We start from the raw sequence: 107,904 nt of genomic DNA on the forward strand, positions 1-107,904 counted from the left end.
CTAATTTAACAACTGCAGTGATTCAGTTAACAAATGTTAACTTTTAACATTTAAAAGTCGTAAAATGGGGCAAAAGTGACTTAACAAATTTCTCATTTAACATAGGCTTTGGGCTCAATGGTGGTCGTAAGTTGAGGACTACCTGTTTTTCACTTTCCACGCTTTTCCTCCCGCGCTATTTCATGCCCGTCCACGTCGTCTTTTACCGTCCTCCAAGGACAACCCGCAGCGTTAAACTTGCTGCTCCGTCGGGCGGCTCAAGCTGTACCGTCGCCGCCCGTCCCTCTTTTCACTCTTAACCCATCCAGGAGAGAGGAGCTAGCTCGACACCTCGCCTTCCCACCCCCCTACCCCAGATTTAGAGACGCGCTCGACTGCGCTTGCGCCAGCTGCCCTCCCGGCTGGCGGCCTGGGAAAGTTCGCGCATGACTTTTAGCCGCCCTTTCGGGCAGTTGGAGGGCTGGCTGTGCCGCGGAGTTTTTCCCCCCCTCCCCACCCGTCGCTTCGCTTCTGAGGGGCGAAGTCGCTCGGGTATTTCCGACAGCGGCCCTCGCTGCCCCTCCCCCTCCTCCGGAATCTCCACAGGGGAGAAGGGACTGAGGCAGGAGCTGCCGCCGCCGCCGCCGCCGCGGAAGCTGGAAGATGGCGGTGGCGGGGGAGAGGAGGAGGAGGCGGCGGCAGCAGCGGAGCTTGTCGCGCAGGCGAGGCTGAAGCGAGGCGGCCTCCTCGGCGTCTCTGAGAAACTCTTTTCTCCCGCGGCGGCTGCTGCTGTTGCTGCTGCTGCTCCTCGAGCTTCGCGCGGTTCCCCCTTCCCCACCCGTGACTTTCCCTCCCGGGCCGGGATGAGCCTCGTCGGCGCCGCGCTCGTCGCGCTGCCCGGGCGGCTGCGGGAGAGTCTTTGCGAGCGGCTGCCTCGGCTCTGAAGGGTCCCGCGGCGAAAGGAAGGAGGCTCCCAAGACCTGCGTTTGCTTCTGCGGGGAGGATTCACCCTCGCTTGCCGGGAAAGATGTCGGATACCAAGGTGAAAGTGGCCGTCAGAGTCCGGCCCATGAACAGGCGAGGTAATAAATCCGATGGAAGAATAAAGATCGTGCTCATTTCTTCCTGAAATGATTCCTTCTCCTCCTCCTCCTCCTCCTCCTCCTCCTCTTCTCTGGCCAGGCTTTTTGCAGAATGCACTTGTTTGCAAAAGGATTGCAAAAGGGGGGGAGAAGCAAAAAGGAGAGTTCAGAGTTGCAGCTTTTCGGGAAAGGGGGTGTTTGTGGTTCCCACCCTTTCAGCAAACTCTTTGCAACGGCGGAAGGTCGTGGGAAACGGGGTGCGAACCTGTGGAAAAAAACGGGGACTCTCGGATTGTGTGGTGGTGGGCGAGCCCGGAGCGTTTTATAGCAGAAATTCTCGAGTGTCTTGTTGGGCTTCACCCCGCCGCGCTCCTTTCAGTATTTTGGAGAACAACGCCCATCTCGTTTCCTATGCTTGTCTAGTCGTAAATGGGAATGGCTTTTTTTTTTTTTTTTGGTAGGCATGGGAAAGAATCGGGGAAAGTCTCCCGCTGGTTAGCGGTGAAGTGTGTATCAATCAATCAATCAGAAGAGAGCTGGAAGGGAAGTATGCCTTGGGGGAGACAAAAGTTCTGAAGTGCCCTGTGTTACATTCTAGAGTTGGAGTTGAATACCAAGTGTATTGTGGAAATGGAAGGGAATCAGACTGTCTTGCATCCTCCGCCTTCAAACAACAAGCAAGGAGAAAGCAGGTAAAGAACAAATCCAAACTTGTGTTCTGGAGCCCAGCATCTTTTGTTATCTGCACATCAGCTGCTTCCATAATTTGCCTCTGTTAAAAAAAAAAAAAATCAGTTTTGGCCATGATCCTCTTCTGGCTCAGGCAGGTGCCAAATAGAAGTAAGGTTACTTAACCTGAGGAGTATTGAGCTGCGTGAACAAAAAGTTAACTGCTGTCTTCTAAATGATTTGCATTTAGTATATTTATATATATATATATAAATATATAGTATATTTAGTATATTTGCATGTAGTTTGATGTTTGGGGTTGATCTGAAAGATAGTTAGAATTTCAGGCAAAAATGGATGCTCTTGGCGCTTAAATGCAAGGTTTCATAAATATGTGCAGATGCCTCCTGCACATATTAATTATTTATTAATTGTGGTTTATTTCAGTTGTGAGAATATATCTGGCATTTATTTATAAATCCCTGAAAAGAGCAATTGGAAATCATCCAAAATACCAAAATAACTAAAAATAGATCGGATTTTCCCCCCATTCATTTGATATTCATAAGGAGGATTTACGCAGCAAAAGTGCAGAAGGAAAATTTACATTTTCTTCTTTTTGAGAGTGATCTCCTGACTATAATATGAATCTGTGCCTCTGTGTGTTTTTATTCTGTGGACCTGAGTTACAGCTTTCTTATAAAAAAAGGGAACTTATATTATTTGAGCCTACCTTTCAATGAAAGTTATGTGTCTTAATTGTGGAGATGAGAGATAAGTGACTATTCGATGTGTAAGGGAACTTCTGTATAATTTTAGAACTTCTTGTGTTACTCATATATTCCAGTATTTTATACTATATCAAGACACAGTTCCAGGGAATTAAAGGAGATATTAGGGCTGTGAGAAATTTGGATTCAGAGATTTGATTTGAAGGCTATTAATTTGACTCTCCTAGTTGAATTAGCTTTCCAAATCAAATCAGAAGACCAAATGGATGGTTTTACATTCATTTAAATTATTTCAAAGCCTCAGCATATGCCCAGAAATATTTTTTTAATTCAAATGGAAATTCAAAGCAAATTGACCCAGTTAAGCTCAAATAACTGAATTGGACTGATTTTCTGAATCTCTTTGGTTCATCAAGTCAAATGTGTTTTCTAAATCAGATTCATTTGAATTGAATCAAGTTGATTATCTTTTTGAGCAATTGAGACTCTGTCCTGTATATCAATGCAATACCAATTGTATAGTTAGTATGGCTTGCTATGACTGATTTACAACATTATATTAGGAGTGTAAGTCACTATAATGTAGAGTGTGACATTGACATCTGAATGTATTAAACAATAGGGCTCCATATGGATAGTTTGCTTCAATGAAAGATAAAAGAAAGCTCACTCTGGAATCTGTTTCATGAAGAAATGGGGCTTCTTCACTTTTCAGAATAAACTGAAGTGGCCATATTGCTTTGCTCTCTTTTGAAGCATCCTGCAATTCTTCTGGCACTCATAATTGGAAGAAGTCTTCCAAGTCAGCTAATAAAAGAATTAGAAGAAGTTTCTGCACAAGTACAGTATCTTACGGAAACTGTACTAACTTTTGCAAGCAATGGAGGAAATTGCAAAGGGATGTGTAATGCTTGTTTGTACAAATGTTAGTTGCTACATGTCACTAATTACAGTATGTCTGCAAATAACTCACCAGGTAGCTTATACTGTGCTGAAAACATATACAGGTAGTCCTTGGCTTATGATTGTTAATTTAACAAAGGTTCAAAGTTATGACAGCCTTGGAAAAAGTGACTTATTGTCAGGTGCAAGAAACCAGAATCACTAGTGAATATACCCAGGTAGATATTTTTGTTGATCACTTATAGGAATCTTGTCAGATTGACTGCATTCCTTTGGGAATGGTCAGAGAAGGCTTCAGGGATTCTGAGATAGGTCAAGTCTGTGGAGATTTCCGCAGTGCAAGGATTCTAAGCTTGGCCCCCTCTTAACACATCCCTCCAGTGTAGCTGGAGTTTCCCCCACACTAATGTTTTGATCTCAGACATTTTCTCTCCCAAACTGATTCCATGCTGGAATGTGTCTCTATTCCCCCTAAAGGGACTCTCTCTTCTTTAGTCAGTGATTCCACCATACTTATAATCTGTACTCCACTTACATCCATTGTATCATCTCTACAGTCATGTGGTCATAATTCAGGCAGTTGCAGTGTCCTATGGTCATATAATCATTGTTTGCAGCTTTTTTTGCCCACTTCTGGTAAAAAAATGCCTTTTGGGGAAGCTGGATTGACTGTGTGATTTGCTTAACAACCACAAAACCTGTGGTAAAATTGGGCCTGACTCAACCTATGACCACAACAACTTAAAATGAAAATTCTGGTCCCAATTCTGGTCTCAAGGTGAGGACTATCTATACAGTATAGTGCAGTCTAATAATTGAAATAAAGATCCACAATGAAACTATTGTGAAACAATGCAACAGGCGAATTAAATACTTGCTTTACAGCTTTTTCAGAAGATAGAGCAAGATAGGACTCTTGCAGGAGGTAATTGCAGAGTCTGCTGTCCACTGATGAGAAATACCTACCCCCTCCTGCCCATTGATAGAACTTCAAATCGAAGTAAGCTATGAACCAGACTTTTCCAATATATCACAACAATATTAGGTCTGGCTGCATTTTGTATCAGCCACAGGTTCCAAATATTTCTGAAAGCAGACCTGTATTTGGCAATAATATACCTGCTTTAGTAACAGCTCCAAGTGTAGTATTACCAAAAGCTGAGTGGCAATTTTTTGAGCCATAGTGGCTATCCACCCAGGAGCAATGATGGTTCCAGAAGTGCTCTCAAGATTCTCATCTATCCACTGACTTAGTTGTAGTTCTTAATTTGTTATCAATAGCCTAATGAAGCTATAGCCCAGTCCCATCTAAAATTAGATATATCCAAAGATAGTAAAAGTAAGAAGCTTCAATATGTCCAATTCTACCAAGATACTAGTACTTATTCTTCATTTTGCTTAGTTGCATGGTCCATTTCTTTTGTATTTCACATGTTCTTCCAATAAAGTTTATAATGTACAATGTGAAAAGATGGGTTGTTTATCAGCTAGCTGACATTGATTTGGCTTCTATGTCTAAGAGAAGACTAAACTTGGGTCTTTCCACTCTGAGTTCACTATTAATCATTACACCATGCTGGCACTTACATAGAATCAAGTTGATAACAACCAAGAAAGTCCTATTGTAACACAATTTATGTCTTTAAGAATTAATAATAATGTATGTGTGCTTAAGTCCTAATTGTTTTCTATAGTCTCCCATGCAGATTGAAATGATTACTATATTTCATGTAGGATGCAAAATATTTTGAGTTGAAACACCCAGTATCAAGTTCAAAGTGGGTTATTCAGACCAATCTAAAAGTGTTTCAAGCTCAGAAAAGTTATTTCCAAGTTCAAAATAATTGCTTTAAGCTTGAAACAGGGCTTCTAAACATTTCTATGGTAATTGATGCAACGTATTTTGGACATGAAATATTTTTTTTTATTTTAACATGATGTGCATATCTCTAATTATAATGAGTTAAATAATTTGTATTTTTTCATAGATTATATGTTATGCAGATATTTTTGAATTTAGATAACATTTTTATTTATAATTTTCTAACCACTTTTTCATTAGAAGCAATATATGCCATTTATAGTGGCTGATGTGGTTATTTATCATAGCTTCAAGCTTTAGACCAAGTTAATAGGTAAAAGTTATAGCTGTGGTGAGTTAGTAGGTCATTGAAAACCCTCAGTTTCATCTTATCTAAGTGGAGTGTCTGGTGAAATGAGACAGATACCAACTGTTTCCTTATCCAACATATTATCAGCCAGATAGAAGCTGCTATGCAGGCCCTCTTAATATCACCTGCCAGCAGCAGTGGATGGAATAACAGCTGATTGCATCCTTTGCCTTTATTTATAGAAAACTAAAAAAAAGTTATTCTGATTTCTCTTAAATTGCTGATCCTGTTCATTTCTTCAGTTTATAAAATATTAAAATATTGTTAAATATAAAAATTTCTCTGTTAACCACGTTGCATTTGTCTAAGATGTTGGGTGAGTTACTAATTACCAGGGTGTTATTCTAAAATTATGAATATTAAAACCCAGGTCCTATGATGGCATATCTGTGGCAATACTATTAAGATATTAAAATAGGATCTTTTTTAGAAAAGCTTCCTTTTCTGGTCGTAACCCTTATTTAGAAATATCACAGTAGATTTTTTTTCAGCATCTGTGGCGGTAAATCTCAGTTTAAATAAATTACACCTTCTGATATTATCTTTTGGGTTAATAGATCATTTTCTCCAGAAATTACATTTTTGGCTATATTATGGAAATTTGATTCATTGAAAAAAAAAGTATGTTTTACAAATGTTGGAAATATGGTTTAGTTATAAAAGAGCAAGCATCTCACTTTTAATAGTGTTTTTCAATATTTATTTGCAGTTAAAGATGTGTTTAGTTAAGATACAGTGCGATATAAAAGCAAAAATGATACATCAGTCAGGACAAAAATATCTTACATAGTATAAGGATGATTCTTTTAAGGATATCCAACCTACAGTGATGCAGGGTATTTGGCAATAGCAAAACACAAAACAAAACCTTACAGTAGTCCTTGACCTACAACCACAATTGAGCTCAAAATTTCTGTTGCTAAGTGAAACAGTTGTTAAGTCAGTTTTGTTCCATTTTATGACCTTTCTTGCTACAGTTATTAAGTGAATCTCTGCAGTTGTTAAGTTAGTAACACAGTTGTTAAGTGAATCTGGCTTCCCCAATGACTTTGCTTGTCAAAAGGTTGCAAAAGGTGATCACACGTCCCTGGGATACTGCAATCGTCATAAACATGAACCAGTTTTGAACATGTGACCATGGGGATGGTGCAACGGTCATAAGTGTAAAAAATGGTCATAAGTCACTTTTTTCAGTGCTGTTGTAACTTTGAACGGTCACTAAATGAATGGTTGTAAATCGAGGACTACCTGTAATTTGTAAACATTCAAAACAAAAAAAAATGAAGTGTTGCTCTTCCATTATCTCTTGACTCTGCCTTGAATTGAAGGGAAACAAGTCCTAAATTTTTCTATTGAAAATACAAACACATATGAATACTGCATCTGTTACTTCAGACTTAAAGGTTCTAAATATAACGCTAGTCTCAGATAGAGATTTTGGAGATCTCCAAAAGAGGTTTCAGAAAAGTATTCAATCAATCCAAACTAAAAACTTTTGTTGGATTCTTGGACATCTTGCTGTATATAGACATCTTGCTGTAGTATAACCCTCTTTTTGACCAGAAATTTTAAATTAAGATTTCATATATGTCTTTTCTTTTTTTCTTTAAAACTACTCTGGCACTCTCTATCTCTAAAGAAATTAAAAATTGGATTGAAAAACCATCGATAGAAATCCACCATAGAGAATGAAGCATACATTTTTGAAACACAGACATTAATTTACCAGCACATTTTCCTTGTGCCATGTTTTATGACAAAATTAGTTATGTAAGGACTGGCATGTGACTGCGTCTTTCGACTCCCTGCTGGCTTCCCCATTGACTTTGCTTGATAAAAGCCAGCTGTGAAGTTGCAAATGGAGATCATGTGTCTACACGAAACTGTAGCTGCCACCTGCTGGCTGCCTACTACCTGAATTGTGGTCACATGACTTAAGGGATTTTGCAATAGCCATGTCTTCGAGTACTGGTCACAGATTTCCATTTTCAGTGCTATATTAACGGTTGCTGAATGAGTGTCCAGTGTTTCAGTATCCTCTTGTTTCAAGTGTACAGCAACTAAACGTAGCCCATAAACTTTGGACCTGCTGAACCTTGAACTTCCAAAAAAAAACATTATGTTCTCAATGAACATAAGATTGTGGCCCAGATGGACACGTGCAGTAAACAATCATTCCTGTACTGACATGATCAGTTAAAACCATGGGGTAGTAATGTTCATTACACAGTAAGCAAAAGATAATGTTAGTGGAATTAGAACTGAACAACAAAATTAGGGTTGAAGGAAAATTGATGCTTCCAATGTTATTACCCATAGATGGCAGTATTGATATGCTAGAAGCTCTGATGTGTTCTTTCACTTTAGTTGGCAAGAAGTTAGTGAGGGAAAGTTGCTATTATTTGTGAAATCAAAAACTGTAGTGAGTACTTGTCAGTTTCTTCAGGGATATGCTTGAATTTTTTACTGCCAGAAGAGGCTCTCTTAATGATATCCATTGTTGAATGCAGGTTATTTATGGTGATGAGTACTCTGTTGACTTGAGTACTGTGCACTACTGGGCCAAAAAATAAAGATGTGAACTTAGAAAGAACTGATTATTGTGATTAAGAATCAAGTGGAAGACCTATGATGACAGCTTCATATAAAAAAAGGTTGATATGATTGCAGTCAGCAAAACAGTCAAAAGAAAATTTGTGTCAATCTTGGTATTTCACAGAAAAGTAATGGTTCATTGTTTATGTTCTTCAATATTGGAAAGTCTGTGCAACATAGGCTCTTCACATGCCCATGGTAGAGATGAAAGTTTCACAAGTTGAAATTTGCTCACAATTGTTGTCATATTATCAGAATAAAAATGAGGAATTTCTTAGTATCATGACAGCTCCCCCCCCCAAACAGGCTAATTGTTATGACCCAGAAATGAAACAGAAATGAAATGAATTATTGATAGAGAAAGAGCGAGAAATAGACCTCAGGTCTAATTACATATGGGGAGGTACATTGGATATTATTCACATTGATTTCCTTCAATCTGGCACCATTGTCAACTCAATGCTACATTGTAACACTCAAAACTTTGAAACAATAGTTTAGTAACATTCAGAAGCACAAAAAGGAAATTTTGCTGCAGCATGAAAACACTGTGCCTCACAAGTCACCCAAGAGGCAGTTGTGATGTTAATTTTCACTGCTAGCCTATGCAGTCTGGGTGCCTTACAAATTCTGCCTTTTTGCAAAATAGAGAAAATACCATTGTGAGTATCTGTTTGACTCAAATGAAAGACTGGAAGGTTTGTCAAGATCTGGTTGAAAGGGCAAAGTGTGGAGTTCTTTCATGATGGCTGTAAGAAGTCTGTCCCTTGTTGGCAGAAGTTTAGAGCAAGTGGTTGTGATCATGTGGAAAAGTAAAATACAGGTACCAAAAGAGCTTATTTCAAGAATTATTTTCCTGTGTCATTTATTAACATACCCCAGATTAAAAGTAAAGATATGGAGGTGGAGCAGTACCTTTCATTCAACCCATCATATAGTATTTTCTTCTTCCTTTAAATCATGCCTGATTCTTGTTCAGATTGCCTGGACAAGTCCCTGCAGTTTTCTTGACAGCATTTTTCAGAAGTGGTTTGCCATTGTCTCCTTCCTAGGTCTGAAAGAAGGTTGACTGGCCCATGATTACCCAGCTGCTTTGTGCCCAAAGCAGCACTAGAACTCATGGTCTCCTGGTTTCTAGCCTGATGCCTTAACCCTTATACCAAATTGGCTCTCAGTAGTACTATAGTTACAAGCAAAAGTTTAAGCACCTCTGGATTTCAAAAGGGCACAATCATGGAAAGCAACAATGTACATTCAGATTTACTGAATCACAGCTTGCTGCTTTAGTAGGTTTCACAATTGCAGCTAATAATTGAAGGTACATAATGTGGATCCACATAGTTTTCCCCAAGCAATGTGGTTCTCTAAATTAGCCATAGTTGCCGAAAGTTCTTGCTGCTCTTTTCATTTCAGAAAGCTATCCCAAAGTATAGAAGACAGCAAGAAAAAAAGCTGGCAAAATAGAATGCTTGATATACACACATGTACACAGCTTACTCTTTTCCACTTTATAATATTGGACTGTAAATATTGGACTGTAAATATTGGACTGTAACCAACTGGTTTTTATCAGTCTTGGAATAATGTTACAATTTAAAATGCAATTTTAGGAGGGGTCTGGCTCTTTTTAAGCAGTTGTGTATCATGAAAGTTCATGTCCTAATACTTGGCACTTTAATCCATTAGTCATACCTTGACCAATTTCTGGTTTGTGAATATCATTGTTTCTGTCCACCCTAAAGGTTAAAAGATTATTTTCTGGACAAGGCTGCAAAGAGGTTTCATTCCTCTGAAACATAAATTCTCTCTGGTTCAGCTAGCAATGTCCAAAGTACCCTTCCAGCTAGAAGAAATTGATGCAACTTCTACATAGCTCTGCAAATCTGAATGTATACTTACTATTTATGTGTAAGTTGTTTACAGATCTTAAATAAGAAAATAATGAATATGAAATTGCAAATGTTTCAATGCACTTTCAGACAGTATAACACCTCTCTTGGCAGAAATAAATCTTTCTACTCAGCTGAGTCTTTCAGGTCTTTTTGTTGGACACCCCCCCCCCCTTTTAGTTGCAGAAATATTCTTGTCTTCTTGGGTGTACCACATGTTGAGATCACAGTTTTTCAATAATAATAAACAAATTCCAAAATCTTTACTTTTCTTTCATATAAATACTTCATGTAGATGTGTAAGCATCTTTCACCTAATTGACTTCTGAAATATCCAATATCTTTTCAGTTTCAGTTTGTTCTCTGAGTGTGGGACATCAGCTTCTAGAATAGGTTGATATACATTTTTAAGACTCTTTTATTTATCTGTGAAAGAATTTGGCCAAGAATTTTCTGCCAGTTTTCAGTTGAATTTACTATGTTTCTTCAGACTAATTATTTAACCGTAACTACCTATTATCATAGCGTTTTTCATAATACACTGTTTCCTTCCATGGAAAAGCTATCACATTAAATGCCACATGACAAATCCTTCTTATGTTCCATGTGACTCATCTCTCCATACAAAGTACATACAATATGTACAACTCATCACTAATCTTTCTTCAGAAGGAACAATGAGGAAAAAATGATTGATCAAACATTTTCTCCATCTGTTAAGCAATCATTAAAATATAAACTACAGCAGAAGTCATTTTATTGTTCAAAACCTGAGGCTGAGCTCTCCTCCCCCCTCTGCCTTCCCCCTTCCCCCCCTCATGTTCTATTAGTGACCATTTTATTTCTTATTTAAGAAAGGAATTGTAGTCACCAAATGAGGAGAGGATGTAATGTTAGGGTTCTAAGCAGTTATTTTTTATCTAAATCTTTTTGTGTTACTTTTTTCCACTATCAAAACCACATTTTCCCCCTATCAATAAATATTAAATTCAACTATGTTTCACACTAGAAAAAAGTATATTAAGGTGATTTAATAGTTACAAACACTAATCAGATTTCAATTCTTTTTAATGCTTACTCATCTTCCACTTGAATTTCCACACTACAGAAAATTACCAAAGGTAAGCAATTTATTTCTATTCCCTTTGATTTTGTAATTCCAAATCAAGATCATTTGCTTACAGTGATGCATAATACAGGTCTTAGTTTTAAGCACTAATAATGCCACTTTGCTCTCAGATTAATACTTTTGTAATCTAATGTGGTTTAGTACAACTTCCTGTATTTTGTTAATTTGTTAAATAGGTACAGAGAAAGGGCTTCAAGATATATACAAGAGTCTGTGCTTGCCAATGAACAAAATTTCAAATAATAGTAGATATTATGATAAATTTGAGGTGAATGTTCAACCATGTCTCCTTTTGTCCAATGTATGTACTAGATTATATATTACTGAAGGTCAGTTCAGATGGAATAGCCTCTAGATGTATGTCTATATTTGCTGCAGTGTTCTATGGTATATTTAAATGATTGTATGAATAATCTTGATATGATTTCTTTTCACTTTTGTTTAAGAGATGAAAAAATGGGAAAATACTGTAAACATTTATACATGTGAATTGTGTTCTCTGATAAGCAGAAACATATATATCCTCTACTTGGATTTAGTTTTCATCTATAAAATAGAAGTGAGAGGCACTTAAATTGGAAGAGCAGACTAGGGAACAGGAACATTAATTTTCAGTTCAAATAAGGCCAAACCCCTGAAACCAATACTGAAAAATATTTTAAATACATATACGGTGGTATGAAAGAGTTTAGGCACCTCTAGTCAAATTCCATGTTTTAGCTCATTTTAAAATGAACAAAATCTGAGATAATGTCATATACAAATTTTAATATTTTATATGTCTGTAAACCTTAATAATAGTTTTGGAATGCATCTCAGAGGTCACAGACATGAATATTTTGGAGATTTATAGGGAGATCCCAGGCACACAGTATATACCAGGAGTACTAAGAATCTTTTAAGCTAGAAGATTTTTGCAAGTAAGAGTGGGAAAAATTGTAAAATCAGGCATAGAAAGATTTTTAGGAAAAGTTTGGAAGCTGTTATTTCTACAAAAAGAGATGTGGTGTAAGATACAAATTTAAAGGAGCCTAAACTTTGCTTGTCATATCCAATTTTCTTCCCTTGAATCTGCACACAATTGCACATGAAAAGTAAATATATATTCCAAATTGCAGAAAGGTGTTCTGTTTAACTTTATGTCATGAAGATCTTACATTCTGTTCACTTATGAATTCATTGAAATACATAGTTTTGATTAGGAGTTGGGTGCCTAACTTTCATGTATAACTGTATTCATATTAACCTCTAAGTATGAAGAACCTTATCACTACTACCCTATACTGTAGCTATTTAGTGACGAGTATAGGACTAATATGGAATCTTCACTAGTAATAAAGGATAAGCATATTAGATTGGATTTTTAGTGTCTTATTTTTTATAAGAAATTAGTTGAAATAAACAAAGGGAAATTAAGAACTAAGTATGTAAGCTTAATTAACTTTTTAAAACATGATTTGAGGTTCATATAAGTGTAAGTAGTGACCTGAAGTATATTTACCCACAGGTATTTGCCTTTGATTACTGTTTCTGGTCTATGGATGAATCAAACACTGCCAAATATGCAGGTATGATTTTTCATTACTACTATCTTTAGCTGATTCAAAAATTTCTTCTCCATTCCTGTTTAACATAAAAAATTAGTTTCTTGCTTTCTCAATTGTTATGGTATTTGTGCTAATATATTTGGGCTGTACAAGTAATCCTCATTTAATGACCACTTGTTCAGCAGCTGTTCAAAATTGTAGTGGCACTGAATGAGTGATAAACTCTTTCTTGAAGTTTCATTCATTACAATGCTGCCACAATCATATAAGTGTGATTTGGGAGCTTGGCAACCAGCTTACACTTACAATGGTTGCAGCATCCTGTGATTGCCATTTGTGACCTTTCCTGCTGGCAAAGCAAAGTCATTAGGGAAGGTTGCAAGATGATCTGTTAAGTCCTATCAGCCTTCCAATCATTGGCCACACACCCTCAGCCAAGGGTCAATCCTAACAAACTACCATTTAAAGCCTCAATTGCAACAAGTCATGTGCTAGCTTTCCATTAACTAAATTTTGGATTCCATTAAATGAACTGGTATCAATTTACAATTCACGCTAAATTGTATACCGCATTATTTGTACTCGTCCTAATCATGACCTATTTGTATTTGTTTCTTACATACACTGCTCAAATAAATAAAGGGAACACAAGCAGAAGACATCCGAGATCTGAATGAATGAAATAGCCTTATTAAATACTTTGTTCGTTACATACAGTAGTTTTGTGTTCCCTTTAGTTGTTTGAGCAGTGTATAAACTACTGTATGTAAAGAACAAAGTATTTAATAAGGCTATTTCATTCATTCAGATCTCGGATGTCTTCTGCTTGTGTTCCCTTTATTTTTTTGAGCAGTATATATTGCTAGGCTAGCCCAAGCTTTCTACCAAATTTCCCTCTGCCAACTTTAGCTTTCTTTATTAAGCAGGGACAGTGTGGGTTCTATCCTTTTCTTTCCACCAGGCAATGGGAACATATCAACTTCAACCAATAGAACAGCAAGAGACTATGGTTGATTTTCTGACTTGTACACATCAGTAAAAACTAAAAGTAAACTAAATTATGGCTCAGAAAATCTAAGTCACTTAGGTGAAATAGACAGCATAGAAATACAGAGAATTCTTGACTGTTTTTGACAGGTTAGTCCTCGACGTACGACCACAAGTGAGCCCAATATTGCTAAATGAGACAGATTTGTCCCATTTTAGCAACTGCTTGCTACAGTTGTTTAGTGAATCACTGCAGTTGGTAACACGGTTGTTAAGTGAATCTGGCTTCCCCATTGACTTTGCTTGTCATAAGGTTGCAAAATGTGATCACATTACCTGGAACACTGCAACTGTCGTAAATATGAACCAATGTGTTCCAAAAGTTAGAATTGCTGTTGGTGAAAAGCAACAGTGGTAGTTCCATGAACGATCTGATTGATACTTAGGGGGCAAAGTGCATCACAGTATAGATTATTCCATTTCAATTATTTCCTTTTTTTTTCTTTTTTCTTTTTTCTTTTGTAGATCAACAAGTTGTGTTTAAGTGCCTTGGAGAAGGAATTCTTGAGAAAGCCTTTCAGGGATATAATGCTTGCATTTTTGCATATGGACAAACAGGTAAGAGTTGTATTTATAAGTTCTAAATGGAAATGATATATTTTGCGGAGATTGTCACCATCTTCTGGGAAAGAGGAACCACTCACCAGTGTCTTCTTCACTGTGTGAACCTCTTCTTAAGGTCAAGGACTTGATTTAGGTCCAATAATTTCATTCTCCCTCCCTCCCCACCATTCTGCCTCATTTGGGCTTTTTTATATATACACAGAAAGGGCCTGTTCTCTCTTGAATTCTTCTTGGTCCAGTTTTTTTTTCTGGATTTCTCAACCTTCTTTTCTAATGTTATCTTGCTTTAACCCTGGTGGTTCTCTAGAACCACCCCAACCCTTGGCCTGTGGACCAGCACCGGGACGCAACATGCCAGAAACCAGGCTGCACAAACAAGTGTCCATGGGATGTAGGCAGCATGGGAAATTACTCTTCCTCTGGTCTGCTGAAAAACCTCTCCACAGAACTGATCCCCAGTGCCCAAAAGGTTGGGTGGGGACTGCTGTTCTAGAACTCTTGGAGGCTTTCAATACAATCAGGCATAGTATTTTTCTCAGTGAGTGGTCAGGGCTGAGTCTTGGGAGCATAGTTTTGCATTGTTCCTGATCTTCCCTGTTGGGTGGTAAGGAAAAACTATTTGACAGGGTTATGTGGAGATCTGGAACTGAAAGGTAAAATGTGATTGTGAGTATATGTGGACATGTGTAGCATCTTTTGTGAACACCTTAAAAGCAGCCATTTTTTTCCTGAGCTTATGGAATCTTTCCTCTGTAGCTAACATGCATTCTTGGGAAATGATACTTTGTTGTATGCTACCTCCTTAACTCAAATACACGTTTTTCCTGAGATGGTGCAATTTGTACTGTTTATTATTTGTTATCGTTTTTGAAAGAGACAGCAATTGATAACTTTTCCATTTTTAAATATAAAATTTTTATATCTCTCTTTTAGGCTCAGGAAAATCCTTCTCAATGATGGGAAATGCGGAGCAGTTGGGTCTGATCCCACGCCTCTGCTGTGCTTTATTTCAGAGAATCACTTTAGAACAAAATGATTCTCACACTTTTAAAGTAGAGGTGTCCTATATGGAAATCTATAATGAAAAGGTCAGAGATCTACTTGACCCTAAAGGGTGAGTGAACCCCCAACCCTTTTTAATTCTAGATGTAAGTATAATTGAGGGAACTTTGGTACATATTTAGTTTTGCTTTATAGTTTGTATTTTTCATTGTTTTCCTAATAGCATATAAGAATAACAATTATAATATTTGTTTACCCTGCTAGTTGCTGTGGTGGGTTCAAAAAAGAATTTCTTTTTTAATTTGAGAGTCAATTACACATCATGGTTGTGTTAGTCCATCCTTAAACTTATCTATTCTTAATGGGGAAAATATATATGGACAAGAATGGAAACTATTTTCTTAACTGATAGCATTTCCATTTGTTGCCCTCTACCAGCACTTTATCTAAATTGGAGAAACCAGTTTGAAGTCACATCTCTGCTCCTGGGATGTGTAATGTAAGCCTGACACTGTTTATTACAGAGAGTTATAGTTATTCAAGCAGAATTGTCAAGAGTCTCTAGTGAGTAGTGTTTATTAAGGCTGCTAGTTGTAAGATTTTGTCTTAAAAAGAATATACAAATGCTAATTTTAATGGAACAGTGGGATCTTTTTTTAAAAAAACATTTACGGAGATGTTAGAAAGGTTACTTAGTACCTTTACAAAATTTGTAAAGGAACCAGATTTTTTTCAAGGAGGGTGTTAATTTCATTATTTCATTTTCTGTTTCATGTTTTTTTACCATGTAGATATGAAAATATTTTTAATAAAAATAAATCTTTATATTTCTGATAAATGAGTTTTACTTTTGAGAACAAGTTTATATGTTCATTGGCCTATAATAAGTTAATTTTCCTAACAAAATTTAAATTATAGCAATATTTTTGTCTCAAAGGAGTCGGCAATCCCTCAAAGTTCGGGAGCATAAAGTTTTGGGTCCATATGTAGATGGTTTGTCTCAACTAGCTGTTACTTGCTTTGAAGTAAGTAAAGTGTAAGAATTTGGTCAATATAAAGGTATTCCTGGGTTGAAGAATGAATTTGCATTTCTATGCTTTTACTACAGGGTGAGAAAGGAAGCATGGGGACTAATTTATATAAGGACAGTATGTGTAAGAAAGTTATTTGTGGTAAGACAGATTCACTTGCATAAAAATTATGCATGTGTTAAACATATTGTTAAAAAACAGACAAGGAAAATGTGCATTAGAGGAGAAAATATAAGTTATTTTATTTATTTGTTTGTTTGTTTGTTTGTTTGTTTGTTTGTTTGTTTCCATTTCTATACCGCCCTTCTCCAAATAGGACTCAGGGTGGTGAACAGCCAGAGTAAAAAACAGAACATACAAAATTTAAAAACAGTTTAAAATAATTAAATATTTTGGCCGTAAATTAAAACAACCCAATTTAAAATCAATTTAAAATTTAACTCAAGCCAGCCCAGCTAGTTGAAATAAATAGGTTTTCAGGGCCCGACGAAAAATCCAGAGGTCTGTTATTGTACGTATCTCTGGGGGGAGGTTGTTCCAGAGGGTGGGCGCCGTCACAGAGAAGGCTCTCCCCCTGGGGGTTGCCAGCCGACATTGTCTGGCGGACGGCAGCCTGAGGAGGCCCACTCTGTGCGAGCGTACTGGCCGGTGGGAGGCTATTGGTGGCAGAAGGCGGTCTCATAAGTACCCCGGCCCTAAGCCATGGAGCGCTTTAAAGGTGGTCACCAACACCTTGAAGCGTACCCGGAAGACCACCGGGAGCCAGTGCAGCTCGCGCAGGAGAGGTGTCACACGGGAGCACCTCATCGCCCCCATAATCCCCCGCGCGGCCGCGTTCTGGACCAGCTGGAGCCTCCGGGTGCACCCCAGGGGGAGCCCCATGTAGAGAGCGTTGCAGTAGTCCAGGCGGGAAGTGACGAGTGACTGTGCGTAGGGAGTCCCGATCTAGAAAGGGGCGCAACTGGCGTATCAGGCAAACCTGATAAAAAGCCCCCCTGGCCACGGCCATCAAATGATCTTCTAAAGACAGCCTTACAGTAATGAGTATTTAAAACACATTAGCCACTAATACTAATAATAATAGATGTACTGATAACGAAACAAGTTTTGTTTAAAAAATTAATTTATATTGATTTATTCATTTTCAGTTGACTAAGCTATTTTGGAGGTACGTTTTGAATTAGGTATATCAAACATTAAACAATTTTGCAAATCATATATGTATAACTGAGTTTTTATTTTATTTTATTTTATTTTATTTTATTTTATTTTATTTTATTTTATTTTATTTTATTTTATACTTGTGGAAATGTATAATGTAAAATGTATAATGTAAAATGTCTACAGCTGCAATAACTTTGAGCCAATTAAATTAAGTTAATATTAATATAAGTAGGATGACACATTGTTTTCATCTGAAATGATGAAATGGGTTTGTGTTGGCCTCTGATCTATTTTGGAATATGCACTTGGAGATGATTTATCGGTTCAATTATAGGCAAAAGTGAGTTTAAATTTATTTATATATCACACTGTAAGGGCCTAGGGCAAATAACACAACTCTCTCTTTCCAGTCAGCAAAACAGCATAAAATTATATTTACAAACAGGGAAATATCTCCATCTTTCTAGGGTTATTTTGAACATTAACCTCGGAAAATAGATCTTAACCATGCTTTTGAAAGTACTGTAGATGGAACTTTAGTAAGTGTAGAGTAGGAAAGGTGTTCCATAAGACTGAAAAAATATACATATGCATATAATGTTTTAAGTTGTATTTGTTTATTTACATCTAAAATGATAAATTGCAAATGCTGCAATTGGAAAAAGGAAATTGTTGTGTTCAATGTTTTATGTTATTCATCAGGATATAGAGTCACTAATGTCAGAGGGAAATAAGTCCCGGACGGTTGCAGCAACCAACATGAATGAAGAAAGCAGCCGCTCTCATGCTGTATTTAATATTATCATCACTCAAACACTTTATGATCTGCAGTCTGGAGTAAGTGAATTGAATATAAAGACATGTTATTATTTGAGTAATATGTTGAAAAATTTAAATCTTATCCAGTTGATTTCAGTGGTATTTGCCTAAAATTGTATAAATGACAATGTAAAATATGAACGTGTGTCCACTGAAATTTCTACTGTTGTAGTTGTAAGGATTATTTTTTAAATCTGAAATAAAGAGCTAGAGTGACACTAGGAGATAAAACAGTTTTAAAATTAAAATGCTTTGAGGGTTAAATTCAGCCAAAGAAGGCATTGAGTCTCTAATATGATAAGATTTCCAATGCATACTACAGTTTATTTTGCATTAAATACCAAAATAAATATTGAATGATAAATATCCAATATGACCCTTAACCACATTTATTTGATACAGCTTTTTAATGTGTGCCTGTTGAAAGAAACAAAAATGGGTGCAATTCAGCAATCTGGAACTTTACATAAGTAATTTATGAAAGAGTGTTGGTCAGTAATCATATCTTAGATCTGTGATGGCAAACCTTTTGGCCTCCGCATGTCAGAAATTCAGAAAATGCTTACCTTGACTGCTGGCATGTCACGTCACCACCTGCATCTTGGCCAAAAGAGGCCTCTCCGGACTTCCTCTCCGGACTCTCCTCTCCATTCTCCAAATTCTCAAAGGTCACATGAGGGAGCCCTGCAAGGGTTCTGCAACCTCAGAAAATCGTGTGAGAATCCTTGCATGATTTTCAGATACCTCAGAGGCTGTGGAAGAGAAAGGCCCTCTCAGATGAGCTTCAGAGGATCATGGCATGTCACCAGACATGGTGTGGCATGTCACCTGTGACACACATTTCATAAATTTGCTACCACTGCCTTAGGTATTTGGTGGTAAGAGAGTGACAGACTGAGATCAGTAAAGGAAAACTCAGCTTTGTTGCATACTGTCTAGATTGAGGGACAACTTAATCTTATCTCTTGTAATTAAAGTATGATGAAAATTTTATGAACAAATAAAAGAAATTTGTTCATCTGCTTAGAATCCTGATGCTAAAACAATGGTTGTAAGTGTCAAAGTGTAAGTGTGATAAGTCACTTTTTTCAGTATCATTGTAACTTTGAATGATCAATAAACAAATGGTTGTAAGTTGAAGACTATATGTAGTGGTATATCTCCATTAAGCTTGTCTTCAAATGTCATATGGGCATAATTAATTTGTAGCTTGTAACTTATAGTATAGTAATGCTCTGTGCTAAAATGTAATTTGAATGTGAAAAAAAATAAAAATATGTAAACTTTTGTTGTGCTATAATGATAAATTCAGTAACAACATTTATACTATGTAAGAAGTGAGTATTTTCCCAACTGTTGGCCTTTCAAGATGATAGTGAATTTTGGGAGTTATGAAAATTGATGCCAGCAAAAGGAGCAGACCAAATCTTTTCATCTAGTTTTTTTTTTAAAGGCACAGAGGAAATAAGCTGAAATGACACAGGCCAAATGTCTGAATAGTATCCCGTTTTGTTAGAAAAGTTAAGAATAATAATAGTGGTTTATCTCTAAAGATTTCCTTATTTTCAAAAAAAACTATTCAGCCATTTGGCCATCACATTTCAGCAGTGAAATCTCTCGATGCTGGATGTGATCAGTGAGGTACTGTGGACGTACATGGTACTGTGTGCATATGTGTTGTGAGTTTTTACTTCTTCTGTAAATCATAATGTCCATTAATAAAGCTTCAGCTTTTTTCCCCCTCTGCTTAGAACTCTGGAGAGAAAGTGAGCAAAGTTAGCCTGGTTGATCTGGCTGGTAGTGAGAGAGTATCTAAAACAGGAGCTGCAGGAGAACGTTTGAAGGAAGGCAGCAACATAAACAAGTAAGGCACTGATGAAACTATTATCCAAGTACCGATAAATTGATTCTAGCTGCATTTATAGGAAGGCCTTCAAATCAAGTTTCTGGTCATTTTACTACATGCTAATTGTATTTTTTATGTCTTGGATGTCTTAATTTTTTTTCTGCATTTATTTTCTATTGATGAGCTAGAAATATAATTTAGACAGGATCTTCTGCCTTGAAGAAAATTCACTGAAATCAACCCAAGCAGTTTTTGATATGGTAACAATGAGAAACAATGAGAAATTGAAAAATACATATTTTTTCAAACTATTTTGAAATCTGTGGGGTTTTAAAATACAATTTTAAAATATAAGAATAATTAACAGAGTACAGGAACATAATTTCCTTGATCCAGTTGTGTCATCGTCCAGATATGGGCTGCTTCAGTCGGATCTGTTGCTGGCTGAGCCATAGTTTTTTTGACCACGCCCCTTGCTCCTCCCTTTGGGGCCCAGTTTAGGCTCAGTCGGCCTGAGAGTAACACCTCCTACAGATCTGGCTCTCAGCCCAGGTCTGTTCGATTGCATTTAAATTGTAAGTTTTTTTGACCTTTTATTTTCTTATTTCTTTCATTTATTTTCCTATTTAATTTTTTCTTGTAATTTTCAGAGGTTCCGGTCTACTAGGCTAGTTAAGAAATATTTTTAGTTTTATTTTGCATATAATAGCCTACCGGTATACCTCTTATTGGAGCAGCCTGTTCTATCAGGCTCTTCAATAGATCCAGGCGGCGGCCATTTTGGAAGCCTCTTCCCGGGTCTTTTTAAATTTTTTTTTTTTCTTCCCTTTGGTGGGGTTTTTTTAAATCTATACCACCAACAACACCGCAGGGGGCTTAAACCATTGTACCACCACCGTTTGTAGTGATATTCTGGGACAAACCCCAGAATCGCTAAAATAGGCCGCCGCCCCCCGCCCTCAGCTCCCGGGACAGCAGAACAGCTGTAGGGCGGTCCTTTGAAGCGCCGCGGCACTTTGGAGAGGTGATAATTGCCGCTTTGCCACCAACGAGTCAATAGGAGGCTTTTTAACCCTTTTTTAGCCAGTGATCCTCCTATATCACCAACGGAGCTTATACAGGAGAGCTGTAAGGTTTCCTTACACTCTCCACGTGGCAATATTACAGCCAGGGTTTTTTTGTGGCTGTAAAGGCGCTTTATAGGGGCTGTTTCTAGGTTTCCTGGACAGTCACCTCTAGAGCAAGTTTCTTCTGCTCACGTGTTACTTGGCAGCCAGTGAGCTAACGCCAGATCCTCTGCTCTTGTTTACCTTACCACGTGGCGAAAGTGAAACTAAATCTTTGCAGTCGACATCTTGGTCGCAGTGAGTATACTATTGCAAGGGCAGAGCGTTCTTCCCACGGGGAGGGAAATACCATGCCTCAGGGGAAAAAAGCAGATTGCAAGCGCAAGCACTCTTCTAAATCAGAGGAAAAAGACTTGCAAAGGAGGCATAAGGCTTTAGAGAAGCAAATTTCAAAAGCTATTCCCAGTAAGGAAACCTCTCCTCCCCCCGCTACTCCCCCCCTTCCTGTTGTTGAAGTTCACCAAGCTTGGTCTTCAGAAGGTGAGGGAGGGGTTCTTATTCAAGAAGAACAGAGCACTCTGCAAAATCCATTTGCAAGTCAAATAATTTCCCCGGCTTCTCCTGCTCCTAGCAGAAATGTGACACCAGCTCAGGCTGCAAGGGAGTTTCCCTTGCAAGATCAGATTCCAGAGGACCCTTTTAAAAATCTGCCAGAAAACTTACAAGTTTTAATTGAAAGGGCCATTGCTTCTCGAGTGGAGGATGCCTATAAAAGACATCATTCTGGATCAATAATTTCTGAGCATTCCACTCATGCTAGAGTATCTCCTGCAGTTAGTCTTACTGGCTCTCATTCCCCTACTGCTTCAAGGGCTTGTGAATCCTTTGCTTTGGAGATGGATCACCATTCTGATTTATCAGATGATGAGGGCGTAATTCAAGATCAACCTGCCTTTACAGGGTTATTTCCTCCACACAAATTTAAGTCTCTGTTACATAAGGCACGCATTACTGCAGCTCTAGACAATGATGATTACATTAAAGAATTGCAAGAAGATAGCCAGGGTCATAAAAAGGGACTTTTTGCTGAACCTACTCCTGAACAATCCTTTGTTCCAATCCCTCAATTATTTACAGACGTGGTTAAGAAACAATGGTCTAGCCCTGCAACCTTGGCCTCTGCCCTTGCTTCAGATAGGAAGTATTATACGGTTGCACCCAAATTTGCTCAACTGTTGCAAGTCCCCCCTGTGGACAGTCCTGTAGCAGCTCTTTCGTCTCCCTCCTCCTATGTGACAGGGGATACTTCCGAGGGTCTACGACCAGAGGATAAAAAATTAGACTTCCTGTGCAAGAAGAACCACCAGGCTGCTGCATGGGCAATTCAATCGGCTGCCTCAGCCTCCTTTTTCAACCGATCAACCATCCTTTGGCTTCAGCAATTGCAAGCAAGAGTGCCCCCTAGTGAGGTTCGCCTCCATCAGGATATTAATAAAATCATAGCTGCTACTCAATTCTCAGCAGATGCCACTCTAAATTCGGTTAAATTCGCCTCTAGGGCCCTAGCCTCTACTGTATCAGCCCGCAGGATGATCTGGCTCCGTCAGTGGCCAGCAGATCTTCGGGCCAAATGGCGTTTGGCTGCAGCTCCATATTCTGCAGCGAAATTATTTGGTGAGTCACTTGAGCCCCTCCTCATTGAAACACGGGACAAGCGTAAGGTTCTTCCTTCAACATCTACACGTGTTGACAGACGATCTTATCCTTATTACAAGAGGGCATCCTTTCGTCCCTATTACCATGGAAACACCTCCCAACAGGGCTTCCCTCAGGGATCAAGCCGGTCTTCGGACCGTCAGTCCTTTCGGGATAGGGGCAGACAATTCACACAGTCCAAGCGGCCCTTTCGTGGCTCCGGCTACCGCCAGTCCCGTGGCCGTAAGTAATTCATCACCAAACCCTCCCATTGGAGGCCGCCTGGCTCTCTTCGCAGACAGGTGGAAAGCCTCTACCCCAGACCTCTGGGTCCTATCCATAGTAACATTTGGCCTCCCCCTAGAATTTCTATCCACACCTCCGACACGTTTCATTCAATGCCCACCTTACAGCAGCAAGTCCAGACGCCTCCTGATGGACCAAGCGGTTCAACATCTCCTGCATATTCGCGCCATAGAGGAGGTCCCTCAAAGCGAATGGAAACAGGGATTTTATTCTATCCTGTTTGTGGTTCCAAAACGGTCGGGGGGGTGGAGGGCAATACTGGATTTAAAATCTCTCAATTCTTACATAGTGTATCGCAGATTCAAAATGTGTTCACTAACCTCTATTCTTCAGGGGATTCGTCCCAACGACTTTCTAGTTTCCATAGATCTCACAGAGGCCTACCTTCACATCCCAATACTTCCAAGGCATCGGCAATATCTCCGATTCAGCTACGCAGGAAAACATCTACAGTACCGGGCCCTTCCCTTCGGCCTGGCGTCCGCACCAAGGGTCTTCACAAAGGTACTGGCAGTAGTAGCAGCTCACCTGAGGCAACAACCGGTAAGACTCCAGGCTTACCTGGACGATATTTTGATTCTAGCTCCATCTCACGACCAAGCCTTACACGATCTACACATCACAATTCAAACCTTGACCGAACACGGTTTCCTAGTCAACTACAAGAAGAGTCACTTAGTACCAACCCACAGACTCGTCCACCTCGGGGCCATCATAGATACACATCAAGGCGCAGTCTACCTGTCCTTGGAACGCCGAGCCGACATCAAAGACATGATAGCTCACATTCACAAAAACCCTTCTGTTCCATTGGCCACCTTGTCAAAACTTCTAGGCAAAATGATCTCTTGCATTCAGATCGTCCCCTGGGCACGCCTTCACGCCCGACACCTGCAGTGGTTTCTACTGCCTTTCCAACGAAAGCAACAAGCTCACACCATGGCCACTGTCAGAGTCCCACTATCAGTCAGGCGATCACTACACTGGTGGACATCGCCTTCTCTAGACGGGGGATGTCTTTTCATGGACCAAAACAGGATCACCCTCACGACGGACGCCAGTCTTCATGGCTGGGGGGCGCATCTCGAATCGCATGTGGCTCAAGGTCGTTGGTCTCCATCAGACCTGTCCAACCCCATAAATTGGCTAGAACTGAAGGCCATCCGCCTAGCTCTCATACAGTTTCAACAGCTTGTTCAAAACCATCACGTTCTGGTGCTGACAGACAACATAGCTGCAAAAGCACATGTCAATCATCAAGGGGGGACTCGATCGAGACGTCTCATGGAGGAAGCCTTTCGTCTAGGCAAGTGGGCCGAGCAACATCTCCTCTCCATCCGAGCAGATCACATAGCGGGGACAGAAAACATCCAAGCAGATTTCCTCAGCAGGACTCAGATAGACAATGCCGAGTGGCAGCTCCATCCGGACATTTTCCAAGCAATATGCAACAGGTTCGGGTTTCCACGCATAGACCTCTTCGCAACGAATCTGAACACTCAACTTCCTCGCTTCTTTTCAAGGTTCCCGACTCCGGGAGCGGAAGGGATCAATGCTCTCCGCCTCACATGGCCTCCCGGTCTTCACTATGCCTTCCCACCTCTGCCTCTGATCCCAGCTCTGCTCCAGAAGGTGGTCGCCGACAGGGCGGAAATAATCCTGATAGCTCCGCACTGGCCACGGCGCCCGTGGTTTGCGGATCTGGTCAATCTCTCCATATCACACCATTGGAGGATTCCATCGGACCAGATCATCCTGAGGCAGGGAGTCCTGACCCATCCGGAGCCTCAGTGGCTCCAACTGACTGCTTGGCACTTGAAAGGGCCCTCCTAAAGCGGGACATGTATTCAGATAGGGTGATTCCTACTGTACAGGCTTGTAGACGCAGGTCCACGGTTAGGATTTACAATATCACCTGGGTAGCTTTTGTACGATGGTGTAGGTCCCACCAGATCAATCCTCTGCTAGCCTCCCCTCCTCAGATCCTAGACTTCCTGCAGGATGGCTTGGACCGCGGTCTGGCCCACAGCACCCTTAGAAGACATGTGGCGGCACTGTCTACGGCCCTATCCAAGCCCTCTGAACAGCCGCTCACTCACCACCCCGTTATTAGAAAATTTCTGAGAGGTGTCAGGCTCTTACGGCCTTCCTCGATTCATAGGTATCCCACTTGGGACTTACCCAGAGTCCTTGACGCCTTGACGGCATCTCCCTTTGAGCCCCTCCGCACGGTCCATCTTCGTTTCCTCACCCTTAAGGTAGCTTTCTTAGTGGCCATAACTTCGGCTCGCCGTATCTCAGAGCTGGCAGCCCTCTCTGTTAGGGAAGATCTATGCATATTCAGACCCGACACAGTCGTCTTACGACTGGACCCCTCCTTTATTCCTAAAGTTAATTCACTATTTCATAGGACTCAGGACATTATTCTTCCCAATTTTTGTCCTAGACCTTCCCATAACTTGGAACGGAGGTGGCACACCTTAGATGTGTGGAGGGCTCTGAAAATATACATTACACGAACTGCCCCTTTCAGAAAATCCGAGGCCTTGTTTGTCTCTTTCTTGCCAAGTTCCTTAGGGAATAAAGCTTCATCTGCAACGGTTGGTCGCTGGATCAGAGCATGTATTGCCTCGGCATATCAAGCCCAGGCGGTTCCTATTCCCAGTCAAATTACTGCTCACTCCACCCGGAGTGCGGCTACATCGGCGGCCTGGGCAACTCAGGCTTCCCTTGAGGAGGTCTGCAGGGCGGCCACCTGGTCCACCCCCTCGCCATTTATTAGACATTACAAGTTAGATGTCTTTGCTTCTGCGGAAGCGACATTTGGCAGGAGGGTTTTGCAACAGGTGCACCGGTCAGGGGTCTCCCCAGGCCCTTCGTCATCCCGCCCTTAGGACTGCCAAACTTTGGTATGTCCCATATCTGGACGATGACACAACTGGATCAAGGAAATTAGGCATTGGTCTTACCTTGAAGGCCAAATTTCTTGATAGTTGTGTCATCGTCCAGCCCCTCCCTCTGTCTCAGGGCCTGTACAGTTTGTTTTTTGTTAATGTTAAAGAAGTTTATTTCCAGTTGTCCCGTTGGACCAGTTTCTATTTCTGAGGATGATGGTTCCTGTTGGAGCTTGTTCCTGTGGCCTTCTTCGCCAAACTGGGCCCCAAAGGGAGGAGCAAGAGGCGTGGTCAAAAAAACTATGGCTCAGCCAGCAACAGATCCGACTGAAGCAGCCCATATCTGGACGATGACACAACTATCAAGAAATTTGGCCTTCAAGGTAAGACCAATGCCTATTTTCAAAATGTATAGCTATTAAATAAATGGGAAGAATCATAACTGAAGGGCTCCTTCACACAACTAATGTACTTTTCAGAAATAAGTAAATGAAAGAAACAAGTTTTAACTAAATAACTTTTTTTTTTCAAAAGAAAAGATTCTGACCCAGAAACTGGATTTCTTAAACAGAAATTTAAGGCAACTTATTTGCCTTAAAACTGTCTTATTTGCTTCCACTAAAACTATTTGTACCATGGTCTTTTTTAATGAAATGGATGGCTGATGAAATAATTATTTCTTATATGCTTTTTAGCAGACCTATTTTATTATATATTTGAACGTATGTGCCTATTTCCTCTTAATTCATTTTTTTTTCTGAGCAGTATTACCATACATTTAGAATTGTTGCAGAATTTGAAAATAGCCACAGATCATGTTTTCTGTTTCTTGAGCCCTGTCTTGTATGAAAGCCCCTCTCCTCCTCCTTGTCTGGGTTCGTTGTGATGGCGCATTTTATCTGGATCGGCACTGTCCAATATTTTGATCAGTATTAGGTTTTTAATCAGGCTTGCAGCTTCTGCCATTATTAGAGGCATTTTCCAGTAATTTGATCAAGCATATGTATTCACAGTATAATTCTGTGTATAATTACTTAAAAATAAGTCCCAGTGAGCCCATGCAGGTTTTTTTTTCAGGTAAGCAATTTTATACTACATAGGATTGGAGTGTTGCATTGTGAAGTGTAGCATTTGCCAAAAGACCAGAACTGCTTGAACTCTTTGAGTTTCTAAATTGCTTATGTATATCTTGATCTGAAATTTGATTTTATGATAATTCTTTTTTTTTTTTTTTTTTGCAAGATGAGACAGTAAGTCATTTAAAGGCCTTTTCCCATAATTATCCTTTAACCTGAAAGTACTTTAAGTCAGCCACAGTAATTAAACTTGAATTATCGAATGTTTATAGCAGGTCTTAGTATTCATTTAGTTCTAAGGATATAATAATAACCGTTCATTGGTTAGCCTAAGGCTATTTTTAGCTACCATAGTACTTTGCTTCTTTGGGAGGCTCATAAGCAATAGGTGAATGTATGCTCTTCTCTTGCTCTCACTGTAGCTGATATTTGAGGGCTACAACTACCCCTCAGTGTTGAGGTTTCAGAAACGATAGCCCTCAGTATACTTGCATATTTTTCCAATTCCCTTTTTAAAAATGATACTATGATTGTATTACCAGGTCTTCTTTAATACCACAGGCTGATTATATGTTGTATGACAGGCAAAAAGTTTTTTCCTGTTTTAAATTGTTTCCAAATCAGTTAGGGTTTTCTTAATCTGGTACAGATCATTGGCACAAAGACTAAGCTTGGGGGTCCAGCCCCCCCCAAAAAGCTGCTTTATAGAAAATTAAAGTATTATATCTTCTACTCTTAATGCTAATTCTATGGTTGTTTCTATTTTCCTACCTATCTTAATCTAGCAACTTCCTGTCACTATTACAACTATTTTTTTTTACCTCTGCATACTGTTTCTATGTTCATAGCAATACATTTTTCTGCCTTAACTATTTCCTACCTGTTGAAATATTTCCCTTTTCCCCAGCTCTTGTCACAGAGTCATTTGAAGATCCTTTCTGCTCCATTATAGACTTACAAATAGTTTTTTCTCCAGGATCCAATCTGGGTCAGTCACCAGGACCAGAGGTTTTGTCTTCCAAGCCTCTAGACTGGTTCTGGAGACCATCTTCAGGGAATAGCAGAAGATGCTATTCTGCTGTGTGCTGTTTTTTCTCCACATCCCCACACCCCCAATTCCCCAGCCCTCAGAGTCCTTACTTTCTGGAGCTGATTTGTGGAGCTCCTTGCCAGGTCGCTGCACCTAATGGGCTTCCTTTGAGCTATTTCTTTTGCAGAATCTGGTTGTTTTTCCTTCTCCTTTCTTTCCCCTCTGTCTCTTGGCAGGTCTTGGGGCATCAGAACTTACAGTTTTGTTTCTCTATCTGGGGGCTGCCGCAGAGTTGCTTGCCTCAGTGCTTTTTCCCCATTTCTCTGCTGTCTTCCTGGCTTGACTCCTTTTTTCCCACACCCACACACATGCCTGATTCATCTGATCCATTTTATATACAAAGTCTCCCAATTAAGGAGGGGTTGGGGCTGTTTTAACCTTCCTTCCTAGGCAGCCCCAAAGCACTGGATCCCAGGAGGAAAGGAGTAATGCCTGCTCACTCTGGGTGGTGAGTTCATTCTCCCTCCTCAGACAATTTTATTAGTTGATTTCTGAACCTAATACTTTGAGAAAGAGAGAAATTTTCCATATGGTTTTATATGATCATTGATTTGTGATATGGCCTCCCGTCTCAAATATAATACAAATGAAGATGAGTATATGTGTCCCAGAATAATGTTGTAGGATCCAATCTGGGTCGGTCACCATGGCCAGAGTTTTTGTCTTCCGAGCTTTCGGACCCATGCTGGAGCCCATCTTCAGGAAACTTCTCTCTAGCAGAGTGTGCTAGAGAGACTCTGCTACAGAGAAGTTCCCTGAAGATGGGCTCCAACAGAAGTCCAAAAGTTTGAAAGACAAAATCTCTGATCCTGGTGACTGACCCAGATTGGATCAAATATAATAATTTAACAGCAATAGCAGCAAAGATAAATAACTTTAATTGATGCATTTCAATGGCATTGAGATCTGAATCAGCCCCTCTTCCTCAGATGTACATCATAAAACCAGGTTTAATTAACATCCTGGCCCAAGGCATGGGGAGACAACTAGGTCTTAAGACTTTGCAAAAGACCCACAGAGAGAGGGCCATCCAGATCACAGGGGAAATGGTGTCTATAGGGCAGGCAATGTGATGGAGGAGGCACACTTCCAGGATCCCACACTTTCATGGTCACTTTCTTTGGGTCATTCTAAACAGAGCCTCTAGGTAGCTCTGTATGGACACAGTAAGAGGGGGAAATATTTATTTTTTTGCCACCCATATGGTCACAAAGTAACCCTTAAGAAAGGTTGTTATCAATGCTTGGTCAGATTCACTCTTCATCTGTTCTTCATCTTCTAAAACCATGTTTCTCAACCTTAGCAACTTTAAGATGTTTGGACTTGAACATCCAGTAATACTGTTCTAAGCATTTTGATATAATCTAGGGACTTGGGCAGATCACTGCTTACCCGATTTCTTAATTCTCTCCATTAAGGACTCTCAGGTGGATGACATTTCAGACCCAAGGATTTGTTAACTGTGTAGTGTCTCTCATGCTATCCTAAGATACCTTGTTATTTTAATTCTCTGTCATTGTTCCAATTCCCTCCCTGAAAAAGTCAGAACTAGTTCAAGAATCACAAATACTAATGCTTTCCATATGTATTTGAAAGGATATGCATTCCAGTGTATGATGTGTCCTTTCCTCTGTTCTATGACACGCTTATGTGTACAGGAATGTTGTTTAGCTTTACAGTACATATAAAGTTTTACTTGGGCAAAAAAGAAGAACAAAATGTGAAGTCTTAAAAAGGCATTTTTTTTAATGTGACTGGTGTTATTATACTACAAAGGATTTTTTTTCTTATTGTTTTAAATTACAAATAAACAGTATTGGACATCACACTATACCAAAACTAATTATGTTTGTCAATAATTCATAACATTACTACACTTAAAGTCTTTAAATAATTGATCCTAAAATAGATTCATTTGGATAATTTTTTTGTTATAAAGAAGTCTTAAACTTGCATGTATGTATAAGGTCAGCTTATGCTTCTACAGATTCCTGTTCCTCTTCAAAAAGTTTATTACATATTGTACAGCCTGCTTTTTTAGAATAAGGCATTGTTAATTGTATACATTTTTCTGAATCGTAGGTCACATGCTCAAACTGATCACATTTGCTATTTTCTTAGGTCCCTTTCAACACTAGGTTTGGTTATTTCATCACTTGCAGACCAAGCAGCAGGAAAGGGGAAAAATAAATTTGTGCCTTACCGAGATTCTGTACTCACTTGGCTTCTCAAGGTAAAATACAGGCATAGAATAGCCACATTCTATTCCTATTTAAAAACGGAGACATCATTTATTGCCCTCAAATAACCTTGCACATAGGTATACTTAGTAAAAATGGCCGGTATTTAGTAAAATGAGCATATGTAGTAAAAATGAGCAATCCTGCAATAAGATCTCTTCTGGGGTTTGCGACAAAACTTGTCATTCTAATTTTTACGTAGTCATTTCTAATGCTGAATGTTAAAAATGTCTAAGGGTGAGCAGATCAATTACAATTGAAATAGATTTTAAAATGGTATCTGTCAAGAAGAAATAATATATTCCAGGCATAAGAATAATTTTGTTTTACACATTTTATCTATTCCCTAATAAACCTTTTAGGACAATTTGGGAGGAAATAGCCAAACAGCTATGATAGCTACAATCAGTCCAGCAGCTGATAATTATGAAGAAACATTGTCTACATTGAGATACGCAGATAGAGCTAAAAGGATAGTAAATCATGCTATAGTGAATGAGGATCCCAATGCTAGGGTTATCCGAGAACTCCGGGAAGAAGTAGAGAAGCTGAAAGAGCAACTTTCTCAGGCAGAGGTAAAGCAGATAAAATTTAGTTTTGTTCAGTAATATTTATAAAATGAGTAAAATGGAAATAAGAGAAAGGAGCAAATGCATTTGCATTCTGAAATTCTTTTAGATAAGATTAATTATTTGGAGTTTTCTGTAAACTTTGTATCAGAAAAGGGTTTTGTTGAAGGTTGCTGTTTTGAGGTTCTAATGGAAAGAAAAGAGAGAAAAATAACTCGGTATTCATTCTATGATTCTATGAAGGAGAATGAAGAGTAATGTCTGCACTTAACAAATATACCCCAAGAGAGTGATTTGATTTGTGATCTCTGTTTTCCAATTTATTTAATTATAATTTTGAAATGAAAATATTTTGTATATAAAATATTTTGAAATGAAAATATTTTGTAAACCACTCTGGAATTTTGAGAAAGTTGTAATAGGTGTATTTTCAATATTAAAGTCTATGAAAGCACCAGAATTAAAGGAAAAATTGGAGGAATCTGAAAAATTAATAAAAGAACTCACCATTACCTGGGAAGAGAAATTAAGAAAAACTGAAGAAATTGCACAGGTATTTATGCATTTAGTACTTCATTGAGATGGACTAAATTTATATTCCTAAATATGCTCAGGTGCAACATATTTTTAATTTTTGTAATAATGTTATAGAGCCAATACACACTGCTGGGGTTGAAGAGGTTTTGAGTCTTATATATGCTGTAGGTAGTCACAGCATTTTGAAGGCAAGTATTTCTCATTATAACAGAAAAATGCAACTGTTCATTCTACATTGTATTAAAATTAGTATCTGTGGGTCTGAGTTCTTCAAGGAAAGCTGAGCATTTTCAGTTTCTACACATTTGCTTTTCTTCTCTATCTGTTATTGACTTTGAAGAACAGTGATTTTGCTCATAGCGAAATTGTGTGTGTGTGTGTGTGTGATAATTGAACACTATACCAAAAATTGTTCTGCTCAAATGGCAAATTAATACAGCATCTTACTCAATACCCAACACTATTACATAAACTGTGACATAAGTATTTATAGAGAAGTATTAGCAAGCATATTTCTTCCACTTGCGATTTTTTGGACACAGTTTATAATACTTAAGTTTATTGTTGTGAAGATAATTAACAGCTATTACTTCAAACCTTCTATGAATTTTACAGGAAAGACAAAAGCAATTAGAGAGCATGGGCATTTCTCTTGAATCTTCGGGCATCAAGATGGGAGAAGACAAATGTTATCTGGTGAATTTAAATGCAGATCCTGCACTCAATGAATTGTTGCTTTATTATTTAAAGGTAAAAAGCAATAATAATCCACACAAGTTCTTTAAAGCTTCCTTTTATTGAAGTTTGTCGAACAGGGTTTGGGGGGGAAAAAAGGAAGATTACTATGTCTACTGCACCCAGTAAATCTTTTACAGGTATTCCTCAACTTAAGACCACAATTGAGTTCAAAAATTATGTTGCTAAGCAAGACATTTTTAAAGTGAGTTTTACTCTATTTTATGATCCTTCTTGCCACAGTTGTTAAGTGAATCACTGCAATTTTTAAGTTAGTAAACGGTTGTTAAGTGAACCTGACTTCCCAATTGACTTTGCTTGTCAGAAGGTTACAAAAAGTGATCGTATGACCCTGGGTGGGGTACTGCAACCAGCATAAATATGAACCGGTTGCCAAGCGTCCAAATTTTGCTCACATGACCATGGGGATACTGCAGAGGTTTTAAATGTGAAAAACAGTCATAAATCACTTTTTCAGTGCCATTGTAACTTGGAATAGTCACTAAACAAATTGTTATAAATAGAGGACTACCTGTATTTTGAAGTTATGAGTCATCTATCCATATACTAGTTAGTGTTTAATGAATCCCTTATGATATGAAGCTTTCGCATGTGATTGTCAAAGATTTCAAAATAGCTGTTTCTGACATACTTCCTCTCGATATACATGAGGCACGGAGGAACTAAATAGAGAAGATTAAAGGAGTTTAAAGCAGTGCTCTGTAGAAAGATGCAATATCATTCATTTCACATTTTACAGTAAATATAAACATTTTGAGTTTGGATTGCGCATACATTGTAATTTATAAATCATTACTTAGGATGATAGAAACAGCAGATTTTATTTTCACTCTATTTGTCTTAATCAGGACCACACTAGGGTTGGTGCGGATACCTCACAGGACATACAGCTATTTGGGATAGGAATTCAACCAGAACATTGTGAGATAGACATTGCACTAGATGGAGAAGTTTCTCTCTCACCAAAAGAAAATGCAAGGTAAGGGCATCTGTAAAATTGGGAGCCTTTGTAATTTAAACAAAAGGACCTTGCATTAACAAAGAGAGGAAGACTGTAAACTTGCCTAAACTTTGAAAGCTACAGTTTATTCTAGCTAGTACTAATTTCTGTTCCTGACTTCTTCCCTCAGAAAAACTTGACAGCGTGCATACATTTCACAAAGTTTGTGCCTAATGGTTCCAAGTAGTTTTGAGGTTAAGAGCCCTCCTTATTTCACATTATGCAGATATTAGTATCAGTAATTTTGGGATTAAATGCTGATTTGTGTTCCCCTACACATTTATCATTAGTTACACTTTTGACACTTTTTAAAGCCAAAAACAAAGCAGGAAAATGTTTTTCAGTAAGATTTTAGTATAATTGCTTTAGAGAGATTTTATACAAATATTCTTACTCTTTAATTGGGAAAGGCCAGATGTTTGGAAACATGTAAATATATAGAAAAATAGTTTCACTGTGGTTTTGTGTAAGATCTGAGTGTGTTACCATAAAAGTTCAAGGCTTAACAACAAAAATATTCCAAACAGATGGAATAAAGAGGCATGTCATTGGAAAAAATGTATAAATAAATAAACTTTTTAAATTTGTGTTTCATCCAAGATTTCTAAATAAGCACAAACTACATTACAGAATTACAATGACAATCAATTAAGTCAGTTCATTGTTGATTCTTGTGGAAAAACAATTAAGTTCTTTATGATTGGAAAATGAATTTAAAATGAGGATTTTTTTTTTACAGTTGAAGTACTGAGGATTATTTATATTGTCAGCCATAAAACAAAGACATTGGGCCTAAATATCATCTGCTTGAGAATATTGAGATGGAAAATTAATTATTTTCCTGGTTTATGTGCCTCTGTTTATGAGCAGAGTGGAATGTTATACAAAAGCTACTTTTTTAAAATTATATTCCAAACTGAGAATAAAAGGTATATTTTGCTTCTTTTGGCTTATATAGGGAATAAACTTTACTTCCACAGAATAACTGCATATTAGAAGAATTCATATTACAAAGTGATTTAAGTAAATGTCTCATTAAGGAGATTTAAACTAGGTTTCTGCAGATGGCATGCAGTAAACAGCCTGTGACCCAGTTACTTAAATACATGCACTGCATTGGCTATTTCCCCATTTTTTTTACAGCAGGGATGTACTGCAGCAAATATGTTTTTGTCAGGAAGAATTGAAGTCTTAATTAAATCCTTGATGATTTAACACTGAATACAAAGTTTACAAAATTTATTTCATTCATGTTTGTATTAAGTTAAGAAAATGGGTAACCTACTAATATACTCCCAAAACTGGAATATACAAGGTATAAAAAATTCTGTCTCATTAGTTTGCAAAATGTTGTAAAATACAGAAAGATACGAGTAGTAAAAGTTAGTAAGGGATAAAATGGTAGCCTTTGATGGGGGCTGCTCATTATCAAGTAATTCTAGTTGTAATTATAAGACCACAGTAGAATTTCATACAATCAGCCATCAGCCATCAGATTCAGATGGAGCATCTGCAGTGCAAGTTTCTCATGACTTTATAGATCTCATTTCAATGGGGAGTTGGGTGGTCTAATGGAGAAGTCTAGTATGATTCTACTATGGGGTGTGTAAGGCCATAATTTATATCTTCCATCCGGTCATGTGTATGTGCAAGAGTCAATCATTTTTTTCTTCAGGACTGCCATTGTTTATTTATACATCAGCACACCAATTCTGCCCCACAAGCATATGCACAAATCCCTATCTCCAGTCTATTGCAACCTTCACTTTGGGGTGGCTTATAAAAAGCCATCTATACACTTTCCAGAAGAGCAGAGTTATTGAGGTTCAGAGGTGTCCTGGTTAAGATATTTTCTAGAAAGTTTACACAAGTTCTCCTTGCCCACTCATTTCCACCCCGTTTGTGGCTCACCAGATGAGCTAAGCAGTTTTCTGATTTTCAGCTTTTTATTTTTCTCTTCGCTTCCTGCCATACATGCTACAACAGCTTGCTGGGTTGAGTGTAGCTATTCAAATGCCATTTAAATTATGCTATATTTCTCTAGCCTAGCATCAAATCAAATCACTTGGATGAAGTCTTGGGGCAGGCAGCCTACAAAGGCACTAGAGCAATGAGAGATTTATCACTTCTGTATTCCATTACACTTAATGGCCACATAATTGTATTTAGCCTATCAAGCAGTGAGCTGCATCAATATAGTTTAATATCATAGTGACCCAGCAGCGATTTGAAACGGCTGGTCAATCCAGCACTTACTAAATATAGCCTGTCTAAGGGGACATTTGGAACTCTTCCCAGATTGTTGGGGAATGAGGGCTAATTCACAGCCAAAAAGGCAGTGATTATCCACTCTTTCACTAAAGGACAAAAGAGGGAAGAGACATGACCAGGCTTTCTGTTTCTCTCATAGAAAGAGGTAGCAAATGTCTAGTGCTTACTCATCCTGCTCGATCTTACAGACTAGAATAATTCCCTGGTAGACTGGACTTTGCTGAAGTATTATCCACACTAGCGTGTGGGAACTTGAATATGAAGAGTGATTTTAGTCTTATAAACGTATTTTATTTTTCAGATCATGCGTAAATGGCACACTGGTATGTTCTGTGACTCAGCTGTGGCATGGAGATAGAATCTTATGGGGAAACAACCACTTTTTTAGGTATTTGTTTTTAATGTTCCATAGTAGTTCAGTTGTAATACTAGACAACTGAACTGAATACTAGACAACTGACAACCTAGCCAACCTTTTTCTGATGTCATAAAGTTAAACATGAGGGGAACTGGATTGTACTTTGCACTGATGAGAGACCACTAGGAATACCAAAGGTCAGACTTTGAAGTCAAAAAACATTATTGAAGAAGATAGCAGCAAAGCACATATTTTTCCTGTAAAAAAAAATAACATGGACTTGTCCATGAAACCACCAAGAGTCAATATCAAGATTTTACTTAGTTTACTTTATTTATATATACAAGTGAATTATTTTGCTTGCAAAAGATAATTCCAAATAGCATTAATTAAAAAGTTACTATGTTTGAAAATTCAGAATTAGTTTTTATCAATTTGAGATAGTGATATACAGGCGCCAGCAACTATTTCTAGGATTTTATTCAGTCCACTTGATATTTTTTTAAGCTATTTCATACTATGACAACTATATGGAAGAGAATTTGAAATTAATTTAATCTAAATTCAGTTAGATTGGTTATCACATGCATCAGCTTTTAATATTCAGCAATATCCATCACAAACCATCTTGATAGTAAAAGGCAACAAATACCATTTTTCATAATATAAAATTGTTTTATTCTTTAAAAAAAGAAAAATCACATTTTATCACATTTACCATTGGTACTAGGAAGACTTGACACTTCAACACAGTGCTTTTTAGAATGTTTGACCCAATTACCCCCTTTCAGAGATTAAATAATGACATTATCCCCACAAAAAAACCTAGGCACTGTTGCTTTATACAAGTATCTCCGTGGTAGCAGTTCCAAACTTGACTCACAAGAAACTATAAATTGTTCCGTTATCCCCAGGCTACTCCCAGAGTACATTCTTGGGGAATAATTATCCATGATCTAAGAATCTCTACCATAATACATCCTGGCTTTCTGCTACTAGTGCAAGGCTGTCTTTCATAATGATCCTCCATAGCAACACTTTAGTGATGTTTCAAGGGCTTGATGGACAGCTAGCAGTACACTTTTGTATTCACATTTTGTAGGATGAGCAAGGACTATAATCGCATGTTTTGCTTCCAAAGTTTTGGAGCAAGTATGTCTGTTCCTGCTGTCCCCAGTTCCTTCATACAAGTTCATTTAAAAACCATTTTGGTACCTTTTATTTTTCATATAGAATTAATCTTCCTAAGAGAAAGCGTCGAGATTGTTTTAAAGACTCTGAAAAAGAACATGAAGCAGAACATGATTTAGATGCAGCCAGTGAAGCTTCTTCAGAACCAGACTATAACTATGAATTTGCACAAATGGAAGTTATAATGAAAATGCTAAACAGCAATGGTGAGAAAATGGTGTTCAGGGATGCTGAAACCAGACAGGTTTCTGGGTTGTCTTGATATATAACAAAAAAGAGACACTTTTTCTGTATCAATATAATCTGTGATTGTAGTGATTTTCTGTAAGTAGATGTTCTAACAGAAAACTTGAAGTACTTTTTCCCAAGGTTATTTTTTTTCTGATAGATGGAATCTAAATATATTTCCTGAAAATTTATGGGGTTTAATCGTTGAAATTGAGTCTGTCTTGTGCATTTTCTAGAATATATACTTCTTTTGGGGGTGGGTGGGTGGGTCAGGTCCTTTATTCCACTTTAAAACATTGTAGGTGTGAAAATGTTCCATGTTAAGTAACAGAGCCAAACTATGCAAAATGCATATTGGGGTAGCATTTTAATCAGATCAGTGCGTAAGATTGTGAAGCCTAGGAGGATTTTCAGAAAATGATACTGTTATATTAAGCATTCCCACTGGAAATCATTTCTAAAATGGCATGGACTCCTTTCTGTCTAGATCCATTGCAAAATGTGGTCCAGGTGTTGGAGAAACAGTATTTGGAAGAAAAACGGAGTGCTTTGGAAGAACAGCGGATAATGTATGAGCGGGAGCTGGAACAGCTCAGGCAACAGCTTTCTCCAGAAAGGCATTATCAGCAGTGTGGTGGCAGCCTTTCAGATGCTGCCCAGACTGCTCAGCAGAAAATAAACTTCTGGTCAGAAGAGAGGTAAGAATATTGGTATTTAAGTAACCGAGAGATTGCGCTGGAGGACAAAAAAATCTTGAAATAATTTTGAATCAATAGTGATATAAAAGGGTTATCTACTCAGCGACATGGTCATAAAATGTGATGTCACCTGACCGCATTGATTTACCACAGCAGTTGCACAAGTTCCCTTTGCTGTCATTAGGTAAATCCCATAGGATTTCAACATCCTGCAGTCATGTAGTCACCATTTGCGACCTGCCAGCTTCCCCATTGACTTCGCTTATTGAAAGCTGGCAGTGAAGGTCACGAATGGCAATGATCACAGGATGTTGCAATCATCTTAATTGCGAGCCGGCTGCCAAGTGCCTGAATCACAATCATGTGACTCAAAATGCTGTGATGGCTGCAACTGTGACGAACAAGTCCTCTTGTTGAGAGTCATCATACCTTTGAATGGTAGCTGAACAAGTGGTGCTGAGTTAGGCCCATTGTACATCTATGGAGGTTCTCAGTCATTCAGGTCATGGTTGTCCCAAAAGTGCTTTAAAAAAGGCAACTGAACTTTCTTGATGTTTCTTGAAACTGAAGAAGCTTCTTGGATGAGAAGAAAAAGTCCAGTTGCCTTTTTAAAGCACTTTTGGGATAGGCCTACTGAACCATGTGGCTACTACATACTAACATATAAAATATTTTATCCTGGTTTGTGGGATAATCTGGAGAGACTTTTCTTGTTTGAAATCATTGAATAAAAACAGATTAAATATTTGTTTAAAAATAGAACATGCTCTTGATTTTATCAGAAAGCTTTAGTTTTCTTTGAACCTTTGTTCATGTGTTATTTGTAAAATAATAAAATATAGAATCTGTAGGCAATATTGCATAGTTTGAGTTTGGTCCCATAAATCAAATAAACTAGATTCCAGTTTCCAAGAAAACCTAGTTATAAATAATGTATCTTAAAACATCTGTAAAGATGGATTAATTTATGCAATTTGTTTGAATTTTTAATTATAAATTCTACATATATTAATGTTAGTGCTATTATGCTTTTCAGATGCATGATTATTCTAATTTTCATTAGAACTCTACATCTGGTGACTAAATTCATGCTTTTTCATGGAGAATTTATTGAAAATAATGTAATAGTCTCCTCAATAGTATTTTAAATAGTATTTAGAAATTGGGTTTCTAAATTACATTTTTGATTTATTTATATCTTGTTTCCTTTGTAGAGATGAATTATTTCGACAAAGCTTGGCAAAACTAAGAGAACAAATAGTTAAAGCCAATGCATTAGTAAGGGAAGCGAACTTTTTAGCTGAAGAAATGAGCAAATTAACAGATTATCAAGTCACACTTCAGATCCCTGCTGCTAATTTGAATGCCAATAGAAAGGTAAGAAAATTTACTATTTTATATAAAGTAGTATTATATAAAATGTCAAAAAGTCCACAATAATTTTACATTCAAGATAAAATTTGCTGATTTTTGTGCATGAAGTAGATCAAATGAGAATAGTTATACACCCAGAATAAGCAGCTTCTTTCATTTTTGTTTCTGTAACCTGTACATATCAATATAAATAGAGATTCACACATGTACTAAAGCATCCACAAGTAATCACGGGTGCACAAAATTAAACTAAGAACTTGTTGATGATCATTATTAGTTCACATTTGATAAGACGGAAGTCTTGTATATACAGTGGGTGCACAGATCACTTCCATTAATGAATATGTCTGGAATACTCAGAACATAGATTGTTAACCTAAAATGAGATAAAAGCTTTCATTTAGCATGCCACTTTTCACACACAGGCATATTCTGGTATGGTCACACAAGCTGTTAGAAAACTGCTGTATTTTGCCCGCATGCTCAGCTCCCCTAACAAATAGCTGACTGTGATGTATTCAGTGAAGTGGATGTAACCATGAAAGATTATGCCAAAATAAAGGATTCTTTGTTGATTGCAATACAGTCAGTAAGGGAGATTTGTATTCATGCATAAAATCTTAAAACTACATTTAGCTATAGTAATTCCATGTGATAAAACTTTTAAAACAGATTTTCAATTATATTCCTTCAAATATAACAAGAGAAAGAAATGCATAGTGAGCATCTGAGAAACATATAGATATACATATTTTTAAAATGCATTTTACCACTGAATTTTCATGTTTTAATAAATTAATTTTAAGTATTAATATTATTGTTACATTATTGTTAAATGTTTTGCTATTATAGTAATGTTACATTATTAAATATAAACAATTTGATCAACATTAAGTACAATAATAATGTATTATTTTTTTATTGAAGATGTTTTCAATGTTGGTTCATGGTTTTACATCACTGGAATACCTTGGCAGATTTTTGGCAGTACGCACATTGAATAAATACTGTGAATAAAATGTTTTTGTTTTGTTATGCAGAGAGGAGCAATTGTCAGTGAACCAGCTATTCAGGTAAAAAGAAAAGGAAAAAGTACTCAGGTGTGGACCATTGAAAAGCTAGAAAACAAATTAATTGATATGAGAGAATTATATCAAGAATGGAAAGAGAGATTTCAGGAGGTATTTAACCATTTTTCCAATATCAGATTTATAAAAGTATGCTTGCATAAAGCCCCCTGTAGACTCCATTGCCTCATTCATTTTTATGTTAGCTTATTCTAAACCAATGATGGCGCATCAAAGGTGACATGCACCACAACATTTTGGGTGATGTGGTACCCGACAACAACTAATTTCAAAAGCACACAACATTCTCATGATTTCTGGAAGCTATAGTGGTTATATGAGAGTGAAATGTGGTCTTGTATAACTCTGGAAGTTGCACAAGAATGGGGCATCCTTTCAGATGATTTTCAGAGGTTGCCGAGGCTGCAGAAGAGCATCCTCTGAAATTTTGTCAAGAACAAAGGCCATCTGCAACCTGGGCATCCTCAGATAGGCCCAGGTGTCTGCACCATAAAGAGAACATTTCCTGCAAAGTGCAGCAGATCCTGGGACGACATGCAGCTGATCCTGGGGAGCAATCATACCGTTTCCCAAAACTCATAATTGCATGAGGTGCCTTTTTGAGTGAGAGTAGTGGCACTAGAGGTGAAGTCAAAACCCAGACCTTTGACTTCAGACCCAGCTTCTATGCTGCTGCTCGGTGCCACTGTTCAGAAGGGTCTATGTAGCGCATGAGGAGAGAGAATTGTTTCTCCTTTTGGGGAGGGAGGGGTGACATGCCAGCAGACTCACTTTAGACATTTTCCAAGTTTTTGACACACCATGGCTAAAAGGTTCGCCATTACTGGTCTGGTTCATTATGCTACTCATATTACATGGCTAGTACTCTGAAATATAGTTCCTCTCACTGATTTTTGTCAGGCATTATAAGATATTGCCTGCCTAACAAAAAGAAATAAGCATGTTTTATTATTACATTTACTATGTTTCTATCCTGACAGTTAAAATGATCCTAATTACTACATTGTGTCCTATATTTGGGAGAGAAAAGAGATTATTTGAAGTCTTTATTACTTCTGTTTTAAAGATAAATAAACTGTTGGTCCTTAAAATGTTATTTTTTAACTGATATAACTTTTTGGAGCAAATAATATGTATATTTCTGCTCTGATACATAATATAATTATTACAATAAATAATAATACAAATGAAAATAATAGTGTAATTATTTATGATAAATAATATATATTCCAAAATATAGCTTTTCATTTCCATATTGAATCATTCTGCCTTCATGCCTTTGTAATTCATATCTTCTTAAAAAAAAATAGATAAAGAGACTCACCGGAAAAAGAGGTGACCCTTTCTATGAAGCCCAAGAAAACCACAATTTAATTGGCGTAGCAAATGTCTTTTTGGAGTGCCTTTTCTGTGATGTTAAGCTTCAGTATGCAGTACCAATAATTAGCCAACAAGGAGAGGTGAGGCTTAATCCATAATAAATATTGCACTTTGTTTGCAAAAGGAGTATCTTTGTTATACATGTACATTCTTGCCCTTTCAGTTTTCTGGGGGACCTTGAAGACTTGGCTCTTTCCCCAAGCATTGAGCAAGGATGGGGATTTTGCTGGGAGGCTTGTTTGGTCTGGTGTCTAGGGAAAAGGGTACTTCTGGTTTGTGTCTTTGTTTTATTGATTGTTGGAATCGTTATATGAAATAGGGAGCCATATACATCCTGTGAATGACTGCCTTGATTGAATGAATGAATTGCAAATAATGACTTGTTATGTATAGCACAGTTGGAATTGCCATCTGCTGTCTTCCTGTTTTTCTCTTTGTTTATTTGGTGCTGCTGCTGTTTGCAGTCTCTATTAGCAAAGGGTTGGAAAAGGCAAAGGATGTGGCTTAAAGGAAAAAAATGCCAGACACACTACATTGTTGATCTGTGGAGTGAAAGTCTGAAGAAAAGAAAAACCATCCACTGATATCCACAAATAAACAGGACATCTGTGGGACATATGGAGAACAACTAAATTGCATATGCTGACAAATAGTTTCTCCACACAGAGTTCTAGTGTGTTTAATTTAAAGGTCATATCAATGAAAGAAAAGGATTTTCAAAATTATTTCTTTTAGAATATGTAAATTAATAATAGGTTTAAGTACGCTGAAATTAGGTGCACAGTTATATACTGTGAGGGTATATGGGACTTCATCCCATCTTCCAAGATCATTTCTATACATATACATCTTTGTAGTATAAGTTTATTATAAATGTTGTTTAAGAAGACTAGTATGTCAAACTTGAAAACATTATATATGTATTTTTTCTTTATTTAGTTGCTGAAGATACAGTAGTATGATATATAAATTATATATATGTATGTATGTATCTCATCTGCATTATTGATATTAGATGCTAGGGACCTCTTTAACATCTTAAGATACTGTTTTTGTAATACAGGTGGTAGGCCGCCTGCATGTTGAAGTGATGCGTGTCACTGGTGCTGTCCCAGAACGTATTATGGAAGGAGATGATTCTTCTGAAAACTCTAGTGAAAGTGGAAGCTTAGAAATCATGGATAATAATGGAGAAATTATCCACAGACCAAAAAAATTCACATGCAGGGTAAGGGCTGCATCATCTATGTCCAGATGTTTTTTAGGAGTAGATATTTTTAAAAAATACAATTTGGTAATTACACAGCTTAGAATACTGCAATAGGAAATTGTTTCTGTTGTCAATATTTAGAGCTTCAGTTGACTGACAATATTAAAACATTTGTGATATAGGAAGCCACTGGAAAGGAAGTTCAGAGCTGTATATCATTTAAATGCTGATGTTACCAGGTGTATATCTTCACCTAGGCTTAGCAGCTGATAGTGTCAAAAGTCTTCACGTAGTAGCTAGGTGTGTGGGACTAGGTAGGAAGAAACAAATAGTTGAATTCCAGCAAGATCAAGTGGCCATTGATCCTGGTCTGATACCAAGATAGGCCAATCTTGAAGAAGCAACTTCAATTTAAGATGTTGGTGATTACTTATAATGTACAGTAACACAGAAATGATTGCAACCCTACAGGAAATAGGTGGAGCAGAACCTTGGAAGCTAGCCTTGTGTGCTTTCCTTTCTCTTGGAACGCTTGCTTCCCAAAGACAGGGTGGCTCCTTCCGTAATTATGCTCTAGAAAGTCCTGGTCTTCCACAGTTACATTTTCTAGGGTTAAATCTATATTCTAGCTAAGTTCAGCTAACTGCCACCTATTTGCAAATTGTTAATAAGAGGTTTTCAGATTATATTCTGTGCTGATCAGTTGTATTCTGTGCTGAAGACCAGAGACAAAATGAAGCTTTGGGTGGGGGAGAGGTTCATGTCCAAGATGTATCATTCCTTAGGCCTTGCCCCACCTCCGATCATAGCACTGAAATAGAAGAAACATTTTGACTGCTTTGTAATCAAATGGGTGGAATGGAGACAAAATTCTTTTCTCTCTGTCACCATTTAGAAAGGGTTGAAAAATAAGTCAGTTTCTTTGGCCCTGAACTGAAAAAGGAAATCCATCGCAGAACTGGGCAGGGAAAAATTTCCCTCAGCTGCTTTGTCTGAGTGAATAGAGAAAGTAAGGCTGGAAAGCTGTGTTTGTAAGTGAACATGCATGTGTTAACGGGGAGACTATTCATGGTTGCCTTACCTTCTGCTGGTATGCAGCTCTAGTGACCTCCTCTCGGGTGAAGTTAAGTTCAGCTCCTTGATTGGAAATAATTCCCAATCCTATTCTTACAAGATGTTTGATTTCTTTCTCTTGGAGATGAATTCATATTTCAGCCAACACTTTCACGGTCAGTTTTAGAAAAAGCTGCCATTCTCTGAGTAAAAAAAAAACAAAACAAACCCCAATTTGAGAAATGTAAGGAGTCCATTTGCTTTAGGGATTATTTTTAATTGATATGTAGTCAGTTGGCCCTTTCATATACATCCCCTGCCTTCTCTGTCTTTCTCTATATCTCAGGTTCATGCAACAATTTGAATTCAAAAAATGTTTTCGAGCACAAACAGCAATTTTCTGCAGCTCCTTCAAAGCAGCTGCAGATGGCAGCTTGGAAGGGCAGCTGGATGGTTCCAGGAAAATAAATAAGTGTTTTAATCATTTGCAGAGAAGTGCCATGTCTGAATCCCAATGTGCCATAAGTATCTTTAGAAGTATTAGAAGAACCTTTGGAATCAAAACTGTAGCACTGTGCTAATTAAGATACAAGTTTTCCCATTGGAGACATATTTCTGCATTTTTGTAACTAAATACTTGTTTAGAAACGTAAATATTTTGGTTTACTGAATTTATGTTTCATAATTGTTCAGGTAAAAATCAAAGAAGCAACGGGACTACCACTGAATCTTTCAAACTTTGTCTTTTGTCAATATACCTTCTGGGATCAGTGTGAACCAACCGTTGCAGCGCCAGTTGTAGATCCAGATGTGCCTTCACCTCTGGGCAAAGATGTCCAATTTACAGTGACTTTCTCTCATTGTAGGGTAATTATTTGTTTCTCTTTAGACCATCATGGTTATGTTTTTGACTCTTGTATTGCATATACACTGTAGGGTAAAGGGATTTGAGTTAGTCCATTTTTGTAAATGCAAAAACCTCAATATTTATTCATTTGAAAAACAAGAATGCAAATTATTTAGTATCTATTTGGAAGCCCAGTTCATTTAATTGTCTACATCAGGGGTGGGCAACTGTGGCCCTTTTACAACCTGTGGACTTTAACTCCCAGAATTCCTGAGACAGCCAAGCTGTTGCCCACCCCTGGTCTATATCAGAAATTATATCAGAGAGTAGCTCATTTTTCTGCCTATTTGAAGTTAGTAATACACTTTGGGGCTGCCTGCAGTATAATTGATTCTATGTGTTTCCTTAGGCAGGCATTTAGAAATGTAATCAATTGTTGATTTTATTAAACCACCATAAACTATAAGCTATTACATATATCAAAGAGAGACATTGTGTATCCTGCTTCTGGTAGGAATTCCTATAGATAGTTCTTGACTTTCAACAGCGTTTTTGACTGGAATTTCCATCATTAAGCAATGAGGTTGTAAAGTATGACCATGTTGCTTAGCAACAGCAATCTCTGCAGTCCTGGTTGACATCATTAACTGAATCCCATAGTTATTAGGTGAGGCAAGGGAGGCGCAGGTAAGGGAGGGTGCACAGGGGTGAATGAGTGCAGCACAAGCACAGAGAGGTGGGGAAGGATGCCCAGGTGGGGAAGATTTATCCCAGAGATTTCTGACCTTCCCTGATGGCCTTCCAATTGATTTTCTGAGGAACCAACAGGGAAGATTGCAAGTGATGATTGTGGGGTGCTGTGAGTTGTTGTCAGTGGAAACAGGTTGCCAAGCACCCAGATCGCTATCTCATGACCACAAGGGTGCTAGAATAGCTGTAACTCTAAGTGCCATCATAACTTAGAATGGTTGCTGAACTAACCATTATAGGTCAAGGACTAACTGTAGGATCATTTAAACTTCCGAGAAAACCAATTGAAAAAGGAAATTTTAAGAGAAGTAAGAAGCCATTTTCTTTTGGTATCAGAGGATAAACATGAATCAAATTTATTGATTCGACTTACATCTACTGTTCAAAAAATCTTTTCTCAATTTTCAGTTAGTTTTAAACATATGCAATTATTATAAAATAATTAGTGAAGGGAACTAATTTGGTATAGAGGTTAAAGACAGCCTGCTATAAAACAGGAGGACTTTCTCTTCCTGCCTCAGTATGAAACCAGTTTAGGGTCCTTGGACCGCACACTCCCTCTCAATCCTAGGAAGAAGGCAGTGGCAAACCACTTCCAAATTTTTTGAAAAGATAAATGCAGGGATTAATTAGTACAGTGTGGGCAGAGTCAACACTGAGTCAAAGGCACAAACACACGCACAAACACTTTTAGCTAGAACCAATGAAAAACATATAAACATTAAAAGCAGAAAGAAGTTATACATTATTATGTAATTAATCTTATAATTTAAAAGATAATGTAAATAATCTGGTAATTTATAAATTAAAGTTTATTGGGGAGGGGTAATAGCAATCATTTCAAGTTCAGCTTTGTCATTCTGAGATACAGGTTTGAATACAAAATATATTGTATTCACCACTTATAAAAACTGGTTTTTGATTATTTCTGAAAGCATTCTATTGTTATAAAATAGAAATCTATTAAGTATATCCTGGAATCTGCATGGTACAGCATGTTGGAGCAGATGAATTGATTCATGGAATTATTCATACAACTTTAGCTGTATTTTTCTCTTCATTTGCAATCCAGTTTGAGTCTGGGAATTTGATTTATTTCTTCTTTATCATACAGAGTATACATTATGTTTTCTGTGGTAAATGTTCCCATCTTTTTAGGATTATGTGGTGAATGTAACAGAGGAATTTCTGGAGTTCATTGCAGATGGAGCTCTTGCTATTGAGGTCTGGGGTCACAGATGTGCTGGAAATGGGACCTCCATATGGGAGGTAGATTCTCTTCGTGCAAAATCTAGGACCTTGAGAGACAGGTATTACATTATCCTTGAACCTTCATTGGGAATTAGTTATTTTGAGGCTTCTGAAAAGTATATTTATTGATTTCCTTTACATGTTTTTAGGTGGAATGAAGTAACACGTCGAATAGAAATGTGGGTTTCAATTCAAGAACTAAATGAAATTGGTGATTATGCCGCTGTGGAGCTTCACCAGGCAAAAGATGTAAACACAGGAGGAATTTTCCAACTTAGACAGGTATAGTGGATGGGATTTTCTCCTCTAAAAAATAATGTTAGTGTGTTAGTATATTTTTTTATATTACTTCCCCTCTCCCTTTTTTTAATTGTGCAGGGTCATTCTCGTAGAGTTCAGGTGGCAGTTAAGCCAGTGCAACACTCAGGAACATTGCCACTCATGGTTGAAGCTATTCTGTCTGTGTCCATTGGCTGTGTGACTGCAAGATCAACCAAATTGCAACGGGGATTAGACAGTTACCAGGTAGGCCTTCTAAATATTGAAATATTAAAGCATGGTGCAAATTTAGTCTTTCAGTGGTGGCACGTAACACAGCTATCAACATGTGCATTTGACATGCTTTCCCAAAGTTTATACATCGTAACTCATAAACGGAACATTGCAATAATATTAGAAAGAGTACTGTGTACACCACTTCCTTCTGACTCACTTGTGACCTTCAGATCATTATAAGATCAGCAGTTCTTTATTGGGAGATATGGAATGATAATAGACAAGCCCTGGGCAGTATGGAAGAAATATATGTGCCAGCCAAGCTAAAGTCATGGGCTCTTAATAATTCTTAATAATTAAGAATTCTTAATTCTCTCCCTCCCTTTCTCTTTTTCACATATCTCAAAACTCAGTGATGGTATTTGTGTGATTCCTATCCCCCATTTAAATAACTTAGTGATTTGTAGCTATTTTGAACTAAAACTCTCAGAATTTCTGACCATAGGACAGACTGGCTGGGGCTTTTGAAAGTTTAACTCCAAACACTTGCAAAAGAACCATATTATCCTGATGCAAGCTATAATTTAGAAGTTCTTAAACAAATTACATTAACACTATGAGTACATGTATCTCTGCTTACAGAATAACCATAGGCACATATATTTGCTTCTTTTTCAGATGTGAATGGAAAATTTAAAACATTTTCATTTTTACTTTAGAATGAACGATAGCTGTCTATTATGTGCAAACTGTGAAATATGGTTGGTACTAAACTAGGTAAAACTATCATTTGGCATTGGCCTGTTTCATAAAAAACAACAACCCCAAAATGGAACCATTTTCTCTTCAACTTTTATGTTTAGAAAAAGATAGATAGTGGACAAGCCTGAAGATCAGTATAGGTTGTTTACTTTTTGAACTTTGGGTTAGCCACTGATAATGGCTTACATGAATAAGAAAATACTTAGTGTAATAGTGCCATTCTACATATAGAAATTTGAAATGTATTTCCAGGAAAAGAAAAATGGCTACTGTAACTAGCAGCCATTTATCTTCCATCATTCTTCCCCACAAGATGTAGTGCTTTCAAGTGTAAAGAGGTAATAAGCTTTTAACCCTAATCAATGGGAATAATTGATTCTATGTTTGAGTTAGGAGACTCAGTTTTGGATAGCATGAATAAAAGTTTTAACTAATCCTACAGAGTAGTAATGAAGAGAAAATGGATAAAGTAATATTTGTGCCATTGAAAGCTGCTTAGAAGAAAAACAAACTATAGATGATATCTTTCCAATAAGTAAATTTACAATTTTTTAACCCATGTTTCTTTGATGAATTTCTCAGTGCAGTAATGCTAGTTCCCTCAGATTGCATATGCTAACTCATAATACACCAAATAAAAAGAAGAGTAAATCCTCAGGTAAATAGGCTAAATACAGTATGTAACACATATCTAAATTTTGCTTTTTAAAATGCCCATTTTTGTAAACTAAAATCTATAAACTGAGAACAATTTTTGGGTAATCAAAGAACAGATGTGCTCTTCTCCCTTCAAGCATGACTTCAAAATTGTTGAACTGGGGTTTCCAGTTCATGTTTGATTGCAAGAAACTTTCCTTTGTAGACTTTATTTCCTTTGAGAAAGTGTTAACTGACAAATCGCATCTCAGCAGCATAGAACAGGAGTTCCAGTCTTTTGGGAATTCCTGACTCTTACATACACAATAAAATTATGGGAGCTCAGGCTTCTTTAAAATGTGTGGACTTCAACTCCCAGAATTCCCCAGCCAGCATAGCTGGGAAATTTTGAGAGTTGAAGTCCATACATCTTAAAGTTGCCAAGATTGGGAACCTGTAGCATAGAAACCTGAACTCCCATAACTTTATTGTGTATGTAAGAGAGACACTCGATTGCTTCCTTGAGCAGTGTTACTCGACTACTGAGGCTAATTGGGGGGGAGGGGGTGTTTCAAAATCTGTGTTGCACGTATCTTGCATTTGTTAAGGTGTGTTACCAATAATGCATGTTCTATGTGTTTATAAAGCTTATTTTTTTCCATCAGAAAGGAGATGATGATGATGGTGATATGGATAGTTATCAGGTATTGCTGCTGTTGCTATTAAATCACACAGCATGGGGCACAGCTAATGCTAATTGTCATCAAAGCATTTCTAGAATATTAGCACAAACAGTACTAGCTTTTGAAGTACTCTCTGGCTTTAAAGACCTTTTCAATTATTTAGATTAAATTTGATCATAAACTATATTGTTGCACTTGACATCTATAACTATCAATATACCATACACTGTATTTGTTCATGGAAAATGCATTTAGCTAAACTTTGGGTTAAAAATTCTCTTAATGACTTGCAAAACAATTAGAACAACAATAAAACAGCATATAAAATAAATGCAATAGATTGAAAGATAATAGGTGCTTCTTTTAATAAATAAAAACCATGAGAAGTTTTTGTACATTGATGGAGTTCAGGCAAGCAGCACTGGCTTTCTTAAGAAGGCTGCCTGTATAACCTACCCACAACTCAACAATATTTTCAACAATCTCCCAACACAATTCAGATTTAGTAAATTTCTTAATAGAATAATCCTTGCACAAAGTTGAAAGCTTTTTTAATGTATGAATATCTACATTTTAATCTTATACAAAATCCTATTAGATTTTCAAATACAGTAATCATCTAGAATTTATTTTAAGCTTTATTCTGATTTAATGTTGTGCAAATTTAATTTTTAGTCCCATGTTAATTTTTTAAAATACCTATGAATGCTTCTTTCCTAATAATAGCCTATAAGAGATTTTAGAATTAAATAATACATTTTAATGCAAAACTAATAGAGGTTTTTAAATTTTAAGAAGCAGCAAAATTAACCCAGCTATTAGTTTCAACATATCCCAGAATAGTTTAATAGATTGTACAGTTACTTATTATGGAAATTTAGTTTGAACTACTTATAAATCTTTATGCTGAGGCTCAGATTTAACTATCGTGTACAAAGAGGACCATCTGGAACCAATTTAAGGGGTTTATAAGTAATGAGAACGGAACCCCATTCCCTTTCTCCAGTGCAAATATTGATAATTTTCTGCAGGCCTTTCCCTAGACAATCCTCTGTGATTAGATGCATTCCTGATTCTAAACTGGATTGAAGGGAAGGTGGCTTCAGGGTCAGACTATGGGAAGGTAAATTAAAGCAGGCAAAAGTTTATATACTCCCCTTACTCCTGTTTGATTTGCATAGATCCAAGATTAAATACACAACCAAGCTGCTCTCACAAGTAGTTTGAGCCCAAATTAGCTACTAATGTGCTTTAAGCTGCTTATAGTGCTTCTTGATAATGTATGCTGAGGAACAGACAAAACATACTAGTAATGTCAAAAAGCATGAATGACTGCATGGTTTTTGGTTTTGCATGGGGATGGTTTAGTTGCATTGGTAAAGAGCAAAATATGAAAGAATTGATGCAGTTTTAAGGGTTGTTATACTGATTTAATCAACACTTCCTTATGCTATTATTTGTTGATTGCTGCATTACTTTCCTGCTTAGGTTGAAATCATAGATTTACAAAAGTAAATTTGAAATAGAGAAATATTTCTATGAAAAATCTGGTGCATTTTCCAGCTTTTCTTTCTCTCTGCTGTTTGCAATTTGGGTGAGCTTGCCTTTTGGGGGCAATTTATTGTGACTCTGTTGTAACTGAAGTATTTATTCTTCCCTGTATCAACAAGAAAAATGATTAAATAATTTTTCCAATCAAACATGAAGCTGCAGAGAACTAAATATATATATTTTAATTTCAAATATATACTTTTTTCTACTAGGAGGAAGATTTGAACTGCGTGAGGGAGAAATGGTCAGAAGCGCTAATAAAACGCAAAGAGTACTTAGATGAGCAAATTAAAAAAATCAACAATAAACAAGGTTTGTGAGGCTTGTGACTTAGCTTCCTTTATAACCCTTTATAATTGTTTGCAGATAGTGCATATTGCTGTCATGGCCTCCTACAAATATTTATTTTAATATTTGAAAGTCATATAGTTCAAAAAGAACTTTTAATATTTCAACCATGATGCTGTTTAGTTCATTAGAAAGTGAAACAGGACAGCTACTTCAGTGACAGTATTTATCATCATCTTCTTCATCAGAGTTGGAAGGGACCTTGGAGATCTTCTAGTCCAACCCCCTGCTCAAGCAGGAAACCCAATACCAGTTCAGACAAATGGATGTCCAGTCTTTTCTTAAAAGCCTTCAGTGATAGACCAGCCACAACCCCTGAAGGCAAGCCATTCCACTGGGGGATTGTTCTCACTGTCAGGAAATTTCTCCTTAGTTCTAGGTTGCTTCTCTCCTTGGTTAATTTCCACCCATTGTTTCTTGTTTTGCATTTTGGTGCTTTGGAATATAGCATGACTCCCTCTTCTTTGTGGCAGCTTCTCAAATATTGGAACACTATTATCATATCACCCCAATCCTTCTTTTCACTATATTATTCTAGTGTAACCAACAATTCCTGCAACTGTTCTTCATATGTCTTAGCCTCCAGTCCCCTAATCATCTTTTTTGCTATTCTCTGCACCTTTTCATGAGTTCTGTTAGAGCTGAGTTTTGTCCATGGTTAATTTAAAAATAATCTGCCATGGCTTCCTCCACAATATTGAACATACTGTTATCTTAAAAATTTTGCCTCTAATATGCTGTCTCTTGCCTCCTCGATATGTTTCTTTGCATTATAGAGAAAACAGATGATGACATAGAAAGAGAAGCCAGGCTTGTAGAACAATGGGTGGGACTTACAGAGGAGAGAAATGCTGTGCTAGTCCCAGCACCAAACAGTGGTATTCCAGGTGCTCCTGCAAACTGGTAGGTGGAGAAAGTCACTGCATCACATTGCACATTCAGTATAAAATAAGTTCACATGAGTATCGAAATGCAGGGAAAGGAGGTTGCTGTGTTACAATGCGTGTGGGATTATTTTTAATGTTAAATTTTATATCACATCAAGCTGATGCTCTGAGAAAAGTTAGCAACATAAAGTAATGCAATCACAAGCAGAAACAACCCAATTACAATAGGGTAATATGTCATCATATAATAAAGAATAATTCATTTGATCTTTTTTTCTCCCCTCTGTTTTCTAGTAGTGCACTTAGGTGTGGTGAAGTTTTTTAGTGCTTATCTTTGGAGTAGTTTTTTCAAGTCTGAAAAATAGAAATTTGGGGAAAATAAGATATTTAATTAATTAATTTAATATATTTAATTAATTACTCCTTCACCAGTTTAGTACAGTAGTTATAAATTTAGATTTATTATACTTTGTCATTTTTTTATTATAAGATGTTGGACTAGGATTTGGGAATTTCAGTCCTGAATGTCTTTGGCTAATCACACACTCTCAGTCCAAATGATTTTACAGTCTTGTTATGTGATAAAATAGAAGGAGCCAGCATCTTTTGGGTGAGACCTTAATTTATTTCGAGACAAGCACAGTATAGTATAGTTTATTGAATAGCCCGAAGGCCTTTTCAAACAAAACAGAAAAGAAAAAGGGAAAAAGATAAAACAGTTACAAAAATAGCAATCTAAAAATATATGATGGATGACATTAAAATTTTACAATATCAAATTTCAATAGCTAAGTTGCCAAGACTAGATAACCCAAATAGGATAGCTCCTCTCTAACTGAGCTCATCTTTCTTACAATCGATAAAATGTTTTTTGATATAACTGGCTCGTATTGCCGTCATTCTTTTAAGGTATCGAGTGATCGCTCTTACCAGGGGAGGAGAGTCAGCCCTCAACAGAAATGCTAATTTTTGGCTTACATTCCAGTGGGGAAATTTATTTATAATTGGGGACAGATATTGTTTTCTTACTTCTTGATAGACTACATTCGAATATTATATGTGCCGTGTCCTCCACGACGTTTACCCCACGTATGCATATTCTTTTGTCATACGGGGTTTTCCGATAGCGGCCGAATCTAACGTTGGTATCTAGAAGTTTGAATCTAAACTTAACAAATAACTGTCTCTCCACTGATGGCATTTCTAAATGTAAATACTTTTCCAGAGTAAAAGTTGTTTTAACTGCTGTCAGCAGTTTAAGGGAATGATTAGTTGAAAGGGTTGCCATGTCCATTTGCCCATGTATATCTTTAATCCGTTGTTCGAGACAAGCAATAATAGGCTCATCCAGATGATTTGATTTCTGCCCTGTCTTTCATCCAGTAATTCAAGATGACAGCAGTTTCTGCATATAACGTTGATGAATGCAGAAATGTACTCTTTGTTAATTGTTAAAGGAAGTGTTATTGCATTTTCTAAATACTCCTAAAACATCAACGGGTCACGATTTTCAAAACGATTAGAATTTAAGGTTGTTGCGATGAATTTAGAGGAAGAAGTGGGAGAAAAAAGAATCAAATGGAATGGTCAGTTTGGAGGCATTAATGGCTTAAGTCAATGGTCAATGGTGGGACAGCTGTATAATTTCTAACTGAGAACGTCACTGACATCTGATGAGCTGATCAAATCTCATTTGAAATTTCAGAATTAATGTGAAATCTTACATCTGGCTGCACATTAGCTGGCACTAGTCACTAAAAACATTAACTCAGTGCTGCATGCCCTGAATTGGTAGCCCCAATGTTTCTAAGTGACTTTCAAAGTGTTGGCTTTAACCCACATCTTTTATGTAGCCTGGCATCAAGATAGCGTCAGGATTTAAACTATTCAGTACATTTATTCCAATAGAAAGTTTTAGTGAGTACCTCCCTTCATGAAGTTAGAGATGCTTTACTGTTCTAAGGTCAGGAGGTAGTGTGTCTTTATTATAGGCCCAGTCCGTCCTATCCCCAACCTATGGAGTCAGCTTAGAAGGATACTTTGGTCAACAGTATCAAAAGCAGCCAAGAGATCAAGAAGCACAAGGATGGATGCACCACCACCATTCAGGCTCTGCCACAGATCATCCACAAGCGTGACTAAAACTGTCTCAGTACTACTGTACATCCTGGCCTGTAACCTGTCTGAAACAGGTCTAGATAATCTATTTGCTCTAGGGTTTTCTACAGCTGATGTCAGCCTTACCAGATAGATCAGACAGGAAACACAAGCAAATAAGTGAATGCTGCTTTATCGTAAAGCTACACGAGCAGAACTTTACATATCTGAAATTGTATTTCTCCCACCATCACATTTACAACCCGAGAAACTAGGAGAGTTCCTTCTGTGCCTCTTGTTCCAGATCACTATGCAACAACAGGTTATGATCTCCCTTATCTGCTGCTTCCCTAGGCAGCATCTCTTCGCCCATCTCCCAAGATCATTCCCATATACTATTACATCTGCAGACTGACAATCTTGTCCAAGTAGGGAAGATTGGAGATTGGAGGTTAGTTACCAAAAAACATTGGGTCCAAGAATGCCCCCTGGAGGCGGGTGTGAACCAGTGGTGGGTTGCCCCCGGTTCAGACGGGTTCACAAGAACCGGTTGTATAACCGGCAGGAGGCTCCGCCCACTGACCTAGACGTCATCATAGATGATTTGCGCATGCGCAGAAGTTTCTGCGCATGCACAGAAGAGTGCGGGCGGGCACAATGCGAACTGGTAGTAAAGGTAAGTAAAACCAACCGCTGATGTGAACCATTGCCGCTTTCACAACCCAGGAGACCTTTAATTTACCATTAAAATATCAATGCAAATTATGATTCAATCTATTGATTGATACATTTCTTTGTTATTAGGGTCCCACCTCCTGGAATGGAAACACATGTCCCTGTACTTTTTCTTGATTTAAATGGTAAGTTCCATCTTGGTATTCATGATACTGAGCTGAATTCATGATACAGTTTAGTTCTGCATGGATAATATTAAGTTTTCAACTGGACCTTGGACTTGAAGTGATTTTTGGCAAGTACAGCATTTGTTGAATGTATTGAGAATAGTCTAGTCTTGGGCAATGAAATCCCTTTAAAATATGGGAAGATATACTTAAGGATCTTAATAAAAATATAAGTCATCTGGATGTCTTTCTCTTGAGGCAGTGCAGTGAAATAAACTATGGCAAATCTCCATAAATAAAAAAGTGACTCATGGAACATAATAATTTAAAAAATCCAAAATCTATTCAAAAATTGCATGTAGGTTTTCAGTTTCTTCATAATGGTGAGTGATAAATTAAGCAAGAAACTGATTATTGTTGAAGACATATATTCTGCTATATTTAGTTGCTGCTTGGAGATGATACATGGAAGGATATTGTAGACATTTGAATAAAGTTTTATCAGGTATTGTGATAAATTTAGATTGCACTTAGAATAACTTGAATACCCCCCATCAGCTATTGTCCTCGTTTAAGAATCCAGCTGTTGACATTGATTGCTAATCAAACAGAAGTCTATTTCTCAGCAGTGTAATTTGTATTTAGGATTTATTTTATGTTTTTTGTTTGTTATAATTCTACCCACATGGTCCAGGGTAGAATTTAAAATTAGTTCTACCTTAATTGTAACTTCATTTTCTTTGTTGGTAGCTGATGATCTTAGTGCCAACGAACAGCTAATAGGTCCACATGCATCAGGGGTGAATTCAATACTACCAAAGGAGCATGGAAGTCAATTTTTTTATTTGCCGATCATAAAGCACAATAAGGATGAGGTAAATAGATTTATGGTTATTCTGGTTCTATTACTGACTATTCCTAGTCAGTTATAGGAATAATATTATTTCACTCAAATCTCTTAATACTCATTATTTCTTGCATTTTATTTGTTGAACAATTGTGCCAAAAATTTGTTTTTGTTTAGACTTATTCCTTAAGAATAAAATTTAACATATACAGTAGATGTTTAAAGAGTATCCTAAAAAAATACACTCTAGTTTTTTAACTCTTATTATTGTAGCCCTTTTATTGAAGAAAGGAATGAATGAATGAATAAATAAATAAATATTAAATTATTAGTTATAATGCCTTCATTTTCAGTTCTTGAACATCTGATTGATTGCTATGGAAAATAAGATGTAGACTAAACTTCATTAATTTTCTGTTAGCTAGATATGTTCAGACTAACTCTTCAAATTTACAGATATTATGGCCAATAGTTAGGAATTCTGGGAGTGGTAGTTCTAATAAGAGGACACCGATTTAGGAAAGCTGCATTAGTTAGAGCCTCACTGTAATGCAAATGGGGTTTCTATTACATTATATTAAATAAGAGATGCGATAGCATATTTTCTTAACATAAAAATACGTAAAAGATCTTTTTCCTTATAGTGGAGAAGAATATCCTAAAACTAAGTTGCTCCTCCCGCTTGGCCTAGTCTTTTCAGTGAGGATATTGATAAACGTGAAAGCATTTAGTTCAACAAAAGAAGAAAATATTTGTAGTTTAGGGTTGAACAGTGGAGTCCTTGATGCTCTCTTGAACTTTGTTGTTTTCTTGCAGAGTTTTCATTACTAACATAAGTTTTAGAAGGGAGTGGAATTAGCTCTCATTTTATATACAAGTAGTTTGCCCTGTCAGTTGTTGGAGGGAATGGTCTTAGAATGGCAGTTGTTAGAAGCATTATTATGAACATTAGCACCAGCCCCCTCTTTAAAATATAACAGGGTATTGCTATAATCTTGTTAGATGTACACTTCAATATCTAAGATAAATAATTTTCTTCAAGAAAAGGTATCTTTACACTTCAGATCCACATAGATGTGAGTTGAGTTTTCTATTTAACCTTCAACCAAACTATCCCTTTAGATTTCAGCCACTGCAGCCTGGGACTCTTCTGTACATGATTCAGTTCACCTAAACAGAGTAACACCTCAAAATGAGAGAATATATTTGATTCTCAAGATTACAGTCCAACTCAGTCATCCTGCTGCAATGGAATTAGTGTTACGTAAAAGGATTGCTGCTAATATTTATAATAAGCAGGTAAGTGATGTCTTATATACCCTATGCCCAGTGGTGGGTTGCTACCGGTTCGCCCCAGATCGGGCAAACCAGTAGCGGCGGGAGGCTCCGCCCACCCGCCCGGACGCTTCTGCGCATGCGCGCCCGCACACCCACAAGCAAACCAGTAGTGACAGATTTTGAAACCCGCCCCTGCCTGTGCCATTTCCCATTATGCATTTTAACATTATAGTTAAATCTCATTCATCTTTGAAAAGTTCACGCTTAACCATTTTATATTCTATCACTTACTAGATAGGTTCCCATTTAGTTTTGCAATTTGAAAGCATTTCACATGGACTTAAATGATAGATGTATGTTGAACCATATGAAAAAAAAACCATACTCTTTCTAAAAGTTCATATATGTACTGTGCCTGAAGTAGATTTGAGAAGAAATATTCAATATATATTTGATATACTAGTTTAGAGAATTTGATCACTTGCGGGTTTTTTTCCCCTAGAGTTTTACACAAAGTCTCAAACGAAGAATATCTCTTAAAAATATATGGTATGCTTGTGGTGTGACCTATGAAATAGTATCCAACATACCAAAGGTAAGTACAATTGTGCTCCTATCAAGAAAATGGAATACCTAATTGGTTTTTTTCATACTAAGTCATTCTGACATGAACCTTGTTGCAGATTGAACTACGTAAAGTTGGAATCACGCATTAAACCTAACATTTAATTTTTAGGCCACAGAAGAAATTGAGGACCGAGAGACTCTAGCTCTGATGGCAGCCAGAAATGAAAATGAGGGTACCTCTGATGGCGAAACATACATTGAAAAATATATACGTGGGGTATTACAAGTGGAGAATATTTTGAGTCTTGAACGTCTGAGACAGGTGAATAGAAAAAAAGCTTTGGGCTGTTAGGTATGAGGTGTATTTGAATCTGAATCAAAAAAGTTCAAGGGTTCAAGATAAAGAAGCACTCATATTTGAGACAAGCCTGGGCATGCTGTTAGTGCCTCCTTACTCAATAATGTATTTTCATGGGGTTGAATGGCTATCATGTGAACCAGGATAGGATACGGTTTCCTTGAAGGAAGTGTTGACAGGTGCGGCATGCCTACCCATGAGCCCTGCAAAGCATTGTTTCTGCATCTGATCTGAAGCACCTCGCATTCTGAATGTTTCCATAATGTCGTTGCTCTGGTATTACAGGTAGTCCTCGACTTACGACCACAATTGAGCCCAAAATTTCTGTTGCTAAGTGAGACATTTGTTAAGTGAGTTTTGCCCCATCTTACGACTTTTCTCACCAGGCTCAAGGTTGACGCAGCCTTCCATCCTTCCAAGATCGGTAAAATGAGGATCCAGATTGTTGGGGCAATATGCTGATTCTATGAACTGCTTAGGGAGGGCTGTAAAGCACTGTGAAGCAGTATATAAGTCTTAAGTGCTATTGCTATTTCTTAAGTGAATTCTTGCAGTTGTTAAATTGGTAACAAGTTTTGAAGTGAATCCAGCTTCCCCATTGACCTTGCTTGTCAGAAGGTTGCAAATGTTGATCACATGACCTTGGGACATTGCAACCATCATAAATATGAAACAGTTGTCAAAACATCTGAATTTTGGTCATGTGATCATGGGGATGCTGCAACAGTCATAAATGGGAAAGATTGTATAAGTCACTTTTTTCAGTGCCATTGTAACTTTGAACGGTCACTAAATGAACAGTTGTAAGTCGAGGACTACCTATAGACGGCAGATCACCTTAAAAACTTACTTTTTGAAATATATTTTAAAGTGATGACCAGTCATTGCTACATCTTGAGGTAATAAAAATGGTTATCACTGGACATGCAACAACAAAGAAAGAACATGCTATAAATAAATGACAGCAGATGACACCAAGCTGGCAGAAATAGCCAACACTCCAGAAGATAGGCTCAAGATACAGAAGGATCTTGACAGACTTGAACATTGGGCACTAGCTAACAAAATGAAATTCAACAGTGAAAAAAGTAAGGTTCTACATTTAGGCAAGAAAAACAAAATGCACAGGTACAATATATGTGGTACCTTGCTCAATAGTAGTAACTGTGAGAGGGATCTTGAAGTCCTAGTGGACAACCATTTAGATACGAGCCAGCAGTGTGGAGCAGCTGCCAAAAAAGCCAACACAGTTCTGGGCTGAATAAACAGAGGGATAGAATCAAGATTACGTGAAGTGTTAATACCACTTTATAATGCCTTGGTAAGGCCACATTGGAATACTGCATTCAGTTTCGGTCACCATGATGTAAAAAAGACGTTGAGACTCTAGAAAGAGTGCAGAGAAGAGCAACAAAGATTATTAGGGGATTGGAGGCTAAAACATGAAGAATGGTTGCAGGAACTGGGTATGTCTAGTTTAATGAAAAGAAACACTAGGGGAGACATGATAGCAGTGTTCCAATATCTCAGGGGTTGCCACAAAGAAGAGGGAGTCAAACTATTCTCCAAAGCACCTGAGAGTAGAACAAGAAGCAATGGGTGGAAACTAATCAAGGAGAGAAGCAACTTAGAACTAAGGAGAAATTTCCTGACAGAACAATTAATCAGTGGAACAATTTGCCTGCAGAAGTTGTGAATGCTCCAACACTGGAAATTTTTAAGAAGATATTGGATAACCATTTGTCTAAAGTGGTGTAGGGTTTCCTGCTTAGGCAGGAGGTTGGACTAGAAGACCTCCAAGGTCCCTCCCAACTCTGTTATTCTATTCTATTCTATTCTATTCTATTCTATTCTATTCTATTCTATTCTATTCTATTCTATTCTATTCTATTCTATTCTATTCTATTTGAAGTTCCTATTTATCCTGAAATATGATTTATGTTGCAATCTTCATATATACTGAGAATGGAGCCTTGTTTTTAAGTAGATTTATAAACATACAATATTGCTTGTTAATTTCCTACTCTATTAAAGTAAGTAGAGTTCAGTGTGTTCCTTCTATTTTAACACAGGCAGTCACAGTTAAAGAAGCTCTTTCTGCTAAGACTCGACACTTACAAAGGAGTATTAGCACACCAAATGTTCACAATGTAAGATAATTTTCTAAGATGTTGCACTCCTGTATTACTGTAAATATTAATGTCATAGTCATATGTGTACAAATTTCAGATTGTGTAATTAGTAGGAATTTCCTGCAAAATACAAAATTAGCAATTTCTGCTAGTTTATTTGGCACATTTTATTTATTTATTTACTCACTTTCTAAATCTGCCCAATCCACATAGCAACTCAAGGTGGCTTACAGAGGATTTAAAACACATTGTAATAACAAGGAAGAATAAAAAAGATAAAGCATCTGCACAAGAAAGAGAAACTTCAGTTTTATCCAGTGGTGGGATTCAGCCAGTTCGCACCACTTCGGGAGAACTCGTTAAGTTTTGTTAACTGCCAAAAGCAGTTTGGCAAACTGGTTGTTAGAAGAAATCATTAGGGCACAGAACCGGTTGTTAAATTACTTGAATCCCACCACTGGTTATATCTTATCCAGCTGGTCCACAAATCTGCCCCTACTCAATATCTGCCATCTTTTTGAATCCATTCTGAATTACAACAGGGTTGGGATAGATCTTGGGGGAAAATGTTGATTTAGAGGACAAGCATACCTCCTGAGCCCATAACATGTTGTTCAATTGATGGACCTTTATGTGCAAACTTTTCCTGCTCTTATAGGAAGGGCATTGAGCAGAAAAGTGATACGGCTAATATCCAGATTAAGTTATGGAATGGAAAAATAATTTAAGATAAGTAGTAGTTATAAAAAGAGCTGTGGTGGCACAGTGGTTAGAATGCAGTATTGCAGGCTACTTCTGCTGTCTTCAGCTGCCTGCAATTTGGCAGTTCGATTCTCACCAGGCTCAAGGTTGACTCAGCCTTCCATCCTTCCAAGGTGGGTAAAATGAGGACCCAGATTGCTGGGGGCAATATGCTGACTCTGTAAACTGCTTAGAGAGGGCTGTAAAGCACTGTGAAGCGATATGTAAGTGCTATTGCTATTGCTAGTAGGAAATTTCCCTCTAAAATAAATTGCTTTATAAGCCACCTATAATCTTTCTGTCAGTGGTTGTCCATGTCAGTTGAGTAAATGTTTTAAAAAGACATTTGGAAATCTCAGTTGTATTTTTTGAAAATTCAAGAACTATTTGGTATATGCTCAAAATTGCATTTAGAGAAATCAATGCTAAATATATGATAAATTGTAGATTAAGCTTTGTTTGCTATGAATGTAATATCATGTAGAAATATGTCAAAACTTAGTAATAGATAGCCTCGGAGTGTACTGTAATTTCTTAGCAGGTTGATAGCATTCATTATATTAAAATTTGTTATGGTTGTTATTTTAGATATCTTCTAGTCGATTAGATCTTTCTGGATGTGATGAAGATAAGGTATTGGAATTATTGGCAATATATTTAGTATTTTAAAGTATTTTGAAAATATGATTACAAATCCTTTTTTTCTTCATTTTTAATACAAGATTATATAGGTATCATTTAAAATCATATATATCAACAATTAGGAAAATGATTGCAGATTGTTTAGAATAAGTATGGTATTAGTAGAAAAAAAATTGGTGAATACTTGTTAAATTCAAAAGAATGTTTCCTCTTGATTGATGGGGAAAATTATAAAAATAGCTACAATGCAATTGTACCTAGTACAAAGATACCTAGAAGTTTTTTTTTTAATTTCTTACTTACACACCAATAGTTATAGGATGTTTTTGCACAATATGCCACTGTAAAGCATTGGATAGTTGGAACCATGTTTATTCATTCAGTGCTGAACGATGTCTTTTAACTTGCTATAGGAACACAGTTAAAACAATATAAATACTTGAAATTGTTCATTGTTTCATGAGTGTTAAAATATATAATCAATCACAGATTAGTCCTTGTTTAATCACCATTTGTTCAGTGACTGACCACTCAAAATTATGATGGCACTAAACAAATAGTAGTTATGGCTGGTCCTTGAAGTTATGACCGTTGCAACAATCCTGTGGTACTTGGAAACCTGCCCACCTTTATGACCACAGCGTACACTTCAACTCCCCCTACCCCATCTCTTTTGGCCTTGTGAAGGAACAGTGGTTGCCTTGGCTGGGCACACCTCATCAGCAATGGAATTTTTGTTGCATAAAATATAATCTAAAATATATTGAAATGTTTGACCTTGATATTAATACTTCCCATGAAATAAGTGAAATAGGAAGCTTTAATTTTTATTCCATTCAGTCATTGAAATTTGCATATAAAATTGAATAATTGCTAAAAGTGTTTTATAGAAGTAATTTTAGATTTCTTTGTGTCATAAGATTTAATAATCACTTGTAACAGATCAGGCGTTTCCAAAGATGAACTGGTACTAGTCCGTGGCCTAGGGGTTGAGGACCCCTATATTAACTGATCCAAAGCCATATAATCATAAAACATGATGTACTGGCCCAAATCAGCAGTGATGTGGAAACTATAAAGGAAAGAGGAATTTATGTTGAAAGCAACTGAAAATGATGCTGTTTTACTTGAAAATTAATGTATTTTTTCCTTTGTTTACATCACAAGAGTTGGCTGGAAGGTCATCTAGATGTCATAGACTGTTCTAGTTATCAAGATATATCATGTTATGGTACTTTACCAAGGGATTCACCTCATAAAAATAAAGATAACAGTGGTAAGGTTTTATTTTGTTTCGTTGTTACATTAATAGTGTGAAATATAAACCCTGTTGCAGTTGTTTCATTTGCAACTTATACAGGCCAGACAAGTTTTATACTATTGTAATCTAAGCAAATAATATTTTTGCACAGCTGCAGAATTAGGACACTCTGAATTCCCAGATTAATCTGTCTTTCTAGGATTCTCTTAGCAACCTTAATAGAAGAACCCTTTTCAAAAAATAATGTTGCTAAACGTAGAAAGTCATTTTTTGTTCACTGTTTTTTTTATCAAAGCCATACCATACAGGATTTTAGATTCAAAGTTGAAAAGATCTTTTAAAACATGCAGATGTTTCCCCTAGCATGAGACTACAACTCCTGAAATGAGCTATATCTCTTTGAGATTGTGTAACTGCCCTCCATGGCTGCAACACAATTACAGGAAAATATACGTTTGGGGCAAGGAGTTGCAAATAGATATTGCATGGGTACTCCAAAGTGCCTTTTGTCTTTGAATCCTAAGTGGTACACAGCCCTATTTCTTACCTTAACTTGATATATTGCTATTCCTTCAGATTTCTCAGGTTCTATATTTGATTTTTCCATATCCCATCTCTGGCTTAGATCCAGTTTTCTAGCTACTATATTCTGATCTTAAAGGTGTGGTTTTTATATTTACAGACCTGAATCTGTAGGACTCCAGAGGACTAATGCTTAAACTATGTCTTTAACTAAGGGAGGTTTTTCATTTATATGCTCATCCAGCCAAGCAAAGCATCCTTCAGGCATTATGTGTTGACAGTATTATCTCATAAAGTTAATGAGGTAATAAAAAGGATGCATTGCTGTTATCCTGGTCTTTTGTTAAACATTTGAGATGGTAAACAGCAATCTATTGGGGATCACTTAAATAGATACAGAAGGTGATCATTTTAATTAATACAGAAAAATCCTTTTTATTATCTTATTATCTGTATGAGTATTTTACTGTTTCATAGTAGGCAATGCACTTTTGTTATTATTGTGTTTTGATTGCCCACCAATAATGTTATTTTAATATAGGAATTTACTTATTTTGTAATTAATAACATGTAATATTTGTTGCATTTTCCAGTGTGTATGAATGCTTCCCACTGATTAGCACATTTTACATAAAGCAGTCTCCATATTCATTTGAATTTGAGAACCTGGTTTACAACTTTTTTCATTGTTTAATAAATTATTAGTAAATTATTCTGTGTTCTGCCATTAGTGCATGTTGCATTTGGCATAATAACATTACTACAAAGAGAGTAATTTCTCTGGGAATTCTATAGGAGGAAATTCTATAGAAGGGAAGCATAGGAAGAATGTGCATGTTTATGCAGTATGGTTTCTTAAAAAGCTATTTTTTTAAAAAATCTAAAGCAGCATTGACAAAGATAAATGTTATTGCAGTGTGTTTTTAATTACCTATGTGCATGAGTATCAAGCTCCACAGAGGTGACAAGATAAAAGAAATAAAACCACAAAAATATATTTAATGATGGTCTTGGTCAAAATAAATAAATAAATAAAAAGAATATTGAGAGAGCATATTTCCAGTCAGGACCATACTGAGTTAATTAGGACGAAATCTTTCTGAAAAGCTTGTTCCTACAGCTTTGTGGTCTCTTCTCACCTTTAAATATTACTCCTCCTTTCCTCCTTCCCAAAGTGCTGCACACCACAAATGTTATTTTAATATGCTCTGCCTACCTAGAAACAGTACATGTTACTGTTTTTTTTCTTTTATTGAAACCATAATAGAATTGATATAATGCTGTGAACTGAAACTACAAAAGTATTGCCCTCTAGACTCTAAAATGTTGTATTTAAATCTCTTTGCAATATATTCTATACTCAGATAAGATGATGGAAGAGCTTTCTCAATGGAAATGTTTAGTAAATTGAATGCAAAATTAGAGGAGGTTTTGGTGAGAAAGAATCTTATGGTTCAAAAAGTATTTGCTGTATAGAAATTTCCCTGCTGTGGGGTTCCATTCATGGAACATTTACCATCTGTTTAAGTTATAATAAAAAACAAACTGGCCTTTGAAATGGTGCTTATCAGTTTGTGAGCCTGCTCATTCTCGGAGAATGATTGGATGAATAATAGGATTAGTAAATTTGAGGAATCAGATGAAATGTAAATGATCCTACTTCATTCAATATTCCTCTGTGAGTTTTCTGAATAAACAATGTGATGAGTTCAAGAACAAAACCACTAAAGACATTAATAAACTCATGACCGAATATTTTGTGAAGCTTTGTTTGCCTTTCATAGCATTTGCTGATTTATTTTTCAGTTGATGTTCAAATGATGAATGTTTGTGGTGTTTTTATTTTGTAATCAGAGAATCTACACACATCAAGTATCAGTTCATTTAAAGCTTTCTCTCCACAACCACCCAAATTTTTCAAACCATTAATGCCAGTAAAAGAAGAGAACAAAAAGGCTTCTCTTGAGACGCAGCCTCTACTTAGCAAAGAGGTAAGTAGTAGGAAGAAATATAGGTGTTAGTAACATTATATTAGTAACAATATTAGACTTTATATGTGGATAGGAATTATTTTTACCTAGGAAGAAGTTCACAGCTTGTATGTATGATACAAAAGCATTTGGAATTGGGTGTTAAACTTGGTCTGTTTATTTAAATGGGGTACTATTTCAGTGTCACCTCCCTTTGGTAAACATTCTTGCATGTATTATATTTTTGCTTAAACATGTTTGCATGCATAAATGTCTAACCTGAGCTGTCATATCTGTAGCATTGTGTTTGAAGCAATGTTTTTAAAGTCAAAGCTCATTTTGCATGGATTTCTACAATTAATTTAACTGCCATGCCTAGATTATTTTAATAAGAGAACAAGAACCTTTTGTGTTGTACTAACATGCATGGTTGAACGTCAGTATTTTCTTTGTGTGATGTTTTGTGTATCTTAACCTTTGCAGAGCATGCCATCATCTCAGGTATATAATGCTGATTGTGTTGTGTTGTCGTCAGGAAATAATGGCAATAGCATGCCGTTAGAACTCAATAGCATACAAGAGGCAAAGACTGTAAGTGTTGCATTTGTTTCTGACTTAAAGCCTGATGGCCATTCTAAATAAGCATTTATGCTCCAGCTATAAAGGGAAAATGCATATATACAGTATTCTTTATTGCATGGTGGTGCTTATGAAAGTGATAAAATCCACACATTGATATTTTAGACCGATCATTTATTTATAATATTTCACTTTTTAAACAAAGGATAGGATTTAAATATATCTTTTTTTACCACCACCCCCAACTAGGATTGGAAACTGAAAAATTGGCACTGATTTCAACTTTTACCAGTGTTCTAAAACTTTTCATTTTTAATTTATACCGGTAGAGTACTTCACTGAAAGTGATAACTTACCTTAGACTCAGCACAGTTAATATTAAAAGCATGTAACACACAAGTTTGCCATTCACTTGTGCATGTATGTATACACATGCATGCATGCATGGACCAACTCAATAAAATATAGAAGGCAAAATCCAGATTTAACACACATAACAGGGCAATAAAATAGATTTTCCTGCTCTTCTCACAACAGGCCTTTTAATTCCTTGACAATAGTATATAGAAAGTCAAGGGACTGTATTGAATAAAGGATGATATGGGGCATGGGGCAGAGGGAGAAGTGAAAAATCCTTCAAGAAGCAGGGTTCTTTCTTCCTCCTTTTCACCTTTGCTATAGAGAACCAGAAACTTTTTGTAAAGTGTTTTTGGAATTTGAGAGGTTTCCTATTCTGGTTTTTGGTGAAAACCAACAGAAAATATATGGCAAATCTGTTTTAAGGCTTATCAACTCTAAACGTCCTTCCAGAATGCTTAAAAGAACAACTAGAACATGCTTATACTCTTCCATGTTTAGAAATTTTAGCCCTATCTTTCCAGTTGCATTCCATTATCTTAAACAATTATACCAATGATCCCCAACATTTCCAACTCCACAGACTGGCAGTGGTGAGGGTGGTAGGTGGTAGGCCAGCATTGTGCACGCACACACCGCTTGCAAATATGGAGCTTCACGTACTCGCCCGCCACTTGCTCAGCCCAGTCCAGTAAGTCTTTGGCTTACAACAGTTCATTTAGTGACCGTTTGAAGTTACAACAGCACTGAAAAAAATGACTTATGACTTATGACCATTTTTTACACTTATGACAGTTGCAGCATCGCTATGGTCATATGATTTACATTCGGATGTTTGACAACTGATTCATATTTATGACGGTTGTAGTGTCCCAAGATCACGTGATCCCACTTTGCAACCTTCTGTCAAGCAAAATCAATGGGGAGGCCAGATTCACTTAACAACCATGTTACTAACTTAACAATTGCAGTAGTTCACTTAACAAATGTGGCAAAAAATGATGTAAACTGGGGCAAATCTCACTTAAATTTCTCACTTGGCAACAGAAATTTTGGGCACAATTGTGGTCGTAAGTTGAGGACTACCTGTACTACATTTCCATTACATTTATAAGCCAATTTCTAGCTGAAGTGATCTAGCCATGCTTACTCAGTGTCTTTTTCTGCATAGTAATTCAGAGTATACCCCTTAATGTGAAAGTAAAAGCTGACTATAAAATGCCCAATAGATGTTGCAATACATTAAAAATATACTTCTACAAGAAAGGAACATTATCCATTTTGTTATATAACCATGTTTTTGCAATTTAAGATTGACAAGGAAGATATTTCCTTTAATGTTTTTTATTTTTAGTGTAAGTCATCCAGAATCCTTTGGGAGCTGGATGGCCTCTAAATTTCATAAATAAATATGTTGAATATTCCACATGAACATTTCAGTTCAGTAGTATGAATATTAATGAACCTTTTATTCTTAAACTTATATAAAAATCTAATGTGTGCACTAGCAAACTATTATGAATAGTATCCCTATGACATACATACAAAGGTAATAATAAATTCATGTTAGAATCTAGATATATTATATAAACGTGTAGTGTAACTCATCTGGAGTAGCCACTGTCCTAAATTGTCATATTAAATTTATAGACAGCTTAATATTATAGGCTATACCACAAATTGTCTAGTTCCCTTTTTATTTAAAAGCATTTATCAAATAACATCTTGGTCAAGATTCAGTACTTTTATCAAGTAAAACCACTTTCTTCATGCACAAAAAATGAGGGGTTTTATTGTCTTGTTGATACAATGCTGCCAAAAACTAATTTTCCCCTGGCTTTTATTTCTTCTCTGGAAGGATTCTTCAGAGTAGAAGAGGGTTGCCAGGAATTTTCCCCTTGTTCCAGGACATTTATTGGATATGTTGTATTGTTGATAACTTAGCTAATGAAGGATAAGACAAGAAGATTCTGAAATGATTAGACCATTTTGGACTAGTTTAAAAAAGTCTATTGAATGGTGAGCTCATTTTATAGATTACTGGATCTTAGACATTGAAATAAATTTTAATAACAGTATGACTGAAGTTTGGCCGGTATGTTTCAAACCACTTTTAGTACTGATACACTTTCCAAAATGGAGTCTAGTATTATATTCAGATTACATGGTGTTGTTTTGACATGCTCAGATAGTTAAAATAGATAGCTATAATGTGTAACTTTGGATATATCAAAAAATAGCAATGTCTGTTATACTAATAAGTGAGTAGTATTGTCCAAAAATCACTTGATGGTGAGATTGTTTGCCAGAGAATGTTGCTTTAATTTTCTGAAGCTGCCTGAGAAAACAGCACAAGATCTATGAGACTTAAGCCTTAAGATAATCATCATGTACTTTTTAAAAATACAAGAACCCCCTCCCAGTGATAATAGAGGACTGAGATCTGGAGATTTTTTTTCTTTATTAGAGAACCCCAAGTAGTGACAGAATGATATTGAATACTGAATGTACAGAAGTAGTTTCAGATCTGACAAAAGTTTTATTGTATCTATTGATCTATTGAACAAATTAACTGAGCATTGTTGGATATACAGCCAATTCTATTCATTTAGCTATTGTTACTTGGCCATTAATTCAAGTTATGATTTTAAACAGCAACTTACAATTAATTTACATCATTTGCATTACTCTGCAGAAAGAAAAAAAACTTATAGAAATAAATTTTGGAAATTTTTAAAAGGACATGTTTTTAGAATTTTAAACTTAACAATATGTGGGCTGAATAAATCTATGTCTCACTTCTTTTTTATTAAGTCCACTTGAAAATTGTTCCTACCCTTTAGGTCACCATCTGAGGGAAGCATGGCCATTACTATTTCAATTTCTGCCTCAGCCTGCAACTTATAGGACACTCAGGATAGCTAATAGTCAAGAGGTAAACAAAATATAAAATAGTTAAAACCCAGTAAAGAACTTAACTTCATTACTGATCCTGTTCAAAAGGCCAGATTGAAAGAGAAAATTTGAACTCTTTTCCTAACGCTGAAACAGCAGATAAGTGCAATTTCTAGTTTGGATTGTCTCCGCCATGGCCATCCAGCAGTAGATAACCTGAACTAATGAAGGAAAGTCTCTTTAACAATAGTGCCTTCATATTGAGGCAGGCAAATTTATTTGGCGCTTTAGAGATTATAGTTAACAGCATAAATTCTATGAGAAGCATCTGTTGATGGCTGCTGCTGATTTATCAAAAATACACAATGATATTGTAGAAACAAAGAATCACTCTGCAATGGAAATTCTGGATCTAAACCATAGATTACCGGGTGTAATTTGCTTTGGTGGCCAAAGATATAATTTATGTCTTCTGTCATTATAGAAGCTTTTATGTAAATTTTTATTTCCTTCCAATAATGATGGCTGTAAAGCCATATAAAAATACACATTATTGTGAGAGCTGGGACGATTCCTTTTATCTTGATTGCCTGTGGTTGATAATTGCTAGCTACTGTTCATATAAGGTTTAATTTTTTTAGCAACTGATCTTTTGCATAGTGCCATAGTAAGTAATATTTCATTTTAGGCCAGTTTAGATGGTAGTACCTAGCCAAGTAAGCAAAGCTGGTTCTGGTTAGTATTAGCAATAGCACTTAGACTTGCCCTGACTTATATACTGCTCCACAGTGCTTTATAGCACGCTCTAGGAGTTTACAAGATCAGCATATTTCTCCTAACAACTGGGTCCTCATTTAACTGACCTCAGAAGGATGGAAGTCAACCTGAGTCAACCCTGAGTCCATCAGGATCGAACTCCAGGCTGTGGGCAGAGTTAGCCAACAATACTGCATTCTAACCACTGTGCCACCAGGGTTCTCACGGTTAGTCCTTAGATAGGACAGAACTAGGAGGCCCCAGACCAGTGTTTTTCAACCTTGGCAAATTTAATGCATGTGGCATGCATGCTGAATGTGGAATTCTGAGAATTGAAGCCCACACATCTTAAACTAGATTAGGAAGTTGAAAGAACCAAACTGGAAGAAGGTAATGGCAGACTATTCATATTGTCCAGAAAACTGCTAGCTCTTATTTCTGTATTCACCAGGAACTTTTTTTCCTTAAGCAATAAAAAATATTTTTGGAAGTGTGTATTGCTTTTGAAACTATAAACTGCAGAACAAAATTCCATTGGAAAAAAGGAAAATTTTCTAGTATCTGAATATCCATTAAATACTATAGTTTTATGAATGCCTGATTCGTTGCATTCCTTTTATAATTCAGATTTTAAAAACTGATCTTCTGTACAAATATGTTAGAGCATAAAGTCATAAAATGGGTATGTTGTAAAAGGTGTAGACATTTATATTAGATTTTTGCCCCTGGATTTTCCATATTTTATTATAATTGTCATCCTGATACATATGTGTTAATGGTTATATATGATAGTTAATTGCATGCTTTCATTTAATTCCAGCACCAATTCTGATTGCGTTGTTATCTTAATAAATAAGTTATAGGTACAGATCTGTACAGTTAACAGATTATTTGTATTTTTAGAGACTGATATTAACATCTATATTGCGATAATAGTTTAATCAGAATGAAATAATAGATGTTAAATTAGAATTTGATATTATTCAAACTCATAGATGCTGGAATCTGAACTTAGTTTTGCACCACATAGCTTCGTGTTCATTTTTCTTAAATCATACTGTACACCATGTAATCCATCCTGGCAAACTGTTAAAACAGAATGGATATCTTTTTAAAAACAAGAATATCAAACATCCTGATGGATGAACGCCATTTTCTGAACAAGCTTTATACAGCATTGTGGATCCCAGCTGTAAAGCTTCTTAGAGAGACCTGGCAAATAGCAACCTTCATTAATACAAAAAACACATGTTGAGTATAATATGAATAGCAGATGCTCTTTAAAAGTAAGACTAATAAGTTCCACTAAAGTAAAATAAAATGAAATTCATGCCAGGAAGATTTTAGTATTTGGAAAAATAGCATTATTTTCCTAGTTCATTGTAACAAGGCTAACATGTGATAAAACAATTATTCTTTATTAAAAGCAAATTTAATGGGAGGTACCTATTACTGTTATTTATAAAAAGAGTTTCAAACATATTTTAAACCTTTTTGAAAGTTCACAACCTGAATATTTAATAGTTTCATTTTGTTCTGTTTCATGTAATAGTCATTTATAATTTTATAAAATGTAGGAATTTCTTCTCTCTTGATTCTACATGTTGGAAACTGCCATAACCCAAAACTTTAAATGCATTTAATGATAACACAATTAACAAAAGTAACCTTTTCATTAAATCAGTTGTAATACTTGCCTTTATAATTTGAGATAATTACAATTCAATATAATTATAATGAATGAAGTAAATAGTTATTATTCATGTTGTCATCTTATGTAATAAATTACTAGTTTTGAAATGATAAGACTATAAGAATGTTAAAACATTATGTAGTTCTCACTACATGGTGACTAAACTATCACAGTAACTTCTTTACTTAGGCATTAATCTTACCCCTTGTTCATTGATGACTTATTTTTCCTTTCTTTAAAATGTAGGAATATTGATATCACATTCTTATCCTTTAGCAGGACTCTGAGGAAGATGATGATTTGGAGATTAATAACAAGAAACCTTATGTGCCCGTGGAATTTGCTGACTTCAGTGTGTACAATGCTAGTCTGGAAAATAAGGAATGGTTATCCACTAAAGGAGATTGTACAAACTCTTGTGTTACTGAAAAAGAAGTATCTCGTAGCCCCACCACAAGCAGTATTACAAGTGGCTACTTTTCTCATAGTGCCTCCAATGCAACTTTATCGGATATGCTTATTCCATGTAGTGAAAGTATGGACCAATTAGCCAATCAGACAAGGGATTTGGATTCAAATGACCACTCTGTAGCACACCTAACCCATGTTTTAAAATCATCAAACCAAGGCATCTCAGAGGCAGAAAGGGACTTTGCTAAATGTAAAAAAACGGTATCGCCACTCATAGGAACTTGTGCCTTAGCAACAGAAGTTCAAGTGTCTGAAAGCACAAGTGTAAATGCTCCAAGGTTACAGTGTTCCTCTTTGGATTCCTCTACTAACAAACATGAGATTGAATTTCCATCTCGAGAAGCAACAGTTGAGCACATTTCAAATGTTTTTGAGGACCATGCATTTACAGAATTCATGGGTGTTGATGACGCAAAAGAATTTGAATGTTCCACAAATATAACTTCTAACAGAAAAAAAAAGTTCTTAGTAGCTGGAATGAACTCTGTCATACCTTTCTCAAAAAGTGTTCATGACCAAGATAGTGCTTTGAGCTGTCTGGAATCCGGATCGGTGGGATACGACCTGGCAAGTAGTGTTGAAAATCCTTCGTTGAACGCCAGAGAAAAAGAGTCTTCCAATTGCCAACAGTGTGCAGATTCTCTCCCAGCAGGTGATTTCATTGGAAAAAATCATTTAGATGTCCCAAGTTCTGAACATACTATTTCTGAAGGACATTCTAGTTGGTTGGCAGTAGGAGAGCAAGTATATGTTGATGATAATAAGACTGGCACAGTAAGATACATTGGGCCTGTGGATTTTTCAACTGGTACTTGGGTTGGCATTGAATTGCACGTTCAAATGGGTAAGATTTCATTATTTTTATAAAATATTTAGAATCTTATACCAGTAAATTATTTAGTAGTACATGTAGTCCTTGATTTACAACTGTTCATTTAGTGACTGTTCAAAGTTACAATGGCGCTGACAAAAGTGATTTATATAGTCTTTCCCATTTATGACTGTTGCAGCATTCCCATGGTCACATGATCAAAATTCAGATGCTTTGACAACTGGTTCATATTTATGATGGTTGCAATGTCCTGGGGTCATGTGATCAACTTTTGCAACCTTCTGACAAGCAAGGTCAATGAGGAAGCCGGATTCACTTAACAACTGTGTTACTAACTTAACACCTGCAGTGATTCACTTAACAGTGGCAAGAAAAGACTTCTGATGATTACATGAGCATACACATGCAGTTCTCTTGGCAACGTTTTCAGAACTGGTTTTCTGATAACTTTCTTCCTAGGATTGAGAGAGCAAGTGATTGGCCAAAATCAACTAGCTGGATATGTGCCCAAGAGAAGACTAGAAATCAGGTTCCCTTACTTGTGGTCAACACTTCTTATCTGCTATGGCAAACTGGCTCTCTCATGTTTGCTTTGTAGAGTGGAATTATAAACTTGTTAAGAGACATCTTCAGCAATAAATTCACTATCTACCAAAAAAGTTCTTCACAAAAGAGTTCTTTCTTTAGCTGGGGAATCTCAGTCCAGAGAAGATAATATTTTAAGGAATATTTGCATAGTTCTAGAAATTAATTCCTCTGATGATTATAAATCTTCAGATTTTCAATCTAATTCTTACTAAAATTGCAGCATAACAAGGTGATAATGTAACTTTTATTTGCTTTCAGGAAAACATGATGGAACTGTAAAAGGCAGAGAATACTTCCATTGCAAACCACAACATGGGATATTTGTTCGTCCCGAATGCCTTGCTAAATCACCAGCTCAAGTAAAGTTACGCAGTAGAACTTCACAATCTCAGGTATTGTCCAATGTGGAGAAGTTGAAGAGTTCAACATTTCAAGAATCATCCCCTCTCAAAGCAGAAGCCTTCTGTCAATCAGGAGATGCGGCAGCTTCTGCTTTTTCTAGAAAACAGGAGATTAGGAAATCTTGGATTAACTGAAGTTGGTTTTGGTTTTGCACTTGCTGCACATATCACTGGGGGTGGGGGGGATGGGAAAACAGTTTTTTTCAAAACAATTGTAGTTTTAAGATGTAATTGAATGTGTGAATCACAGATATAATTCTATGGTTCTTTTTTAAAAAAGTAGACTATGTTGACTGTGTATCATTTGTCTACCTGAAAGGCAAACATGGTTGCACACTAGAGTACAATCCTATCATAAGCTGGATATGTATCCCGTTGAGCTCAATTGGATTCCTGAGAATGGATGTATATCAATGCACTGTTTGTAGATAAAACTGTGAGTTTTACTGAATGTTACTGAACAAATTGGGTTACATTTTATACAGAATATTTTATTGGGTGGAAAGGTCACGGGATGTAAATATGCATCTGAGGGAAAACCTACAATATGTTAATTACCAAAGAATTTGTATTAGATTAATACACATGCTGTTTATACCATAGTTTAATGGTATGGATACGTTTTAACTGACAGCTTGGTGCCATATTTCTAGAGATTAATACCAGGCATCATGCTACCGTATATCTTTTGTTTAATATGAACACTGAAGATACTGTTTTCACTTTGATTTTATGTTTTGTCTTCCTATGGGCCTGCCACTGTGTCAACTTGACATTTATTGGAAATATTTAAAATGCCTAAATATTGTATATATGGCATTTGTGTATGTGTACATGCCAACCAGGCATTCTAGATGCAGGAACAGTATTACTGCTTTTTAAAAACATGGGCACAAGAAAGAAAATAGCAGTACAGCATCACAAGTACAAAAAATGCACTGTTTGTTGCTGGCTGTGTGACAAGACTTGGGTAAAATGTTCTGAGGTGATTTAATCTGTAAATATATTTTTATATGAACTTGTATTATGATTTGAGGGTTTTAGGGAATTGTTCCGTGTATAGATACTACGTTGGATATATGTAAAGTAGCAAATGGTTCAAGAAAAAGGAAATATGAATGGCCTACTGTAGTTTTCACTTTTTAGAAAGTAATTGAGATAATGGGACCTTATGGACAAACTGCTGCTACTGCTGTTTGATTTGTATGTATAGTAAGCTAACTCCTAGTATTTTGCAATTATTGTAAAGAATGTAATTTATATTCTATTTCTGCTATACTGTATTTAATTGGTACAGAAGAATTGTGTTAGAATACAGAGTGTTTACTTCAGATTTTTATAAATGTTTTTGCTTATTTGATTTTATATTCTGTAACACAGCATTTTATTAACTAAACTGTTCAGTAATTCAAAGTTTAGCATATTCTATACATATGTCTGGATACACTTTTTGAAGATGATAAAGTATTAAAGTTGTAAAGTATGTTCATTGATGAATTTGTCAATCCCCTCTGCAAAACCATCATTCCTCACGTTGACTATGATGCATATGGTCTTCTGTACCATTAGGTAGCTTCCAGTTTATACATGAAAGCTTCATCACACATAATTACCGAATTGAGTCTGAAATTATGGATTTCTGCTGGTGATGAGAGAAGGAAAGTAATTTTGCCAGTTTTTCCTATTCCTTTTACCCTTTGAAGAGCACAAGGAGGATCCTCATCAGCACCAAGGAGTATGAGAGGAACTGGTGATAATCATTTGGGATTGTGGGCTGCTTTAGAAGTGATTCTACAGGGGTGCTTCAGAGCACAAACAATAGCACTTTTCTGCAACTTCCAAATCTTTTCCCAGGATTACATTCAGCAATGGAAGATAAGCACATAATTTCAGAAAAAGAGGCAGCTGTATTAAAGGGCACAGACAGCTGCTGCAATGAGCTTATTAAGGTCCTGATGCAGGCGAGCCTCCTGGGGAGCTACCCTTGATTGCAGTTGGCGGAGCCAAAGGAGGGAAGTACAGTTAAAGAAAGATGCCGCCATAGAGGTTTTAATTGCCCAGGCCGCAGCGTGGTGGGTTTTCCTCAAGGTCAATTCGGATTTTTTGTCCTCTGCCCTCAGGGACAAATTTGGTGCCATGTCATAGAACCATTTGTCCTTCCCACTGGGAATGGGGAGCGACGCCGGGCTTGCCCATTGTCTAGAAACAGTTTGGGAACCGGAATGAACTGCTGTTCCACTATGGGCTCAGAAAATAGGCCCTGGCTATGATCCTGAGGAGGCACCACTGGCTCCGCTGCTGGTGAATCCTCTGACAAGTGGGCTGTGGCCTTTGTCTTATGCAATAATGATTTGAACAGCCCTGGAGGAAAAAGCCCTGTGAAGGTGGGGATGTTAGGGGATATGAAGCAGAACACTGCTGATGCATCCCAGCTGCAATGCCTCTAGTTATTGCCTGAGAAATCAATTGTTTCAAGTTATCAGGCAAGTCTGACAGGTGGGCTTCATTTGAACGCAAACCAGCCACTGGGGGCATGTAAGAAGCCCCTTGGGCATAAAACCTGTCATGAGTAGGTTGAGGCCATGCTCCTGCTATTTGGCAAGCAAAGGGATCATTCTCCACATCTTTTTCTCTGCTATCAAGCAACGCTGGAGTTGGGGATAGCACCAGCTCCCTCTGGTGACCAAGCCTGAGGAACCTGAGAGGAATGAGCTAACTGCTCTTTCAGAAAAGGGCGGGAAACTGATGGCTCGTTAGAGTTTGACAGTTTCTCCAACTCTGCCTGTTATTGCTCAGCTCTGGAGACCTGCTTCTCCAGAGCTCTTTGTCTCCTTTCCATGTCCTTTAACTCTGCCTTAGAGACCTGCTTGCCCTTTCTTCCCTTAACAGATTTGCAGCTCGCTTTCCTGCTCACTGAGGCTGCAGCGCTTGGTTTTGAGGCAGTTTGATGTTGCTCCTCCCTCACCAATGGACGATCCGCCATTTTAACAGTGGCAATGGTTAAATGCAGGAGCTTGGAATCTATTGATGTTACTGCCCTGCTTACTATGAACCAGGGTAGTGGCCAAGGGTCGAGGGCAGGGACCCTGTGGCTCCAATGGCAGACCCGAAGACAGGAGGGACCGATGCGGTGGTGGCAGTGCTGAAAATTATCATGGAGTAGCCAGCACACACATGAGCAGTTTAGTGACTACTGCTCCAAAGGGCAGCATTCTTAAGGTGAACCTAGGGGTGCTGCTCCTCCTACCTGGAATAACCAGGGATTGGCGGCTCAATCACAACTGGCTTCCTCGCGCTGCTTCCTGACCCAGGAGAACCGGAGGCTGGCAGTAAATGCACTAACTAGCACCACTCTAAGGGCGAGTCCAGGCGCTTCTGATGGGTGTGCTGCAGCAGCGATGAACTTCTCAGCAGCTTAGCTGTCGGTTGCCGATAATGATAGGCAGCCATAATAGGCAGCCTGCCGACCCACTCCATGCCGTTACTAAGAGTAGGCCCCGCTTGAATGGTGGTGGGGTCCTAAGATGGCAGAGTTGTCAGCGAGGCTGAACTAGCCAGCACACTCCACAGGCCATTGCGCAAGCAAAGTAAACTGTGAAGTGTTAATGAAACCGAAGTGGAAAAACCTGTGAAAAGATAGTCCAGGAATGAAGTGTAGAGTACAGCCATCTCCAAAAGAACGTCTCTTGGGCCAACTGAGTTGAAAACTGGGCCTGAGAGAGAGGCAGGAGGGTGTGGCTAAAGAATTATGACTCAATCTCTGGGCAGATCCGACTGTAGCAACCCATTCCTGGACTATCCCACAGCTACACTGGAGAAACAAGGTTAGCTTTGAAGATTAAACTCTTTATCAGCCAGTTGCTTGAACAAAACCATTTTTGTGACATTTAAAAACAGCTTGTCTTTTCTTTCTATTCTTATTTTACTACCTTTCTCCTTGCCTCACCCAGTTATGTACCTTCTCCATTTTCACTGCAGCTACTCCCACTCCTGAACGCATTAAAAGAGGGAGGGAAATGTGTGTGTGTGTGTGTGTGTGTTTTGAGACAATGGTTGGTATATGCAGGTAGAAGTTTACTTAATTTTATAAATGGGATATATTCCTGTACAGGCAATTTTAATCAGTAGTTATGAATTCTGTTTTATTTAGATGTGGCTTCTACCTAATGCTATATAGCAATAGCACTTTAGACTTATATACTGCTTCACAGTGCTTTTACAGCCCTCTCTTATATATATATATAAGTTTATATACATAAACTCTACATACAGACACAAATGCAACACACCAACGCATTTATTAAGGAGAGAAATCTTGTTTCAACTAGAGGTTTACAACAACTATAAAATGTGATTTAAAAACTATTTTAGTATTCTTAATCTGATACTGATAAACATAATTATGGGTGCCATATACTGTATGCATTTGTGGGAAGGGCATAAAATAAGCTGGATACTGTTGCCATTTTATGAAGACATTTCTTTGTGGTCACCCATCTAGCCTACTCCATATCCAGAGGAGGACTCTGCCTGATCACTCAATCTACTATAGCAAAACTTACACAAGCTATGAAAACGATAACACTACCATACTGGAGGAGCGTTGTCCATGGGGTCGTGATGGGTCAGACACGACTTCGTGACTGACAACAACAACAAACCATATGTCAAAACATCTCAGAAACAACCAGCAGACTATTACAACCATACACCATCACCCATCACTGTAGGACACAAACCCACTAAAGCTCTCCAAAGCATCTTAATATGTAAACCAAAGATCCCCAACAGCGAAAAAAAGTTGTCTACAACATACAATGTAAGAATTGTTAATAGCTGCTATGTAGGACAGACAGGAAGAAGACTAGCAGAATGCATCCAGGAATTTCAAATAGCAGTCAGGGATGAATGAAAATCTTTAATTTTAGAACATATGGACAGACTCATAGTTTCAACTGGGAAACTCTGAGCATCCTAGACCAAGCTAAATCCAAAAACAGCCCAAGCTTGGCATTCAGACAAATCAGCCATCAATAGATACATAGAGATAAACCACATTTATATACCATTCAAAAAAAATTCCAAAAGCTAAGGAGGAAACAAAAAGACCAGAATATATCCTCTCCAAAGTCAACACTCAGATAATCAAATATTAACACTCCTCAAACAATCAAGCAGAAAACAATACCTCAAGATCTGAAATAAACTCAGTTATTTTATAATCATTCTTTTGGAAGAAAATTGAATTGTAATACTTCTAGGTGTGGGAGTGATGGCCCAGTGATTAAAGATACTGGATTTATGAGCTGGAAAACTGACAGCCAGGGTTCAAAACCTGAGCACCATTGGGCCGGGTAAACTCCTGTTACTTGTCCCAGCTGCTGCCCACCTGGCAGTTTGAAAGCATGCAAAGTGAGTAGATAAATAGGTACCAAGAAGGTGGCAAGATAACAGCACATGACCACAGAAATGTCTTCGAAAAACACTGGTTCCTTCACAACTGGACAGGTTACCTTTACCTTTAAGTCTTCTAGGATTGGAACCTTTCTCGGGTGCTTCTGAGCAAACCCTGTTGACTGATTTCTACATATATTTGCTCCAAACATAGTTCAGCAGCTCCTTTCCACCACCTACATCAAAGGACTCCAAACTTGGCCACTTTAAGACTTGTGGACTTCATCTCCCAGGACTCTCTACCGTGGCTGAGGAATTCTGGAAGTTGAAGTCCACAATGTCTTAAAGTAGCCAAGCTTGGAACCCTCTGATCTAGACCAGTGCTTCTCATATTGGGCAACTTTAAGCTACGCGGACTTCAACTCCCAGAATTCCTAAAAAAAAAAAATCCCATAAAAGCCTGGCGCTAAACCCCGCCTCGCTGGCGACGCCTGTCAGTTCGAAGCGAGAGCGACAGAGTCGTGGCCGCCTGCCCTCTGCCCCCCCTTCCCTCCCTCCCACCGCTGCCATAGCAACCCCAGAAGGGGTAGTTGAGGGACGACCGGCACGCGGGGGACGTGCCAGTTTTCACGCAGGGCTTCCTCGTGCGCGCTGCAGGGGGGGAGGGAGGGCGCTCAGGCAGCCAGGCCTGCTTGCCACTTCCTGGCGGGCTACGGTCGCGCTGGCTGGACGGGCCCGGGGAAGCGTGAGGTGGGGCTCGGGGTAAGTAACGCGGCCGCTCGGTCCAAACTCGTAGTCTCGGGGAACCGGGAGCGCTGGGTTCCGTCCGTGGGTTTCACCAGTCGGCTCCGCTTTCTGAGTGGGAGCGGGGGACAGACCTGACAACCAGGTGCGGCCCGGGGCGGGGAGTTTCTTTGCTGGCTTTTCGGCTGCCTCATTACTGGAGGAGGAAGAACCAATTCCAGCCCCTCTTGGGCGAGTCCAGAAGCGCTGGCTGGCCTGTGTTGCGGGGGGTGGAGGTGGAGGCGGGCCCCGGTCTGCTTAGGCCTGCTTCTTGCCGTTTGTGACAGAAATAATAAGAACAACATATTGATACCCCACCTTTGTAATACAGGTAGTCCTCGACTTACGACCATTCATTTAGTGACCGTTCGAAGTTACAACGGCCCTGAAAAAAGTGACCTACGACCCTTTCTCACACTTACGACCATTGCAGCCTCCCCCACGGTCACGTGATTGACATTCGGATGCTTGACAACAGACTCACATTTATGACAGTTACAAGGGCCCCGTGTGTGTGTGTGTGTGTGTGTGTGTGTGTGTGTGTGTGTGTGTGTGTGTGATGTGATGTGATGTGATGTGATGTGATCTGATCATCTTTTGGGACCTTTTGACAAGCAAAGTCAATAGGGAAGACAGATTCACTTAACAACCACATTACTAGCTGCAGTGATTCACTTAACTGTGGCAAGGAAAGTGGTAAAATGGGGCAAACCTCACTTAACAAATTTTTCGCTTAGCAACGTAAATTCGGGGCTCAATTGTGGTCTTAAGTCGAGGACTACCTTTATGTATGTACGTACGTATTTTACATTGTCTCGAGGTAGCAAATGTGCGATTGTGCTAACTAAAGTTCTGGTGTTTTCCTTCTTTTCCCTCCATTAGTTATATGCAGTAAGCAGAACTGAAAAAGATAGGCCACGTAAATACAGATCTGTTGAATTTAAATAGTCATTTAATCTAGTTTTTTTTAAAAGGTGTCAAGTGTTTATTCGCCTTCATGGGACATCTGCGGTCCCTACCTCCAGTCCTGTTTTATTGATTAGGAAGCTTTGGGTGGCTCAAATTGGTTTGATCAAAACATATCTCTCCATATAGTTTTTTTTCTTCTTAAATTTTGTTATTTTTTGCCTTTAGAACTCCAGTTGGAACTGAATGGGATTGCAGTATTATGTTCCACTGGGCATTACCTCCCCCCCTCTCAAAACAACTTTCTTCCCTCTACTTATTTTGGCAATGGGCTTTCTACCTAATAACATCAGCATTCCTAGTGAATTTTCACAACTAAAAGTGAATGTATGAATGCTTTAATAACCAATACATTGGGTGACATCTGGTAAGTCTTCTTGTAAGGGTCTCTGTAACTTGAACAATTTGAGTCACTTATGACAGCGAAGTCCCTTTGAGTCATTTATAATCACAGCAAAGTTGAGTCTCCCAAAGGTGCTTTTTCAAGGGGGAACTGGACTTTCTGGTTTTTTCTTTGAAGATGTTTCGCTTCTCATCCAAGAAGCTTCTTCAGCTCTGACTAGATGATGGAGAATGGAAGGATTTATACTCCTTGCAGACAGCTTCATAAACCACTTCATAAACGCATGGCACAACATAGGAGAACAAGCCCATCAGGACTAGATTCAGCAGTCCATCTGCATTTAAAAGACAAATGCCACTGTTCTGAAGATAGCAAAGTCCACATTTTGGACAGAGAGGACTGCTGGTTTGAAAAAAGGGTCAAAGAGGCCATCTATGTCAAAATTGAACAGCCCTCTCTCAAAAGAGAGGGAGGGATACAAGACGATCTATCTTCAGTCTACAACACAGTCCTTTCAACAGTTCGGAGAAAGCTCCACACCCAGTTGCACCATTCAGGTCACCCTGACGACACAGATAAACTTCCAGGTGGCCTTAACAACTCGCTGTAATAATGCCATGCAAGGAGGATAAATCCTTCCATTCCCCACCATCCAGTCAGCTGAAAAAGTTTCTTGGATGAGAAGTGAAACGTCTTCAAAGAAAAATCAGAAAGTCCAGTTGCCTCTTGAAAAAGCACCCTTGGGACAACCATAACCTGGATGACTGAGAATCTTCATAGGCAAAGTTAAATCTAGCTTTGCTAAAAAGCAAAGTTAAATCTAAATTTTGCTAAATCTGCTATTGATTTTTAAATCATTTCTACATCATGCTAAGAAAACTGCAAAGATGTGTTCATGTAAATCATCATGTAAGTCAATCCTGACTCAAATACTAGGCATTGGTTTAAGAAAATATGCAGTAGATTTATAGATTTATAGAAAGGTTTTCTAGAACACAGTATGGAGTAAGAAAAATCATGATAAGAAGAATTGTATACCAAAATAAGGGAATATGAGAAATATGGCTGCAAAGCAAAAAGAAGTGGGCCAATCTCTCTCAACCCAGTTCACTTCACGGAGTTGTTCTTGTGGGGGAAAAGGAGGAAGAAGGGGTATTAGATATGTTTGCCACCTTCAGTTATTTATGAAAATAAAGGATTTTTTTTTTAAATCACAGCTAGCACCATTATACTGATAAGGCAGGAAATGTGAATAATCTTATCTAAGTTAGTAGACAGTATATTGAGATAAATGTTACCATCAGATTTTAAAAAACGGTTTTATAAAAACTTAAACTTAATTAGGGTACAATTTAAAAATTAATGCTATAAATTGCATTGAACTGGTCTTTCAGTGAATAAAATTAGACTTTTTTCTCTTCTATGAGAAAAGATACATTTTGATAAATAATTTCTCAAGCTTCCAGTTTCAGGTGTTCTCTTTACTTGTGTCAGTCTGGTGAATAAGCCTTAAAAAGCTTTAACAACTTGTATTAGCAGGAAGGCTATGGGCAAAATGAAGAAAGAAGGATGCAATCTTTGTGGAAAATTCTATCACAGAAGAGCTAATATAAGAAGCAATGTATTATACTACATTTATGTGCTCTGGACTAGAATGGACTGTAATTCATAATGTAGGCCAATTTATTAGGGTGGTATTTACTATACTATGAAATATATGCAGGATAAATGCAGGCAAATGCATTTTGCTTTTTTTATTTTGTCAAATGGCTACTTTTCCACTTTACTCTTTTCAATCTCACTTAGCAGAATACAGAATCCTAATGAAGCTTTTCAACCTTACCGTGAGGAACGTGGTTTCTCAAGTATATTGCGGGCTTAAATTTGCTCCAGCCAAGAAAGAAAGGGCATACTTTGAAATGGCACGACCCAGTTCAAGTAAGATGGGATTCTTTTATAAATTCAGAAGTTTAAAAATATCATTTCTTGTATAACAAAGGAATTGTGACATCAGACATGCCCAGCATGTAGGCATTGAGAACAGTTGATGATGGAGACTGTACAGATAATGGAATTTAATTTATTTTCTGTTATTAAAGGAATATTTTGGGTACATTTAAGGAACTTTTAAAAATAAAACTGGCAAATGTATTAGCTTGAATTAGCTTGAATTTAGCTTTATTAGCTTGAATGAAGAGAGCAAATAAATTGTTTATGACCATCTTATTTAATATGATCATGTGATTGCTTCTCCTGTGCCACTATATCTTCCTCATAATTTCTCTGTCCATGTCTATTTCCCCCAAAATATCCTTTGGTTTAAAAACAGCAATCTGGTGATTCATCTCCCCAAATTTGCCTGCTTCTTCCCTTCAAATCAAAAAATGAGATTTATTTATAATATAAAATCTGGAAGGGGAGAGGGACACAGATTTCATACTGTATTAAACTATCCATATGAAATCTCCTTGTTTCTTATTCCTCGGTCTATTTTTAAAGCTAATCAAACATTTTTATTAACTCAGGTTTGCAAGTTAACTATAGAAAGTTTCCAGAAACCATCTTTTTCCTTAGACCTTATATTATTGTGGGTGGGAAGCCCTTATATCCCTTGATATGTTAATTGAAATGTTTTTTTTTTCTTTTGGATGTGCTTAATTCTTTTCCTTATTGTATTGGTTCTATTTTTTAATATTGTATGCAACCCAATGATTTTACAGAGTTGGACCTCCTAAATTTGACAAACAAATAGCAATTAACATTAGCTTCAGAAAGAACATTTTTAAAATAAATTGATTAGATATGCTAGATAATCATAGAACTAAGCTGTTATTTCTTTGACATACTTAGGTAAAAACAAGGAAATATCAATACAAATTGTTGAAAAGTCTGTTTCTAATTTTTAGGACGTATATGCCAAGCTGCATAAGATTCCTTGGATTTTACTGTGTAAAATAGGTTTCATATGTATCTGATTTTGAGTATAAACGATCTATTTTCTTTTTTAAACTCCAGTTTAAATACTCAAAAGACTAATATGCAAGCATAATTTACCTTTGGGACATGTTCGCCTGTCCTCCTCCTTAGAAATGTTAAGATCCATATCTAACATTCAGGCAGATCTTATTGGATTGAATTCATTTAGGACCACCCAGAAGAGGAACTTTTATAGTTGAAAAATAATTTCACTATAAATTTTCCACACTCTAATCAAAATAACATGTGTATTGAAAGCATGTTTGAAAAATGTAATTGTATTTTTCTTATATTTTTAAGATCTTGCTGAATTTCGAGATATATTTGCTAAAGCAAAACATATAGCAATTATCACAGGGGCTGGAATCAGTGCAGAGAGTGGCGTTCCAACTTTCCGAGGTGCAGGAGGCTTTTGGAGGAAATGGCATGCACAAGTATGTAGTATTGGTATACTTTCAGGATGCTAAATATTATTTAAAAGCCTTAATACTTTTTAAGAACCTAGTATGACGTGTTAAGCAACAGTTTGCTTTGAGTATGGTTTGATACTGTGGCCTGGCTCACGCTGTGTTCTAAGTCAAAACCAAGTCCTTTGCTTAGAATGTCATCACTCTGTGGTAGATTTAAAATCTTGATATGTAGGCTAGTTAGCTAATCATTCAGTGTATTATTAGATGAAACACAACAGTGTCATATTTCAAAATTGTCTCAGTGTAGATTGGAATGCTTATGTGTAGTAAACGTGAATGTACCGTAGTTAAATTCTGTTAGAATTATTAACTTTTATTAACATAATATAAAATCTTATTTTAATGGATTAGTTGGGGGAGAAACTGAGGAGAAATTTCCTGACAGAACAATTAATCAGTGAAACAACTTGCCTCTAGAAGTTGTAAATGCTTCAACACTGGAAGTTCTAAGAAGAAATTAGATAACCATTTGTCTGAAGTGGTGTAGGGTTTCCTGCCTAAGCAGGGGGTTGGACTAGAAGACCTCCAAGGTCCCTTCCAACTCTATTCTATTTTATTCTATTCTAAAAGGGTGTTCATTATTTATGAAAGACACTAACCTGGGGGTAATTTGTATAATATGCATAATAATTAAATTTATATGCTATGCAACTCTCAATGATGCCGTTCAATCAATGTTCCACATTATACAAATGATGCAAATGACAAAGTATTAAGGAATGATAATGACACAAATGGTGTTTTCATCAATATATTTGCAAACAACACATTCTAAGAATTAGTCCATTCTAAGTGAAGCTTGTTGTATAAGGTTTGGTACATTGAGATTTCACCGAATTGACAGTATGATTTGATAAGTTATAGTAATACATCCTTTTTTCTTTTTGAGTCACAAATGGACTCTTTTTCTTTTCCCCCCAAGATTTCTTTAAGACTTTCAATGTCATATAGGAAGGAGAGACAATTTTAGTGTAATTGAGATTGCCTTATTTGTGTACTTGTCTCTACAAATTAAATTTTTCTCAATGTATTTGTTTCTGATTTTAAGAATAGTTGATTAAGTTAATGGCTAAAAATAATACTGTTTAAGCTATTTCAAATTTCACCATAACTATAATTTCACCGTATTTATTGAATTTTATTATGTATTTATTGAATAATGAATATTATTTATTGAACCAAACTTATTTTCACACAGCTTCAACATAAGTTAGTGAAGATAGTCCTATCTTTGAACTATATGCCATCAAGTCAGTGTTGACCCTTAGTGACCACATGAATGGATCCTCTGTATACGTGTGATCCGTCCTCTTAAGGATCCCTTAAATTACTCCAATGGTGCATCTATTGTGCTGTAATCTAGTCCATTCAACTTACTGCTGATTGTCCTCTTTTCCTTTCCTTCTACCTTTCCAAACATTATAAACTTCTGAAGAGAGCTCCTTTTAATTTGAGGACTACTTGTGTTTAGTCTCATTTTCACTCTGTTCCTTGATTTTCATTACTGCAATGTCATTATTTGCTTTTCCAGCTTTCAGAGTAGTATCGTTAGTATAATGCAGTTTTTTCCTCTAGTTTAATACTATGCTCTCCTTCTTTCAATTCAATCTTCTTCAGCCTGTATTTTGCATAGAGGTTAAATGAATGAATCAATCAATAAATAATGAATATAATGGAAAAAGATTAGTACAACTGTGGCCTTTTTTTGTTTTGTTTTGTTTTGCTTTTTGGATCACCTAGTGTCAATCCATTGGTTATGACAGGAATTTACTGACTGGTTTGTCACCTGAGCCTGAAATTGTCTTAATTGACTTTTCTAAGTGTAATTAGTAAGATAAGTGTCACAAAAATCTAGCCCTTGAATAGACTTTGAGAAGCTGAAATGGAAGTTACTGCAATGGAGATTCTTTGATGTAAATTCTGCATTTTGTAGCATCCATTATCAATAAGCTTTACAATTCTATATTTTAAATGATACTATATAAACCTTATATTTATATAAAAACTTGCTTTGATATAATATGTGGTTTTAAACAAACAGGTCAAAGTTATACTAACCTTTCCCCATGATATTCATAAAGCATTTTGAACATAGGAATACACTGTATAAATGCAAGCTGATTTTATATTGTTACAACTTCATATAATGAAGTCAGTCTTCATAGTCAGCTATGAATATTTCTTTCTTTTAGCAAAATAAGAAACATTTTTTCCTCTCACAGGAACTGGCTACCCCAGAGGCTTTTGCAAGGAATCCCTCTCGAGTGTGGGAATTCTATCATTACCGTAGAGAATTAATGATGACTAAACAACCAAACCCTGCACACCTTGCCATAGCAGAGTGTGAGGCTAAGATAAGCAAGCAAGGCAGGAGTGTTGCGATCATCACACAAAACATTGATGAACTCCACAAAAGAGCAGGATCAAAGCATGTTTTAGAAATTCATGGTAAGAATTCACAGAAAGGGCTCATTTAACCATATTTTATATTAATAAATCATTATAAATAATTATTGGTCAGTATAGATTCCACACTAAGATTTTGCGCATGCTATGACTGGGTTCTTTCTTTGTCTTGATTCTCCCTCAGCAGAGTACCAAAATATCTTTTATGCTTATATTTTAAAGATTGAGAGGAAAACTTTTTCTTATATTTTAGCTTGTGAGCAAAAATAATAAAGAAAGGATTTTGATTAAGGAAATAATATGGAAGAATAGGATAATACAGGTAGTCCTCAACTTACGACCACAGTTGAGCCCAAAATTTCTGATGCTAAGCAAGAAATTTGTTCAGTGAGTTTTGCCTAATTTTATGACTTTTATTGTCACAGTTGTTAGAAGAATTACTGCAATTGTTAAATTAGTAACAAAGTTGTTAGGAGAATCTGGCTTCCCCATTGACTTTGCTTGTCAGAAGACCACATGACCATGGGATAGTGTAACCGTCATAAATATAAACCAGTGCCAAGCATCTGAATTTTGATCACATGACCATGGAGATGCTGCAACTGTTGTAAGTGTGAAAAACAGTTATAAGTCACTTTTTCAGTGCCATTGTAACTTTGAATGGTCATTAAATGAACTTTTGTAAATGGAGGACCACCTTTATTACTCCTTTTCCCAACACCACTGCTCAAAGAAATAGGCAGTGTTTTGACTCTATTTAGTAAAAAAAGCATTGTTTTCTTTAATATATAAGATGAACTGAAAATGTGGATTATAAATTAACATCTGAAAATAGAGTAAGAATTACATATATAAACAAGTTAAGGTTTCAAGGCTTATGTGCACATTTTTATACAGAACAGTTGGGGATCCTTTTTTCTCTCTTATTCCTGTCCTACCTCCAGCAGATCTTGAAGGGAGTCATTTGTGCAAGAAAGGGAAATGGGCAATATTGTAGCTCTAGAAATATGCATGAACATTACGTATGCCCAAATTACAAGTATGTAGGAACTTAAAACATCTCTGTAAGGCAAGCATTTTTAATGTCTGGAAATGTAAACCAAAAAATAATTGGCTGTTTACCATTCCTTTTGTAGTAGTAATTTTATAACTTGTACTTGTTGGCTCTTACATTCCAGTTTTCAAAATATTACAATTAACTTTGATTTTGTTGTATGTTGATGAAAGCTATATTGTTACTTCTCATTTTAATAGGATGTATCATGTTCCTGTAGTTTTACCAGAAATAAAAGTTTAAAAATTAATATTGTAATCTGATATTATTGCTTAATGTTACAGGTAGCTTATTCAAAACCCGATGCACCAGTTGTAGAAATGTGGTGGAGAATTACAACAGTCCAATCTGTCCTGCTTTAGCTGGAAAAGGGTAATTATCTGTTCTATGATAATCACAATTTTTATTAGTGAAGAATGATAGAAATACAGGATACCATTAAATAGGCAGGCAAGCTACATGAATCTAGAGTGGGCAAGCTGCTATCCTGTGTAGGCCCCTACGTCATATATGTAGAATTTTACTGTTGCTGCTATGTAGAATTGTTAGCCGTTTTATTTGTAATTTTGAGGCACAATTCCAAGAACAGTTGAGGGATATAAACTTCTGCTTGAGCATTTACACAGGTGAGCAATTATGAGGACTGTGCAAAGACTGATGTTTTGCTGAATTACTTCCTTAATGTTTAAAATTTCAAGAAAATTATATCTCAAAAAATAAGATATCTAAAGTAGGAAAAAGGAAAGAAAAAGAAAAGGTTTATTACATGGAAATGTGCAAAATACTGTATTCATTTCCCATTAGAGTAAAACTTTTCCTTGTTATTGCCAATTAAGCCTATTTCTTAAAATCATTATTGCTTTTTTCAAACTAGTTTTCAAGAGGAAAAAAATGTGCGTGTTGTTGGTTATCTCACTAAAATAAGATCAATACTAGAGATTTTCTAGTATCAGAAAGAATATGATACTTATGTGGTACTTTATTATAGTAAAATGTTTATTTTTATTATTGTTAACAATTCTAGTGCTCCAGATCCTGAAACGGAAGAAGCTACTATTCCTGTGGGAGATCTCCCTCGGTAAGTTTTGATCTCATGCAATTTTTGATCTCATGTCAGTTTTCTAAAAAAAAAAAAAATACTGTGTGTGTGTGTGTGTTTATCCATGATATTATGATTTGCCCTACAAAAAGATCTGTGTTGCAGTTGAATGACCACAAGTTTGCAGCTTTCATATTCATTACTGTAATGTTCAGAGGGGGAACAGAATTATACATGCTGCCTCTGTTATGTAAGAGCATTTGTTGGACAGCATAAAAGAATACACATTATGTACACTCTTGTTCAAACAATCAGAAAACATTTGCATTGACATTAAAACACTTTGTACATGAAAGTATTAGTAGCATCTAGCTAGTGTCACGCTCATGATAAAAATAATCCATCAGTGATAGGGATCTTTTTTTCCAGGATTTTTCCTTTTATTCCCCCTCCCTACTTCTACATTGGTTTGGGAATGGATGCCCAAGCTTCCAGGAGAAGTAGAATTGTCTCAAATCTCCCTCTCAGTTTTGCTGAGGACTAGTATCCATTTGTGGATACCTACTGGGCTACTGACATCTGTATTATAAGCTGCATTTCTAAGTATATATTTAATTCAATTATCCTTAATTCGAAATTCAGTTTTAGGATTAAACTATAATTAAAATCACAGTGGATTTATGCTATCATAGACCAAGATGATGAGTTTCATATTAATATTATAAAAGTCCAGCCTTTTGTTTTATGACTTACCTAAGCTGGGTAATTTTTTTTGCTCTGGTGATTTTTAGCAGCATTATATACATAATTTTCTCTATTTTAATATTCAAAAACTTAGATTTGTTTCATTGGAATATTTATTTGCATAACAATATCAATATTGGTGAAATATTTTGAATAACTTATTTGGATTAAATATACTGTATAAAGTATGAAGATTTTCCTAATGGATTTTTCTAGAATTTAAATAATATTCAATAATTTTGCACTGAAGTTGATACATGTGCAACATATTCTAAAGTAAAGTGATCACCTCTTTTATACTGCTTTACTAATCTTTCTGCTTTGCTTAAATTATATATATAACTTCTCCATATTTGGGGGGAGACAGATGTGAACTGTGCAATGGCCTCTTGCGACCTCATGTTGTATGGTTTGGAGAAACTTTGGATTCTAATATCCTTACAGAGGTTGAAAAAGAACTTGAGATATGTGATCTTTGTTTGGTGGTAAGTAGTTTTTAAAACTTATTTGCTTTTCTTACTTCATTAACTTTGTATTCCACTTTTAATTCAGGAGTTAAATATCTGTACATAGTACTCCCTCCTTCTGTTTTGCCTTCCACTAAACTATGAGATAGGCTGGGCCAAAAGAGAACTTAAGGAGTTGTCATGACTAAAAGACAACTAGAATCAGGGTTTCCTTGATCCTAGTCCAACATTTAAACTACTGCACCTGTTTCTTGTACTGCACCTGTGTTAGGACATTTAACTAAGCAAAAATGTATGGTTTTTAGGAGAGATATCTCTCAACAAATATCAAGTGTAGCTTGCTTCATTGACAACAATATGCATGTAGTCCTCGACTTACAACAGTTCGTTGCAGCATCCCCTTAGTCATACGATTAAAATTTTGATGCTGGGCAACTGGTTCATATTTAGGACGGGTGCAGTGTCCTGGAGTCATGTGATCCCATTGTGTGACCTCCTTACAAGCAAAGTCAATGGGGAAGCCAGATTCACTTAACAACCGGATTACTAACTTAACAGCTGCAGTGATTCATTTAACAGCTGTGGGAAGAAAGGTTGTAAAATGGAGCAGAACTCACTTAACAAGTGTTTCACTTAGCAACAGAAATTTTGGGCTCTATTCTTGTCTTAGGTCGAGGGCTACCTGTAGATGATACACTGCTTTCTTCTGGGTTGTTTTTCATTTTTCCAACCTAGTAACCAGCTGTGGGTTTTTCTGCTCCAGTCCAGCTTGATTATGTGCCATCAAGTCATTGTCAACTTCTTGGCATCCATCCAGTGAGATTTTCTCTAAGGTGATCTGTCCCTATCCTGGGATTTCAGGTTTTCCAATGGTTCATCCATCACCACCTGCTTGCCAGTTTACTTCTTCTCTTTCCTTTCATGTTTCTCAGGATCAGAGCTTTCTCCAGACATCTAGGTCATATATCCAAAGTAGGATATTTGGAACCTGGTCATTTGTTTGATAATCCATCGAATTGTTTTCTTGGCTGTCCACAATATTCTCATGAGCCTTTTCCAACATCAGTGTTCAAAAATGTCAATTTATGAGTTTTTTTCCAAATCAGCCATGGTTGCTTAAGAGCTGACTCAGGAGTGGGCAAAGGTGACATTAAGAGATTGGACAGCCATTTCTCCGTAATAGTATAGGATCTCCTGTCATGGATATGGGGTTGGATTAGAAGATCTCCAAGGTCCCTTCCAACCTATTGTTCTAAGTTCTAAGAAAAATTACTAAGTTGAGGCATCCCCAAATTAGCACTGTATAGGTCAATATTGTCAAATTTTATTAATGATAATTAAATTAAAATTATAATTTCTTATTATAATCAACGAGAGCCAGTTTGATGCAGTGGTTTAAAGCATTAGAAGAAAATATTTTGAGTTCTAGTCCCATCTTAGGCACAAAGCCAGCTGGGGGGAAATCTTGGGCCAGTAACTCTTAGGAGAGGAAAGCGGTGGCAAACTACTTCCAAAATCTCAACAAAAAAGCTGTGTGGACTTATCCAGGGAGTTGCCAGAGTCAAAAATTACCTAGACACACATGCACATACATGTGCACGCATAAATTGGTGGGCAAAAATAATTGTATAAACTGATTTGATATTTGTGTTAATTGCTAAATTTTACTGTAATGGGCTGTGAGAGTAACTTTGAGAAACAGAAGGAAGAGCTGCAGCCAAGGCAATGGTCTGATAAGAAACATCTGAGTGCAAAGCAGGAATGGCATTTGAGAAATGGCTTGTAGATCTGTGGCTGAAGGTTAGTATTACCATTTGTTTAATCCTAATGCTGCATTCCTATGGTTGGGGTCAAACTTTCTAGTTAAAAGAAATTGAGAAAGCAAATATTTGCCTCAGGCAAAGTTAGAGGGCAAGCCAGGTGAATGCTTTATTAGTTCAGTCAACCTATTGCTGACTTTGATGCAGCCCTGTTTTGTTTCTCTTTCACAGATTGGAACTTCTTCTATAGTATATCCTGCTGCTATGTTTGCTCCTCAGGTATCTGCCAGGGGAGTGCCAGTTGCAGAATTCAACATGCAAAGCACTCCGGCAACGGATAAGTTCAGGTAACACCTTTTGTTGTTATGGTGAGATCCATTTTTGCAGAAATGTAAGTAGAATTGGAAGGATTTATCAATGCTTGTTAGAAAGACAAGGTCACCTTCTAGTTTACAGTAGTTTGTTATGTCTTCTTAACAACACTGTAGATAAGAAAAAGCTTAGCGGTCTCTCTTTTTATAAACTTCCTGTACTAACATGAGGCATCAGACACTTCTCCAAAGTTTGCCTTGTTTTTTGATTGAAGTTTTGATATAATAGCCAAAATGCATTTATAATAGGTACTGCTGTGGCAACTCCATAAATGGTTTAAATTAATAAAATATATACTGTATGTATAATTTATTGAAAAACAACTTAAATCCCAAATCTTCTTTTTCAGATTCCATTTCTCAGGTCCTTGTGGTACTACGTTGCCTCCAGCCCTTGCCTATGAAGAAACTAAGACCACCTCTTGAATATTTATGAGAAGTAAGAAAGAGAAAAACTATAATTGCCAATTTCAGTAATGGTGCAAATGTAAGAGGAACCAGTTCTCCTGTGGAAAACACCTTGCCTGAAACTGAACTATGGAATGTCAAGATGACAGTGAACAAATAAGTCACGATTCTCAGATGACAAGAATGAGCAGTGGTAAAGGATGATGGACAGAGACATGAAAAGTGGTTATCACTGTTGGGGGGTGGGAAATCATGTGAATTGAAAATATAAATATATAAACTGCTCAAATATGGTGAAAAAGAGATTTGTACTCTTAAGAGTTTCAGATTGTATCTTTGATAAATGTCAAGCAAAGAGAGAATGTTACCATTATTCATATTTTACAGAATTATTTTCTGAAAATGGGTAAAACTGAAAAATTTAAGAATAAGCTAGCTTTTAATAGAGCCTACACTCCAGTACTTTGCAGGAAATCAGTAAACAAAATTATTCTTTGTTATGAAATGAAGTGCTCAAGATTGTAAGCAATATAAGAAATAGATTAATAGCTTCAATTTACATATGGTTGCCTACTTCTAGTTCACTTCCAGAGCTGAATGAATATATGTATGAACTTAATTACAGCTTTCTTTGCTGTTCTAAGGCACTAAAATAAATCAATGCCCTTTTAATTGATTAATATTGTTTTGTTGATCAAAAATGAAGCTATATTATGTTATCAAGTAGTATACAGTATACTGATTTTATTCTGCCCGTTATTAGAGTAACACTGATAAACACATTGAAGGGGAATGAGCTTGATATACAAACACTCTAAAGCAGATCTTTAGCTATCTTTTATCTGCATGACTTAATAGGCTCCATTTTATAATTTAATATTTAGGCGTAGGATTGATTAAACGGAAAGCAATGCTTATCAGAGGTCTGCTTGTGCTATAGGAAAGAGCGGGGAGAGAATGTTTTGCAGCCCCTGGTTCCTCGTGAAAAGCTTTTGTGGAATGTGGAAAACAAGCAGCAAGGTGGCTTCCTGCCTCTTCCTCCTCTTAGGATGCTCCTCTGGTATCTTCCACAGTGAGCCGTTCTGAATGCCCGTAAGGTCATGCATTTTTATAGAGATGCCATTAGCCATGGTTGTTCCCCTCTCCTTTTTAGCAAGTCATTTTGGCTGGGTGAACTGGAGAGAAAATATATTTCTCAAATCCTAAAGTTGCAAGGGGCCAATCTTGCTCATGCTTGAAGAATCCAAATTCAAGCATTCCACTTAAATTATCAAGCCTCGGATCACATCCACCATCTCTTTGGATTATTGTAATTTTATAATGGGTGGTCAGTGACCAGTCGTGTGACAAAAAGATGTAGAAAGCATAAATAATGTTTCATAATTACAAAATCCTAAACACAAGACTGAATCCTGAAAGTAAGACAGCATTTTCCTGTGGTAGCTGTAATAATTGTGCTGGTCTGACAATATAAAGCAAACAAAACCATGCTCAGAACAAGTGCAACGTCCGCTAGCAAGTGCTATTACGAGGGGGGTACAACTTGCTCTAGAAAAAAACAACAAAGGAACAGAGTTTCAAGTTTCTCCAAATGACAAGGACAAAGTTCCCTGTGCAAAAGAGGTATCATTATACAAATATCATGGAAGACCAGATATTATTATTATTATTATTATTATTATTATTATTATTATTATTATTATTTATTATTTATTTATTTATTTATTTATTTATTTATTTATTTATTTATTTATTTATTTATTTATTAAATTTATATACCGCCCTACTCCCGAAGGACTCAGGGCAGACATCTTAAAGTGGGTCAAAGAGAGCACCACAGAGTTGGAACATGTAATATCAAATATGTAATCTTGCTGGTTCAAAGGCTTTTCTGTTTATGTCCTGTCACTCAGTGGTTACTTAGACTGCCCTGGTCCACCTGGATAGACTTATTGAAAACCTGCCAAATTGCAGTTCTAGCTCATAATAACTCGATGGCTAGCAGAGGTTGGTATGAGAAGGAACACTGGCATACCTAATTCTGGATTCTGGTTTTCTGGAAAGTGGAACAAATTGTCAAGAGTCATGGTTAGAGAATCATTGGAAAAGTGAACAAGCCAGAAGTAGAGCCAACACATGCAGATTTTTGGCACCAGCAGCAGGATCACCTCAGGTTTAAGTAGATTGCTGCATTTGAAACCTAGCAAGGCACCTAAAATAGGGCTCTTAGTTATCTAGATTGGATAGTATTTTAAGGGCATATATAGAGCAATAATTCATATAATGAAACCCAAGTAACATCTGGGAAATGGATCTGACTTTAAAAGGTCTTATGACAGTGAGTATGAACTTACTTTCTCCAGTATAAAAGAAACCTATTGCCTTGACAATATTAGTGACCCTCAATGGCAGGGGTGTCAAACTCATGTCATGGCGGCATCACATGATGTATCAGGATTTTTTCCTCCACTAAACTGGGCGTGGCCAGTGTGTGATGCATCCGGCCCGCGGGCCAGGAATTTTAACAACCCTGCTCAATGGGTTGTTAAACGTACTGTTAAGATTTTTTCTCCTCCCTAACATTAAAATTAAAATCTGCTTTTCTGTTACTTTATTATTCTGTGTCTTGCACTCTGGAATGAGAGAACAAGTATTTATCTTACATATGGCATCCTTTCAGGTATTTGAAAATTGATACCAGATCCCATTTCAGTCATTTTTCTCAAGGCTTAAACTTCGCTCCTTCCAGCTTGCTTTATTGGATTTACCATCCTTGTTGCTTGGTTGCTTATTAACCAATCATATTTAGAGACCACTGTCTCCCTCTTAGAATGACTCTATGGTCTGGTCTTTTCTGAGCCTGCTCCAATTTCTCTGAATCCTAGTATTTAGAACTGGCACAATACTTGAGATGGAACCTGGCCAATGCAAATTAGAATATGATTTGGAAATATTGCTTTCCCTGATGCATGTGGTTTTTCTCCAGTAAATTAGTTGGCAGTTTTTTCACAACTACACTCAGCAAGATATCTGCCTTATGTTTGTGCAGTTGATTTGTTTCCTAAGGATTTTGGATGTGTGAAATGTAACTTATTTTCAGCCAATTTCTCTAATATCACTTTGAAATTTATTTTTGTCCACAAACAATATCCATTCTAATGTCTCACCCACAAATTGCTAAGTATTCTTCACTTTTCATCCAAGACATTAATAACAACATTGAAGAGTAGTCAGGCAGTGGGCTGAGCCTGCTGAGCAAAGAGCAAGGGAGACAATGGTGCAGCACAGTAGCTGCAAGGGGCCTTTTCTTTTCCTGACAACAATTTAATCAGTGCAACGACTTGCCTCCAGAAGTTGTGAGTGCTCCCAACACTGGAGGTTTTTAAGAAGAGATTGGACAACTATTTGTCCAAAATGGTATAGGGTTTCCTGCTTGAGCAGAGGGTTGGAATAGAAGACCTCCCAGGTCCCTTCCAACTGTTATTCTGTTATGGACAGGATCCCTGCTCGGTGGGGCTTGAGGATGGGCAATGGCAGTGAGCCCAATAAAGGAGAAGCAAAGAAGATAATGGTCAGTTTGGGAAAGAGAGCAGGCAGCAGCAGGTAGATAGTGGTGGCCCAATACAGTGATGTCTTCATCTTTGCCATTCTGTGCAACAGAACAGAGATGGAGAGGAGATAAGCAAGTGGGACAGTTGAAGCAGAAGCAGTTTGTGCAGGACAGGAAAAATGAGAAATCCTTGCCTTGCTCAATCCTTGTTTAACCACTGCAATACAACTGTTAAGCAGCCTAGGTGATGTTTTAACAATTGCTTTGCTTGGGAAAACAATCCTGGTCCATTAAATGAGGGTAATGGGACTTGCACCCTTTAATTCTTGTCTATGTCTCCTACAATAATAGAGGAAACGGATCTGAAAGTGGGAGTTTCAGAGCAGTTGTGATTATCTACTACTGTGTTTATCAGGAAATACGAGATGGCAACACAGACCAAAGTAAACTAATTTTTATGCAGTGTGTTGGGGTGTTAGTTGCCGCAGGAATACTGAGAGGATCAATTGCTTCCATAACATAGTAGTGAGAAGGGCTCAGAGCAAAGGCTTGGCCATAGATTGTGCAAGTGTTTTTTTCCCCCACACAACATTGAAGCCAGGATGCAGCGCTCAACCCTAGTGAATTGCCCTCTTGCGCCAATCTGCTAGTGGAAAAGCAGCCAGCAATTCTCCATTGTGTTTGGGGAAGGCTGTTATATTTGGACAACCAAAACTCTAGTGGTCATCCGACTTTTTGGTCCAATTACAATAGCCTGGGTTTTGGACTGCATTTCCTACCAACTCCAACTCCCACTACCTTAGTTTGCTGTTCACGATAAAGATAGCCGATTTTTTTTAAAAAACGTTCATCCAATGCATAGATACATGGAAGGGGCATGAACCGGACCCCTCTATTCATTTTGGAAAGAGTGGGAAACATAAAACGCTGCAATTGGTATAAGAAACATAGTCAGAACCTACATTTTGGGTTCTTCTTTCCCGTGATTGTCCCAAAGGTGCTTTTTCAGGAGGCAATTGGACTTTGTTTTTTCTCTTTGAAGACGTTTCGCTTCTCATCTAAGAAGCATCTTCAGCTCTGACAGGATACTTTTTTCTTCAAAAAGAAAAAACAACAAAATCCAGTTGCCTCCTGAAAAAGCACCTTTGGAACAACCATGACGAATCTCTACAAACTTTTAGCTATACAATTTGGGATGAACACCCTTGGAATGATGTGGGAGTAGGAATGGATTGCCAGAGGAAAAAAATTGCAGACTACAGGAACCAGGAGCACTACTCAGGTGACCCTGAGGACACAGGTAAACCTCCAAGTGGCCTCAACGACTCTCTGAAAGGATGCAAATGACCAGCTGTCTGCAAGGAATATAAATCCTTCCAGTCCCCACCATCCAGTCAGAGCTGAAGAAGCTTCTTGGCTGAGGAGCGAAACGTCTTCAAAGAGAAAAAACAAGAAAGTCCAGTTGCCTCCTGAAAAAGCACCTTTGGGACAACCCTGACCTGGGTGACTGACAATCTCTACAGACTTTCCCGTGGTCCTTGTAAAAACCCTTTAACGCCCAGTTGTAGGTATTTTACACTGTAAAGTGTTTCTGTTGTCTCCACAAACCACCAAAAACGTTTTGTTTTTTTTTAAAAAGTATCCAATAATGAAGGCGAAGGTCTCCTTCCGGGTTATCTCAAAATTCTATTTGCGAGCTGCCTTCCCCGGCACACGAAGTACCGTAGGCGGAAACCCCCACCCCCGCCCTGCCTTTTTAGGTTCCGGCGGATTTCTTCCGGTGATAGAGTTCGAGGTTCACCGGAAGTTAGGTTAGCAAGATGGAGGCGCGCAGTGGTGGCGCTAAGGCAATGGAGCAAAGAGAAGCGGCGGTTATGGCCGCCGCTGCCTTTTCCGACGAGGAAGAAAGCGACGAGGCCCCAGAGGAAGTGACTTTCGAGAGGGCGCGGGAAGCCGCTGCGGAGGAGCGCCGGTTGGCGGGGGAGCGGGCCCGCAGGTAACACAAGCCCTACGCCACCCGACGCGGGAACCGGGGCAGCGGGTGAGGAGGGCCTCGGAGCGGCCTGAACCGCCCTGCCCTGCCGATTGCGCCCCCCCCCCCCCCGGGATTGCCGCTCAGGTACAGCAAAGCAGAGAAGCCAAAAGCCAACGGAGGCAGCGGGAGGTTGCATTTGAAATCATTACAGCGGTAGTTTTCAGGAGTGGCTCTTTGTCCGATATTGTCAACCTTTTTTTTTTCTTGCCAATCTTTCAGTAGGAATTTCCCTTCCGTAACTCCATTCGCCGTTGTCCTTGGCCTCAGTATCCATGTAAGCAATTTGGAAAGCTGCCTCTCGTATCATCTGTAATGGGGGGTTCGGCCTATTCTCCAAAGCATCCAGGGCAGGATAGGAAGTAACGGATGGAAACTTATCAAAGAGATCCAACCTAAAACTAAGAAGTTTCCTAACAAAACAGTGAATCGGATGAACGGCTGGCCTCCAGAAGTTGTAGGTGCTCCATCATTTATTGTTTCTAAGAAGAGATTGGACAACTACTTACTTCTCTGAAATGGTATAGGTTCTCCTGCTTGAGAGAACAGGGGGTTGGACTAGAAGACCTCCAAGGTCCTTTCCAACTCTTGTTACTGTTCTGGGTGTTGATTATATGCATTGCAATAATACAGATTTTAACCAGTGACACATCCCATATTTTTAAAAACAGGAAAACCTTTAACTACATCACCTTGTATGGAGGCAGCATTTTGTGAACGCATTCAGCTTTGTGGACCAAATGTATATTTTTGTAATCCATTCATGTCTTATTTTGCTTTCTTAGAGAAAAGGCCACATTGAAAGAAAAGAGACGACATAGAGAAGAACTATTTAAGGAACAAAAGGTAATTTTGTATCTCATGTTTATAATGTTTTATAATGCTTTGTTAAACATAAAAAAGGTTCAGACATGTTTACACCCTATCTCGTGTAGGGTGTAATTATAATGAAAGTTTATTCCATTGTAATTTTTATCATGTTTCACTGTAAATTTAACTACATATACTGCTTCCTGATTTTCTGAGAATTTATAATAGCATGTCAAAATTATTGAACAAGGATTTGTCTTAATGAAAAGCTGCCAAAGTGTTGCTATTGTATTGTAAATGTTCCAGCTACCATTTTAAAGTTTCTTTAATGTGTCCTTTAAGTGAGCTGGACTTGATTGAGGATGATGTGAGTTTTGTTCGGCATATCCAAAGAGAATCAGATTGGACAGATTTAAGCAATGAAAATGACAAGGGAATATGTGCTGAATATAGAAAATAATAGAGAAATAAACTATTCTTAGGGATTTATTTCCCACCATGAAAACTATTTCTAGTTTCAGAACATGTGGCAGTTTGCAAAAAGCAAACTCTTTAGTGCTCTTATTACGAACTAAAAATTCTGGGACAATAACAAGCATTATGCAGAGATTTTCTTCTAGCAACACAAGTGATCAGGGATTTTGGGAGCTGTAGGTGGAAAACATCTGGAGCATGTGTGTCAAACTCTAATCACATCACGTGACGTATCATGACATTTTTTCCCTTTGTGGCGTCGGGATGAGCATGGCCTGCACATGACATATCTGGCCCACGCGTCACCAGTTTGACATCCCTGATCTGGAGGATACTATGTTTCCTACCCATTTCAACGTATGCTTGATTTAGGTATTACATTATTGTTATAATGTTATATTTGCATACTTAAATTTGCTGCCTTGAATTAACTAGATATAGTTTATAACTAATCAAAGTCTCCAAAAAATTATTAGAGGACTAAGTTAATGACTAGAAATAGTATTAATTGGAAAAATTTAATCTTCTCAGAAAAGAAAGCTGCTTCCTGAAAATGTCTTGGAGGAGTTAGCATCCACACAGAACAGGTAAGCAGATACGTTCTGGGCTACATGTAACTATTCCAAGTTATCTTTATCTGTAATCCTGAGAAACAGTCAATTCCATCATTTCTCTCAGGCTTGATTTTCCCTAAATGACAGTACTGTATGTTTATCAAATTGTATTACAGGTAGTACTTGATTTACAATAATCAATTTAGTTCAAAGTTACAACAGCACTGAGAAAATTGAGTTATGACCATTTTTCATATTTATAACAGTTGCAGCATCCCTATGGTCAAGTGTTAAAAATTCAGGTGCTTGGCAACTGGTTCATATTTATGGTGGTTAGTGTCCTGGGGTCGTGATTACCTTTTGCAAGAAGAGTCAGTGGGGAAGCCACTTAACAACTGTGTTATTAAATAACTGCAGTGATTCACTTAATAACCATGGCAAGAAGTTGTAAAATGGGGCAGAACTCACCTAACAACTTTCTCACTTAGCAACAGAAATTTGGGGCTCCATTATGGTTTTATGACAAGGACCACCTGTATGGGGTGTTTGTGAAATGAAAAGTAATTTGTGATGTAAGAAACAGGTTGAAATATTTTGCTGTTAATAAGTCAAGTACTTGACTATTTTTGAAACCTACCTCAAACAAGGCTAAATTATTTCCTCCAGTTCAAAAACTTCTGTCAATTTCTGAAAAGAAAGAATGTGAGGAATTTACATTAAATTCATGTATTTTAATTAGCTTAGTATTGAGTTTGGCAGCATGTGATTAACTTTTTATTTATAGATTATGAAATCTCTTTCTAAATTCTTCTCAACTTTTCTTCCATTAGCACCAATTCGACATCTGAGGAACAAGGTATATATAAAAGTCTACTTTTTATGTTACCTCTACTGTGTGTTATTATATTGTGAATAGTATAAAAATGTGGTTTGAGATCCACATATAATCTAATATGGCAAAGAATCAAATAGAGATGAATAGGACCATTTGAAAAAAAATATAAAGTAATATTTAATATTACTTTATATTATTTATAATTATAATAAATATAATAATATGAAATAGATGAATATATAAAATTCTCTGTCTCTGATGGTCATTCAGATATTTGTAAGTGGTCTAGAAGAATGATGTGAAAGTCTTAGTCAATAAGACAGTACCCTACATAGAAAAATATTACTATTCCTTAATATTGATCACTAAATACTTCTAGGTATTTTTTTTAAGTTGGCATTTTTGTAATCCCACTCTTTTCAGTTAAAAAACATTCCAATTTGATCGTTAACATGTTTGCCGTGGAAGGAATAGAACATAATGTAAACCTTAAATCTTGGTTAGCAGAGTTATCTCCATCCATGAGCAAGTACAAGTGGGACTCTGGCTTTATCCTGTAGAAGGACAAAGTTCTTAACAAAACTAAAATAATATTACTCTTTTGTTACTTCTGGGGGACTAAGCAAAGTTGTGCATCAGTAGGTCATGCTAAAATTAGGTAACCAAGTATAATAACCATATCTGCCAGCAAATACCAAGTAGAATGAACTATATTTTCTAAACAATATATTAATAAAAATGACACAGGGATTTTTCCTAAGCAGTTTATCAAATTTTCCTAATTGATTCCTATCAGAATTCAGGTTTATAGAGGATTTGCATCAAAGCTTCTGGAGATTAAGCAATGCAGCTCAATTCTTAACTACCATGGTATTATTTATTTTTTCAAAATTCCCATTTAGGCTGGATCCCGAACTGTAACTCTCTTTCTGATAATAAGAGTCATCAGTTTATTTCACACATTTATAAGCAAGTGTTTCTAGAATCCCATTTAAAATTAGTTTAAGGCCTTTAATATTCAGCACATGTATTAATTTATAGATCAGAATGTTGAAGATGAAGTTGAAAATGAAGATTCAGAAAAAGACAGTGAAGAAGAAATGTTGGCAACCAGGTATGGCTTATAGACCAACACTCTGAATTTCTTGGCCAGCATGAGGATAATTCTGGAGATAGAAATCCATACTTAAGAGGGCCCCAGGTTTAGCAAGCCCTGACTTGGTTGTTTTATTTGGTATGATGAACTAAATTATCACAGTAATTTCAAGAAAAGATAACATCTTTGCGAAAACTGATTTCCAATTTATTCTCAAATAAAAGCAACATTCTCATTTAGGCAATTGTAGAAACACTTGTCTCCTGCAGGTTCAAATCACTGAGATATGCTGTACTTTTATAAGGCTCCAAATTAAATTACTTTTTTTTTCGGACTATAAGACACATCCCCTCCCCCCCCCCCAAAAAAGTGGGTGGAAATGTCTGTGCGTCTTATATACCGAATATGGGCCTGTTTTTGGCCTCCCGAACCCTCCGCATGTCCCGTTTTCATCCTCCCCAGCCCCCAGAAGCACTCTGCAAAAACAGGACGCGCGAAGGGTTCAGGAGGCCAAAAATGGGCATTTTTGGCCTGCAAAGTGCTTCTGGGGGCCGGGGAGGGTGAAAACGGGACCCTTGTTTTCCTCCTCTAAATCTAGGTGTGTTTTATAGTCTGAAAAATACGGTACTTTAAGAAGAGAGGCCACAGTTAGGTAAAATGGAAGACACTCTTACAGTAACTTTTAGAAATACTTTGTTTTAGCTTCAAAAGCCTGTAGTTATAGCTGTAGCTGTAGAATTGATGGTGGTGCATGGTGAAGAAGCCTACATATTATGGATGATGGGGCTTTGCAGTGATGTGGAGTAATTCTTAAATGTGGTTATAACAAGCACATGAGGTTTGCTATTGCACATTCATTTTGTTTTGAGCAGATTTTTGCAATAATTTAAACCTGAGGTACCAATTGCAGATGAAGGGCAAACTCTGTAAGTGGCACCACTTTATGTAAGCTAAATATTTGAAACAGTAAAACTGTTGATAAGCTTGAGTTCAGTCGTAGTTCACGCTGCAACTAAGAGTTATCTTGTTTGCATGTTATTGCTTTATTTAGTCAATGTGGCAAAAATACAGGGAATGTGGTTTTGCTTCTGTAAAATGAAGTCGAAAACCAAGGCAGTAAATATGTTCACTGTTTCTTTATCATTAGATGCCCTCCAAATTACATGGCTGTACGGTTAGAAGACCAGGAGCTAACCAATCGACAGCAACAGGATGCCAAAGACTTTATACAGAACCATCTTTATGGAGCAAGCGGCAATCGAACTACTGGTAAAGGAGCTTTGTATAATGAACTTAGAAAATACATTGATCATATGACAATTACAATTCAGTTAAATCTCTCTTGTTATTCCAGCAAATCAATATTTTTCTGTTGAAAACAAGAAAAATGCAGTTAAAAAAGCTGCAATCCAGTTTGTGAATAAATCTTGGGGTAAGATGATATTCCTTTGTCTTATAGCAACAATTTAAAAGAGCTTTTGTGGTGATTGTGCCTTTATTGACTTCATTGTTTTAAGTTTAGATTTCACATTGTGTGCCCCTTTTTCTTTTAACTGAGGAACATGTACTAAAAGTGAAAAATCTGGTCCAAAGCAATTGCTGTAGTTATTTTGAAGGACCTTCCGTCAAAATGGTAATTTCCTACATGATCTCACATATGAAAAATATAAATAGGGTCAAATATAGCAAAAGCACAAGTAGCTCAAGATGTTTGTAACACGAGAGACATTTATACCCTTGGGATATGATTATGAAGTGTGAGTGTGAAATTGGGTGTCCATGTAATTTAAGATAAGAGTTGTTTACTACTAAGCATATTCAAGATGTCTTACCATTCAAAGCACCTGTGGTCTTGAACAGTCACATATGACAGCGCATGTAGTCAATTTTAGTTCATTTTTAGTTCATTTAAAAAAAGCAAACAGGGTCAGACCTGGTAACAGTCGGATGCAAAACCATCAGGAGATTCCAGGATTGTAGGTTACCACGTAAAGTAAAAAGGGGAAAAACGCAGAAGAGCAGATGTCAAACTGCTTCAGTATTTTTGAGAATTGTAATTTTTATATAAGGCTATTTGTGTTTGTGTAGAAAACATGAATGAAAAACTTTTTAGTTTGCAAATCCTGTAAAGGCTTCCCAGGAACAATAGACATTTTTGCATTTATTCCTATAAGATTGGTGAGGGAGTTCTGATATTAGTGGATGTCTGATTCGTCACGTAAATATGATCTTTGATACTAGGTGAGGAATACAAGAGGCAAGGTACTTTGTCTCACTGGGCCACCAAATTCACGACATTACAGAAAGGTACAGAAAATTATCTCAAATTCCAGAGATGGAAGACTTTTTTTCCTTTCTGTTTGATTACTATAAAATGAGCAGGCTCCATAATGGCAAACCTAACCAAATTATTCACAAATACTGAGTATGCCGTAGACTTATAGTTTTAGTGGTTTTTATATAGATTCTGTTGAGAGTGAATGGAAGATGTTTTCTTAAATGGGAATACTCAAGCAGTGGCAAATCTGAGCTTTTATGGAACCTACAGCAACAACTTTAGCATTCTTGACTTCTTTTTTCAACTAATTGTCTGTTTTCTTGTTCCCTAGGTAAAGTAAAAAAAGAAAAAGCTACTCGGTTTACAAAACATTGGGTATCTTCAAAATTAATTCCCTGAAATATTTTGCTGTTGTTTATGTACAATATCATTGCAAATATCTTGTATTTGAATTGTATAATGTCCTTGCTATTGTTTTATAGAGTGTTAACATTTTTATGATTGTTTTCTTTTAAATCTTTACAGAGAATTAAAAAGTAATTCTCTGGAAAATAATTAGGGTCTTGCAATGGTCTGTTCCAACTAAAAGTAATTTTATCTGGGTCTTTTGAATTCAGTTGAATTCAGTTTTGATTGAATGAGAAATCAGTTTCTTAAATATTTTGATACTCTTGTTGCTAAAATGCTGTCTCACATCTGTAAATTGACTTATTCATGACATGTTTTTTGGAAGTACATTCCAGCTGTAAAAAGAAGATATATCTTGAAATAATTTATATATATATAGGTTTGCAAATATGGGAAATATTAAATAAAACATAAAACACTGAATCTTGTTTGTCTGAAAATTATTCCCATGGAATTAGTAAACATTCCAACAAGTAGCTTGTTCCCCTACCTGTTGCCTAGCTGCCTATGGGAACCACAAGCAAGATGTGCATCAGCAGGAATACCTAATTCATTAACTGCCTATCCCTAGCTCACTTACTAGGATAAGAGGCATAGCCAAATGGTCCAGTGCAAGAAGCCAGCAGAGAATACTTACGGCAGACAACGGTATAGTTATAATCCACTGCTGAATTTCTTTAGGAGTCAGCACCAGTAGCAAAGCAGGTCCAAAGAAGAAATCAGGTTGTCTAGAAATTTCATGTTTGGCTCCTTTCCAATAAAAAAAGTTAAACTTGAAAGCGGATCTTCATCTAAATGAATTTTATACTGATCAGAACTAACTGTAAAAATGGAGCTATTCAGGAACAGGTATCCAGTATATCTAAGAAGACCTCTATTCCTAAGATGTTAAGTAGTTGGGCAAGCCTTTTTTTTCTGTCCTTTGTCTCTTGATGGGGTAATCCCATAATTCTTGTAGTTCAGATCTATGTATCTCGATCAGAATCCTGGTTGGAATTAGATAATGGAAGGTGGCTCCCCTAAGATCTCAGCATTATTCCTTGACGTCACTGAATTATATTAATTTGGTTTTTTACTCAAATTCTGTTGTTCTCCCTATTCCTCCAAGGGAATTAAGAGACACACTTGATTATATGTCGAATCGTTGCTGACTCTTAACAACCACATAAATTTTATCTGTCTCTAATCTGATGCTTCAGATCTCTTAGTAGTGGTGTATTCACTGCACTGTGTCTGGATCCATCCTTTTTCTTCCACCTTCCCCATATTAGAGTCTTCTCCAGAGAGCTATCTTATGCCCAAAATAGGATCACTGGAGCCTGGTCAATTGGCGCCTCAAGTGAGAAGTCTGAGTTGATTTGTTTGTTTGCTTGTTTTTTGGCTGTCCACAGTATTCTCAAGAGTTTTCTCCAAGAATCAAAGTTCAAAAGCATCAATACTCTTCCTATCCTACTTTTCAAAGACCAAATATACATACTTGGGAAGCTAATATATTTTAACTCTAGTGGTTATTGTATTCAAGGGTCACCACATAATCCCTTCGAATTTGGAGACTTGGTAGATTGACTTTGCAGAAACTGAAAACATTGTAGCTTTACATCTGTAGCTATAACTAAGGGGTAGACTGAGTAACAAAATGGGCTATTCAATACTGACAATGATGGCTAACTAAATCTTCACCTTGCAAATTCTGCCTATCGCAGCCTTGGGATTGTTCCACTCTGCTACTTATATTGCACTTTTCATTAGATTTTTTTTTTAATTTGCTTGGAGACATACGAGACTTAACACTCCTTTTCATTCTATGAATAGACCTGAGATAGTATGTTGTTAAAATTACTGCTAGTGGTATGCCTTCTTTACAAAACAGAGCATAATATAGGTAACCCAATCTTGCTCAAGTGGGGCCTTAAGCCATAATTTTCAGCAGGAGTTAATGTTGCCCATGAGCCATGCCAACAAACCTGTCAGGTCAGAAAAGCAAATGGTTAAGAGCATGGAACAGTGACACCAAAAGTCTTTATCAAACAAAAGCATCAACAGTTGTTTATAAAGTTGGACTGTTTTTGCCCAATATAAGTTATTTACTCAATAATTCAGGAATGTTTCCTTGCCACTGCATTAAGAGGCACAGGTAGATTATTGCAGGATCTATTCTGGTGAAAGCATCAAGCTTTCCTAGCTTAATATCTGCAGAAACTATTAACGCTGCTATTTTCATTCCCTTCAGACAAAAAAAAATGAAGCAAATGCATGCATTTGGATTCTTTCCCATTACAGGATAAGATCAGATTTTGTGTAACATCCAATCTTGCTACCTTTTAATGTCAAATGTTAAACAAATGTTAGCTGCATAAAGTATAGGATAAGTATTGGGCCTGACCTATGAAAATCATAT

At 37.0% G+C, this 107,904-nt stretch overlaps 3 protein-coding genes across 9 annotated transcripts; all 3 read left to right on the forward strand.

Moving 5' to 3' along the window:
* Positions 1-953: 953 nt before the first annotated feature.
* KIF13A (kinesin family member 13A) lies at positions 954-75,777 on the forward strand. Of its 4 annotated transcripts, XM_070940669.1 has the most exons (40): positions 954-1,061; positions 1,660-1,753; positions 11,128-11,140; positions 12,656-12,716; positions 14,208-14,300; positions 15,240-15,420; positions 16,246-16,333; positions 18,206-18,340; positions 20,074-20,186; positions 30,418-30,529; positions 30,899-31,111; positions 31,548-31,658; positions 32,258-32,392; positions 33,247-33,377; positions 35,971-36,057; positions 37,261-37,424; positions 37,934-38,144; positions 39,359-39,521; positions 40,559-40,699; positions 41,917-42,066; positions 43,050-43,214; positions 44,943-45,116; positions 47,005-47,156; positions 47,247-47,379; positions 47,476-47,622; positions 49,656-49,694; positions 51,437-51,536; positions 52,349-52,475; positions 55,361-55,416; positions 56,149-56,273; positions 57,368-57,544; positions 58,026-58,118; positions 58,260-58,412; positions 60,521-60,598; positions 61,910-61,954; positions 63,131-63,239; positions 65,601-65,737; positions 66,200-66,307; positions 72,273-73,311; positions 74,146-75,777. In XM_070940669.1, the coding sequence occupies exons 1-40, from the start codon at positions 1,007-1,009 to the stop codon at positions 74,421-74,423; spliced, it is 5,886 nt and encodes a 1,961-aa protein (XP_070796770.1). In that variant the 5' UTR covers positions 954-1,006; the 3' UTR covers positions 74,424-75,777. The 4 variants fall into 4 exon arrangements, with proteins under 4 accessions (XP_070796770.1, XP_070796771.1, XP_070796772.1 ...); XM_070940670.1 differs by lacking the exon at positions 66,200-66,307; XM_070940671.1 differs by lacking the exon at positions 66,200-66,307 and having other exon boundaries at positions 72,276-73,311.
* A 4,447-nt stretch (positions 75,778-80,224) lies between these two features.
* On the forward strand, positions 80,225-94,149 carry SIRT5 (sirtuin 5). 4 transcript variants are annotated; one of them, XM_070942486.1, is made up of 9 exons: positions 80,225-80,444; positions 83,581-83,712; positions 85,051-85,184; positions 87,443-87,668; positions 88,965-89,052; positions 89,705-89,758; positions 90,831-90,948; positions 92,922-93,037; positions 93,412-94,149. In XM_070942486.1, exons 2-9 carry the CDS (start codon positions 83,598-83,600, stop codon positions 93,485-93,487), a joined length of 927 nt encoding a protein of 308 aa, XP_070798587.1. In that variant the 5' UTR covers positions 80,225-80,444; positions 83,581-83,597; the 3' UTR covers positions 93,488-94,149. The 4 variants fall into 4 exon arrangements, with proteins under 4 accessions (XP_070798587.1, XP_070798586.1, XP_070798588.1 ...); XM_070942485.1 differs by having other exon boundaries at positions 83,584-83,712; XM_070942487.1 differs by lacking the exon at positions 80,225-80,444 and adding an exon at positions 81,548-81,798.
* A 4,676-nt stretch (positions 94,150-98,825) lies between these two features.
* NOL7 (nucleolar protein 7) lies at positions 98,826-105,929 on the forward strand. Its single transcript, XM_070940673.1, has 8 exons — positions 98,826-99,015; positions 99,837-99,897; positions 100,867-100,922; positions 101,720-101,745; positions 102,766-102,838; positions 103,968-104,089; positions 104,175-104,252; positions 105,430-105,929. Exons 1-8 carry the CDS (start codon positions 98,840-98,842, stop codon positions 105,495-105,497), a joined length of 660 nt encoding a protein of 219 aa, XP_070796774.1. The 5' UTR covers positions 98,826-98,839; the 3' UTR covers positions 105,498-105,929.
* Positions 105,930-107,904: the final 1,975 nt, after the last annotated feature.

Source organism: Pituophis catenifer, unplaced genomic scaffold (genome assembly GCF_029215685.1).
Source record: "Pituophis catenifer annectens isolate HBS135680 unplaced genomic scaffold, rPitCat1.0.hap2 SCAF_3, whole genome shotgun sequence".
In the NCBI taxonomy this organism is placed as follows: Eukaryota; Metazoa; Chordata; class Lepidosauria; order Squamata; family Colubridae; genus Pituophis; species Pituophis catenifer.

What these genes read in the sequence shown, in the direction of transcription:
- SIRT5 (XM_070942486.1), top strand. Translation starts at nt 83,598, where the DNA reads ATGAAGCTTTTCAACCTTACCGTGAGGAACGTGGTTTCTCAAGTATAT. An exon ending in GGAGGAAATGGCATGCACAA is followed by an intron (nt 85,185 to 87,442) that starts GTATGTAGTATT and finishes TTCCTCTCACAG; the next exon opens with GAACTGGCTACCCCAGAGGC. An exon ending in TATGTGATCTTTGTTTGGTG is followed by an intron (nt 90,949 to 92,921) that starts GTAAGTAGTTTT and finishes TCTCTTTCACAG; the next exon opens with ATTGGAACTTCTTCTATAGT.
- KIF13A (XM_070940669.1), top strand. Translation starts at nt 1,007, where the DNA reads ATGTCGGATACCAAGGTGAAAGTGGCCGTCAGAGTCCGGCCCATGAAC. An exon ending in GGAAAGAGAGATTTCAGGAG is followed by an intron (nt 40,700 to 41,916) that starts GTATTTAACCAT and finishes AAAAAAAAATAG; the next exon opens with ATAAAGAGACTCACCGGAAA. An exon ending in GAATTTTCCAACTTAGACAG is followed by an intron (nt 47,380 to 47,475) that starts GTATAGTGGATG and finishes TTAATTGTGCAG; the next exon opens with GGTCATTCTCGTAGAGTTCA.
- NOL7 (XM_070940673.1), top strand. Translation starts at nt 98,840, where the DNA reads ATGGAGGCGCGCAGTGGTGGCGCTAAGGCAATGGAGCAAAGAGAAGCG. An exon ending in AACTATTTAAGGAACAAAAG is followed by an intron (nt 99,898 to 100,866) that starts GTAATTTTGTAT and finishes TAATCTTCTCAG; the next exon opens with AAAAGAAAGCTGCTTCCTGA. An exon ending in GAAGAAATGTTGGCAACCAG is followed by an intron (nt 102,839 to 103,967) that starts GTATGGCTTATA and finishes CTTTATCATTAG; the next exon opens with ATGCCCTCCAAATTACATGG.